At 44.4% G+C, this 142140-nt stretch overlaps 16 protein-coding genes, 1 long non-coding RNA gene and 1 pseudogene across 19 annotated transcripts in view; 12 read left to right on the plus strand and 6 right to left on the minus strand.

Moving 5' to 3' along the window:
• Positions 1-1030: 1030 nt before the first annotated feature.
• LOC123757530 (uncharacterized) lies at positions 1031-62696 on the minus strand. 2 transcript variants are annotated; one of them, XM_045741252.2, is made up of 4 exons: positions 62502-62696; positions 10873-10960; positions 3447-3634; positions 1031-2455 (listed from the first exon to the last, which is right to left on the minus strand). In XM_045741252.2, exons 2-4 carry the CDS (start codon positions 10894-10896, stop codon positions 2293-2295), a joined length of 375 nt encoding a protein of 124 aa, XP_045597208.1. In that variant the 5' UTR covers positions 10897-10960; positions 62502-62696; the 3' UTR covers positions 1031-2292. The 2 variants fall into 2 exon arrangements, with proteins under 2 accessions (XP_045597208.1, XP_069183227.1); XM_069327126.1 differs by lacking the exons at positions 10873-10960; positions 62502-62696 and adding an exon at positions 10430-10473.
• LOC138366501 (uncharacterized) lies at positions 25327-29804 on the plus strand. The gene is made up of 3 exons (XR_011229145.1): positions 25327-26115; positions 28694-28868; positions 29185-29804. It is a non-coding gene; the product is annotated as an uncharacterized lncRNA (long non-coding RNA).
• Positions 29952-36520, minus strand: LOC138366326 (ribosome-binding protein 1-like). Its single transcript, XM_069327358.1, has 2 exons — positions 36496-36520; positions 29952-30655 (listed from the first exon to the last, which is right to left on the minus strand). The coding sequence occupies exons 1-2, from the start codon at positions 36518-36520 to the stop codon at positions 29952-29954; spliced, it is 729 nt and encodes a 242-aa protein (XP_069183459.1).
• LOC138366224 (uncharacterized) lies at positions 35597-46507 on the minus strand. Of its 2 annotated transcripts, XM_069327124.1 has the most exons (3): positions 45518-46507; positions 37461-45023; positions 35597-36966 (listed from the first exon to the last, which is right to left on the minus strand). In XM_069327124.1, exon 2 carries the CDS (start codon positions 43951-43953, stop codon positions 41929-41931), a length of 2025 nt encoding a protein of 674 aa, XP_069183225.1. In that variant the 5' UTR covers positions 43954-45023; positions 45518-46507; the 3' UTR covers positions 35597-36966; positions 37461-41928. The 2 variants fall into 2 exon arrangements, with proteins under 2 accessions (XP_069183225.1, XP_069183226.1); XM_069327125.1 differs by having other exon boundaries at positions 37461-46507.
• LOC123757531 (uncharacterized) lies at positions 48609-50591 on the plus strand. The gene is made up of 3 exons (XM_045741254.2): positions 48609-48687; positions 49636-49763; positions 50236-50591. The coding sequence occupies exons 1-3, from the start codon at positions 48676-48678 to the stop codon at positions 50402-50404; spliced, it is 309 nt and encodes a 102-aa protein (XP_045597210.1). The 5' UTR covers positions 48609-48675; the 3' UTR covers positions 50405-50591.
• LOC123757532 (uncharacterized) lies at positions 54221-57012 on the plus strand. The gene is made up of 3 exons (XM_045741255.2): positions 54221-54292; positions 56092-56219; positions 56644-57012. The coding sequence occupies exons 1-3, from the start codon at positions 54281-54283 to the stop codon at positions 56810-56812; spliced, it is 309 nt and encodes a 102-aa protein (XP_045597211.1). The 5' UTR covers positions 54221-54280; the 3' UTR covers positions 56813-57012.
• Positions 62697-66228: 3532 nt separating the features above from the next.
• Positions 66229-67690, plus strand: LOC123757533 (larval cuticle protein 2-like). The gene is made up of 3 exons (XM_045741256.2): positions 66229-66275; positions 66990-67111; positions 67257-67690. Exons 1-3 carry the CDS (start codon positions 66264-66266, stop codon positions 67426-67428), a joined length of 306 nt encoding a protein of 101 aa, XP_045597212.1. The 5' UTR covers positions 66229-66263; the 3' UTR covers positions 67429-67690.
• Positions 67691-79445: 11755 nt separating this feature from the next.
• LOC123757535 (cuticle protein 16.8) lies at positions 79446-81872 on the plus strand. Its single transcript, XM_045741258.2, has 3 exons — positions 79446-79506; positions 81032-81147; positions 81471-81872. The coding sequence occupies exons 1-3, from the start codon at positions 79495-79497 to the stop codon at positions 81640-81642; spliced, it is 300 nt and encodes a 99-aa protein (XP_045597214.1). The 5' UTR covers positions 79446-79494; the 3' UTR covers positions 81643-81872.
• A 2984-nt stretch (positions 81873-84856) lies between these two features.
• Positions 84857-87219, plus strand: LOC123757534 (uncharacterized; annotated as a pseudogene).
• Positions 87220-91011: 3792 nt separating this feature from the next.
• On the plus strand, positions 91012-92007 carry LOC123757720 (cuticle protein 16.8-like). The gene is made up of 3 exons (XM_045741566.2): positions 91012-91066; positions 91232-91347; positions 91641-92007. The coding sequence occupies exons 1-3, from the start codon at positions 91055-91057 to the stop codon at positions 91810-91812; spliced, it is 300 nt and encodes a 99-aa protein (XP_045597522.1). The 5' UTR covers positions 91012-91054; the 3' UTR covers positions 91813-92007.
• A 19388-nt stretch (positions 92008-111395) lies between these two features.
• LOC138349502 (cuticle protein 16.8-like) lies at positions 111396-113137 on the plus strand. The gene is made up of 3 exons (XM_045741270.2): positions 111396-111463; positions 112377-112492; positions 112701-113137. Exons 1-3 carry the CDS (start codon positions 111452-111454, stop codon positions 112864-112866), a joined length of 294 nt encoding a protein of 97 aa, XP_045597226.2. The 5' UTR covers positions 111396-111451; the 3' UTR covers positions 112867-113137.
• A 2296-nt stretch (positions 113138-115433) lies between these two features.
• LOC138349503 (cuticle protein 16.8-like) lies at positions 115434-117158 on the plus strand. Its single transcript, XM_045741269.2, has 3 exons — positions 115434-115488; positions 116400-116515; positions 116724-117158. The coding sequence occupies exons 1-3, from the start codon at positions 115477-115479 to the stop codon at positions 116887-116889; spliced, it is 294 nt and encodes a 97-aa protein (XP_045597225.2). The 5' UTR covers positions 115434-115476; the 3' UTR covers positions 116890-117158.
• A 2011-nt stretch (positions 117159-119169) lies between these two features.
• On the minus strand, positions 119170-120382 carry LOC123757539 (cuticle protein 16.8). The gene is made up of 3 exons (XM_045741262.2): positions 120298-120382; positions 119808-119929; positions 119170-119676 (listed from the first exon to the last, which is right to left on the minus strand). The coding sequence occupies exons 1-3, from the start codon at positions 120307-120309 to the stop codon at positions 119511-119513; spliced, it is 300 nt and encodes a 99-aa protein (XP_045597218.2). The 5' UTR covers positions 120310-120382; the 3' UTR covers positions 119170-119510.
• A 2559-nt stretch (positions 120383-122941) lies between these two features.
• LOC123757542 (cuticular protein 47Eg-like) lies at positions 122942-124475 on the plus strand. The gene is made up of 3 exons (XM_045741267.1): positions 122942-122993; positions 123719-123834; positions 124050-124475. The coding sequence occupies exons 1-3, from the start codon at positions 122982-122984 to the stop codon at positions 124216-124218; spliced, it is 297 nt and encodes a 98-aa protein (XP_045597223.1). The 5' UTR covers positions 122942-122981; the 3' UTR covers positions 124219-124475.
• A 4387-nt stretch (positions 124476-128862) lies between these two features.
• On the plus strand, positions 128863-130027 carry LOC123757536 (cuticle protein 16.8-like). Its single transcript, XM_045741260.2, has 3 exons — positions 128863-128942; positions 129327-129448; positions 129580-130027. The coding sequence occupies exons 1-3, from the start codon at positions 128931-128933 to the stop codon at positions 129743-129745; spliced, it is 300 nt and encodes a 99-aa protein (XP_045597216.1). The 5' UTR covers positions 128863-128930; the 3' UTR covers positions 129746-130027.
• Positions 130028-132582: 2555 nt separating this feature from the next.
• LOC123757537 (cuticular protein 47Eg-like) lies at positions 132583-133891 on the minus strand. The gene is made up of 3 exons (XM_045741261.2): positions 133834-133891; positions 133224-133339; positions 132583-133011 (listed from the first exon to the last, which is right to left on the minus strand). Exons 1-3 carry the CDS (start codon positions 133843-133845, stop codon positions 132840-132842), a joined length of 300 nt encoding a protein of 99 aa, XP_045597217.1. The 5' UTR covers positions 133846-133891; the 3' UTR covers positions 132583-132839.
• A 3543-nt stretch (positions 133892-137434) lies between these two features.
• On the plus strand, positions 137435-139056 carry LOC123757540 (cuticle protein 16.8-like). The gene is made up of 3 exons (XM_045741263.2): positions 137435-137512; positions 138340-138461; positions 138593-139056. Exons 1-3 carry the CDS (start codon positions 137501-137503, stop codon positions 138756-138758), a joined length of 300 nt encoding a protein of 99 aa, XP_045597219.1. The 5' UTR covers positions 137435-137500; the 3' UTR covers positions 138759-139056.
• Positions 139057-141599: 2543 nt separating this feature from the next.
• The window catches only part of LOC123757541 (cuticle protein 16.8-like), a 2872-nt gene continuing 2331 nt past the window's right edge, over positions 141600-142140 (minus strand). Inside the window, exons 2-3 of the mRNA XM_045741264.2 lie at positions 142092-142140; positions 141600-141959 (exon numbers count right to left, since the gene is read on the minus strand). The exon at positions 142092-142140 is cut by the window's right edge and continues 73 nt beyond it. Of these exons, the coding sequence (XP_045597220.1) occupies positions 141794-141959; positions 142092-142140 (215 nt within the window). The 3' untranslated portion in view covers positions 141600-141793. The remainder of the gene's footprint in view (positions 141960-142091) is intronic.

The following is a 142140-nucleotide window of genomic DNA, read 5'->3' on the forward strand; positions in this document are numbered from 1 at the left end:
TTCTAAGGCATAAGTACGTCTAAAATATACCATAAATACATACAACGTGGCCCGGGAGAGTAGTGACCTGATAAGCAGAGTCCCGACCCAGCAGAGACCGACCCAAGTCCCGACCCACCAGAGACCGACCCAAGTCCCGACCCACCAGAGACCGACCCAGCAGAGACCGACCCAAGTCCCGACCCACCAGAGACCGACCCAGCAGAGACCGACCCAAGTCCCGACCCACCAGAGACCGACCCAGCAGAGTCCCGACTCAGCAGAGTCACAAGCAGAGTTAAACACGTGAGTTAAATATGCCGGTAAAGGGCAGATGAGTATAAATGCCAGTCACCGCAAGAGTAATACATGTTGGAAGCAAAAATTATCGGTCAAAGTATTCACTCAACACAATGGAACAAACGAAAGTAAATGACCACACAGACCTGGTAGTGAAAGGTGAACGACCTGTCCTCACGCCTAATACATCGAATTATTTACGTATTCAACAAACTCCTCAAAATGGCGAGGTATTTTGCTATGCAAAATTGCATAGTCCCACCTCTTACATGACAGGTGGGGGGACTATATGCCTGTGTGTATATGTATACACTCTCACATGGTGGGACTATGCCTGTGTGTATATGTATACACTCTCACATGGTGGGACTATGCCTGTGTGTATATGTATACACTCTCACATGGTGGGACTATGCCTGTGTGTATATGTATACACTCTCACATGACAGGTGGGACTCTTCCTACATTACAGGAACGAAATAAACTCCCAAACTACTGACCATATTTATTATAATTATCAATAAACAACTACAGAACAGACAATACACTTCACACGAGAAAAAGCAACAAATAATGAGGGGGGGGGGGTCTCTGGAGGAAGGTGAGGGGGGTCGAACCAGCGTTCTGGTCACCCCAGACACGCCTTTCACCTATATCCCCCATATAGTGATCTCAGTGTACTTATCTAGCGAGAGCGCTTGGCGGCGCACTCCTGTATCTACCCCAGAGAGAGAGAGAGTGTGTGTGTGTGTGTGTGTGTGTGTGTGTGTGTGTGTGTGTGTGTGTGTGTGTGTGTGTGTGTGTGTGTGTGTGTGTGTGTGTGTGTGTGCTGCCGACACCAGAGTGTATGTGGCTTATATGTAAAACTTGGATTGGGTACGAGTTCGGTGTTTCAGACACCTAGTGGAATCGGTTAGACTCCGAGTTGTGTAACGATTAGCACATCGTGGCTCGTGGGTTAAGACGGGTGTCGAGGAGGACAAGCACACGCCGGTTCCCTCCCGCAATCCTGCTCCAAACATTTCGTCACAAATTTTTTGTGAATGTTTTTTTGTGAATGCATTGTGTAAAAATATGTCACTTAAGCATCTACAGACACACTCACAACATCTTGTAGAACACAAAACATCTACAACTTGGATATCACAACACACGTGAGAATGTATGAACCGTAGTTGTGTGAAAGGGAACATTACCAATCTGGCTAACAGTGAGGCATTGTCTGTACCAGAGAGACACGGTCGTGAAGCAACTTAATTACAGACGACATTCACACTTTAGCAGCTTAATAAAAAAGAATAACATAATGCAGATAATAAGATATACTTTCGTCACTGTAACTCACATATCTATATATATGAAGGGAAGAGGAAAATGACGACGTTTCGCTCCGTCCTGGCTCCAGTGTTAAATCGAAACGTCGTGATTTGTCCTGTTTTACTGTATATGTGGGCGTGTGATGCCCAGTAATGGTGGGGTGTGGACGAGGCCACCAGCGGAGGATCCGGACGAAGGAGGAGCACAAGATGGTCGAAACTCTAGGGTCATAGCTGAGATCTCCGCACCTCTGCTCCCAAGTGTTCGTATGAGTGGGCTACCTACGTCCATCTTCGTCCATTGTGACGCTGGGATATCCTACATGACGCTGGGACACCCCTGCGTGACGCTGGGACATCCTGCGTGACGCTAGGACACCCCTGCGTGACGCTGGGACATCCTACGTGACACAGGAACACCCTGTGTGACGCTGGGACATCCTACGTGACACAGGAACATCCTGCGTGACGCTGGGACACCCTACGTGACACAGGAACATCCTGCGTGACGCTAGGACACCCCTACGTGACACAGGAACACCCTACGTGACGCTAGGACACCCCTGCGTGACGCTGGGACATCCTACGTGACGCTAGGACACCCCTACGTGACACAGGAACACCCTACGTGACGCTAGGACACCCCTGCGTGACGCTGGGACGCGCAGGACGACGGAGGAAGGCTCGCACAGCTCCCTCAGGTGAATATAAACTCTCCATCGGGCGTCCGCGGGAACACCTGCTCCCCATTGGCCGCCACGCCCTGTGAATCCACCGGGATGGTTTCACTCCTCACCCGGTACCCGGCCGCGTCAGCCACATACCGGTAGATGAACAGGTGACCTTCAGGACTCCTCCAGCTGTGGATAGAAAGTGGGTACTTAATAAGAACATTAAACCGATTGGGCCATACTTGACAGTTCTAGATTATGTCCAAGTCAACCCCCCGTTTGAAACACCCCCATCAATCCCACGTCAATTATATTCTGAAATCAGTTCCATATAGACGAAACGGGCCCACGAGTTTAAGATATACTATTATACCCAAAATATGTGCAGTATATTTATAGATAACTTCAGGGTAGTATGCTAATGACTATGATCCAGTTGTTAAGTAACAGAAGATAAGGGGCGAACCATCGTCTAATTAACAGCCCTCGATTGTTACATCTGAGGTAAAAAGTTGATACATTAAGGCAGGTGAACAGTGGTTCTTATGTCCTGGTCAGCTTGGTGACCTGGACCACTCATCACTCAAGATGTTCGTGTATATCATTCACGATATACGTACCAGAGCTTAGGTGAATGTTGGGCTGTGGAGCCTAGGTGAATGGTGGGCTGTGGAGCCTAGGTGAATGGTGGGCTGTGGAGCCTAGGTGAATGGTGGGCTGTGGGGCCTAGGTGAATGTTGGGCTGTGGAGCCTGAGGGAATGTTGGGCTGTGGAGTCTAGGTGAATGTTGGGCTGTGGAGCCTGAGGGAATGTTGGGCTGTGGAGCCTGAGGGAATGTTGGGCTGTGGAGCCTGAGGGAATGTTGGGCTGTGGAGCCTGAGTGAATGTTGGGCTGTGGAGCCTGGGTGAATGTTGGGCTGTGGAGCCTGAGGGAATGTTGGGCTGTGGAGCCTGAGGGAATGTTGGGCTGTGGAGCCTGAGTGAATGTTGGGCTGTGGAGCCTGAGGGAATGTTGGGCTGTGGAGCCTGAGTGAATGTTGGGCTGTGGAGCCTAGGTGAATGTTGGGCTGTGGAGCCTAGGTGAATGTTGGGCTGTGGAGCCTAGGTGAATGTTGGGCTGTGGAGCCTAGGTGAATGTTGGGCTGTGGAGCCTAGGTGAATGTTGCAGAGTGGAGCCTACCTGAATGCTCCGAACACCGCTTCTCCTGGACGTCCGTACTGGAACTGCTCTTGGTCTGGGGTCTCAAACGCCACAATAACACTCCCTCGGCCCCTGGAGGCCTCCGTAACCGCCTCCGTCACCGCCCCCGTCACGACCTCCGTCACCGCCACCAGCGTCACCGCCGCCAGGGCCCACCACACTCTCCCCTGAGGACAAAAAACACACAAGGAATCAATTATTCACAACTTCAATAATAACAAAAGACGGAATGTAAGCCACTCTGTAACCATTTTTTCTGTGTCCCTGGAGAGTAAATGTTAGTTTCTAATTTGACATTTGCATAAGGGAGTGTTGGGAAGACGTTTGAAGGCTGTCCACTGAAGGTGCAGTTCGTCACAGCTCTAGATAAGGCGTCGGCAGCCTTCAGGTACCTTCAAGACGTCTTCCTAAAGTTCCCCGAGGCGAAGGTCACAGCTAAACTTGAGGACGATAACGGCCGTCTTCTGGACTTTGGAGGCAAAAGCTGCTAGGAAATAACACTTATTCTCAAGGAACAAAAGTTATGTTGGTGTTACTCATAGCTAATCTTTTACATGGTTAATGCCTCGAGAGTATGTTTGTTGAGTGCCTCGAGTGTATACTAGTGAGTGCCTCGGGTGCATGTATGGCAATAAGGCGTCGCAACTCGCAATGATGAGTGCGTGTGGTGGCGGAGATGTATAGGGGGTTATGGCGAGGAGCCGGTCGGCCGAGCGGACAGCACGCTGGGCTTGTGATCCTGTGGTCCTGGGTTCGATCTCAGGCGCCGGCGAGAAACAATGGGCAGAGTTTCTTTCACCCTATGCCCCTGTTACCTAGCAGTAAAATATGTACCTGGGTGTTAGTCAGCTGTCACGGGCTGCTTCCTGGGGGTGGAGGCCTGGTCGAGGGACCGGGCCGCGGGGACACTAAAAAGCCCCGAAATCATCTCAAGATAATCTCAAGATGGCGAGGCCAGGAGACCTGGTCAGTGTTGTGAGAGTGGCAAGTGTGGGAGGTGGCAAGTGTGGGAGGTGGCAAGTGTGGGAGGTGGCAAGTGTGGGAGGTGGCAAGTGTGGGAGGTGGCAAGTGTGGGAGGTGGCAAGTGTGGGAGGTGGCAAGTGTGGGGGTGGCAAGTGTGGGAGGTGGCAAGTGTGGGAGGTGGCAAGTGTGGGAGGTGGCAAGTGTGGGTGGGGTGGGAGGTCGTCCCTCTCCCAGAGGCAACACTCAACCTCAGAAAATAGATTAAGTGTTACTCAACGGAGTCAGGCAACCTTTTTTTTTTCTTCAGGACTCAGGCAAAGAAGGTCACTCTTCTCCAAAATCATCTCTCCTGGTCAACGATCAGCCCTATGCTGTCATCTCCCGTCTACGAAATCCCAGACTAGCTAATTGTCACAGCTACGAGAGGTCACCTGTATAAAAAGGCCAGTCGTCTACAAAGGTCAGTCGCCTACAGAGGCCAGTCGTCTACAAAGGTCACCTACTATAAAGAACACGAACAACCAGTTTCTTTTCAATTCCAGCTAAAACATGAACCGGTGCCTCCCCCCCCCCCCCACATCACCAAATTTCACTAAACCTGGTTTAACCGGCCACCTGTTAAGCCTGACTACAGATCAATTGGCTACATTTCGTAACACTAGATTTGTGACTTAGAGTGTTTGATTCACGGATGTGTCTCAGTGTTTGGGACACGGTGAAAGTTGGTAAGTATCTAAGGACACAGTGAAAGTTGACAAGTATCTAAGGATACAGTGAAAGTTGACAAGTATCTAAGGACACAGTGAAAGTTGACAAGTATCTAAGGATACAGTGAAAGTTGACAAGTATCTAAGGACACAGTGAAAGTTGACAAGTACCTAAGGATACAGTGAAAGTTGACAAGTATCTAAGGATACAGTGAAAGTTGACAAGTACCTAAGGACACAGTGAAAGTTGACAAGTACCTAAGGACACAGTGAAAGTTGACAAGTACCTAAGGACACAGTGAAAGTTGACAAGTACCTAAGGACACAGTGAAAGTTGACAAGTACCTATGGACACAGTGAAAGTTGACAAGTACCTAAGGACACAGTGAAAGTTGACAAGTACCTATGGACACAGTGAAAGTTGACAAGTACCTATGGACACAGTGAAAGTTGACAAGTACCTAAGGACACAGTGAAAGTTGACAAGTACCTAAGGACACAGTGAAAGTTGACAAGTACCTAAGGACACAGTGAAAGTTGACAAGTACCTAAGGACACAGTGAAAGTTGACAAGTACCTAAGGACACAGTGAAAGTTGACAAGTACCTAAGGACACAGTGAAAGTTGACAAGTACCTAAGGACACAGTGAAAGTTGACAAGTACCTAAGGACACAGTGAAAGTTGACAAGTACCTAAGGACACAGTGAAAGTTGACAAGTACCTATGGACACAGTGAAAGTTGACAAGTACCTATGGACACAGTGAAAGTTGACAAGTACCTATGGACACAGTGAAAGTTGACAAGTACCTATGGACACAGTGAAAGTTGACAAGTACCTAAGGACACAGTGAAAGTTGACAAGTACCTAAGGACACAGTGAAAGTTGACAAGTACCTAAGGACACAGTGAAAGTTGACAAGTACCTAAGGACACAGTGAAAGTTGACAAGTACCTAAGGACACAGTGAAAGTTGACAAGTACCTAAGGACACAGTGAAAGTTGACAAGCAACTAAAGACATTTTTTTTATTATTATTTTCTACCACAGACGTGGCCACACATTTACAATGCTAACCAACATATATACATTTTCTTCTGTCCTCCATGGACAGGGTTAGAGATGTGTTAAACATATAGTTCAAGGGTTTATTGAACAATCAACCACAGAAGGTGATTCGGTGCTTTTAAAATGTTAAGCTAACCTACATACGTAAATACATAGATACACAGATTTACGTATGCCCTACATAAAGTGTTCGATGTGTCTTTTACATAGTGTCATTAATGTGCATTTACAAAGGTGAAGTGTAATTCTGATCAGCTTCCATATATACTTCACATACATATACATACATATATATATACACACACACATGCATTCACATTCATTTGTCTCTTTTACTCTGACAGGGTGAGGTAGCTGATAGAGAAACTAGTGTGCAATTAGGCACTTAATCACTGAAGTTGATTAAGGTGCTATTATAGGCTCAGATTATATAGTTACATCACATACATTGTATAATTGATTCATTACATGGTTAATCTTGGGTACAAGTCCAATATATCAAGTGTTCCAGTGCTCATATAGTAATTACACAGTTCAGCATACCTTAGCCCAGGAGGACGACAGTTAGTCAATATGGGACATTGTACAATATAATGTTCAAGAGAGTGCATGTTTTCTCTTTCGCAAAGTTGACACATTGTGTACTCGACATTGGGTTTTGAGAAAGCTGCCAGATACGTCTATAACCCAGGCGTATTCTGGCCACTATAACATCACATTGCCTTGTTCTTGTTCTATTAGTCACATATGTGAAAGTCTCCTCACGATATCTATCATAATATTTAATGCTACAACTTTCAGGTCTTTGTGAATTTGTTAGGTCGGTGAGATCTTCATTAGATATTTAAGTATTCTCTTTGTCACTGCTAATGAAACATCCATATCAATTTCTACCACTGGTTTTCTACAGGCTGTCTTTGCAAGCATATCAACAGTGTCATGCCTTGAGATGCCAACATGTGATGGTATCCATAGGAATTTAATTTCAAGTCTGTTTTCTTTAGCAGCTAAAACATTCATTCGAATATCACTGACTATTTTCTGGGTGTCATTACTATGTGCGTTCAATGCCAGGAGTGCACTCTGCGAGTCACAGTATATAAGTCCACCGCCTTTGTCTTTTAAAAATTCAGTGGCAAGGAATATGCCTGCAAGTTCGGTTTGAGTTGTACTTGCCCAGTCATTGACGCGCTTCATTGCTGTATGTACGAGAGAGGATTGTTCAAATATATTACATGCGCAATCGGTACATTGTCCACCTTCTTCTACAGAGCCGTCGGTATAGTACTGATACACATCGTTACCCATACCCTGAGTACTCTCAGTGATGCTTTTCAGTGTTAACTGTTTTAATAATGTAGAGTGCACACTATCTTTCTTGGGGGCATGTACAAAATCAACTGATAGATTCCAGTTATCCCATGGAGTAATTGGTTGATTAATCATTAATTGAGTTGGGTACATATTTAATATTTTGATGGAGTTGGCTACCTTGTAGAACCAAAATACATAATCAGATTTTGTTCTTCTTCTATGGACCTCAGGTGAGTGCAGCATATTAGAAAGTTTAGCTTGAAACTTCATGTGTTGTCTAGGTCTACTCAATGCCTTCACGCCGAAAACTGTGCTAATTGACAAAATTCTCTCACTTATGGTAGGTAATTTTAACTTTGTTCTCATATTAACTATTCTCGTGGACTTTGGAGCCCCAAGGATGAGACGCATAGTTTCATTTTGCTAGGTTTCAAGAGATTTCAGCTCTTTGTCTGTATACAGTGCGAGATGTAAAGCATTGTAGTCAATCACAGAGCGTATAAATGATACATAAAACATTCTAGCAAGTATCACGTTAATTCCATGATTGACACCAACAAGGACCCGCAAGGGCTTTAATCTCTCCCAGAGTCTCCTCTTGAGAGAAGAAAGGTACCCAGGGTCGTTAATGGGGACACCAAGGTATCTGTAAGACTCGCAGTTCTCAAGTGCTCGCCCATCTATATGACAATTGGCTGGTGGAATACCACACAGAATAAGGGCGCGAGTTTTCTGTACAGAGATAAGGAGGCCACATTCCTCAGCTCTAGTAGCAAAAGCGTCGAGCAGAACTTGCATTCTAGGTTCGGTGGCAGCCTGTAAACATATATCATCAGCATTACAAATGACAGTCTTCATTATTAGTTGGAAGATCTTTAATAAATTTATGCATCAGAACGTTGAACAACAAGGGGCTGAGGACCCCTCCTTGTGGAGTTCCCAGTTCAAAGTGTTTGCTCTCTGTGCTTTTAACACCATTAAACAAAACATATGCTGTTCGATTAGACAAATAGCCCTTTATCCATTTCAGTAATTTTCCTTGTATTCCCAGCTCGGCAAGCTGTTCCAGTATGATTTCTCTGTTTGCTGTATCAAAAGCTGCTGCTAGGTCTATGAAAACTGTTTGAGGGGAAGCTTCAATATGTGCGAAGTACTCAGCAAAACAGTGTTGTGTACTGAGCCCAGGCATGAATCCAAACAGTTGGGGTGACAGGTGCCCCTGTATACGATACATGAGTCGGTTAAGAACAATACGTTCAAGCACTTTACAAACACACGATGTTAGAGATTTGGGTCTATAATTATCTGAGTGGACACAGTGAAAGTTGACCAGCAGCTAAGGACACAGTGAAAGTTGACCCAGTATACCAGGCAAGTATACTCAAGCTGTGAACTAAAGTAAACAATTGCTTTGTTTATGGACCGCCAGCTTGCTTTAAGCGGGGAACAGCAAGCACCCTCCCTCCTCCACTCCCCGCCCACACTCCTCGCCCCGCCCACACTCCTCCTAGCCCGCCCACACTCCTCGCCCCGCCCACACTCCTCCTCGCCCCGCCCACCCTCTTATCACCCCGCCCACTCACGCCATCATCAACCAATTTATAAATAATTCATCAGCATAACTTGATGTATTTAAACATTTAATAGTTAATTAATAGGGAGGGGAGTTGAGTGGGGTGGGGAGGGGTGGGGAAGAGTAAGGAGGGGGTGTAAATACTGGAACTGACTTAATGAATCGCCAACGTTTTCTGTCACATCACCAGCTTAACGTTTGTTAGTAGACGGAACGTTTGTTGGTGGAACGTGTTAGTAGACGGAACGTTTGTCAATAGACGGAAAAATGTGGTGGTAGATTAAGCTTTACATGGTAAGGTGAGGTAATCACCAGGAGAAAGCACTAAGCCACAACGAGCATATATCACAAGCACAAGGGAAGGATCAGGATAAAGATTAGGGACGGGGGGGGGGGATGTTGCCCAATCACTTCGACGGTCGGGGGATTGAACGCCGACCCTAACTATGCATGATAGATGAAGTGATAGATGGTAGAAGAGGTGATACATGGGTAGATAAAGCTATACATAGTAGATGAAGTGATAGATGGTAGATGTAGCGATACATTGACAGATAAATACAGGATACATAAACATATTCCGGTAAAGGAGGATTTTTAAGCTCAATAAACGTTGCCTGAAACGTTTACTGATTGTTGAAACGTTAGCTTCTTGATGGGTACAAGGGTGGTACAGAGGTGCTGTGGGTGGTACACAGGTGCTGTGGGTGGTACAGAGGTGCTGTGGGTGGTACACAGGTGCTGTGGGTGGTACAGAGGTGCTGTGGATGGTACACAGGTGCCGTGGATGGTACACAGGTGCCGTGAGTGGTACACAGGTGCCGTGGATGGTACACAGGTGCTGTGGATGGTACACAGGTGCTGTGGATGGTACACAGGTGCTGTGGATGGTACACAGGTGCTGTGGGTGGTACACAGGTGCTGTGGATGGTACACAGGTGCTGTGGGTGGTACACAGGTACTGTGGGTGGTACACAGGTGCTGTGGGTGGTACACAGGTGCTGTGGGTGGTACACAGGTGCTGTGGGTGGTACACAGGTGCTGTGGGTGGTACACAGGTGCTGTGGGTGGTACACAGGTGCTGTGGGTGGTACACAGGTGCTGTGGGTGGTACACAGGTGCTGTGGGTGGTACACAGGTGCTGTGGGTGGTACACAGGTGCTGTGGGTGGTACACAGGTGCTGTGGGTGGTACACAGGTGCTGTGGGTGGTACACAGGTACTGTGAGTGGTACACAGGTACTGTGGGTGGTATACAGATGCAAATGAATAGGACGCAGGTGCAGTGGCAGGTTTGCTGAGGCTTTAAGACTGAGACATGGTCAGGAGTGCTACTCACAGTAAGGGTATAGAAGGCAGCCATGGTAGAGGGTACTCACAGTAAGGCAATAGAAGGCAGCCATGGTAGAGGGTACTCACAGTAAGGCTATAGAAGGCAGCCATGGTAGAGGGTACTCACAGTAAGGGTATAGAAGGCAGCCATGGTAGAGGGTACTCACAGTAAGGGTGTAGAAGGGCAGCCATGGTAGAGGGTACTCACAGTAAGGGTATAGAAGGCAGCCATGGTAGAGGGTACTCACAGTAAGGGTATAAAAGGCAGCCATGGTAGAGGGTACTCACAGTAAGGGTATAGAAGGCAGCCATGGTAGAGGGTACTCACAGTAAGGCTGTATGGAAGGCAGCCATGGTAGAGGGTACTCACAGTAAGGGTATAGAAGGCAGCCATGGTAGAGGGTACTCACAGTAAGGCTGTAGAAGGCAGCCATGGTAGAGGGTACTCACAGTAAGGGTATAGAAGGCAGCCATGGTGGTAGTGTTGTCAGGGGCTCCACAACACACAGACTGCCTCTCCTGCGACGCCCTCCGCCTGCTGGTAAAAGTGAAGGTGGCCGGTTAATGGTCACTGTGCCGGTGACCTTAACACTCCCCCCCCCTCACCCTTGACCTTGACAGTCGTCAGCGTTACAATACCGAGTGTCACGGCGCTCGTAGCGTGACCTACCCGCTCTGTGTTGTCATGATGGCTGATTGCATGCTTCTGAGGACTCAACAGCTGAAAGTTTCCAGGTTGCAATCCGCCGGTAAAAGTCAGGGTCGCTTTCGTTGCAAAAAAACAAGAGCCTGACGGAAGACAATGGCGCGCTGTGAGTGGCTAGGGTCTGGCTCGCTCTCCCTTATCACACTTCCTCCTTAGTCGCACAAGTGTCTAAATACCTGTGTGTGTGTGTGTGTGTGTGTGTGTGTGTGTGTGTGTGTGTGTGTGTGTGTGTGTATTTACTATTTGTATCTGCAGAATCGAGCTACTAACTCTTGGATCCTGCCTTTCTAACCAATTTATTTTGATTCTATGTTCATTACATATAATTTCTCTTATATACTCGCACACACTTTCAAGCACAACTAGGGTGAGTACACTCACACACACACACACACACACACTCTCCGGTGGCTCAGTGGATAGCACGCTGGACACGTGACCCTGTGGCCCGGGTTCGATTCCTGGCAGCGGCGAGAAACGATGGGCAGAGTTTCTTTCACCCTGATGCCCCTGTTATCTAGTAGTAAATAGGATACCTGGGAGTTAGTCAGCTGTCACGGGCTGCTTACTGGTGTGTGTGTGTGTGTGTGTGTGTGTGTGTGTGTGTGTGTGTGTGTGTCTGTGTGTGTGGAAAAAAAATAATAGTTAGTAACAGTTGATTGATAGTTGAGAGGCGGGCTGAAAGAGCAGAGCTCAACCCCCGCAAGCACAACTAGGTGAATACACACACACACACACACACACGCAAAACAAATAGGTGAGTACACATACACATACACACACACACACACACACACACAAACACACACTACAAAATTCTCAGAGGAATCAACAGAGTAGATAAAGATAAACTTGTTAACACAGGGTGGTACACGAACAAAGGGACACAGGTGGAAACTGCGTACCCAAATGAGCCACAGGGACGTTAGAAACAACTTTTTCACCGTCAGAGTAGTTAACAGATGAAATGCATTAGGCAGTGATGTGGTGGAGGCTGACTCCATACACAGTTTCAAATGTAGATATGATAGAGCCCAGTAGGCTCAGGAACCTTTACATTAGTTGATTGACAGTTGAGAGGCGGGACCTAAAGAGCCAAAGCTCAACCTCCGCAAGCACAAATAGGTATGTACAAATAGGTGAGTACACACACACACCACACACCCAGGAAGCAGTCCGTAGCAGCTGTCTAACTCCCAGGTACCTATTTACTGCCATGTGAACAAGGAGCACCAGGGTGAAAGAAACTGCTTATTTGTTTCTGTCTCTGCCGGAGATTGAACCTAGGGCCCTTAGGACTACGACCCCCGAGCGCTGTCCACTCACCCGCGAGTTGTGAGTGTGTGAGTGTAAAAGTGTGAGTGTGTGAGTGTGAGAGTATGCGAGTGTGAGAGAGGAGAACAATGAGACCTGGTCCAGGCCAGCATGAAGGGAGCGAGGCCACGGTACACCACCTCAGGTAACACCAGGATCCCGCACAGGCAATACGATATGTAGGGAAGACTGACAGAGAAGCAGAGTATTGCGCGAGGCGCGGCGCTGGCCACCCCGGCCCTCATAGCCAGCCACAGGACGAGGGGCAGGAGGGCAGTGTGGGAGATTGTCAGAGATAAACTGAGTGCGAGACTGATAGTGAGAGAGAGAGAGAGAGAGAGAGAGAGAGAGAGAGAGAGAGAGAGAGAGATACTACTCTAAAAATTGTCCTCAATAGAGGCCACACACCTGGTGCCAGCGTTCCACAGGGCTGTGTGCTTGGCCCTCTCCTGTGGAATGTTAACTTCGTCTCATTCCTGAAGCTCAAGCCTGTGCTGATGACTGCACTCTAACCTTCACTTACAGAAAGGAAGAAATGCCAACTGCTGCAAGACTCATCAATCATCAACTTTCGGCGATTTCTATCTGGGGTAGGAGATAGCAGGTCACATTGGCGGCTGAGGAGACAAGCGATGATGATAACTTGACTGCACATGACAAATAGGACAGACTTGCAAATGAGCGGCAAAACCCTAGAGTTTATAGATGAAATTGACATCTTGAGAATGAAGTTCGACTCTTCATTGTCAATAAAGAGCCATGTGCTTAACCTAGTCTAAAAGGCAGCCAGGAAACTTATAGCTCTACGGCGCATCTCACACCTTGACAGCAAGGGCTGCAAAACCTTATATGAAGCACAAGTTCGCTCCCATCTAGAGTATGTACCCCCTCTCCTGGATCGCCTGAACACCCCCCCCCCCTCATACATCAGACTGTTGGACAAGGTGGAGAGTCGGACAAGAAGGCTTTTCCTCTAGTCTTGACCAAGTCTGATGGGAACTTCCTTTCTTCTTTACGGGCTATTCATGCTCGTGCTACTCCTTGGGTGGCTTAATCTCCATCAATCAATCAATCTTTCTTCTATCACACGACTTTATACTGGTCCAGGACAGACCGAAAAACCATGTTGTGAATCATTTATTAATCTATGTTTTTCAAGATGAAGACGAATGGCTTTTGCACTTATCGATTCAATCAACTTTCCCACATTAGACGTTAATCTAATGACCTGATAGTTAGACGCAAGTGATCTTTCTTGAAAATCCTTTCTTGGATTTTGAAATCTCCTTTCTTGAAAATTGGTACCACATTAGCAACCTTCCACGACTCTGGCACACTGCCTGACTCTTATGATTTATTAAACATAGTAGACAACGGCTCGCAAAGCTCCTCTTTGCATTCTTCAAGCACCCTGGCAAACACTTCGTCCGGCCCTGGGGATTTGTTTGATTTGAGTGTCACTGTTTGTTTAATAACATTGTTTAATAATGAGCCAGAATTACCGCTCAGAAATAACGCTCGAGTCATATTTCCTATCCAGAAACTGCAGTAAACTTAAACGAAGAAGATTGTAGTACTCTAGAAGTGTGGGAGAGGAAGTCTTAGACTCGCTGAGGGAGGGAGCTGAGAGATACAGTGGTCAGAGAGACGCTAATGAGCACCTTGACACAAGAGGCCGCTGTCTGCCCCAACCATGCGAGGCTGACAGCAAGAAGGGGTCACAGCTTCGGTGGGAGGTCACGGCATGGAAAAATTTAAGGATGAACCAGAGGCAGGATGAGAGGGGAACGACAGGCCACAGAACACAACCTCCTCCGTCTCCCCACCGGCCACAGACAGCCACGACACGCGCCTCCCGACGTCTCATTACACCAGGTCACTTCAAGTATGTTAATAGCCCCCTTACCCCCCTCCTCCTCCTCACCTTCCCGGAAACCCATGTCCCTCCCCTCCCTTCCCCCCCACTTTAACCCCCGGTACTTCCCCTCAACCCACGGGAGACATCTCCTGTCACGCAGGGTGCAGTCGCACCTCCACAGATCTCCAGTATCAGCTCTTGATACTGGTAATGGCTCAAAAGGGCCACCACTTACGGGGTATTCATGCCCGTGCCACCTTTTAGGTGGCTTAATCTTCATGAATCAATCCCTCAACCCCACACACTCAACCTCCTCTTACCCCCCACTCAACCTCCTCTTACCCCCCACTCAACCTCCTCTTACCCCCCACTCAACCTCCTCTTACCCCCCACTCAACCTCCTCTTACCCCCCACTCAACCTCCTCTTACCCCCCACTCAACCGGACTCGTCAACCGGTGGGGGCTCCCACGCCGGGACGTGGACCACCTTAGCCACCTGGATATGAGATCTGATATTAAATTATATTATATTATATTATATATATAATATATACATATTATATATTCTGTCTGTCTCTTTCTTATTAAAATATAATAGTGTAAAGTGAGTGTGGTGGCCAGCGAGCGGTCAATGGTGTAAAATAAACTTAACAAAGAATAGTCCCCCCTCTTTACTCTGGTGAAGGGCGCCTGGCTTTAGAAACCTTTGAAGCAGAAGCAAAATCGTCTATTTTATGCTAGTACGGGCAAATTATTGACAATAGGAAATATCTTTTAATTTTCCCAAGATCAATGGGTAATGGTGCATATTACTATAAAACCAAACCAAAATTCTTTAAAAGTTTTTTTGGGAAAATATTTAGTTGTGTGGCTGGCGTTAGCCCGGCCATCCAATCTAGTATACTATAATGGGAAGAAAACTGCCAATTTGTTCATTATAAACTCTCCCGACATCAAGAGAAACGCCTTGAAAGAGATGAATGTCGTCTATAGACTTCACATGCCCACTTGGGGGACTGTCAGCCCCAAAGATCTCAATATATAGGCAAGACAACAGCATCCCTTTCAAGGCGCCTGACAGTGCACAAAAGAGCAAGGATCCAACAAATCGAGGAGACACGCACATGAGTCTCTGCGCTCATCCAGATCATCACCAGAAACATCCCGACACACAACACTGAAATCATTGACAGATACACCTGACAATGAGAAGATTATTGACACCGAGGAATGACTGTACGTCAAACCTACCTCTGTCAACTGTCAACAACCAGCTGTGACACTCCGTCACATTCTTCCATCTTCAAGACCAAGACGGAGCATCCAAGCACACATCTCCTGTGATGGGTGGGGGCAAAGTAAGCTGCAGTGGACCTTCTTGAGGTTATCTTGAGATGATTTCGGGGCTTTTATAGTGTCCCCGCGGCCCGGTCCTCCCCGTGACAGCTGACTAACACCCAGGTACCTATTTTACTGTTAGGTAACAGGGGCATAGGGTGAAAGAAACTCTGCCCATTGTTTCTCGCCGGCGCCCGGGATCGACCCCGGGACCACAGGACCACAAGTCCAGCCTGTTGTCCGCTCGGCCGACCGGCTCCCTATTGGCATATTCAACACCATTAATTCACGTCGTTCTCGGCTAAACATTTCGTTGCTCCAACTAAATTGTATTCACTTTTACACTGCATTTGAAAATGATGACATGAATCAACGCAACGCTTTACTTCGCGTGTCAGACCGTAATAAAACTAAAATGAATTCCTGGATACCTTAATTTTTTAACTTCCTTCTCAAGTGAAGAACATTAGAAATATAGAGAAAATTCGCGTTAGAATCATTAACCTCACCCTATCTCTCAGAGTAAAGTCTCTGCGGTTATCATTACAGTTTGTTGATAACCAAACCGGATAACATGTCAGCTATGTACTCACATATACGTGCCTGGATCCGTCGCCACGAATGACAGTACTGGGAGGCAGCGTTCATGGGAGACTTGACACACAGTGTGAGTGAAAGACCTCACGAACACGTGACCGGAGAATTTGGTAAGTAAACCCATGAGTGAACGAGTAAAGGCGCAGTTTACTTAGCGCAGTGGGGGGGGGGGGGATCTCTCTCGGGGCTCCTGTGACGGGATAATCACCCCCTGCCATCCCTCCCTCCGTCTCCTTCTTTACTACCTACGTAAATTGTTTCCACAACGCCACGTCAAGCTACTGCGTCTCGTGCTGTCTCGCCTCCACATGTGTGTGTGTGTGTGTGCCGCGGACCCTCTCACCCGTCCCCCGTCAACCACATTTATGTAGGTTCTTGCATTTCTGTATACGAATGTGTGTGTCTGTTTGTGTGTATTCACCTAGTTGAGGTTGCATGGGGGTTGAACATTAGCTCTTCAGTCCCGCCTTTCGACCATCTTCAGCTCAATACAACGATTACCAGAGTGTAATTGCCACTGTCCTCTCACCCTTCCTTCCTTCTGCTGCTCTCCTCACGTAAGAGAGAGAGAAAGAGAGAGAGAGAGAGAGAGAGAGAGAGAGAGAGAGAGAGAGAGAGAGAGAGAGAGAGAGAGAGAGAGAGAGAGAGAGAGAGAGAGAGAGAGAGAGAGAGTGGTGGTATGGGATGAGATGGAGGCCATCTTCCAGGAACTAGACAGGGTTGTACACATGTGTGTGTACCACAGGTGGTGTAGGTCTGGGTGTAGCGTGTAGGGACGAATATACTCCCAGAATTATCCCACATCGGGGGACAGGAAGCCTGTATAACATACACACACACTTTAGGCTTATATCGAGGTCCCCCCTCCCCACACACACCCCCTCCAAGGTCAACTACTGACCCTCCACTGGATGTAACCCCCCCCCAAAAAAAAACTGACCTAACTCCCGGATACCTAACTATTGCAGGGTGAACAGAGGCATTAGGTGAAGGGAACCGTGTTCAACCCCTCGTGGGTATGGGAGTACCCCGGGGTGGTGGGCGTACCACGGGTGGGCGCCACGGTGCGGTGGCGGTATAAGAACAACAGTAGTGCCAGAGGGGGAGGGGGGAGGGGAGTGCCAGTCGCCCTGGCACTGTAGCGTCATGTTCCTCTACTTGAATATTCAATACAAGTCCGGGGGGCCTGCGTGCCTGTGTCTTGTTCCCGCCCGACCGTGACTCCCGGTGGGGAGGGGGGTGGGGTGGGGAGGGGGAAAAGGCTAGAGAAAGGAGGGGAGGAGGAGGAGAAGGAGGGGTGAATGGCATAGGGGGGAAAGGGTGCCCCTTGAATTGGCCGGAAGGGGGGACAGGGAGGGTAAGACAGGGGGGTCGTAGAGGAGAAGGGGGGGGGGCTATAAGGAGGGTATAAGGGGGGGGATGTGGTAGGGGAAGGTAAGAGACAATGTTGCAGAGTGAGGGAGGGAGGGGGGGGGATGAGGGGTGCAACAAGGAAAAGGGGAGAATGTAGGAAAGGGAGAATGAGGGAGGGAGGGGTGAGGTGTAGGGAAGGAGGGGTGAGGTAAGGGGAGGGGCGGAGGGAAGGGTGAGGGGAGGGGAGGGAGGACTATATATGAGTATATTATTCAGATGACATGAGGCAATGAGGCGGCGGTGTCATGTTAAACACTTCCTGCGCCGCACACGAGGTGACGGGAGATGAAGGGAGGGGAAAGGGAGGATGAGGGGAGAGGAGGGAGGGGGAGGGAGGGGGAGGGAGGGGGAGGGAGGGGAGAGGAGGGGAGGGAGGGGGAACGAAAGAGAAGACCGAGGGGGAGAGGAATGAGGGAAAATGAGTGAGGGAAGAGGTGTCAGGGGAACATGAGTGAGGGGAGAGAAGTGAGGAAAGAAAAATGAACAATAACTAATCAATTATGATCAATTATAAATTGATCATAACTGCTCAGTACTCACTTCCCCCTTCAGAGCAGGAGAGATCTCTGAACGAGACTGAACACAGAGAACATATACGACACGCGATAAAACATCTAAATTATTGACACCGTCTCAAAGCTCTCAAAATGTACTCTCTGGAAAAGAGCCAAAAAAAAGTACTAAATAACATATATACCTGGACGATACAGGAGGGCCAGGTCTCAAATTTCCACAGTAGAATAACAACATACTGAAGCGAAAGGTACGGCAGGAAATGCAGAATAGAACCAGTGAGGAGTAGAGGTGCCATAGGCCCAATCAGAGCCTATATGTCTTATCTGTCTGATCATCAGAGGTCCTCAGGTCTTTAACACCCTCCCAGCAAGCATTAGATATATTGCCGGAACAAACTTGGATGTCTTCAAATGGTACAAATGTTTACTGGAAGCTTGGATCCCTGCAGACCAAATAACATTTCGCTTTTTTTTTATGATTTCTTCCAGAGTAAATGAGCACATTAGGCCAGGCTGGAGAGAGCAGTAGTGTGAAGATGGATTTACAAGATGCGATGTAAACAAATCTCATTCATACATAAACTTAGGTATAGGTCAGCATTTTGTAGGTCCCAAAGGTATCTATGTAATGAACAAATCCACAAGGGCCGTGACGAGGATTCGAACCTGCGTCCGGGAAGCATCCCAGACACTGCCTTAATCGGCCTTTGTGGATTTGTTCATTTGATGCATCACGTTAGTGTAATATCTGTGTGTGTACCTATGTAATATTTACAGGTCTAAACCTGTATTGACCATATGGTGGTACAGTGGACTAGAGTGTGCATCTGGGAACACCCCCAGCCCATAAGTTCGAACCTTCATCAAGGCTCCTGCTGGATTTGTTGCCAAAAGTCACGTCGACACCAGCTGACTCATGGCTAACAAACTTTACTTGTGACCAAGAATCAATATTAAGAAACTAACTAACGTGAACATTTGTTCAGTCTTTCAGGGACTTTAATAGCCAGAAAAAATATTTATTGAAGTCAAATCTTTAAATATATATATATATATATATATATATATATATATATATATATATATATATATATATATATATATATATATATATATATATATATATATATATATATATATATATATATAACATAAACCCGGTACTATTCAGAATACACGAATTCCTTAGTCAATTCCTGGGTTCTTAACCTTTCTCCGTTTACAGAGCTGTGTGGCTTAGCCAATGTGTGCCCATAACCCACTTCCTCAGACTGTTGAAATCATTATCACCACCACAAGTCCCTATTAGGTCCTCCCCATATATATATCTAGGAATAGATATACCACGATCGTGGTTGCTCGGACTGATCAACCACGACCTGGTTGATCAGTCCAGCAACCAGGAGGCCTGGTCGACGACCGGGCCGCGGGGACGTTAAGCCCCGGAAGCACCTCAAGGTAACCTCAAGGAACACATCTTAAATAAAACCATAACAATTTTATCCTATGTATCTACAGAAAAAAAACTGCATATCACAAATTCCCAAACCAGCTCCAACAAGTGAGGTTTGTTGTGTTATTTTCTGCAATCAATAAATGGATTCAGGGTAGAGTTACTGATCTTAACTTGAGATGATTTCGGGGCTTTAGTGTCCCCGCGGCCCGGTCCTCGACCAGGCCTCCACCCCCAGGAAGCAGCCCGTGACAGCTGACTAACACCCAGGTACCTATTTTACTGCTAGGTAACAGGGGCATAGGGTGAAAGAGACTCTGCCCATTGTTTCTCGCCGGCGCCTGGGATCGAACCCGGGACCACAGGATCACAAGTCCAGCGTGCTGTCCACTCGGCCTGATGGTGTTAATTCTACTTTAACAACAACAACGTTGGTTTATAGTTGTTCAGTGGTCGGGTTCCATACCCCCCCCCCCCAAGGGGGTGGTTGTACCCCCGGGTTAAGATCCCTGGTCTGGTAGTAATATACAAAATATTGGATAATACGAACATAATTGCTTGCATTCAACGAAACATGATCTTCAGTCCTATATTTTAAAAAATGAGTTACAGAGAGAGAGAGAGAGAGAGAGAGAGAGAGAGAGAGAGAGAGAGAGAGAGAGAGAGAGAGAGAGAGAGAGAGAGAGAGAGAGAGAGAGAGAGAGAGAGAGAGAGAGAAAGGGGAAAATAATAGCAGAAAGACCCGAGCAACGCCGGGTACCTGCCCTAACAACCAGCACAATATATAATTAAATTATTGGGATCGTCTCAAAGCCCTCCAAATGTACTCACTAGAAAGAAGACGAGAGAGATATCAAATAATATACACCTGGAAGATACTGGAGGGCCAAGTACCAAATCTACACAGTAAAATAACAACGTACTGGAGTGAACGACATGGAAGAAAATGTAGAATAGAACCAGTGAAGAGCAGAGGTGCCATAGGCACAATCAGAGAACACTGTATAAACATCAGAGGTCCGCGGTTGTTCAACGTCCTCCCAGCAAGCATAAGAAATATTGCCGGAACAACCGTGGACATTTTCAAGAGGAAATTAGATTTATTCCTCCAAGGAGTGCCGGACCAACCGGGCTGTGGTGGGTATGTGGGCCTGCGGGCCGCTCCAAGCAACAGCCTGGTGGACCAAACTCTCACAAGTCGAGCCTGGCCTCGGGCCGGGCTTGGGGAGTAGAAGAACTCCCAGAACCCCATCAACCAGGTATCAACCAGGTATATAAACGATAAATACATGAAAATATTAACCTCAAATCTATACACCACACTTGTATATCTGTATATAAATTACAATGAAAGATCAGCTTCCAGTGATCTTCCAGGCACTTGTAGCTAATCAAGAACCTGGGAAAGCAGTTGTGCGGAATTATATGAGGAAATACAATTATCATACAATGGGATCGAACCTGCGTTCCTGGCCTACACCTCTTACCACGTTCTGTGACGTCACTGTGCACATTAATATAATAACAAGGACCAGGCCAGAGGTGTGAAGAAAGTGATGTTAATGACAGCGTTGAAGCAGTAGAGGGGAGGTGATGTCAATGGGAGTTTTGAGGCAAAAAAGCTGTTTCCTATGGAGGAGGGAGCATGGCCAGCTGTGTTGCTCACATTGTCTGTGGGGAGGGTGTGTTTGGTTGTGACTAATAGTGAGAGTTATTCTAAAGCTGTGGAGAGCTGTTCTCAAGTTGTGGAGAGCTGTTCTCAAGCTGTGGAGAGCTATTATAAAGCTGTAAAGATCTATTCTCAAAATGTGGAAAACAATTTTACAGCAATTAGCAGCAAAACAATGGATAAAAATTAAAATAATAATAGCCCAAAAATGAATAAATAATAATAATAATAATAACAAGGAAGAAGACGGAAGAAGTGAAAATAAGACAATAACTACACTTTAAACCACTAACACTACCCCTCCCCCCCCACGCTCAAACTACGCTGCGTGATATAGTTTTACTCATCTGTGAGGCCCAGCAAGAGAGGAATGGCGAAAGAGAGCGACATTTACCATAGTGCGACAAACTGGTTCCAGTTTCTCGTGGGCAATGCTTGGGTCAAAGGTGAAGGCCGTTCACTGAATCAAAGAAGTTTGTTTGGTTAATGTTATTGAAGAAAATGGGAAGATGTAAATGTTTTCTGTGATTAGTAGGCGAGCCAATAGAAAACTGGAAGTGTTTTTGTTTTGCATTTAATCCAGAAGAAATTCGCGTATGGTGTTATATAACTAAAAAGATGATCGTGTTTTTAACTGATAACACACCAGAAATATAGATATATGTTTGTTATTGTTGGAAAGGGTAAGATAAGGCAGGTAGAGGCACATGGCTTCGAGTCTAGGGCGGAAACGATTCTTCCAGGCTGGGTATTTCGTCACATAATGAATCAATCCTCTATAGTACTATTAAAACAAAGAAAATGGGATATTGTGCCTCGTTCTCTGTGATAGCTGGGAGCTGTTATAGAAAATGAGCGGCCATGTTTAAGGGATCACTTTCTATTTATGTCAAAGCGTTGAAGTCTCTGATATCTGTTTCGTGGACACCAGTTCCCCCAGCACTGGTGGACAGTGAGGGTATATCCTGGAGTATTTTGGCGTTAATATATGGATATAACTGAATGTTTGTTGCGCAGTCTCATATATATATGCTTCACTTAGAGGTTTGTAAATGAATATGGGCAGGGAATTATTTCCAGTACCAGTATTTTCCGTTATCACTACTGTTGTAATTTCCAGTGGTTACTGCTGAAACCAATAATAGATCTATTTCTCTTGTTATTACTAGGCCTACTTGTTATTACTAGGCCTACACCTGTTAACATAGTAAGCCTAGTTATGACATCATGACTATTTTGTTGTCTGCAAATTTTCAAATGTTGCTTGTAAACGCTGTGTCTAAACCATTTATAAATATTTTGAAACAAGAGAGGTCCCAGGACAGAGTCTTGAGGCAGAACACTCTCCCACTAACTCCACTTAAACTAACTTCCTGCTTTCCTTGACATATCCAAGCTCTAGCCCAACTTTTCTTGCGCTGCGGGGTCAAAGATCTTGATAACGTCAGTTCTTCCCGCTGTCAACAGCTGTCAATATGCTGGAAAAAGAATAAATATGTGCGTCTTGAGCACAAGTTGCTCTTTGTAAAATCCTGCTGTCGATCATTAATTAATCTATGTTTATTGAGTTGTAAACTAATGGTTTTTGAGATTAACGACTGAAACAGTTTTCCGTTAGCCGTTTTCTGCGTTCCGTAGCCGTTGAGGTGATTGGAAGACAATTATACGCAAGTGATGTAGAAGCCCTTAAGGTTTCTCTCCGTAGGTGCTTCACTTCCCTCCTGTTGACGTTTGGATGCCTACAAATGCCGTTAATAGATTATTAATATTTACATTTAAATTTAACGAAATACTTTGTGTGTGACTATTTCGAGCTGCTCCCAGCCCCTACACTTTACATTATCCCTAAAATATTGCTACCTTCATCCCCCCCCCCTTCCAATCATCCAATCTATCTGTCACGGTAAAATAATTAGTATCCCCTAATTTGATATGCAGGAAATAGTTTCCTGTTTTCTACATTCATTCTCGTTTCGATAACTGAAATAATTTTATTTTTGCCTGTATACAAGAGGCCTTAACCCGTCAATGTTGCTTGTAAGACTGCAGGTGTTTGTGTAGTACACCTTAGTGTGGTTAGGTTGAGGCCCGACTCCGTCACTCTTCCTTTGACCCAAACCTTTCATTTCCTTCTCAACTTTCCAACTACCACCAACACTCTCTTATTGTCTCCCTTCCCAGATATTAGAATTTGCCAGAGGGCCTCTCTCTCTCTCTCTTCTCTCTCTCTCTCTCTCTCTCTCTCTCTCTCTCTCTCTCTCTCTTTAGTGGGCTCGACGAGGACAGGATTTGTTTCCATATTACTACTACAAACATCATAATTGTGACTGATTACGTGGTATGCGATACTTTGACGGGCGATATCATCATGATTGATATCTCAGGGCTTGTTGTCTGCTGTCAGATGCTGATTAAAGTGAGATGTGTGGAAATGATAGCTTTATTACTTCCCTTCATATTCCCCCTCACACATACCCCAGGTGAACAAGGGAAGGTATAGTATAGAAATAGTTCCCCCAGGTCAGTGAGGGAAGGTCGTCTCTTCCCCATCCCCCACCCACACACACACTCCCCCAGGTGAAGAAGGGAAGGTCGTCTCTCTCCCCCACCCACACACACTTCCCCAGGTGAAGAAGGGAAGGTCGTCTCTCTCCCCCACCCACACACACTTCCCCAGGTGAAGAAGGGAAGGTCGTCTCTCCCCCCCACCCACACACACTCCCCCAGGTGAAGAAGGGAAGGTCGTCTTCCCTCGTGTTAGCGTGTCACACCAACATGTACCAACAATCAAACAATAATATTTCCCCCCCCCCCTGACGCGTCCTTCCATTTCGTGTACACTGGGCGATGTTTACATTCTATTTATGGAGACTCTAGGCGCCTAATTGTCGTGCTGGGAGTGCGTGTTGACGGAGCGTGTTGACGGCGGTAATGGCTTCCGTGTCAAGCACCGTTGATTCACCTTGACCTATCGGAGAGATGTCAAGATAACACCATAAGAATAAAGGAAGCAGCAGAAGGGTCTATTACCTCATAATAGGCAGCTCATGTATGCATAAACAACCATTCATATGTATGTAACCTACGCTTGAAACAATGCAACAATCCCACGTATCTTGCACATGTATAAAAGACTAAATGATACTACAGAAGATAAATTGGCCAATATGAGACTGCTTCAATTTATTGCCAGGATAAATTATTTGTGTCTATTAATAATATATGTTTGTGTTAAAAGTTGAAGATTATATGCTTAGAGTCTCACCCAATCTTTAACTATTGCTGCTGGGCATGTATCCAACATGGGTGGGATGGGGTGGGCATAAATGAGAAGAGTGCCACTTGACATAGTGCCAAAGTGTCCCCCTATGACGACTCTTGCAATATTATATTAACATGACTCTGAATTTTAGTTATAATAATAATAATTATTATTAATAGTCTTTCTATATTGTAAAATATTTTGTGTTGATATCCACAAAATTTCCCACAAAATTGTAACTATTATACTTTGTCTATTATAGCCTATAATGATGTTTATGGCATCATCATGATTGGGTCTCCAGCATTATATATACAATGACATTTCTTCAGAAGAAATTTCAGCAGGAATTCAGTTGAAAATTAAAGCTGTTAAACCGTAGTTGACTGAAATATTCAGATAAACTCTTGTTGTCAAATTAAATACAGATTTTGATTAAAATATAACATTTGCGCCTTTTAAATTTTCAAATAGATGCCTATACCTAAAACTAATTAAAATATTAAATTTTTTATTTTTTTATAGATAAAGTCTCAAATATTATTATCATTATTTATCAAATATTATTATTTCTAAAGCATTGAACTCTCCAAATCTTCTTCCCCTTCTCTCTCGCTGCTTATCATACCTCCTCCACCTCCCCCTCTTTCCCCACCTCCCCCCTCTTCCTCCTCCATCTCCCCCTTTCTCCTCCTCCTCCACCCCCCACCCACCCCCCGCCCTCCCCTCCTACAAGAGCCGTCAGCGCTGGCCGAGGCCGCCAGTACCCTCCACGGCGCTGTTCAGCTCCGGGACTCTGCTCCTTCCTGAGGTCAAGTCGCGCGGGAGGACGCTAGGTCACCCCAGGTCACTCGAGGTCACTCGAGGTCACGCCAGGTCACCAGGGCAGGTATGAAACAGACTGGGAAAGGAAGAGATGCTGACTGTGGAGGACAACCAGTCACTGTAGAGGACAACCAGTCACCGGTGAGGACAAACAGTTATCAGTGAGGACAACCAGTCGCTGGTGAGGACAACCAGTCACTGGTGAGGACAACCAGTTATTAGTGAGGACAACCAGTCATCAGTGAGGACAACCAGTCATCAGTGAGGACAACCAGTCACTGGTGAGGACAACCAGTCACTGGTGAGGACAACCAGTCATCAGTGAGGACAACCAGTCATCAGTGAGGACAACCAGTCATCAGTGAGGACAACCAGTCGCTGGTGAGGACAACCAGTCACTGGTGAGGACAACCAGTCACCGGTGAGGACAACCAGTCACCGGTGAGGACAACCAGTTATCAGTGAGGACAACCAGTCACCGGTGAGGACAACCAGTCATCGGTGAGGACAACCAGTCATCGGTCAGGACAACCAGTCATCAGTGAGGACAACCAGTCATCAGTGAGGACAACCAGTCATCAGTGAGGACAACCAGTCATCAGGTGAGGACAACCAGTTATCAGTGAGGACAACCAGTCATCAGTGAGGACAACCAGTTATCAGCGAGGACAACCAGTTATCAGCGAGGACAACCAGTTATCAGTGAGGACAACTAGTCACCTGTGAGGGCAACCAGTCACCGGTGAGGACAACCATATATATATATATATATATATATATATATATATATATATATATATGTCGTACCTAGTAGCCAGAACTCACTTCTCAGCCTACTATTCAAGGCCCGATTTGCCTAATAAGCCAAGTTTTCATGAATTAATTGTTTTTCGACTACCTAACCTATCTAACCTAACCTAACCTAACTTTTTCGCCTATCTAACTGAACCTAACCTATAAAGATAGGTTAGGTTAGGTTAGGTAGGGTTGGTTAGGTTCGGTCATATATCTACGTAAATTTTAACTCCAATTAAAAAAAAATGTTCTCAAACATATTGAAATGGGTAGCTTTATCGTTTCATAAGAAAAAAATTAGAGAAAATATGTTAATTAAGGAAAACTTGCCTTATTAGGCAAATCTGGCCTTGCATAGTAGGCTGAGAAGTGCGTTCTGGCTACTAGGTACGACATATATATATATATATATATATATATATATATATATATATATATATATATATATATATATATATATCATATATATATATCTTGTACAGCAACTTACTGTTGGGTGAACAGAGGCTACAGTTAAGGATTAACGCCCAGGATAAACCTCCCTTGTCGGAAAATCCGACACCATTTAATATCATACAGACAGATAATAATTGCTGCTGTATTACCAACAAGTTACCCATAGAAAACGTAACTTGTAGTGGAATTACCGTCTAAAGAAAACGGGATATCATCACCACATACTATTATATTCACCAGCTATTCTGCTGGGAATTATTCTTAAATACATTAGTCTTTGGACTTTACCATCAGAAAAACATCTTATATAAATTAACTTAATTATCAATATTAAAGTAGAGTAAATGTGACCCTTCTATCACTTTCTGAAATCTGGACAATGTAAGCCAGGCGTCAGTGAGTGAGGGAGGGAGCCATTGTTGTTGTCACCTCCGAGACGTGTGGAGCAAATTTGGCTCCTATCATATCTGGACAATGTCGGCCAGTAGCGTCAATAGTATGGAGTGTTAGACATTGCCATTGTTGATACTAGACCAGAGGCTCACACGGGAGCAAATTCGGCTCCTGTTAAATTTACTTGGACGTAGTGTTATGGAAACCAAAGGTGTACCATTTTCAACACGCTGTCATCAAATCAAGTTAAGTGTTCTTTCCGAAACCCATTATCTATCATTAGTGGCCATTAATGTCATTGGGTAGGGTTATCCGGTTAGAGCACGATATAGCCTCAAACTAAAGGTAATTAAGCCAGGTCTTCATTGTTCCATGTACTGTTTTCTCTGATATAGCTTGTCATATATAGAATCTGGCTTTACAGCTAGCGCCCTTTTGACAGGTCAAGACGAGGAAGCATATGCTTTGTGCATCAGTTACCTGGGTGATGGAAGCTACCTCAAAGAGGATAATTTGGTGTCTACACCCTAGTTATACCTGGTGGACTAAAGCCTGCTGTACTATAAGATAAGGAACCTTTTCAATGTATGTAGTTAATACTGTAGTTTGATTGGCTGCATATATATAAATAATATAAACCCCCCTAATGTGTAGAGGATCGATTTGTGAGATTAAGAGATTATTGCAGAAATACAGTCCACTTATCATTATACAAATTGCTATCGAAGTATATAAATTAACGTAAATATAAATTCATATAAATTAAATAAATATAAATCTCACAGGTCGGTTCCCACATCCCTGGCCAGGATACGAACCCAGGCCAAAGCGCTCGGGAAACGCGAGTCGAGTGTCTTACCACTTCACCACAGGGACTTTACTATTCGCATACAAAAACCCACAATATCATTTCAATCCTTGTCTCAACTGCCTCTATCCTTCGGCCATACCCTAAACTCCTCCCCCCTCCTTTCCCCCCCCATCTTTTCAACCCCCTCCTCCTCCCCCCCACGACCTATCCCCCCTCCCCCACGACCTATCCCCCCTCCCCCACGACCTATCCCCCTCTCCCCCACGACCTTTCCCCCCCTCCCCCACGACCTATCCCCCCTCCCCCCCACGACCAATCCCCCTCTCCCCCACGACCTATCCCCCCCTCCCCCACGACCTATCCCCCCCCTCCCCCACGACCTATCCCCGTCCCCACAGTCCAGTGCCACGCGCTAGGATGGAATAATAATGGTATGTGTTAAAGAGGTGTCCGTGTGGGCCACGGTGTGATAGCTGTTATCAGCCAGTGCCATCGCCGGCACCCCATACTCCCCCTCCCCCTCCATGGGTGCCCCAGCTGGTCCCTTCTCACCCCCCCCTCCACCACGCCCCATTCCTGTTATGGGAAAAGGGTTAAGATCCGCTCCGGGAATGGGTGTAATGGGTGAAGGTAGTTAGAGATGGATAGTTTGTGTTCAGTGTAGTTGTTTTTATATATTTTACGGTTCGGGGGGAGGGAGGGAAGGACGGGTAGGGTGAGAGAGAAAGACAGACCGACAAACAGACAGTCAGACATAGACGGAAAGACAGACGACGAGACAGAATAAGAGACAGAGTGCAATATATGTAGAGCTGACCATAACAAATATTCCCTGTTAATAATGAACTCTTCTTCCCTTGATCAGGAGGAGCACGAGGGGCTCGAACGAGGGTCTAAGAGAGTGTGAGGCCGACGCTGTGGTAAGGGTTCACGGGCGTGCAAGTGGGCGTGGTGGACGGCTGAAGGAACAGCTGCTGCAGGTATGGGCGCCTGCCACAGCACCAACAAGAGGAGGAGCACCCGTGCTGACTATACCTCAGGTGAGAGAGAGAGAGAGAGAGAGAGAGAGAGAGAGAGAGAGAGAGAGAGAGAGAGAGAGAGAGAGAGAGAGAGAGAGAGAGAGAGAGAGAGAGAGAGTGTAGGAAACAGCATTAACACAGTAGAGTCAAGAGATACGAGAGGTCGTAAGGTATGAGTGACTTAAGAGTCTTAAGGATCATAAGTGTAATTACCTTAATTATTCATTAAGATATAACTACAATTCCTGCCTTTATTACTTAGCATATTTATCAGTTAGGATATAGTCAACACTGTGTTCCATAAACTTGCCGCAAGTAACCGCGTGTGACTCAGCAGGGAGGCGGGTGTTGCCGACCCCGAGCATGTTCACCAACATGAAGATGACGCTGACTCCGGCGGGCCCCAAGCGGACCTCAGACGTCAGGACCCGCTGCGGCTCCCTCACCAGCTTCTCCATCAGGTTCAGAGGCGTCTGATTGGCTCAAATGTTGTGACGTCATACCACGGTAACGGACTGTGATGGACGTGACTGGTGCGTTAACAGTGTGACGTCATGATGAATCAGGTACCGGAGCACATGATTGGTATAGTGGCTCTGTGACGTCATGACTAATGCAACCGACGCAGGTGATTGGTGCGCTGGCTCTGTGATGTAATGGATTGGGAGATGATGAGGGCTTCTGATTAGTGCGTTATATCCATGACGCGTATCTCATGGCTGTGAAGGTTGCCATGCACCACCAGGATTACTGTTGGTGCCTCGTTCGACTCCTCACATGGCAACCAAGTCTTCATAGTTGATACAGCTTCCTAAGAACACTCCAAGTGAATTATTGTCTTCGTCTTAAACCCTCCAGAATCTTCACGCTATTAAGTAGCCTGACTAAAATAAATTTATGATAGTAAATTTTGAGATAAATATATTTTAATGGTAATTTCATTGTAATAAAATGCAACAAAAATAATTTTTTATTTGCCTTTTTGCTTTATAAATAAAAGTTTTTATTTATATATATTTTCGCAATATGTTCATAAAGTCTATCTAGAGTAATTTACCTTAACCCGACCTTCTCTAACCTGACCTTCTCTAACCCTGACCTTCTCTAACCCTGACCTTCTCTAACCCGACCTTCTCTAACCCGACCTTCTCTAACCCGACCTTCTCTAACCCGACCTTCTATAACCTGACCTTCTCTAACCTGACCTTCTCTAACCTGACCTTCTCTAACCCGACCTTCTCTAACCCGACCTTCTCTAACCCGACCTTCTCTAACCCGACCTTCTCTAACCCGACCTTCTCTAACCCGACCTTCTCTAACCTGACCTTCTCTAACCTGACCTTCTCTAACCCGACCTTCTCTAACCCGACCTTCTCTAACCTGACCTTCTCTAACCCGACCTTCTCTAACCCGACCTTCTCTAACCCGACCTTCTCTAACCCGACCCTCTATAACTTGACCCTCTATAACTTGACCCTCTATAACTTGACCTTCTATAACTTGACCTTCTATAACTTGACCTTCTATAACTTGACCTTCTATAACTTGACCTTCTATAACTTGACCTTCTATAACTTGACCTTCTATAACTTGACCTTCTATAACTTGACCTTCTATAACTTGACCTTCTATAACTTGACCTTCTATAACCTGACCCTCTATAACTTGACCTTCTATAACTTGACCTTCTATAACCTGACCCTCTATAACCTGACCTTCTATAACCTGACCCTCTATAACTTTACCTTCTATAACCTTACCTTCTATAACCTGACCCTCTATAACTTGACCTTCTATAACTTTACCTTCTATAACCTGACCCCTCTATAACTTTACCTTCTATAACCTGACCCTCTATAACTTGACCTTCTATAACCTGACCTTCTATAACTTTACCTTCTCTAACCTAACCTAACTCACTAATTTTCCCTATTTTCCTCCACCCAACTTTCGAATCTTCTAAAAATCTGCAAATATTGCATCTCAATCCTGAATCTAAATTGTTTGTATATATTATAAAGAAGCTTTGCTAAGTCAAGGTGCAGAATGTCGTCAACCTCTCCTCTAGTAACTACTTCAACATGAGTAACTAGCCAATTCGTCTCAACATGAGCGGTCCTTAGTGTAACCATCTGAATCATTTGTGAAACTGTGTTGTTGAGATTGAGACGAGTAACTTTTGTGAATTAACGATTTCAGGAATTTTCCCCACAAAATTATCAGGTAGATTACTGGTTGTTAATCTCGATTTCCCCACCAATATCTCCCTGATTCCCCCCACCAATATCTCCCCGCCAGAGTTCCCCCGCTATGACCTCCCCTGCTGCTAGGGACTTTTATCTTCCATCATCAAGTGTCCTGAAGAACCAGTTTTTCCCCGCCCGGCCTTGCTAGGGATGTTTTTAGCTTAGGTAAAAGGAGACCATTCAGTAGGTTGACCTGTGGTAGGGTCCCTGCCACGCCCTGGACCATGGCGGCTGTGGTGAGTGGTAGTGATAGTGGTGGTAGTGGTGATGGATGTGGTGGTAAAAATGGTTGTGACTTGTGGTTGTTGTGGTGGAGACAACAGTGGTAGTGATGTCTATGGTGACCATAGCAGTGGTGGGGGTTGGTGGGGGGCAGACACCCCCCATCAACCCCCCACACAGAAGGTTATAGAGACAAGCAAAAGTGAATCGGCGCGCAAGTGACTTTCTTAACCTTGTCCCGAACAGTCTGGTGAGGCGATGGGGGGGGGGGGGTGACGTAAGATGGGGTGAATGGATGGGGATCTGCAGGCCTATGGGAGATGGGAGGAGGGAGGGGGGGAGGGGGTGATTGAAGGGGGTGGGGATGGGATCAACAGTCCTCCGTGGCGCAGTGGGAAAACACTCTACACCACGCCAGGAATATGGTGTGGGTTCGAGTCCTGCCCAGGAAGGCGTGATTAGATGTCAGTCTTCTCAACTTTTCGCCCCTGTTCACCCAGCAGTAATTGGGGACCAGGTTGGTAACCGATTGACGGATCGTGTTCCAGGGAAGACTTGTATTAAGGCTTAACCTGAGCTACGGGAAGGGCAAGCTCTCAGCCTGCTCATAGGAGTCACTAGTCTTCTCTTCCTCTACCTCTCCATGTAAACAAATATATACCGTGGGGTGGATGGAGGGGGATAGGAGGAAGAGATAGAGAGATAGAGAGGAGGGATATGGAGGTGGATACATATGTGGATAAAAGCTATAAGTCGTTTATAACACATCTTAATAAATTAACACTCAGTATGTATAAATATAAAAAATAATTTAACATAACATCATAGTACTGTGAAAGTATGTAAACTTTTGACAAAGGAAGTCGACAGTTGCCATTCACCCCAAGTCAAAAATGGCAGTTTAATTTACTAAATACTTTACAAGTGCCATCAAAATGCACCTCAGCAACTTGACGTCAGAATAGGCCTGTTATCATAGCACTACAGTGGTCTGTGGTCAACCATTGATTAACCATCACGTACTACACTGTTATACACTGCTCCCCGGCCAGGAAATATTTGCAGGCTCGAGCCTGCAGGCACAAATAGGTGAGTACACAGACACACATCAAAGATGGCGAGACCAAAGAGCCAAAGCTCAACCCCCGCAAGCACAACTAGGTGAGCACACACACACACTCATCTTCTTGACATAGACATTTGTCACGCCCTTGCTCCAAGGTCGCTTTCCTGATCACACTTCAGCCAATAAAAAGGTGGGTTAACATATCCTCGCTCTTCATTGGCTCACGCATGAGTGGCAAGGACACCGCACCACACAGCCCGAACACACACACACGCCAGCAGCCCTCTCGGCCCACAGGTCAACACCAGCCAGCTCTCGGCCCACAGGTCAACACCAGCCAGCTCTCGGCCCACAGGTCAACACCAGCCAGCTCTCGGCCAACAGGTCAACACCAGCCTGCTCTCGGCCAACAGGTCAACACCAGCGAGCTCTCGGCCCACAGGTCAACACCAGCCAGCTCTCGGCCCACAGGTCAACACCAGCGAGCTCTCGGCCCACAGGTCAACACCAGCCAGCTCTCGGCCCACAGGTCAACACCAGCGATATGATAGACTCTTCTACAACACCACTCTTCCATCTTACCTTTCCTCACCAGCAAAACCTTGTTATTTAGGCGGGAATCTATGTTTTGGGGATCGTCCTACATATTCCTGTCTCCTCCCTTTCCTCATTCTTCTCCTCGTCCCATGTCTCGCTATCCTCTCCTCCTCCTCCTAGTCTTTTCCTTCGAGATTAGGACGTGATTTTACACCCTGAAGAGGCCCTTGAAGGCAGACGCAGGCGTATCTGAAACCTGCAGAAGGCCAGAGTGGTGTGCTGGCCCGCTGGTCGTGCCTAACTCCTGATACGTGACTCTCCGCAGATCTACCCAGGCGCCCCGCTCGCCCGCCCTCCGTCGGCGTCACCTGTACCCACACCCTTGGGTCATCGATACCCGGTGGTTCAATGGGCTGGGCACAGTACATTCACTCCGTCCTCATATACCAGATCTTTGTCCTCATATCCCAGGTCCTTGTCCTCATATCCCAGGTCCTTGTCCTCATATCCCAGGTCCTTGTCCTCATATCCCAGGTCCTTGTCCTCATATCCCAGGTCCTTGTCCTCATATCCCAGGTCCTTGTCCTCATATCCCAGGTCCTTGTCCTCATATCCCAGGTCCTTGTCCTCATATCCCAGGTCCTTGTCCTCATATCCCAGGTCCTTGTCCTCATACCCCAGGTCCTTGTCCTCATACCCCAGGTCCTTGTCCTCATACCCCAGGTCCTTGTCCTCATACCCCAGGTCCTTGTCCTCATACCCCAGGTCCTTGTCCTCATATCCCAGGTCCTTGTCCTCATATCGTTCTAATATCCCTCACAAATGCCTTATTAGAACTTCCCTGCCTTTATTGTCAAAATCACTAATAATTAACATATATTTAGGGACGTAAATGGTAAAATTGTCAACAAAATCGTCCTAGCCGTCCAGGCTCTAGTGCTATCACCACCACACATACAAAAGATTAAAACTAACAGGAACAAAGGCAGAAATTCTACAAAAACACTGGATTCCTGCATCAAAAAAGCTTGAACCAGCGAGTTGTTTTGTTGCATAATAGCAACAAATCAACATAACAGCTTTAATATATAGAGCTGAGTAGTTGTGCTGCACATAATGAGCCATGAAGGATGACACACGACGAGTGAAGGTGACTGAGTGAGTGAAGGTGACTGAGTGAAGGTGACTGAGTGAGTGAAGGTGACTGAGTGAGTGAAGGTGACTGAGTGAGTGAAGGTGACTGAGTGAAGGTGACTGAGTGAAGGTGACTGAGTGAAGGTGACTGAGTGAGTGAAGGTGACTGAGTGAGTGAAGGTGACCGAGTGAATATTGTTCACAAGTTCTGGGTGTAGATCATTACTTGAGGCAGCAGTGAAGTCTCCGAGAATGTTAATTGTTGATAAACTGGACACTAAATCATATCAAAGAACTTAAATTAATTTATAAATGGTTGAATGTTTACATAGAGTTTACATATAAATTACAGTACATTAATTACATAATATAGTCACAATCACAGCATATCATTATAGACTCAGATACCTAATCTGTAACAACTGATACAAGTTATCTCAAAGCTAGCTGGACTTAACAGGTGTATTACAGCCTAAATCAAACTTACATTCTAGGAATAAAATGACTGATATTCAGCGAACAATTAGAAGAATGATATAAAAACAAAAGGTTTCCCAACGTCAAGAAACTATCGCATTAAAGTGTCCTTATCCTAACCTACCAGAGGACCCAAAACAGAAAACGGGACAATGTGTCAATTTCGTGAGCCGCTACCAATTTCTAGTACGACGATTTTTTGGTCTTAGATAAAGTATACGTCAACATGCGACGTTGTATTAGGAGGACTGGGTTGGCTATGCGCTTCCTCAAGTAATTACTTACTTCCTCAAAAGTCAGGGTAGTCTCCTGCTCTGTAAAAATGTGTACTTGTTTGTTATAATCACTTAGCAATACAAGCATGTACGTAAAGCTGCGGAGAGTTATATTCTAGTGACACATTATAAGAAACATCCAGAGAGTCTCTCCTGTGGCATTCACCACAAGCTGGTAGAATTACATTATCAAATTTAACCGTGATAAAATATCTTTCAACTTGACAACACAGTATAATATGCCCTTAGTACAATAACGTGAAAGATAAACACAACCCAGGTAAATAGTCCACTGTCTTGACACCGTCAACTTGACAGTCTCCGTGGTGTAGTGGTAAGACACTCGCCTGGCGTTCCGCGAGCACTATGTCATGGGTTCGTATCCTGGCCGGGGAGGATTTACTGGGCGCAATTCCTTAACTGTAGCCTCTGTTTAACGCAACAGTAAAATGTGTACTTGGATGAAAAAACGATTCTTCGCGGCAGGGGATCGTATTCCAGGGACCATAGGATTAAGGACTTGCCCGAAACGCTACGCGTACTAGTGGCTGTACAAGAATGTAACAACTCTTGTATATCTCAAAAAAAAAAAACAACTCTTGATGTCTTGTGCCGACCAGTTACTCCTCAGATCACCAAGATTTCTTCTCCACACTCTTGCTTAATGTGGCTGGCTGCAGATGTGATAATCTCCAATAATGTGTACAGCAGTGAAAAACAATAAAATATTTCACCTCCATTCATAATAAAAATGCAGGATTAGCTCAGACAACTAAATAAAAATAATCATGATGGATATTGGGGTGATTTTATTCACTAATGAGGATGGTTCTTGTTGACCGGTGACGCTCACAGCATCCCTTGTCGCATCTCGTCTGGCTTGTCGTCTACTGATCCCGCCTCCCGGTTCGTACACACAGTTCTCTCACCGTGAGGGCGGCGACGTGTCGTCTGCAAAATTAAAATGGCGCCAGGGGGTCTGCTCTCCCTCTTTGACCATCTTCCAGTCCTTTGGCCGTCTCCGATTCTCTTTCCTGACTTGTGTGTGTGTGTGTGTGTGTGTGTGTGTGTGTGTGTGTGTGTGTGTGGGTGGGATCAACACCGGCACTCATGTCCTGGTAATAGCAGTAGGCATCCATCAGTCTCAGGAGACTATGGAGTTGCGCTCTGGGTGTCGGTCTGGAGTGGCCTCACCAAGGCGCAAAGCCAGGGTAGGTTGATTCGGAGGAGAAGCTGTTACCCAGGCAGCAGGTCCCCCTTACCCAGGTAAGTCCTGGTACCCTCACACTTTGTCCACTTGTTGCACCAACACCGCAACCTCTTGCAGGCTCTACGATACTACCAGACCCCTTCACCCTTCTTGGCTCCAGAACACTGTTCCAGGGTACACGAATAGAGGTTGACACCACTACTGCTCCCTTCTTCTCTACGGCTCCTTCTTACCACTATTCCTCGGCCTGTTCTCGTCAATGTCAGTATAGAACTTTCACCTAAAATCTTGAAGGGCGACGAACAGCGTGTCTTCTCCTTGAGAGGACACGCTCGCCACACAGGTGATGTTGCTACCAATCCACGACTCCCAGCTCCTGCCACATCAAGGTCCTGCCACATCAAGGTCCTGCCACATCAAGGTCCTGCCTCTCTCTCTCTCTCTCTCGTTGGCTAATGGTAACATCGTCCATCTCTCTCACCTCCTCCAAACCGTCTCCTCGCCATCTTTCTTTTAAGTCAAGATGTTGCTCTATGCCACACAATGACTTAAACTAGGCCTCCCCCTTCTCTAGTCAAACTCTAGTTTACCCTGTAAACTCTACTATACCACCAGCATCAGCTAAAAGTATGCCCGAACGAGGAATAACTCTCATATTAGGAACTAATTCATCTTAAGAGGTGATCGAGGTTCATAACAATTGTTTAAATCGTTCTTTTCCATGTAACTAACAACTGGGCGTTTTTGTGGGAAAAACCTGCTGGGATTGATATAAGAGGAGACTACCAGGGACTTGTACTGAATTAAATTAAAAATTTACTGTCTGCAAATTAATTCAACTAAAATCTCTAGCTAGGGTTGTAAATCCTAGATCCTCTTTTCTTAATGACAGACTGTGGGCTGTAAGGGACAGGTGGGGTGAATGACTATGTTGATAGAAGTTCCAATCCACCTGTAGACAGGGATCTCACATCAGCTTGTATTTTATACAAGGATAAGATTTGATAAATTCAGTTATCTGACTGAACACTGGCTCTGTTTAAATCAGAGATTTAAACATACATAGTCTAACCTAGTACCATAACTTAACAGCCAATATGTTCTTATACTATAAACAACAAATTAATTGTAAAAGTATAAATAAATGACCTTAAATGGAGTCTTAATACTATTAACTTAGTACTAGAAATTATATTCAATTAAATGAACTTATATGATAACTTATAAATAACTAAGCAAGCAATTGATAACTTAATTTATATATTCAAATATATATGCAGACATATTCACTTTATACAGTTAGCTTGACTGAATCTCTTCCAAGACTGTGGACACTTGTGAGGTTTTTACTTATTGAGGCTGAATTCTTTTCTGACAGAATGGACACTCATGAGGTTCAGTGCTTGGATAAGATTCACAGCTACACTACAATTTTAATAAACGTACCGATATGTGAGGCTTAGCCTCGCTTTTTAACCAACAGACAGATTTATAGGATATTAAAGCTACACAAGCATACAATTGGCCAATCATACACCAAATAACCTTCAATATACTTCTCTGCCAGTCGGGGTGCCTGTCTGACAAGTTTGCCAGACTGATTAACTCTCTTGTCGAGTTTAGGCACGATATTTTGCTACAGCGTTGCTGTATGATGATCTGGTAGCGTTGCTACTTGGATTTTTCTTTAACTGCGTTGCAGAAGAATGATATGATAAAGATAAAGAATGAAGGTGGAGGAAACCGTGTCACCGTGATCTCCACTATACACTCTTATTTTATGAATGTTCTATGATTTTCCTTGTAGATATTGTCCAGGTACTCCCCCAGTTCTAGAGAGTATTCACTGGTGATAAAAAATATTAGATAAGGTGTCCTTGAGCTGGTAATGTTCGCTAAGGATCAGTCACTTGTTCACTCATTTGTAAACAAACGCGGAGTCCCGCTGGGCTTGTTGGTGGGCGCTTCACTCGCCCCATCGCCCTGCCATGCTCTCTGAGCACGGTAGCCTTCAATGAATATTGATTGATTATTTTTACAGTCTAGACTTATGATTAAGATAAGATGTGATTATAATATAATTAGATATAAGATTTAAAGATTATAAGTAGTATTTGAAAGTACCACTGAATCTTATTAAGGATTCGATTTTTAATCCTACCGGATGTTGAATCAATGTTCCAATAGTTTTTTAATTAAGAAGTCCTTCTAGAAGCTTCTGGATCCTTGAGAGATCATGTACAAAGTCACGTAGGCATCAAAAGGGCCCCTGTTGAGTACGTGTTCATGGTGCCATTGTCATCCAGGATCAAGCTATATAATGAATTTTTCATGATTCAAATATGATTTTGATACGATTTAGATATGATTTTGATATGATATAGATATGATATAGAAATTATACATTTCTTAGATGATTATTAGATATGGTGGGTAAAAATTTCCCACATCTTCCAGAGGGAGAGAACTGGCACAGAGTCCAATACTTAGGACAATAGTAACCATATGTATTTATTTACTCTCCATTGGATTGATAATACAAGTGCAAATTTTGCTTGCACTTTTGTGCTGCTGTCCGTTGTGGACGATTGTGTCTGTTAGGAGTCTGTGGGTCTTGTGGAGTTAGAGTGTCTTGAGGTCTCTCAGGATCTAACTGCAGCTGGCTCACTGATTCCATGTGGATGAGTTTGTCCAATGTCTTCAGGGAAGTTGTTCCTTTAGACAGGATTTTGACTATTCTCAAAATCCCCTGACTATCCGGATGGACTGAGACAACTTTACCTAATGGCCAGTCAGCCCTAGGGCCATCACTGTCTACCAAGACAATATCGCCAGGTTGGAGATTAGCTATATTATGTGGGACATTGGCCCCATAGTGATGTTCTCGTAGAGATGTAAGATATTCTTTTGTCCAAACATCATTCCATTTTTGGATTATGCTGGACAGATGTTTATACCCCTGAACCAACTCGCTCTGACCCACATATGAGGGATCTCTGATCTCATCATCCACTAGAGATGGTACTGGAGTCAGAAGTCTTCCATACATTAGGTGGGCAGGACTTAACGGCTCATGTTGAGTAGGATCCTCAGACAAGTAAGTCAACGGCCGGTTATTCACCCTTGATTCTATTTCCGTGATTACTGTCTGGAGTTCTTGAAGATTGATTTTCTGACGGTGTAGAGATTTTCTCAAGGATCTTTTTACAGTTCCTATTAACCGTTCATAAAATCCTCCGTGCCATGGGGCTCTCGGAGGGATAAATTTCCATCTGCAATGACGCTGTTCCAGTGTGGAAGTAACTGCAGGATGGGAACAGATTTCCCGTAGACATGCTTCTCCAGCTACCAAGTTTGCTCCGTTATCTGAAATCATCAGCTTAGGGCATGATCGGCGTGCTGCGAATCTGCGGAAAGCTTGAATAAATGATTGAGCAGTCATATCGGGTGTTACCTCTAGATGTACTGCCCTGGTGGTAGCACAGGTGAACAGACAGATGTATGCCTTGATAGGTTGCTTATCTGCAGTCCCTGTTAGATATATTGCTCCTGTATAATCTACTCCTGTCGTTTCGAAAGGTTGTAGATGGACCACTCGTTCCTTTGGTAGGGGTGGTGGCCCTGGATAAGAGCAAGTTCTTGCATCGTACCTTCGGCATATCATGCAATTCTTCAAGATTGATTTGACTGACTGTCTTCCCTGAGGAATCCAGTACTGCTGTCTGATTTGTGTGAGTGTGTCTAACACTCCTCCATGTTTGATGATTTGTTGATGTGTATGCAACACAATCAACCTTGTGATCCAATGATTTTTTGGTAAAAGCCATGGATGCACGGTATCTAGATTGATATCTGCGTGTTTAAGTCTCCCTCCACAACGCAGAATGTTGTGATTTTCTTGGTCTATCCACAGACCGAGATTGTGTTTTAACTTATGAGGAAGATTTTCATAGTTATTCCCATAAGTTTCTCTCTGGGCTTGTCTTACCCAATAGATAAGTGCATCAGGAAAAGTGTATTTTATACCTTTTTTCCTGAGATAATGAAACACGTTCTGTGTTACATTGATTAATTTGATGAGCGAGGAGTAACGAGTACAATCCAAGACTGATATTTGAGCTCGCTGCCTGGTGGTAGTTATGGTTTGTGTCGTAATGACGTGTGGCTTTTGTTCAGGCCAACTACCATTCACTAACCATCGAGGCCCATGAAACCAAATATCTGCCTTTGCAAACTGTTTAAATGTCATACCTCTTGATAAGAGATCAGCTGGATTATCCTTTGTTGGTACATGCAACAATTGAAAGCCTGCGGAAATTTCTTAAATTTCCGAGACGCGATTTTTTACATATGGAGTTGGACAGTTGTCGTTTCGTACCCATTGTAAGACAGCTTCATTGTCAGACCATATGATGACATCCTTGATGTTCATGGTAGACAAGACTTGTTTGATATGCACAGCTAAGCGTGTACCAGTTAGCAGTGCTGTTAGTTCCATCTGAGGCAAAGTCCTCTTTTTTAATGGAGCGACTCTGGCCTTAGAGGTGATAAGATATGATTGATTAGAAGTCACTAAGTAAGCACAAGCTCCAAAAGCTTTGGCTGACGAGTCTGCGAATACATGTAGTGATACTTCTTCATTTTCCTCGACTATGTGTCTCGGAAAGATTATCTTTTCAACTAAAGTTTGTTCTTGAGCCACTTCCATCCAAGCTTTTTGTAACTGGATTGGTAGTGGATCATCCCAACCAACCTTAGCTTTCCATGCTTCTTGCACTAATAAACGCCACTTGATAGTCAAAGGATTTAGTAGACCAAGTGGGTCGAATACTTTGCTAACTTGTGAAAGCAAATCCCTTTTTGTAGTGATGTTGTAATTTACTGGCACGGATTTGATCGATATTGTGTCCGAGATTAAATCCCAATCCATACCTAACACCTTTTGTGATTCTGGTACGTGATATTCAGGGTAATCCCTTGCTATTTGATTATTCAATGTTGCATTATTAGAGGCCCAAGATTGTAGTGGCATGTTTGCACCTTGTAGCTCCTTGTTAGCCTCTTGATATAATTGTAACAGTTCAGTAGTACTGTTAACTGTCCCTTGAAAATTATCTACATATAGATTTTGACTGATTTCAGTCTTACAGGGACTTGATGATTTCTTCAGATGAGTATCTAGAGTTGCTTGCAACAGAAATGGACTGCTTGTCGCGCCGAAAAGAACTGAAGAGAATCTGAAAGTCACTACAGGACTATTGACATCTTCTGGGTTCTCTACCCATAGAAACTTAGTGAAGTCTCTATCTTCTTCCTGCAAGCCAACTCTTAGAAAGGCCTTACTTATATCTGCTGAATACGCATATTTGTTAAGTCTAAACTTCAACAGTATGTCATACAATTTCTGAGTTAGACTTGGACCTGTTTGCAAACAATCATTTAGACTGGTTCCTTGGGGTCCAGATTTAGAGCTACAATTAAAAACTATCCGTAAAGGAGTTGTTTTTGATTCTCTCTTTACAGCCATGTGTGGTAAAAAATGGCCTGTTTGCGTATTGTCATGTTTCACGACTTCGATGAATTTATTCTTTAATTGTTGAGCAATAATCTCATGATAGAGTTTTAAATGCTCAGGCCTTTTTCTTAGCTTTGCTAGTTGAGATTTAAATTGACTATAAGCCATGTGATAATTGGTAGGTAAGGTTTTATGGTTGATTTTCCATGGTAGCCTTACCCAGTACTGTCCATCATAGTACTGAACAGTTTCTAAGTATTGATTATATGCACAGACATCATCAGGACTTGGTTGTTCAGGAATTATTCCTATGGCATCAAGTTCCCACAATTGAGGTACAGATTCTAATCCATCATCAATCATGTGGGGGATTTTAAGTGGTGACTGTTCTTTGCCTAGTCATGCCACTATTACAGTTTCTGTATGATGTGATTTTTCAGGAGTTGAAGGTTCAAGATCTAGTATAGGTCCTGTCATCAATATGCCTCCTGCTGATTTGAGTATATTCATACCCATAGATTCTTCTGATCCCAGAATGAATCGATGATAGTAGTCAGCTCCAATCAGGATTCCGATATCCCCTATGTAGTCAGAATCAAGTAGAGGATCTGCTAATTGGATTCCTTTTTCTTTTAGGAATTTAATTGTGGCTGTCAGACCAGTCACTTCCATTTCAGTAGGAATTTTATCAACTACTATGGCTTCTACTGTCCTTTGGGATGTACCTAGACAGACATTGAGTTTTACTACTGGAAAGGTTCTACGACCAGAATTAGTAAAAAACCCTGATATAGATGTAGATACTTGCTTTGAAGATTTAAGTTGTAAATCTTCTGCCATCTTTTTACTGATAAAGGTTTTCTGTGACCCTTGATCAAAAAAGCCTCTAGTTGGAATACAAATTCCTTGATTGCATAGTTCTAGCTGTGCAGTAGGCAATATGGCTGCTGTAACAATTTCTGTATCCAAGTCGTTGACATTGCTCATTACTGTACAGAATTGTACGGCTGTTGTGGTATTATCATCTTTGGGCTTTGCCTGAGATGCAGGTTGATTATTGGAAGTTTGTGATCTGGATTGAGTGTTAATATCACCACAGAGTGCTGTGTGATGTACACTTTTATGACAATATTGGCAGTTCTGCAATTGAGTGATACACTCACTTGTATCGTGCTTCCGTAGACAACGGATGCACCTGTTCAGAGATTTCAGTCGATCGATTCGACTGGCACGGCCTTCATAAACTGTGCATTGATAAATGGTATGTGCTTCTTGACAGAATAAACATTTTGGGGCACTTGTAGCTCCTTTTGTCTTATCTGTCTTAGGAGCTTGGTTTCCTACAGTTCTGTTAACTGTGGGGGATATAGCATAAGAGCCAACATTATTCTGTTTCCACTTTGCAGAAGAGGAGTTTTGTTGTCTTGATTTTTGACTGCCATTCTGGACATTTTTGCTTTTGTCCGTGGATTCACCTTTGGGGATTTTTTCTTGAGATCTAAGTTTTCCTCGGCTTCGTAATCTTTGTACGTAAGCTCGAAGTCCATCAATGATTTGGCTTTGTGATAAGATGTTGGTGTTATAATGAGTGCATAGGCTGTCTATGACCTCATTTGGAAGTTTCCTTTGAATGATTAACTTTATAAGCCACTCTGCATCACCTACAGGTACTTTTGTACTGAGGGCTTTGATGATTGATTCTATAGACAATCGAAATGATTGTAGTGACTCATAACTTTTATTTGGAGAGGGTAAATCCAATAATTTGTACGAGAGACGTGCAATTGCAGTCTCCTTATCACTGTAGTTATCTTGTAACAACTGTAAGGCATGGTCGTAATCATCATCTGTTAATGACAAATTAGCAATGACCTGCCTTGCCTCTCCCCGTAACTGGCCTTGCAAATATTGAAACTTTGTCGCCTTTTTGAGAGAGGGCTTGGAGTTTATTATAGAATCAAAGTGTCTCCAGAAGGTATCCCAATCGTCTTCATCCTTGCCCTCAAAATATGGTAATTGTACCTTTGGGAGCTCTGCGGCTATATGTGTGATAGTTGCATTGCTCTGTTGAGTGGATGAGCTCACATTGGATTGGGTTCCTGCTTGAGATATTTGTTTGATTAAAGGATCAAGTTGATCTTGGATTTTATCTTCATACATTGTCATTTCAACGACAATTTCCTGAAGTTCCCTTCCGGTTAAATCTGCATTAGCCATTTCTGTTAGATAAATCTCTGCATGGCGTTTGATTTGTTCATACTTATCCACAGCTGCTTTTACTCTGGTATTCAGAATTATTAAATCAGGAGATGGTTGTCTAGCCAACTTTTGACATTTGTCAATCAGTTGAGTTAGGTGATTTTGCAGACCATTAAGTGTCCTCCTATTTCCTGTTTCAGCTGCTGGTGGAATACTGTCAGCCATTTTGACCTTTTCCGAGTTTTGGAGATTCCGAGATTTTTCTCTTTTTTCTGATAAATATGTATGATGTTAATGTATTTTGATAAATGAGCTTTCCTGTCTACTTAGGTAATGATTCCAAAGATCGTCCTTCATTTCCTCCTTGGAATCTGGTTGTAGCAGGTGTTCAATTATCAAAAGTACTGTAATAATTTGATTTGTGACCCGAATGCACGAATGCACCAAGTTGGTAAATCTTGTAATAATTTTTTAAAAATAGTAAATGGCACTATTTTTGCAAAGTTATTACAAAATCTGTTACCATAATAGTTGCTAGATAAAATACAGTAGAATGCCTACTGGTTTTACCTGTTATAGGGTATGTACAGTATATTATGGTTAGATTGTAATGAATGCTCTTACAGTGATGATAACACTTTTTTAAAGAATATTATGTAATGAGCAGCTCTGAAAATCAGTAGATTAGAGATAATGCTAGATAATACACTTAAATATATATGTAATGTTACCACAAGTGAGGTAGGTAATGGTATTTATGATTAAGATGCAGTTGTGTCTGTGACACTGATATAATTAAGTACTGTGGTTTCTTAACACAAAACAATATTAGTATGCTATGAATACTATGAATGCTTACTAGTTAATGGATATGGTGGCTTAAGCCACTGCAAACAATATGTTTACTTAGATATATAGCTATGATAAATATTGGCTGATAGCTAGGTTAGGCTAGAATATGTAAGAATTATTCCAATGCAAAATCAAGAAGTTTCTTATTTATTTGGCACTGAAATATTCGGTAAACGAATGATCATAAATATCTAGGTACAAAGGACCATTATTATCTAGGTTCGAAGGACCATTAATGTGGGAAAAACCTGCTGGGATTGATATAAGAGGAGACTACCAGGGACTTGTACTGAATTAAATTAAAAATTTACTGTCTGCAAATTAATTCAACTAAAATCTCTAGCTAGGGTTGTAAATCCTAGATCCTCTTTTCTTAATGACAGACTGTGGGCTGTAAGGGACAGGTGGGGTGAATGACTATGTTGATAGAAGTTCCAATCCACCTGTAGACAGGGATCTCACATCAGCTTGTATTTTATACAAGGATAAGATTTGATAAATTCAGTTATCTGACTGAACACTGGCTCTGTTTAAATCAGAGATTTAAACATACATAGTCTAACCTAGTACCATAACTTAACAGCCAATATGTTCTTATACTATAAACAACAAATTAATTGTAAAAGTATAAATAAATGACCTTAAATGGAGTCTTAATACTATTAACTTAGTACTAGAAATTATATTCAATTAAATGAACTTATATGATAACTTATAAATAACTAAGCAAGCAATTGATAACTTAATTTATATATTCAAATATATATGCAGACATATTCACTTTATACAGTTAGCTTGACTGAATCTCTTCCAAGACTGTGGACACTTGTGAGGTTTTTACTTATTGAGGCTGAATTCTTTTCTGACAGAATGGACACTCATGAGGTTCAGTGCTTGGATAAGATTCACAGCTACACTACAATTTTAATAAACGTACCGATATGTGAGGCTTAGCCTCGCTTTTTAACCAACAGACAGATTTATAGGATATTAAAGCTACACAAGCATACAATTGGCCAATCATACACCAAATAACCTTCAATATACTTCTCTGCCAGTCGGGGTGCCTGTCTGACAAGTTTGCCAGACTGATTAACTCTCTTGTCGAGTTTAGGCACGATATTTTGCTACAGCGTTGCTGTATGATGATCTGGTAGCGTTGCTACTTGGATTTTTCTTTAACTGCGTTGCAGAAGAATGATATGATAAAGATAAAGAATGAAGGTGGAGGAAACCGTGTCACCGTGATCTCCACTATACACTCTTATTTTATGAATGTTCTATGATTTTCCTTGTAGATATTGTCCAGGTACTCCCCCAGTTCTAGAGAGTATTCACTGGTGATAAAAAATATTAGATAAGGTGTCCTTGAGCTGGTAATGTTCGCTAAGGATCAGTCACTTGTTCACTCATTTGTAAACAAACGCGGAGTCCCGCTGGGCTTGTTGGTGGGCGCTTCACTCGCCCCATCGCCCTGCCATGCTCTCTGAGCACGGTAGCCTTCAATGAATATTGATTGATTATTTTTACAGTCTAGACTTATGATTAAGATAAGATGTGATTATAATATAATTAGATATAAGATTTAAAGATTATAAGTAGTATTTGAAAGTACCACTGAATCTTATTAAGGATTCGATTTTTAATCCTACCGGATGTTGAATCAATGTTCCAATAGTTTTTTAATTAAGAAGTCCTTCTAGAAGCTTCTGGATCCTTGAGAGATCATGTACAAAGTCACGTAGGCATCAAAAGGGCCCCTGTTGAGTACGTGTTCATGGTGCCATTGTCATCCAGGATCAAGCTATATAATGAATTTTTCATGATTCAAATATGATTTTGATACGATTTAGATATGATTTTGATATGATATAGATATGATATAGAAATTATACATTTCTTAGATGATTATTAGATATGGTGGGTAAAAATTTCCCACAGTTTTAACACTCCCAAAAACCATAATGAATTATGATGTCAATGCGATCGGTTTGTTGGGTGATGTTAGTGCTTTACTGCCTCCCGTGTGATGTCAGAGCTTTACTGCCTCCCGTGTGATGTCAGAGCTTTACTGCCTCCCGTGTGATGTCAGAGCTTTACTGCCTCCCGTGTGATGTCAGAGCTTTACTGCCTCCCGTGTGATGTCAGAGCTTTACTGCCTCCCGTGTGATGTCAGAGCTTTACTGCCTCCCGTGTGATGTCAGAGCTTTACTGCCTCCCGTGTGATGTCAGAGCTTTACTGCCTCCCGTGTGATGTCAGAGCTTTACTGCCTCCCGTGTGATGTCAGAGCTTTACTGCCTCCCGTGTGATGTCAGAGCTTTACTGCCTCCCGTGTGATGTCAGAGCTTTACTGCCTCCCGTGTGATGTCAGAGCTTTACTGTCTCCCGTGTGAAGTGGGACAACGGCCGCAGTGTTCAGGGACCGCGGGATGTCACCTGGCAGGGACGTCTCCACCTGATACAGAGCTTATAACACCAGAAAATCATTTAAAACATTCCGTCCCTGGAACTGAAATTACCCTTTTCCAGAATTCTGGAAGTACCCTAGTTTTTTTTTTTTTATTACAATTCAAGTTAAAGGAGAATAAAGTACCCCAAGCAGCTCTTCTCAACTGTCATGGTCATATCTGTATCAGGTTCATGGCATATAGGCCAGCTATAGAAGACCACAAGTATGATGGAAACTGTTTTAGGACTGTTCTCCCATTTGGTCCCTTGTCCTGTAGATTTCTCTTTTGTAGTTTCCCTCTGTATGTGTATCTCTGCGCCCCCTGTATGTGTATCTCTGCGCCTGACGTATCGCCGACAGAGACTCAATAAGACCACACAGGGCCGCCCTCGTCGTCGACCCAACAACGCCTTTGTTTCCTATGGGGATAAGGGTAAACTTAGCCTAATCATCAGAGATGGCGTCGACGTCCACACACACAGTGTAGGTGGCGTCGACGCCCACACACACAGTGTAGATGGCGTCGACGCCCACACACACAGTGTAGATGGCGTCGACGCCCACACACAGAGTGTAGATGGCGTCGACGCCCACACACAGTGTAGATGGCGTCGACGCCCACACACACAGTGTAGATAGCGTCGACCCCCCCACACACAGTGTAGATAGCGTCAACCCCCACACACACAGTGTAGATAGCGTCAACCCCCACACACACAGTGTAGATAGCGTCAACCCCCACACACACAGTGTAGATAGCGTCAACCCCCACACACACAGTGTAGATGGCGTCGACGCCCACACACAGTGTAGATGGCGTCGACGCCCACACACACAGTGTAGATAGCGTCAACCCCCACACACACAGTGAAGGTGGCGCCATGGGTCGTTACTCTACAACCTTCCATGCAGCCCCACAAAAAATAATGTCAAGGTAGAGAGAGAGAGAGAAAGAGAGAAGCAAGACATAGGAATGATTAAGAAAAGGAGAAAGAGCCAAAACTTATCATTCAAAAGTTAGAATGAAAGGAGCTGAAGGGGCTAAAGAACAGGAAATAGAAAGGAAAGGATAAATGGGTTAAAGCGAGTGGGAGGGAAGTATCAGAAGTGCAATAAAGAAAGAAAGGGAACTTTTAGTAGAAATTGGGTCAGGACCACATTGGAGGGCGTGGTCCCTGGCTTGTTGATCGCTGGCAGGTGAGGGGAGAGTAGGGGCATGGGGCAGGGGGAGGGGATCATTAGGGTAGGGGTATGAGGAGACGTAAGAGGCAGAACGGAAGGACACAAGGTGGGAAATAAGGCAGGGCAATAAGGAGAGGGAGGAGGGAAGGAGGGGGAGGAGGGAAGGAGGGGGAGGAGGGAAGGAGGGGGAGGAGGGAAGGAAGAAGGGCAATAATGAAGGGAGGAGGGGAGGGCCACATGGAGGGGAGGAGGGGAGGGCCACATGGAGGGGAGGAGGGGAGGGCCACATGGAGGGGAGGAGGGGAGGGCCACATACACAGGTGTGTGTACCATGGCTCCGCCCCGCCCTGGCCGCCCCAGGTGAAGGTCAGCCTCCTGCAGCAGATGGTATAAACCCGCGATGAGGCGTCTAGCGTCACTCACAACTCCTCCAGACACACTCTGAACCTCACATCCCCTCACCATGAAGGCTATGGTGAGTTGACCATCCTCAGGCTCCTGGGACAGTGTCCCTTCACCATCACTTCAACTCCTTCAGAGTCTACGTTATCAATAATAGGTTGACTTAATAGACTTACTAATAGACAGGGAACTTGACTCTACGTTAATTGTGAGAGTGGCGACGCAACAGGGATCGTCCCACTGCTCTGGTGTGAACAGATACAGAGTTTCCACTCACTTGCACCGACCAATGTGAATTAACTGAACACTCACTGAACACACTGACAGTGTCTGCAATCGACACTTGCTGTATGAAAGAGACACACAGTGGAGATCCAATAGAACACTCGAGATAACACGCAACACACATTAAATGCACGCAACACACATTAAATGCACGCAAAACATCAATGCACACACAGCCATAACTTGCTCGAATCAATAGCACAATTATTATTTACACAAGCTACTGAGGCCAAAATCTGAAATTAGTTAAGACGGCGTGGAATGCTGAATTTTTACTGATGACTTCTATAATCTGCTCTAATTAATCGGGGACTGGGTATTGCAACGGCCCTTGCAATGCCCTTGGCTTGCACAGTACTCAGGACAGTGCACTGATGATTGTGCACTGAAGATTGTGCATTGATGATTGTGCACTGATGATTGTGCATTCCCGGAGATTCCACGTTCTACTTTTTTTATACGCTCATTTGCATAGCTTAAAACAGTCGTGAAATTCCATTCTCCCACAAACACCTTTACCAGCTTCACCAACACCTCGACACCATCACCAACACCTCGACACCATCACCAACACCTCGACACCATCACCCACACTTCGACACCATCACCAACACCTCGACACCATCACCCACACTTCGACACCATCACCCACACTTCGACAGTTCCCTTCGACTACTACAGCGGTTTCCTCGTGCAAAATGTGTAACGTTCTCTCTCTCTCCCTCTCCTCCTGCAGCTGCTGATCGCCCTGGGCCTGGTCGCCCTGGCCGCCGCTCGACCCAACCAGATCTTTGACTTCGAGGGTGACGACGCTGAGCACGAGCAGGAGGGCGCCGCCGGACACTCCGTCACCGGCGAGTACAAGTAAGTTATCCCTCCAACAAAATGAATGGGTGTTCCTCAAGGCCTTTCTTACGAAGTACTGATATATTTCATGTATTTATGGTAATTGCTTTTCTGCAGTTAAATCAATATCTCAGTTCCTTTTTCTCATATCCTAGCTCCTTGTTCTCATATCTCAGCTACTTGTTCTTCATATCCTAGTTCCTTGTTCTTCATATCCCAGCTCCTTGTTCTTCATATCCCAGCTCCTTGTTCTTCATATCTAAGCTCCTTGTCCATATGTCCCAGCTCCTTGTCCTCATATCCCAGCTCCTTGTCCTCATATCCCAGCTCCTTGTCCTCATATCCCAGCTCCTTGTCCTCATATCCCAGCTCCTTGTCCTCATATCCCAGCTCCTTGTCCCCATATCCCATCCAAATTCTACATAATCATATCAGCTTAGCGTTTCTGTCCTTCGCCTCCTAATTCCCTTCCCTTATGTTGTGGCCGCAGGTGGGAGAGCCCCGAAGGAATCGAGTTCGTGGTCAAGTACATCGCTGACGACAAGGGCTACCGAGTCCTCGAGTCCAACGCCGTGCCCTCAGCCAACGGCGTCCTCGCTGACGGCGAACAGGCCGACCTCGAGGGCGACGAGGACGACGAGGACGACGATGACAAATAGACAGTCGAGAACGTAAAGACGATAATGAGTCGCGCCAATCAATGGAAACAAATGATTGGAAAACAAAATTATAATCTTTCAACCCGCTACAGGAAAAAAAAATATTACCTTGCTTGCTGGCTTTCCAAAATACACACTGTACATTATTATTATTTACTGCTTTGTAAATAAATTATTTATTATGTAATCTCTGATTTTTTTATATATATTTTGACCTCTGTATTGCGTGTTCAGTTTATGGTACTCTTTATTTTTTTGATTAACACCAATCCGTTGATGACTCTGAACAGTCCGTATCACCTTGATAGACTTTGGCTAGACTTTGTTTCAGCCGTCACGTCCCGTTATTGGACTGTTTCAGCCGTCACGTCCCGTTATTGGACTGTTTTACCCGTCACGTCCCGTTATTAGACTGTTTCAGCCGTCACGTCCCGTTGACTAAGGCCAAAAATCGTCGTACTAGAAAACAGCAGCGGCTCGCAAAATTGACACACTCTGTCCCGTTTTCTGTTTTGGGTCCTCTGGTAGGTTAGGATAAGGGGACACTTTAGTATGACAGTTTCTTGACGTTTGGGAACCTTAGGAGGACGGGTCAAGTCGTGACGTGGGTTGTCATACCCCACATGCAAGGTTTTGCATTTACGGATATTAAAAAGCATTTGCCACATCTTCCGACTATTTGTAAGGCCTCAACATAATTTTCAATACCTACTTTACCAAGCCATGAGCAGCCTTCGAACCTATGCTCTGGGTACTCCCAAGTTCAAATCCTCCTCAATGCTCCTGATTTTTCTCACTGATACACGAGGTTAATGTGATTTCTTCGTGCATAAATCTTAGTGTCATCTGCAAATTTGATGATTTTTACTACCTGTGTCATCCATCTATTCCCTTTCTTTTCTTTCTTCTTATTGGCACATATATTTGAACAAATTCAGTGATGACTTTTTTTTTTTTTTAAATCTTTTGATGATGCTTACATGCCATGATGACCTATTAGCTCCCTCGTGGAGGTGTCTTCTCTCATTCCTTGATAGTCAGCTCGATGGTAATCAAGAAAGTCATCATCATGGACCTTACCATCGGTTTCTGTACTTGTAATTCATCATAGAATGTTGTGATCACACGACGGAGTGAGCCCTTCCCCCTCCTACCTACATATATTCGATCATGTCCTCTTCTGATGTTAGCACAAGATGTATAATGTCGTTACCTCAAGTGGGCTCCGTCACATGCTGTGTGAGAAAGGCGTCCGGCGCCAAATCAAGAAATTGTCATGATTTACCCAGTCTAGTATCTCGTGGTTGTAGTCCTCCATTATTAGTTAATTAGGAGTTTGGGTTTGCGAGGCCGCCTTGATCACATCCAGCAGCAACGTCCTCTATCGTGTCATCCTCTACTGTTCTTCCACTCTAACTTTGCTGTTACTTTCAGCTATTATGTTGCTATTATGTTCCGAGTAGCTGACTCTAAAAACAACAACAGACAAGAGCGGCTTGTCAAAGTTCCCTCCTATTTGTCCTGACAATTTTATCGAGCTGGATTTTCATATTCAGCAGTTTTGGCATTTACGGCATCGGCGGGTAGGCGGTTCCATGAGTTTATAACCCCGTGGGTGAAAAAACATTTACTATTTTCAGTCCTACATTGTGGCTTGTTGAGCTTGCAACAGTTGCTTCTTGTGTTACATCTGATCTTTCAGGAAGTTTTTTGATCAACATCCATCAAATTGTTTAGTATTTTTTGAAAGGTTTCAATGAGCTCCGTCCTGTGATGCCTGGTTAGTAGTGGTGTTAGTCCTGTGGCCCTCAACCGTTACTAGTGAGAATCTACTTAGTTCTCAAATGATTTTTATTGCTCTGTGTTGAACTTTCTCCAAAACAGCTCCGTCTTTCTCAAGACGAGGTCTCAGTGCTTGCATACAATTATCAAAGTGAGGGCACACCAGAGATTTATACAGTTAATTAACTACTTTATTTTCCTTGAAGTCAAGCGATCAATCACTTGGATTGGACGGTAGGGCGACAGTCTCACTTCTTGCAGGTCGGTGTTCAATCCCCCATCCGAATAAGTGGTTGGACGCTATTCCTTCCCTCCGTCCTATCCTAAATACTTATCCCCTTATCTCTTCCAAGTGCTGAATAGTCGTAATGCCTTAGTGCTTTCTCCTGATAATTACCTTACCTTATTACCATATCTACCAGCGGCTGATTGCTCCAAATAAATCAATTATCAAGTTTAGTAATGTGGATAATTCCCTCAGGGTCTGATTAGCAGTTCTTTACGTGTAAACTAAGGTAGAATACTATACAGGATGGACAGGTGAACTTCACAGGACTGACAGAAGCAGCTAGACGACTTCTGACTCATGTTAGCAGACTGAAAGCAATTTCCCATCCCCACAGCTCATGGTATAAATAAGTCTTATACCCACTAGTTTTCCCCTGGAACACGACCCGGCACTCGCTTACCAACCACGTAACCCAATCACAACAGAGGGAATACAGGGATTCGTACCTAAGTCAATCATCGAACCCAGGAAACACGAACCTAGGCCAAATCGCTAGCGAATCGCAGAGCGAGTGAGTGCACCGCTGCGCCACAGCGGACAGCATTTCTTATTACTGTAGAATTTGCTACATTTTTTCGCCCCAACTGAACGGGGCCGAGTCTGGACCGCAGCCATCTTTGTGTAGTCTTTGGTGTCCTGTTTCAACCGTTTTCAAATATTCACGACATCCAGAGAATTTATGATTGGACTAAACTTTCTGTATAGACTGTTCCCCCCCCCCCCCACTGATCTCATAGCACGTCACGACATGCTAACAGGACTGCTTCAACTGTCACTCCTAACAGGACTGCTTCAACTGTCACTGCCTGTTCATAAGACTGTTTCAGTCGTTCCGACCTGTTAACAGAACTGTGTTAACAGGACCGGACATTAACAGGATCTTGTTAACAGGATCAGAATGACATCCAGAATACACTAAGGTACCAGTATGACCTCCAGAGTACACAAAGGTCCTAAGGTAGTCTCCGAGGTACACTAAGAACCTCAGGTACTATCTAGGGTACACTAAGATAGTCTCCTGGGTAGCAGTAACGACCCAAAATACTAAATGCCAAGAAAGTGATAGCGTGTGGGCCGGGGCATGGTAACATTATTGCGCGGGTCTGGTTGAGGAGAGGGGAGGGGGCGGACTGGGCTTGCTAACATTAGGCAGGTCTGGCACCGGGGAGAAGGGCACGGGCAGGGCGTGAGGCGGGCAGGGCGCGGGGCGGGCGGGGCGCGGGGCGAGCAGGGCGCGGGGCGGGCAGGACGCGGGGCGGGCAGGACGCGGGGCGGGCAGGGCGCGGGGCGGGCAGGACGCGGGGCGGGCAGGGCGCGGGGCGGGCAGGGCAGGACGCGGGGCGGGCAGGGCGCGGGGCGGGCAGGGCGCGGGGCGGGCAGGACGCGGGGCGGGCAGGGCGCGGGGCGGGCAGGACGCGGGGCGGGCAGGGCGCGGGGCGGGCGGGGCGGGCAGGGCGCGGGGCGGGCAGGACGCGGGGCGGGCAGGGCAGGGCGCGGGGCGGGCAGGGCGCGGGGCGGGCAGGGCGAGGCAACGCCACCAAAAGAATATATTTCATTTCATAAAAAAACAATTTGCGAGTACCTTCGCGAGGTCAGAGTGAAGGGGAGAGATGACAGCGAGGTTGTTCTTCATCCCCTGAGGTTCACCAATGGTTCTGGCCTTAACCTTTGACCTTCCGATGTGCCTATAGGACCGAAGGTCAATGCCGCACCGGGAGGGTATAAGAGTGGAGCAAGAGAGAGAGAGCGAGACATTGTTCTTTCAGAACTTCTACTACCAAGTCCTCTGTCTTTCTCCTCCCACCATGAAGGTTCTAGTAAGTACCTTAATGGTACCCTTAGTACCTTAAACAAGTACTAATCCCTGGGGGAGGTGGGGGAGGTGAGCTGCGGTTCTTGGGTTCCGCCTCTAAACTTATAATCAGCTTGCAACCTAACCTTCCAGCTGTTCGCAGTCCTCGCATTGAAACATTATTGTAACAGACTAGGCTGTTGTAAGAATTATCCAGAGTGGTTTATCGACAAAAGAGAATGGGAAGCTGAGCCCGCATGGTGACTTGACCCCCAGGGGAATTCGCGGTGGAAATAACCGACGCTTTGTTCATAGCTGCGTATAATGAATCATCCTATAGTATTCAGTAATTTAGAGAAATTAGCCTTTATTCATTTTGCATTAAAATTGTATTGTATAATAGTACTGGATACAATATCAAGAGTATTCTAATTATTGAGTTTAAGTCACCATCAGTGACGTCACGAATCAGATCTAACTTGTAAGGCGGAGTGACCGGCGGTCATAGGTCAGCAGGGTTGACATGTCTAGTATTTCTCAAAGTTCAATTAACCATTTTGGGGATCGGGAACAGCTCTGCCGTTAGATGTTTGTAATTTAATTCAGTAAAATAATTCAACCAGTCTGGATCAATTAAGTACAACAGAGGTTAATTGTTATAACTTAAACCTGGCTAGTAACTTGGTAAAACTTTGACTAGGCGGAAGGATACAATGTTCTAGTCTGGGCTAGGCCAGACGAGGACAAATCAGGGTGGAAACGGGAGCAGCTGGGATAAGAGGCCAACCATCTTACCTCTCCCCAAGACCAGCCCAACATCTAGAGCTGTGGTCGCCCAAGGTATAGTTGCTATTGTTAATTATAGGGATAGTCTTCTCATTTGCCACTCAGGTCAAGTAGGGAGTGTTAAAGTGATAGGGAGTGAACATATTTAGATTTTGTTTTAGTTTTCTTTTAATAAATTAAATTTGTTATTAATTTGCATTTTATTGTTTCCATTTGGTTATGTGTATACTTGTCCTGGTCACGTGGTCCACACGAGGCAGAGTTGGATTGGGCGCCGATTCTAACATCGAATCGGAATTATCATTACCGTGTAATTTATTCCACCCTCAAGGTCATCGTATATAGTGGGGATCAAGCCCCTAGGTTGATTAATTAGCGTGATCGATCCAGACCTCGATCATTGCTCTTGTGTTACTGGTCTGGTGGTGGCAGCGTAGAGGCGACTCTAGGGTTTTGCTCAGAGCTTAGGTCACGTCATACTGGGTGTAGAATCCTAAGTCGGTCAATCGTCTTAGGACCACGTGGCGTGGAGTTGGCTTTGGTAAAAGTTTTGGAGTCCCTTGGTAGAGAATAAAAAGTAAGAATACGGGTAGAGGGAGTAGAAGGTAGATAAGTAGAGAGAGGAACTCGAACCCGTGTTACATTATTCCTAATATCTCTGATCCATTTGGTCACTTTGTTTCCATCTTTAGCTAGCAAATGCGCTTCTTGGCAACATATCTGTTGCAAAGATTAATCGTAAACTGATAACATTATCTCTCACGATAGTTCATTGCAATCTTGCAACTCTGTTTTTAAACACACTCGATAAAAGTACAAAAAATAACCTTAATAACCCTCAAGAGGTTGATAGGCCATTATGACCTTCCAGAGGTTGATAGGCCTTAATAATCCTCTAGAGGTTGATAGGCCTTAATGACCTTCCAGAAGTTGATTGGCCTTAAAACTCAACACTAGATTCAATTAGATGTCCCACAAACTCTAAAAAGTACCAGTTCTCCCCCTGCAACAGGAATAACAGTCTCCTTCCTCCTGCAGCTGCTGATCGCCCTGGGCCTGGTCGCCCTGGCCGCTGCTCGACCCAGCGAGATCTTGGACTTCGAGGGTGAGGACGCTGAGCACGAGCAGGAGGGCCAGGCCGGCCGCTCCGTCACCGGCGAGTACAAGTAAGTCTTCTCAACCCACAACAGTCTCCACCAACACAGCAGCCTCCACCACAACTAACATAACAGCCTCCACCACCGTCACCAACACAACAGCCACCACCACCACAACCATCACCAACACAAGAGCCACCAACAACACCACAGGAGCCAGATAATACAACCATACCACACCCATAAAAAACATATCATTATAATGCTTACTGTATTCCATGATGATCAAAGCAACTTATTAGTTCTCCTTATTCTTAACAACATCTAAGCATCTGTCAGGCCCAGTATTATACTTTCCTTATCAAGAAGTAATTCTTAAAATTATATCGTTGAGCAACACGGAAGATAATACTTAAACCTGCTCACAGTGAAGTCTTTAGAGCGAACTTAAAACAAATATGTGAATTGTTATATGTATGTGTTGTGGCCGCAGGTGGGAGAGCCCCGAAGGAATCGAGTTCGTGGTCAAGTACATCGCTGACGACAAGGGCTACCGAGTCCTCGAGTCCAACGCCGTGCCCTCAGCCAACGGCGTCCTCGCTGACGGCGAACAGGGCGACCTCGACGGCGACGAGGACGAGGACGACGATGACGACAAATAGATACTGAGAGTGACAGCCGATAGCTGGAACCGTTGGCTAGTCAACGACACAAGACGACAACTAATGGCGTTTTATTTTTTCCAAAGCTCTTTACTCAGTTCTTCATGTTTCTCTCTTGCTCCGACTCACTGAAGCGTTAAGATTCTTGAGGTCTTGTTTGTGTGTGAACAATTCTTATTATAATAAATATTTATGAATCATGTGGATTTTTATGTAAACACCCAACATATTAGTGTCCGGTTTACATGTACACTGTGAACACACATATGAATTATGTTACTGGTTCTTAGTGAGAGAAGGAGAGCGGTATGGAAGGCAATGGCGTCAGACGAGTGAAGACCGAGACCCGTGTGTGGACCTCCTTCATCACAGAGGACCCTCTCACTCGTCCTCTAGGACGGTAGGACCCTCTATCACCTCCGTGGAAGACATGAAGCTTCAGCCCACAAGAAAAAAAGGGTAAACAGTTTGATGGTCAGCAACTACTGAGATGTGTCAATGCTGCTAATTACTGACAAAATTCTTGAATCATTAAACTATTAAATAATTTTTTTTTTTTATCATCTGTTACTGTGTGGTCGCCAGAATTTGTTCAGAAAAACTTGTTCTACTCCCGTTCTCTTCTTGAATCTCTCCACTATGTGGCATTCATCACTGGATTCATCCATTTGAGCTGGATTGTAGCCCCCCTGAGTATTAGAGACACCTTTATCCGAGTACATAATGAATTACTGACTACGCTTCAAACGCTTTGTATCTCTGGGTTTGTATAACAAACGGAAATTAATGGAACAGATTCTGAAAGCTGAACAGGTATCAGTGTACCACAGGGGTAGTACACTGATACCTTGGTCCCTTGTTATGGAATGTCTACTTCAACCATCTACTACTTCTCATCACTGAAGCTCTGGTCAATGCTCTTGATTGAACTCTGACATTTCTGTGCATATATCTGGGCCAGGCGATGGCAGGTATCATTAGGAGGTGATAAAACGCAAGTGATGATAACTAGACACCATGATATTGCAACTGGGAGAAACATAAATGGTAAAACATTCAGTGATGACGTTGATATTTTTGGGGTGAAGTTCGTTTCTTCATAGACCAAGAGAAGCCAGGTGCCGAACCCAGCGGGCAGCAGTCAGGAACCCGACAACGTTAAAGTGCATCTTGTATCTGTTCGACAGCAGTGATTGTAAAACTTTACATAAAGCCCAAGTTCAGGCTCGCATCTTGAGATAACAGCCCTCACTTGGGTGGATATTTCTCAGTCCTTCCTTCGACCCCTTGACTAGGTAGAGAACTGGGCAAGATGACTCCTCTGTAGTCTTAACAGCACAGTCTTAATCTGACTGTGCTGCTTACTGTATCACAACCTTCAGCAATGGGAAGATATTGGCAGACTTACTGCTATGTACAAGGCCAAACTTATCAAGGTTCCCCACCTGATCATCGTGGACAATCAGAAGTGGGCAACCACAACACAAGACGGTCAGCTATCATCATTCACATGCTGGCTGTGACTTTCTCAAAAACATTACTCCATCGGCGAGCATTTATACCTAGGCTGACTCGCCCTTCATATGGTCAAGAGACCATATGAAGGATCTGGTACACAGCTGACGCCTTGTGTACCTTACACAATGTTGAACACAATACAGCAAATTTATACACAATGGAAAAACAAATCATTAAACAATACTTTCGTTGGCCAGAGAGTCAGAAAAAGTGAAAGTCAGAGTCAGAAAATAGAATAAGGGGTAAATGTCTGCACTAATGTGGAGTGAAAGAGTAAAAATTAGGACATGAAAACAATTTTCCGATGAAGGTAGGAGCTGTGCTGGTGGCGGTGGCAACACTGCCGCTCCGAGGGTCAGCCTCGCTGGGAACACCCTCAGTAATGATCAGCCACCAGTCACCAGGTAATGTGGTGTGCATTATTGCTCTCTGTTGCGCTTCGTGTGCGAGAGCGTGACCCCACGACCTGCGTGCTTGCACACACATGCATTCACTCTTGTGAACTCTCATTCACACAATCACTAATAGTGGAATGCCTCTCACACTGCCTCTCTCACTCACTTTCTCTGTTTTTTAACTTCGGTTAGAACTCATTGCAAATGATGTTAACCCAGTTATTTAATCAGCATATTGTTAGATATTTAATACTAAGTTACGATCTCTCTCTCTCTCTCCCCCCCGTCTCTCTCTTTCTCTCTCTCTCTCTCTCTCTCTCTTTCTCTCTCTCTCTCCCTTTCTCTCTCTCTCTCTCTCTCCCCCCCTCTCTCTCTCTCTCTCTCTCTCTCTCTCTCTCTCTCTCTCCCCCCGTCTCTCTCTCTCTCTCTCTCGTACAATGGTGTACTTGTCCCGGTCTCTTGCTGCGAATTCCAAGCAACTTTCACATTATTGAATATTTATGATAATTTCATCGTTAGCCATTTGTATCCTTCAACGACAAACCACGACAAAGCAGAGTGGTTGCCTGGCAACGACGACGCTCTGGGAGGAGAAAACACTATAATGCTGCGTCTGACCTACTTGCACAAGAGTAGACAGTAGATACTAGCCCCAACCTGTTATGTGAATAGTAGATACTAGCCCCCACCTGTTATGTGGATAGTACATACTAACCCCAACCTGTTATGTGAATAATAGATACTAGCCCCCACCTGTTATGTGGATAATAGATACTAGCCCCCACATGTTATGTGAATAGTAAACTTACAAGTTTAGTTCGACCTGCGAGGAAATAAAATAAATGATGATAAAAATAACAAAATAAGCAGAGATGTAACCAACATGAGGCTTTGCATCAGTCAGGCTTCATGAACATTGCAGATAGCAAGTTGTTAGATCTTGAATAAGCAGTAAACATCGCAACTTCCGGTTTAAGATCAGAGTTACCAGATCTAGAGCATCGTTAGTACACATTCATTCCGTGTTTACCTAAAGGAGATTATATTAACCCAACGCCATTGAGTGTATCTTGTTTATTTAAACTTGTAATAACTTTCAAAATAGTTCAGAGACAGAGTTCTCTTCAAAGTAAACGATCATCCACAAATATACTTTTTTCTATAGTAAACTTTACTTCAAACGTTCATACTAACTTAATGTCTCATAAATATAAATCATTTACATATCAACTAAAATTTTGAATGATATATTTTAGCATAAAATGAAATCAACGCGTTTTCTTTGTCAGCCGGCAGCCCTGCTGGTTTTGAAGCGTAAGCGACCACAACACAGGCGGCGGAGAACCTGTCATACGACCTACTTTTTGTTCGTATCAGCAATAAACTTAAAAACTTCACGTGGCAGGTTTAACTAGATCTTAATTCAGATACTGGAGTATCAGTATCAGTTCAGACCTATAATTTGGACAAATTTTAATAACTTAGTGAATTTGAAGGAGAAACTCGCTTCATAACATCACGATGAAGACCATCGTGGCGTCTGTGAAGACATCCTCACAGTTTGTACCCCTGCAGTAGTTAGCACCCAAGAATCAGGGATCCCAAGTCTCTAAGAGTGTAGCTACTTAATTAAACAATTAACAACAGACTGTTTAGAGATGGTTCAGGACGTGGGAGGTCAACACTCCACGTCCTGACCATCTCTCCACTTCTCAACAGTTCTTGTTCAGAGAGCAACACTTCTCTATGTTTCACATGTCTTTTCTCACTCACTTTGACGAACTTGAAAAATTAATTATCCAGTTTAATTTAGAAATTGTATTTAGTCTGACGTGTGTTGCTCAAGTGAGCACTTAAATGAATGAATGCATTCACACACACACACGAAGAAAATAAAGAAAATAAGAAAACAGAGAAGAGGGAGAAAACTTAGATAACGAGGAGGAAAAGAATAAATATAAATGGAAGCTCGAGAAGGAGGAGGACGAGGGAAGTAGGAAGGAGAGGGAGAGAAGAACGATAGTAGGAAGAAGAAGGAGGAAGACGATGGGAGGGGGTAAGAGGAAAAAAAGAGGAAGAATAGGAAGAGGAGGAGGAGGAGGAGGAAGAGGCGACTGTAGCGGGAGGGGAAGGAGGGCAGTCCAAGAGTTCAACGAAAAAGGTCAAGAATAAGGGCTGTTAGAAGGTCAGGGGACTGGAAAGGTCAAGAAAAAGGTCATGACTCGGGCCGTGTCATAGAAAGGAGGTCAAAAGAGTTTAAAGTTGAGTCAAGACCCCCGCGGTCAGTTAATGCGCTCCCTCATCACATCTGGAAACTGTCTACTGACTTATTTCAATCTGAAAGGTCGAGCTTTAGCTCATGGACCCCACCTTCCTAGCCGCCAGTTGTCTAATACAATAACTTCTGACTTATTAATTATTATCACTCTTCTGCTTGATCTTGACATCGGCCCGAGTTTATATATATATATATATATATATATATATATATATATATATATATATATATATATATATATATATATATATATATATAATGTGTTGTAACTGCTCTCATCTCAGTGTTAGTTAACGATCTCGCTTCTTGCAAGTCGACTTTTGGCCTTTAATTGTCCAAGTGATTTGGCATTGTTCCTCTACTTCGTCCTTATATTCCAGCCCGTCTTGCCCTCGTATCCCTTCCATGCGTTATATAGCCATACTGGCCTTGCGCATCTTCCTAGTCATTTGTTTTGTTATGAGTCCTGGACATCTGACATTTAGAATCTTCTGTGTTTTGATGATCTGTGGAAGCAACCGACAGTCGCACACAGTGGTAACAACTACGGTAAAATACTTTAAATAAAACATTCATAAATATATATACCTTTCCATTGGAGACTTTCGGCGCCGTGGAGAGGTGGGGAGGGGGGCCTGCTGCTTGGGTAACAGCTTCTCCTCCATGTCAACCTATCCTGGCTTTGCGCCGTGAAGAGGCCACTCAGACCGACAACCAGAGCTCAACCCCATACCTATACCTACGCTGGATTCATTTGAACCATACAAATATATCCAACATATCAGCCTGAGAGACCATCACCACAGACTGGATTCGCGGCTCCTGTAACAATCACAGGGTGTGGCGTGGGGTCCTAGTTTGAGGCTCGTGCCTGAAACCTTCTTGATGTGTCAAAATGGGAACCACTTGAATTTTTTCTTAAGTGGACCTGGACAACGACCCTATTACCTTAATAATATTGTTATCGTCGAGGAGTTCAGAAAAACTGGAAAAAGTGTTGAAATTCACTTACAAATTTATAAATGAAATAACTCCATTTCCTGGACATATACATCACACTGCACGACACAAAATGTGTCACCACAGTTTACCATAAACAATAAATTAGTTAATGGCCCAACAGGCACAAACGAAGGGTGATTGACAGACGTCGCAATATCTATAACAACATAATGTCCCCGAGATCTGTTTCACCATTAAATTCGCTAAATCATGCAACATTGTGCATAGCATTACAATGAAGAACTTTATGAATTTAGCCAAACTGCTGAGGCTGACGGACTCTAAATTAACACCCTCTAATAGTGTTTTAAAACTCACAAGAGCCCAACGAATTAAGTCAAAGATCCCATCGTGAAAATTACAATCACATTACCAAATTAGACCCTATAAAGTGTCTAATCGGTTTATTGGAAATATCTCATCCTTAGGCCGAACACGGATATGACAGCCTACAAGGTGCACAAATTTTTCCGTCAAAAAGAAGATTGTAACTTACTTGATAACGTAGATTATACTCCTCCTCAGGCAACGTGCGGTGAAGCAACGAGAGAAAACACGCGACACGCAATATTAACCTCTAACATAAATATATCAATTCGCATACGACTCACAACTGATAACGTTTGTACTTTTCTCCAGCAGTGATTTTAATTGTTGCCGCAGGAAGCGTCTAGTTTATTGTGCACCCTATACTCATCCAGTCAACCCGTCCTCGACTCAAGGCCATTACATCCAGCGGTCAACCCCCACAGACACATTCATCAATTTGTACATGCTTTTCATTCAAAACGGGAATTTTCTCATATATAAATTAATATTATAATATATTAGCATTTTGGGCATATATAGGCATAGTTTAGGTTAGGTGTTTAGGGTCTGTTGGCCATTATTTATATTTGTAGTACGTGGGTGAAGCATTTACAGCGTTGTGGTTCGAACAAAATTCGTCAGTGAAGCACTTGTTCCGGAAGTCTTCGAACGAAAGCAGTTGTGAGTCGTGTGTAAACCGTTTTTCATTCATAAACAGGGGGTTTGGCGGGTGCATGGAATCACTTTTGGGTCTTTGTTTGGAGGACGGGATGACTGATGACGTCTGCACTGTTCTTCAGCAGTGCTTTGTTCACATCCTCTGCTCGAATCCCGCCGGCCGAAATGCTTCATCCATCAGTGACGGTCAACACAGCCTAACCAACTAACCTAAGTTAGCCCTAAATATTCAGCACGATTCTAGTATGAAATAATATCACCTTATATTTGAAGAAAAACTCATTTTGAATAAGCAGTGCCTTATGATTGATGAATGCGTGTTTGAGTTCGGCCGCCGGGTGAACGAACCTTGCCTGGGGTAGCCCCTCCTCCAAGCAGACCCAAAAGTGATTCCATGCACCCGTCAAACCCCCTGTTTATGAATGAAAAACAGTTTACACACGACTCACAACTTATGACGTCCGAACACTTCCAGAACAAGTGCTTTGCTCACGTCCTCTGTTCGAACCACAATTCTGTAAATGCTTCACCCACGTTCTTCATATACAAATCATCGCCAACAAAACCTAAACACCTAACCTAACCTAACCTAACGTACGCCTAACTATACATCGAATTTTTATGTATAATAATATTAATTTATATATGAGAACAAACCAATTTTTAATACACAGTATGTTAAAATTGATGAATGCGTCTGGGGAGGACGGCCGCTGCTTTAAACAGCCTAGTGTGAGAACGGGTTGTTGGGGGACAGGCAGCAAATTCGATGCGCACCTCTCTAAACGCGTCAGCCACATTTTCTAAATACAAATGACTACCAAAAATAAAATATCTAATCTAACTTACCCACGGACCAACACAAAACTATATCATAATGCTAATACGAAAATACTCAATGATATCGCAATTGAGACATAAATCGACGAGACAATGTTAAGAGCAGGAGGATGAAATTGAACCCACACCCTATGTCACCCTGGGTCACCCTAGACACACTGGTTGTTGCCAACTACACCACGATGTGCGAAAACAACACATCCTGATGTCCGGCCAATCTTACAAGGAGTTTGAAGTCACCTTACCGATACCAAATCCAATTTATAAAAATGTTATCCCTCAAGATTTTCTCACAATTAATGTGTATATGAGAAAGTAAAATTCTTGCTTACACAATCTGGAGAACTGAGGCTTTGTTTACGAACACACGATCTAATCTTAGCTAGATTTAACTATGTGTATAATTAGAATACATTATAATATTAATTTATATTTGAGAAAATGTGTTTTGTTGCACAATATGCATCAGTGGCTGAAGGAGGCTATGGAATCGGACGTAAGGTCAAGGCATGGCGTGCCCAAACAACGTATCATTAACACAATTTAATGAAGCCATTCAACTTATATTATGACTTTACAGTTGTGTATTAATACAGTTGCATAATTAATACAGTTGTGTATTAATGATAACATAAGAATGTTGAAACATTTTCAAATAAACACGAAAAGGCTGGTCTTCGTGTGAGAATAATTGTGCATTGCCAGTGAACTAGTTACTGAGCACTAGCGGGAGGTGCGGACAGTGTTGCCAAGACGGTGGCTCCATACCCTGGCGACCTCGACCCACATGACCTCTTCTATCTCCTTCCCTTCCCTCACCTTCCCTCACCTTCCCGGCACTTCTCTCATGTCTACCTCACCTGTTACACCTGTCTGACTAACCTGTTAGGCGTGTCATTCACCAGTTTGATCTGTCAGTCTCTTCTCTTACACCTGTCTGACTCACTTGTTAATACCTGTCAAGTTCACCTGTTGCAGGTGTCAGACTCACCCGTAACACCTGCCAGACTCACCCGTAATACCTGCCAAACTCACCTGGACCACTTCTCGCCTGATGAGTACATTGTTTCAGAACATTAAAAGTGAAGATGGTGAAATGTGGTTGTCCTCGTTTGGCTCGCCTGGTGCACTGGCTTGATATTGATGGTGATGATGATGAGGATGATGATAATCATCATCATTGACCAGAGTGGTAGTGATGAGAGTGCTCGAGCAGTTGCCTTCAAAGACCATCAATCATACATTCACCCACTTTATGAGCCGGGTGTTAGAATACGTGTTAAGCTGCCTCGCTCTTGTCCACGGGTGCGGGGGTTCGAATACCCCCAATCCCCCCCCCCCCTGGCTTGCATATATACCTGCCTGATCCTGTGGTGCCTCATCTATTGGCACTCAATTCCTCCCAAGACATTTTTCTCAGAGTTTCCCAAGAGGGAGCAGGCCGTCTCTGGTCCGGTTATTTCTCACCTCTGAGTAGTCGAACTGTGAGTTCTAGGCGGCCATAACCCGCGCCTCCTGGCGATTTGATTGAAAAAGATTAAGCCACCCATAGGTGGCACGGGCATGAATAGCCCGTAAGCCTCCTGGCGGTGACCAGCGCGGACTCCACCTCCGCCCCTAGCACTGACCTTCAGCCTGACCTCATACCCCCTCTACCAACTCTCTCGCTGTGACTCCGCACTCATGCCCATCGCCCCCACCTCTAGCATGGACCTTGGAACGAAGTCGATGCCCCAACACCCTATCTTTAACATTGACCTCCCCATACCCCAGCTGGTACCCCAACCCCTTTGACCATGTACCCCCAGCTAATAGGCCCCCCAAAATGACCCGTACCCCAGCTGATACCCGCCATGCCCCCAAATTTACCCTGTACCCCAGCTGATACCCCAAACAGTGATCCCGTGCACCAGATGATACCCCAAGCACATTGTGTGTCATTGTGTGGCAGCACAATGATCTGGTGACAATGCAATGACTGGTGACAACACGATGACTGGTGACAATACAATGACTGGTGACAATACAATGTCCCGGTGACAATACAATGTCCCAGTGACAATACAATGTCCCGGTGACAATACAATGTCCCAGTGACAATACAATGTCCCGGTGACAATACAATGACCCGGTGACAATACAATGACCTGGTGACACTACAATGACCTGGTGATAATACAATGACCAGTTGCCACCAGTACAGAGACCTTTAAAGCGTGCGGCGGGTTGATGCCCCGGTCTTCAGGCAAGACCTTGGGCCAAGTGAAGGGGAAGGATGACCTCGGGAAAGGTCAGGTGGTCACACGTGGTCCTGCCCGAAACATGTGGGTCAGGTGGGGGGGCGGGCGGGGGTCACCGTGGCTGGGTATATAAGACCGTTGACTAACCGGCGGCCCGCAGTCATTCCCACACGGAACTTCCAAAGATCAACATGAAACTGGCTGTAAGTTGCTTGGACGAGTCTGTCTCTCTGTTTCTCTCTCTGTCTCTGTCTCTCTGTCTGTCTCTCTCTCTGTCTCTCTTACTGTAGGAGAAGCTTCCTTCACTCTTACTGTAGGAGAAGCTTCCTTCACTCTTACAGTAAGAGGAGCTTCCTTCACTCTTACTGTAAGAGGAGCTTCCTTCACTCTTACTGTAGGGGCAGCTTCCTCCACTCTTACTGTAGGAGGAGCTTCCTTCACTCTTACTGTAGGAGGAGCTTCCTTCACTCTTACTGTAAGAGGAGCTTCCTTCACTCTTACTGTAGGAGGAGCTTCCTTCACTCTTACTGTAGGAGGAGCTTCCTTCACTCTTACTGTAAGAGGAGCTTCCTTCACTCTTACTGTAAGAGGAGCTTCCTTCACTCTTACTGTAGGAATCATAACTACTTAGTTTAGAGCTTTTTTTAAACTCATAAAAACATAATTGAACGAATTAATCACTTGCCAGCATATCTAGAGTATGAGGTCAGCTGGTCTTAGGTCACCCTGAGTCACCCTGGGTCTCCTTGGGTCACCCTGGGTCACCCTGGGTCACCCAGGGTCTCCTTGGGTCACCCTGGGTCACCCTGGGTCACCATCGTCCGTATCCACGATCCTCAAGTTAGGTCAAGGGGTCCCTAGAGAAGGTTAGTGCGATTATCAGTTCTCAAGTTGATGCTGTGCTTCACCTCCGTCAGGTATTAGTGCTCCTGGGCGTGGTGGCTCTGGTCGCCGCCCGACCCGACACTCTCCTCGACCTGGACGACATCCACCACGACCTCGACATCGCCGACGACTCCTCCGTCAGCGGCTCCTACAGGTGGGTCTTACACCGGCATCCCTGAAGACACTTGGAGCATGGGAGAGTTGTTATGTATTTGAGAGTGCGTTGGCTCTTCGAGTGCGAGAGCTATGAAAGTGCTATAGACATCATTCACTCACACTCCATCATTTCTGCTTCGCAGCTGGACCTCTCCCGACGGCAACCAGCACTTCGTCAAGTACGTCGCTGACGAAGACGGATACCGCATCGTGGAGTCCAACGTCGTTCCCGCCACCGCCGAGGGCACCAAGGCCGACGGTTCCCAGGGGTCCTTCGTGTCTCTTGAGGACCTCGAGGACTTCGACAAGAAGTAAATCACCAAGAAGATCATCTTACAGACGCTGCGAGGTCACGAAGGAGTGCCTCCTGCCTCACATCATGTTCCCTCTTAATTCACCATTCTACTTCCTGTCGCTTCTTGTTTCTACTTCCCATTTATCACATTATTTACCCTCATCCCAGCTTCATAAGATTTCCTTGCCTCTGCTTTATTCCTTTCATCAATAATACATTATGTTTTGTCATTCCATTGTACCTTATTTATTGAACAAAATAAAAGATTCAATTCAGTACAAATTAGAGTCTGAAACAACATAACCTTTCAATAATTTTGTACTATATTTTGTAAAAAAAGACTTTATCTAAAATATAAATAATACTTTTATATGTATATTATAATTGTGTGTGTAGCTAGACCTGGGGCAGGTTGGGTTAGGGGTTTTAAACCCCTTTCTTGAGCTTTGCTTCTCCAAGCTACGCCCGTTCTCAGAGACGCATTTGTACGTTATAACTGTGTTATATACAAACTATATTTGCTCTTATATAAAATAACTAGATCGGGTCTCTCTCTTTCTCTCTCGCTCTCTCTCTCTCTCTCTCTCTCTCTCTCTCTCTCTCTCTCTCTCTCTCTCTCTCTCTCTCTCTCTCTCTCTCTCTCTCTCTCTCTCTCTCTCTCTCTCTCTCTCACACACACACACACAACTTACGATATGTTCGTCCAGCAAGCACAAAACATAACCACACAATTATTTTCACTAAAAGAGGGTGCAAAAGCACTAAGTGTGCCACCGTCTATGGTGTATAATAGGTCACTGGAAACAGGAGACCTACCGGAAAGTTGGAAGACAGCTGATGTAGTCCCAGTATACAAAAAGGGTGACAGGCAAGAGGCGCTGAACTACAGGCCAGTTTCCCCTAATTTCTATACCATGCAAGGTGATGGAGAAGATCGTGAGGAAAAAGGTCGTAGAACATCTGGTGAGAAGGAACTTTGTAACACACCACCAGCATGGGTTCAGGGATGGTAAATCGTGCCTCACAGGCTTAATAGAATTTTATGATCAGGCGACAAAAATTAGGGAAGAAAGAGAAGGGTGGACAGACTGCATTTTCTTTGTCAGGAAACCTTTGACAAAGTAACCCATAAAATGCTATTACAAAAGTTAGAGAAACAGGCAGGAATAAAGGATAAGGTGCTCCAGTGGATAAGGGAGTATGTAAGCAACAAGAAACGGCGAATAACTGTGAGAGGGGGGGGGGGAGGACATCAGAGTAGCAAGATATCACCAGCGGAGTCCCACAGGGCTCTTTACTTGGACCCATCTTGTTTCTGATATATTTAAACGATCTTACAGAGGATTTTATAGACTCATTCTTCTCAATATTTGCTGATGATGCAAAAATTATGAGAAGAATCAAGACAGATGAAGATAGACAGAGACTACAGGACGACCTGGACAAACTGGAGGAATGGTCTATATATATATAAAAAAATTGAGGAATGTTCCTGAGTTAACTAAAGTTTAACTCAGAAAGTTAACTAAAGTTTCTGAGTTAACTAAAGTTTAACTCAGAAAAGTGTATAGTAATGAAAGTAGGTGAAGGGAGCAGGAGGCTGAACACAAGATACCACCTGGGAGGTGAAATCCTACAAGAGTCAACTAGAGAGAAAGATCTGAGGGGTTGATATCACACCGAACCTATCTCCAGAATCCCACATCAAAACGATATCATCAACAGCGTATGCTAGATTGGCATACGCCAAACTAGCCAGGAAGAAGAATAGGAAAAATGGCATAAATAAGAAAATAACAAAAATAGAACGATAAAAAATAAAGAAAAGAAACCTGCAAGAAGTCAAATGGCGAAGAGAAAAAAATCAAGTAAAGAAAGACAGAAAAGAGAGGGTAGCAGGAGCAAAGGCAAAAATCACGTTTGTTTAGAAGGTTGGGGCATCTAAATATGTTTTTTTTTTTAGATATATACAAGAGTTGTTAAGAGTTGTTACTTCCCATTCAAGTACACACTTTACTGTTGCGTTAAACAGAGGCTACAGTTAAGGATTTGCGCCCAGTAAATCCTCCCCGGCCAGGATACGAACCCATGATAAAGCGCTCGCGGAACGCCAGGCGAGTGTCTTACCACTACACCACGGAGACTACTCTGAAAGGGACATGGCCAACGTGAACCTATTAGTCCTCGACTTTGTTGTTGTTCTTGACTCTTTCCCTTTCACAGTACATACTTAAATGCTCCAACTTTCTAAACAAACGTGACCTGACTTAAGCCTCGCCCCTCTACGCTCTCTTTCTGTCTCTCTTTTCTTCGTTACAACGTTTTTTTTTCGTTCGCTATTTAGCTTCTTGTAGGTTTCTTTTCCTTATTTTTTGGTCTCTCTATTTGTCTAACTTTTCTTATTTGTACCTTTTCTCTATTCTTCTTCCGTATTCTTATTCCTTTTTCCTTCCCTTCTAAATCTTACTTTACTTCATCTAATTTTCTTTATTCTTGTCTTGTTGTCTTATTATTTATTTTCATCTTAATTTTTCATTCATCTTATTATTACCTTCCTTCTTATTCTTATCTTCTTCTCTCTTTCTCTCACCTTTCATCTCACTCTTATCCCTTATATTGTTTTTTCTTCAACTGTCTTCCCATTCAAGGTTGTACCCATCACCATGTAAGACTGTACCCATCACCATGTAAGACTGTACCCATCACCATGTAAGACTGTACCCATCACCATGTAAGACTGTACCCATCACCATGTAAGACTGTACCCATCACCATGTAAGACTGTACCCATCACCATGTAAGACTGTACCCATCACCATGTAAGACTGTACCCATCACTATGCAAGGTTATACCCATCACCATGTAAGACTGTACCCATCATCATGTAAGACTGTACCCATCACCATGTAAGACTGTACCCATCACCATGTAAGACTGTACCCATCACTATGCAAGGTTATACCCATCACCATGTAAGACTGTACCCATCATCATGTAAGACTGTACCCATCACCATGTAAGACTGTACCCATCACCATGTAAGACTGTACCCATCACTATGCAAGGTTGTACCCATCACCATGTCTCTAACCCATTGCAACACCTCACTAAACATTATTACACTGGAGGCTGTTTGAGCTAGATCACCAGCACCTCATACATTCACTCACTGTTACAGTGGTAGGCAAGTTGAGGCAATTATAAGGAGCAAATACCAACCCAATATGACTATGTAGCACTTGCAAAGGATATGAGGAAACGTGGCTGGGATATGAGGCCAAGAAGTAGGGATATGAGGCCAAGGAGCTGGGATATGACGTCAAGAGTACGGATATGAGGCTAAGGAGCTAGGATATGAGGCCAAGGAGCTGGGATATGAGGCCAAGGAACTGGGATATGAGGCCAAGGAGCTGGGATATGAGGCCAAGGAGCTGGGATATGAGGCCAAGGAACTGGGATATGAGGCCAAGGAGCTGGGATATGACGTCAAGAAGCTGGGATATGAGGCTAAGGAGCTAGGATATGAGGCCAAGGAGCTGGGATATGAGGCCAAGGAACTGGGATATGAGGCCAAGGAGCTGGGATATGAGGCCAAGGAGCTGGGATATGAGGCCAAGGAGCTGGGATATGAGGACAAGGAGCTGGGATATGAGGACAAGGAGTTGGGAGCTGGGATATAAAAGCAAGGATAAACATGATTATGACGACAAGGACCTGGGATATGTGAACAGGGACCTAGACGGTATGAAATGATATTGCCTAACCACTGTGACAATCGAGGATCGAGCCCCGACCCATCAAATAAGCGAGCCCGTCACTCTACCAACCAGTCCATGGGGTTGAAATTCTTCAACAGCATTTTTGTGGAATGCCTGCAAACAGCGAAGCAGAAATAGTACAAAAATATTTACAAATTCTCCCCTCAGGACAGCAGCTGGATGGTCACAGACCGATGAAACTCCATCCCACAGAAGGATCCAACACCACACTTACAGAATTCAATCCTGAAGCCATAGAAAAATGAGTTCCGACTCTCGACAAATGAATACAGATTTCACCCAATCTATAAAACCGGAGAACAGGATTTCCATGCCAGTTTTTGTCGCAGAGAACAAGAGTTACTTCACTCAACTCAGTTTGTGTACCGCGCTCTTTGCTAGGTGAGTGTCTCCTTGGGTCTCTTGCTAGGTGAGTGTCTCTTGCTAGGTGAGTGTCTCCTTGGGTCTCTTGCTAGGTGGGTGTCTCCTGGGGGTCTCTTGCTAGGTGAGTGTCTCCTGGGGTCTCTTGCTAGGTGAGTGTCTCCTGGGGTCTCTTGCTAGGTGAGTGTCTCCTGGGGTCTCTTGCTAGGTGAGTGTCTCCTGGGGTCTCTTGCTAGGTGAGTGTCTCCTGGGGTATCTTGCTAGGTGAGTGTCTCCTGGGGTCTCTTGCTAGGTGAGTGTCTCCTGGGGTCTCTTGCTAGGTGAGTGTCTCCTGGGGGTCTCTTGCTAGGTGAGTGTCTCCTGGGGGTCTCTTGCTAGGTGAGTGTCTCCTGGGGTCTCTTGCTAGGTGAGTGTCTCCTGGGGTCTCTTGCTAGGTGAGTGTCTCCTGGGGTCTCTTGCTAGGTGAGTATCTCCTGGGGGTCTCTTGCTAGGTGAGTGTCTCCTGGGGGTCTCTTGCTAGGTGAGTGTCTCCTGGGGTATCTTGCTAGGTGAGTGTCTCCTGGGGGTCTCTTGCTAGGTGAGTGTCTCCTGGGGGTCTCTTGCTAGGTGGGTGTCTCCTGGGGGTCTCTTGCTAGGTGAGTGTCTCCTGGAGTCTCTTGCTAGGTGAGTGTCTCCTGGGGGTCTCTTGCTAGGTGAGTGTCTCCTAGGCTCTCTTGCTAGGTGAGTGTGTCCTGGGGGTCTCTTGCTAGGTGAGTGTCTCCTGGGGTCTCTTGCTAGGTGAGTGTCTCCTAGGGTCTCTTGCTAGGTGAGTGTGTCCTGGGGGTCTCTTGCTAGGTGAGTGTGTCCTGGGGGTCTCTTGCTAGGTGAGTGTGTCCTGGGGTCTCTTGCTAGGTGAGTGTGTCCTGGGGGTCTCTTGCTAGGTGAGTGTCTCCTAGGGTCTCTTGCTAGGTGAGTGTGTCCTGGGGGTCTCTTGCTAGGTGAGTGTGTCCTGGGGGTCTCTTGCTAGGTGAGTGTGTCCTGGGGTCTCTTGCTAGGTGAGTGTGTCCTGGGGGTCTCTTGCTAGGTGAGTGTCTCCTGGGGTCTCTTGCTAGGTGAGTGTGTCCTGGGGTCTCTTGCTAGGTGAGTGTGTCCTGGGGGTCTCTTGCTAGGTGAGTGTGTCCTGGGGGTCTCTTGCTAGGTGAGTGTCTCCTGGGGTCTCTTGCTAGGTGAGTGTCTCCTGGGGTCTCTTGCTAGGTGAGTGTCTCCTGGGGTCTCTTGCTAGGTGAGTGTCTCCTGGGGGTCTCTTGCTAGGTGAGTGTCTCCTGGGGTCTCTTGCTAGGTGAGTGTGTCCTGGGGTCTCTTGCTAGGTGAGTGTGTCCTGGGGTCTCTTGCTAGGTGAGTGTGTCCTGGGGTCTCTTGCTAGGTGAGTGTCTCCTGGGGTCTCTTGCTAGGTGAGTGTGTCCTGGGGTCTCTTGCTAGGTGAGTGTCTCCTGGGGTCTCTTGCTAGGTGAGTGTGTCCTGGGGGTCTCTTGCTAGGTGAGTGTGTCCTGGGGGTCTCTTGCTAGGTGAGTGTGTCCTGGGGTCTCTTGCTAGGTGAGTGTCTCCTGGGGTCTCTTGCTAGGTGAGTGTGTCCTGGGGTCTCTTGCTAGGTGAGTGTGTCCTGGGGTCTCTTGCTAGGTGAGTGTCTCCTGGGGTCTCTTGCTAGGTGAGTGTGTCCTGGGGTCTCTTGCTAGGTGAGTGTCTCCTGGGGGTCTCTTGCTAGGTGAGTGTCTCCTGGGGTCTTTTGCTAGGTGGGTGTCTCCTGGGGGTCTCTTGCTAGGTGAGTGTCTCCTGGGGGGTCTTGCTAGGTGAGTGTCTCCTGGGGTCTCTTGCTAGGTGAGTGTCTCCTGGGGTCTCTTGCTAGGTGAGTGTCTCCTGGGGTCTCTTGCTAGGTGAGTGTCTCCTGGGGGGTCTTGCTAGGTGAGTGTCTCCTGGGGTCTCTTGCTAGGTGAGTGTCTCCTGGGGTCTCTTGCTAGGTGAGTGTCTCCTGGGGGTCTCTTGCTAGGTGAGTGTCTCCTGGGGGTCTTGCTAGGTGAGTGTCTCCTGGGGTCTCTTGCTAGGTGAGTGTCTCCTGGGGTCTCTTGCTAGGTGGGTGTCTCCTGGGGGTCTCTTGCTAGGTGAGTGTCTCCTGGGGTCTCTTGCTAGGTGAGTGTCTCCTGGGGTCTCTTGCTAGGTGAGTGTCTCCTGGGGGTCTCTTGCTAGGTGAGTGTCTCCTGGGGTCTTTTGCTAGGTGGGTGTCTCCTGGGGGTCTCTTGCTAGGTGGGTGTCTCCTGGGGTCTCTTGCTAGGTGAGTGTCTCCTGGGGGTCTCTTGCTAGGTGAGTGTCTCCTGGGGGTCTCTTGCTAGGTGAGTGTGTCCTGGGGTCTCTTGCTAGGTGAGTGTCTCTTGCTAGGTGAGTGTGTCCTAGGTTCTCTTACTAGTTGGGCATTTCCCTGGGGCCCCATGCAAGAGGAACGTCACAGAGAGACACAGGAGAAGTGAGTTTATTGATAAGGTGATGTCACAGGAGTGAGGTCACAGGAGGAGTGAGGTCACAGGAGGAGTGAGGTCACAGGAGGAGTGAGCACCTAAGAGGGGTGAGTTTGCAGGAACGAAGAGATCCCAGGAAGGATGCGTGCACAGTTCTAGGTGAGTTTTATTATTATTTTCTATCACAGACGTGGCCACACAAATGCTAAACAGCACATATATTATATATATATATATATATATATATATATATATATATATATATATATATATATATATATATATATATATATATATATATATATATATATACATTTTCTTCTCTCCTCCATGGACAGGGTTAGAGACCTGCTAAACATATAGTTCAGTGACTTATTGAGCAATCAACCGCATAAGGTGATTGTTGTGCTTTTAAAATGCTAATCTAACCTACATCCATAAATACATAAACTCACAGACTTACGTCTGTCCTACATAACCAGTGTTCGAAGTATCTTTTACATATTTACATAGTGCCATTAATGTGCGTTTACAAAGGAGATGTCAAATGTCTCTCTCTTACTTTGACAGGGTAAGAGAGCTGTTATAGAAACTAGTGTGTTATTAAGCACTTAACCACTGAAAGTGATTAAGGTGTTTCCACAAGCTCAGGTTATATAGTTACATTACATACGTTGTATAACTGATACATTACACAGTCAATCTTGGGTACAAGTCCAGTATATCATCAACTGTTCCAGTATTCATATAGAATATACAGAGTTCAGAATACCTCAGCCTAGGGGGAGCGCAAGTCAGTCAATATGGGACATTCTACAATATAATGTTCAAGGGAGTGCATGTTTTCTCTCACAAAGTTGACACATTGTGTACTCGACATTTTCACAAAGTCGACACATGGTGTATTCGACATTTTCACAAAGTCGACACATGGTGTATTCGACATTTTCACAAAGTCGACACATGGTGTATTCGACATTTTCACAAAGTCGACACATGGTGTATTCGACATTTTCACAAAGTCGACACATGGTGTATTCGACATTTGGGGTTTGAGAAAGCTGCCAGATACGTCTATATCCCAGGCGTATTCTTTCCACTAAAACATCACATTGCTGAGTTCTTGCTCTATTAGTTACATATATGAATGTCTCCTCACGATATTTATCATAATGTTTAATGCTACAACTCTCAGGTCTTTGTGAATTTGTTAGGTCGGTGAGATTTTCATCTGATATTTGTTTAAGTATTCTCTTTGTCACTGCTAATAAAACACCCATATTAATTTCTACTACTGGTCTTTGCAAGCATATCAACAGTGTCATGCTTTGAGATGCCAACATGTGATGGCATCCAAAGGTATTTAATTTCGAATCTGTTTTCTTTAGCAGCTAAAACATTTATTCGAAATCAGTGACTATTTTCTGGGTCATACTACTATGTGCCGTTCAACGCCAGGCGCGAACTCTGCTCTAAAGGAGGGGGGTGAGCTTCCAGGAGAACTGAGCTCGCAGATGTGATGAGGTCACATTAGGGGCGAGGTCACATTAGGGGCGAGGTCACATTAGGGGCGAGGTCACATTAGGGGCGAGGTCACAGGAGGGGCGAGGTCACAGGAGGGGGGTAATATTGAGGGCGTGTACCCGACAATCACCAAGAAAACTACCTCATTAAACTGTTACAAATGTCGAGGGGAGAAGTGGCGCCACCTTGAAGCGTGTGCCCCGACCCACCACCCTCTCAAGTCTAGGATATTTTTTCCCGCCAAATCCTTGTGCAAGAGATGGCAGGAGTGGCCGTTGACGCTTGATAATTCGAGCCTTTCTGGTAGGCTCGAGTCCAACAGCCTGGATGATCAGTCCGGCAACCAGGAGGCCTAGTCGACGACCGGGCCGCGGGGACGCTAAGCCCCGGAAGCACCTCAAGGTAACCTCAAGGTAGGCTTCATATCAGAAAGCACGCTGAAGGCATTCCCCTTGGCTGCTTCAGTACTTTCTTTCATGAACCAAGCAGTTGTTTTGTTTCCTTTCATTTTATCTGCTTTGTGGGTAAGGCTGATTGTAACGATTCCATTCCAGTCGGTTGATTGTAACAATCAACAATCCAGCGCCTTCTCCCCCTGCTGTAGGTTCCTTCGTCAGCGGGTATTATGTTCTCAAATTGTGTCGAATTCCTTATATGTATTTGTTGTAAAAAGTTAAATGTTATGATCAGATAAAATAGGTACTTAACATTTAAGTGGGATCTATGTTGTCAATTATGACTCCAGTGGTGGCTGGCACGCGCGGGCACACACACACACACACACACACACACACACACACACACACACGTGCGAGTGTACACGTAGGAATAGGTGAGTATACACATGTGGACATATGGACATAGGTACACTTGCTTAAACACATACACACACACGCACACACACACAGTACAAAAACTTGTTGCTCTACTTGCCTGGGTGATGAAACTACCAGGGTCACGGCCTAAACAAACATATGTGTGTGTGTGTGTGTGTGTGTGTGTGTGTGTGTGTGTGTGTGTGTGTGTGTGTGTGTGTGTGTGTGTGTGTGTGTGTGTGTGTGTGTATTCACCTATGTGGGGAATTCTGACTCGTGGGGTATTATTTAATTTGTTTTAATTATAATTAATTGATTAATTTAATGTAGTTTAATAAATGGTATATAATTGACTTATTTATTATTTCTTCCGATAGCTTAGCGGACTGTATGTTTTATTTAGCGGACTGTATAGATTTAAATTCTCCCACATGTCATATCCCAACACAATTTGGGGGGCTAATTAATTATATTAGCCTGTCAATCGAGAATTTATCGATTTATAGGAAATTTCTACTAAGGTTAGTTTGTTATTCTACTGGGGGTTAGTTTGTACACCAAGGACTTAGCTGCTTGAAGCCTTCAGTATGGATATTAGAGCGACACGTGAGCACTCTGCCAGGTATAGACCTCGAGGCTATGGCTATTATGATTTTTCTAGATTGTGAGAGGCTCACCCGGTTTTTCTAGATTGTGAGAGGCTCACCCGGTTTTTCTAGATTGTGAGAGGCTCACCCGGTTTTTCTAGATTGTGAGAGGCTCACCCGGTTTTTCTAGATTGTGAGAGGCTCACCCGGTTTTTCTAGATTGTGAGAGGCTCACCCGGTTTTTCTAGATTGTGAGAGGCTCACCCGGTTTTTCTAGATTGTGAGAGGCTCACCCGGTTTTTCTAGATTGTGAGAGGCTCACCCGGTTTTTCTAGATTGTGAGAGGCTCACCCGGTTTTTCTAGATTGTGAGAGGCTCACCCGGTTTTGGGGTGTGGCCCGCCTCCTAACCGGAATGTCATTAATAATATTAACTGGGCCAGTTAATAATATTTGGACTGTTCAGGACAAACTGGAAGCGTTATCTCTCGTTATCTAGAGGTTACGGCAGCTGATGAATGTCTAGATGGCTCGGGTTCACGAGTATAAACGTAGCTGCTTCTTTCTGTTAGCTCACGAGAGCGGTGTTCGTTCCACCATGGCCGCCCTCCTCCTTCCTCAGCTCAGTCACGTTATTGGAACCGGCTCAATTTTGTCCATATATGGACGCAGGTGGAGAGGCGTTAACTTTACTGGTAAATTTATTTGATCCAGTCACAGGGAACACTTGCTTATTAATTTTAACACTGGACTGGGAGTTTTTAGTGATAATTTATATGTTTGTTAATATTTTACTAATATATTTTGTTATGACGTGGCAATGTATATCCCATGTTTAAAGGAAAATACCACTATAATCTCGTTTTCTTTGAGCGAGTTATTAAATTAATTTGTGTTAGTATTGGTAAATAGGTTTGTACAAGAACAGCAGCACAATTATCTGCATATTGTAACTAGAATTATTAGAGTAGGTCTTTTTTTTCGACAACCTAGTTGTGCTTGCAGGGGTTGAGCTTCGGCTCTTTGGTCCCGCCTCTCAACTATCAATCAACTGGTGTACAGATTCCTAAGCCTTTAGAGCTCTATCATATCTACATTTGAAACTGTGTATGGAGTCAGCCTCCACCACATCACTGCCTAATGCATTCCATTTATTAACTATGACACTGAAAACGTTCTTTCTAATATCTCTGTGGTTCATCTGGGTACTCAGCTTCCACCTGTGAGGTTACAGGCTCCGAGGAGAGAGAGAGCAAGAACAGTGTTGAAATCAAATCAGGGAAGAAGACCTGGAGAACTTCAAATACGTAGACGCGCCTTACTGAGATGGGCTCAAGGATGTAACATAAACGGTTCTTGCAGATGCCAAGGAATTAGATTGATCAGTGCAACTTGAAGAGCACTCTACTGTAGTTCGGGTGCGCCAGGTGAATATTACTTATATTGCAGACGAGGAGTCACAATAACGTGGCTGAAATATAATCGACTTGAGAATGGTCCAGGACGGCCCGAAACGTCGTCGGCCCTTCACTTTCTATTGTGTGGTCTGGTCAACCTCACTTATTTGTCTCCTGAGGACAGTAAAGACAGAATTATCGCACAAGAGCTCTTTATTTCCTTGAAGGGCAGTAAATGACATGATAAGTTTGTCATTGTTGGTACTGGCTGTACGGCATCTATGACTGCCAAGTGCCATGGTTACATTCCAGGCTTAGAGGAGTTGTTAGGCAAGCCACTTCAGTGGGGTTATTTGCCTTCTATCTATTAATGCACTTCCGTTGCGTCATGTGTGTGTGACTCTTGATGGGACCACAAATACTCGCGACTCATTCACAGGACCTATTGGGAACAGTTTGAGTGGAGATGTGTCAAATTGGCCAGTTGCTCAAGTCAAAGAAGTGTCAAACCTTTCAGGGTTTGGATTTTCATTCAGTTCAGAAAAGTGCTGCTGTGGCAGCACTTTCCAGAGCTGCCACAGTCTGCTGGTGATGACCTGAGCACAGTTCAGTACTATGCCAGCAGGATATGTTCGGTAATTATTGAGAGAACACTTGACAGTGATCTGCAATATCCAGAAGTTGGTCCTATTGTGCATTCCCAGTGGTCAATCCTTGCTTGCTGAATCCTTCGCTACTTCTTGTCGTTGGCTACGTTGGCATCAATCTTGGCGGCGCTGGTGCAATTCTCCTTTCAGGTTTATGTCCCAACCTGGTTGTTAAATAAGGTTGTGCAGGAAACAACCCGGAAAGCAGTGGAACAAAATATGCTTTATTGTGCACACCCAGAAAGGAGCTAGACCTCACTCTCCGTAGTCACTGTAAGGAAAGCACTCACAGGTAAGTAAAGACAGATAGGAAGAGAGCGATAAACAAAGTGGGTCACTTGTTACAGTAAAACAATCGTGTCGTTAGTGTCCAAGTGATTGTTAAACAAACAAAGAGGACACGGTCAAGGGGCCACTCGCCCTGGACTCGGCCGCTATAAAGAGCCGGGTCTCCGAGGCCGGCCGTCACACGCTCCTGCATCACCATCACCATGAACACCTTAGTGAGTTGACCCAAAGTGAAGAGGAGTGTTGATTTACTGAGCATTGTTGGGTATCAATGTTATCGGGTAGCAGAATGGACGAGGTAGAGTTAGGAGGCAGAACAGATAGCAGGAAGAATCTTTGATTCTGCGAGGAGGCAGAATAGATAGCAGAATTGTACAGACCACTGTATAAGCATCAGAGGTCCGCGGTTGTTCAACACCCTCCCAGCGAGCATAAGAAATATTGTCGGAACAACTGTAGATGTCTTCAAGAGAAAACTAGACCATTTTCTCCAAGGCATGTCGGATCAACCGGGCTGTGGTGGGTATGTGGGTCCGCTGCAAGCAACAGCCTGGTGGACCAAACTCTCACAAGTCAAGCCTGGCCTCGGGCCGGGCTTGGGGAGTAGAAGAACTCCCAGAACCCCATCAATCAGGTATCAACCAGGGAGGACTGGATTGTTTCAAGCTCAGGGGCCTGACAGCTGAGTGGGCAGCGCTTCGGATTCGTATTCCTGAGGTTCCGGGTTTGATCCCCGGTGGAGGCGGAAACAAATGGGCAGAGTTTCTTTTACCCTGATGCTCTGTTTACCTAACAGTAAATAGGTATCTGGGAGTTAGACAGCTTCTAGAGGCTGCTTCCTGGGGGTGTGTAACAAAAAAGAGGCCTGGTCGAGAACCGGGCCGCGGGGACGCTAAGCCCCGAAATCATCTCAAGATAACCAGGGACCCGGTAGTACAGTCGGCTACTTTCTCTACTCACAGTCGGGAATTCTGGGTTTGAGTTCCTTGGAGAAACAGAAATGGTTGCGGGCATTTTCTATCACTTAATGCCCCTGTCCACCCAGGAGTGAGTTAGCTTGTTGTGGGGTTGCATCCTGAGGAGGATCAATAATTCGACCTAGAGGTAACCATCGATATAAGCCTAACATGTATATATACACACTGGCTGCCTGTCCCCTCGTATGGACCAATAGGAGCTGCCTCGTATGGACCAATAGGCCTTCTGTCGTTCTCTCTATTCTTATGTTCTTAAGACAACTGAAGAATCCAAGTACCAATAAATTGATGTCACCTCCGCTGTCAACTTTGTCTTGAGAGAGATCACATTCGTCAACAAGACCAAGTCGCGAAAAATTACAGAAAGTTAGAATTCTCGAAATAGTATTTTTTTTACCTGTTGAGTTGAACTTGGATAATTCTAAAATAATTTAAGCTTAAACATGTAAAGTTTTAAGTTTATCTTGGTGTTGTCGTAGGCCTAAAACTTTCGTGTTGAAAGCTTGAAACACATGTACTGGATACGTATTTAAATTGGTTTTGATTCCCTTTGCTTAATACGGAGTGTATTAGTCTTGCTGTGTTGGGGGTGTGTTGTGGTGGGATTGTGTATGTGTTACTTAACTTCCTCCTCCCACGTTACTTAACCTCCTCCTCCCATGTTACCTGCCCTCCTCCCTCACATGTTACTTAACCTCCTTCTCCCATGTTACCTGGCCTCATCTTCTCTCTGGTGTTACCTAACCTCCTCCACCTCCTCCAGGTACTCGTCCTCCTGGGTGTGGTCGCCCTGGTCGCCGCCAGACCTGACGTCGACCTCGACGAAATCCATCAGGAACAGAACATCGACGACGACAACACCATCACCGGCTCCTACAGGTAGGGTCTCTCACTTGAATATAGTTAAAAAATCACTTGCTAAACATAATTACCAATGTTTACAAGTTGACCTGCCGAGTGGATGGCATTAGAAGCGACAGTTGCTTAGATTATTATTTATTAATTTACTGGAATTATAAAGAAACTTTTAAATCAAGTTAGGTGTCGCAAAGTAAAAGTAATTATTTTTAGTTTGTAATGGTGTATATTAGTGTACTTGAAAGCTAGAGTTCAAAGATAAATTCGCTTTAAGGCCAATGTGAACTTTTTTTTAACTCTCAAAATTATTATAAAATAAAACTGGGATTACTTTGCCGTTCCAGGTGGACGTCTCCTGAAGGCGTGGAATACTTCGTCAAGTACATCGCTGACGAAGACGGTTACCGCGTCCTGGAGTCCAACGCCGTTCCCGCCACCGCTGACGGCGTCAGGGCTGACGGCGCTCAGGGATCCTTCGTGTCCTCCGAGGACGACGACGACGACGACAGGAAGTAAACAGCAGCAGCATCCTGCAGGAGATGTGCTCCCTTGATCACCACGGGAAGGGATGTCTTCGACTGTCGAGACCTTGCTACTGTGGAAGGGAGGGAGGAGATGTGAGGCAGGTGAGGGAGTATCTCCCTCACTCTCATTCCTCCTCCACTCTGCTCTCTCATCTCCCTCACTTTGACTCTGTAAATATTTAATATTGATATGTATATAAAAATATAAAAATAGTAATTCTACACACCGTTTTATATTAACCTAATGCAAGACACATACAAAATATTCATAGACATTGTTCCAACATCAGTAATCTGTGACAGATGCCTACACGTGTGGGCTACAGGTGCCACTAAAGCAGTACACATCTGCTGTGCTGCTGTACTAAGCTGGAAGCTTAGAACCAATCTACCAAAACGTTGACGAAAGTGAGCTGTATGAAATACAGATTAACAGGAAGGATATCCTTGAACAGAATGAAACCCTTAAACCAATTAAATCACCGGGACCTGGCCAGGTTTCAGGACCGGAAGATCTAATGGGATTTCCGATAGTTTCCGAGCGTTGTTGACCAAACCACACACTAGAAAGGGAAGGGATTGTATGGGCACCCAATCGACTTGAGAATGGTCCAGGACGGACCGAAACGTCGTCGTCCCTTCACTTTTTAGTGTGTGGTTTGGTAAACATATTTCAGCCACGTTATTGTGACTTCTCGTCTTTCCGAACGTTGTTCTGAAACTATCGGAATATTCAGCGCCCACGACAATGGATACAAGCTGCAGAGATTGCGATTAGGGCGGGACGTTGTTGGGAGGTACAGGTTTGGGAATAATATTGTGGACAAGGGAACTGGCCTGCCAGCTAGTATTATTGAGACAAACAGTTTAACAGGTTTGAAGAATAGAGTGGACAGATGCATGGATGGGAGGGATGGATAGGAAGGGAGAATTTAAACTGGATCCGCCTAATATGGGCCAACAAGCCTGCTGCAGTGAGACATAATTCTTACATACTCAGCAAACTGTGCTTGCTGGAATTGAGTTTTAGCTACTTAGTGCCGCCTTTTCCTCTTCGAGCAACTGGTGTACATGTTTCTGATTTTATAGGACTCTATTATATCAATATATGAAGTGGCACATTTCACGTTTTCACTACACAGATAGTGACATAGTTCTTTCTGTTAATTACGTGGCAAATGTGGGTAAAACTCCTTCTAGTGCCACCCATCGCAAATAATCTGTCACTGTCTGCTATCAGCTACATTGAGGATTCTGCATGTCGTAATCATGTCTCCCCTAACTCTTCTATCTTCCACCGACGTGAGGGTTTAATTCCTTTAGCCTTTCCTCGTAACTCGCACTTCTCAATTCTGGGACTGTTCTAGTGATATACCTCAGGACTTTCTTAAACTAAGATTTGTTTGACTTGGTGAGGATTCTACGCTAGTGCTGCATAGTCCATTAATAGTCTGACATACGTGGTATACCAATAAAGGTCTGCACTGATAACCATCGCATAATTCTAAAGTCAGCTGTCAGCTTAGCCAACCTCCAACCTCACACATACTGCTAATGACGTCTGTTGTTGGGGGAGAAGGGGGTAGGGGGTGGGGGGGGGGGGTAGGGGGTGGGGGGGTGGGGGGGGGGGGTACAGTCCCCATGTGACGTGAACCTCCAGGTGTGTGTACAGTGGTCGTGTGTGGTAATGGTGTGTGTGCGTACAGTGGTCCTGTGTGGTAATGGTGTGTGTGTGTACAGTGGTCGTGTGTGGTAATGGTGTGTGTGTACAGTGGTCCTGTGTGGAAATGGTGTGTGTGTACAGTGGTCCTTTCTCTCAATTTGAAGAGGCTGTCCTTGTTCACCTATTCTCCTCGGTATCTTGTATGTTGTGATCATATCTCTTCCTGTTCCTTCTATTCTCTAAAGTTGTGAGATTTAGTTCCATTAGCGTATTCTCGTAGCTTATCCCTCGTTGCTCTGGCACTACTTTTGTTGCAAACTTTTGCTGCATTTAGGAGACCCAATGTGTGTTGACCTTTGTTGTGTTGACCCCTGTACTCACCTAGTTGTGCTTGCGGGGGTTGAGCTCTGGCTCTTTGGTCCCGTCTCTCAACTGCCAATCAACTGGTGTATAGGTTCCTGAGCCTACTGGGCTCTATCATATCTACACTTGAAACTGTGTATGGAGTCAGCCTCCACCACATCACTGCCTAATGCATTCCATCTGTTAACTACTCTGACACTGAAAAAGTTCTTTCTAATGTCTCTGTGGCTCATTTGGGTACTAAGTTTTCACCTGTGTCCCCTTGTTCACGTACCACCAGTGTTAAATAATCCATCCTTGCCGACCCTGTCAATTCCCATGAGAATTTTGTATGTGGTGATCATGTCTCCCCGAGCGCTTCAGGCTTCCAGCGATGTGAGGTGCATTTCACGCAGCCTTTCCTCGTAACTCATGCCTCTTAGTTCTGGGACTAGCCTAGTGGCATACCTCTAAACTTTTTTCTAGCTTCGTCTTGTGCTTGACAAGATACGGGCTCCATGCTAGGGCCGCATACTCCAGGATTGGTCTTACATACGTGGTATACAAGGTTCAGAATGATTCCTTACACTGGTTTCTGAAGGCAGGTCTGATGTTAGCCCGCCTTGCATACGCCTGTATTTACCTAGTTGTTCTTGCGGGTGTTGAGCTCTGCTCTTCCGGCCCGCCTCTCAACTGTCAATCAATCAACTGTAAGTAACTACTAACTAACGGTTTTTTTCACACACATATACACCCAGAAAGCAGCTCCGTAACAGCTATCTAACTCCCAGGTAACCTATTTACTGCTAGGTAACAGAAGCATCAGGGTGAAAGAAGCTTTGCCCATTTGTTTCTGCCTGGTCCGGGAATCGAACCCGGGCAACAGGATTACGAGTCCTACGCGTTGCTGTCCGATCAGCTACCAGACCCTGTTGACTCTTGTGTGTTTGATCCCCATCGTCATGAACCTCAGTGTGGGTGACCTCATTATGTTGACTCCTTATGTGGTGAACCAACATGGCGGCAAAACATGACCTGTGACTTGAGCAGGTGAGGACAGAGGCGGGAGGAGAAGAGAGGGCGGTGCACAAGCCGCATGAACCAGTCCGGATTCCTTGACATTTTTGTCCGCTCCAGGAGAAGGCGGGAGGGAAGGGAGGGAGGTCGTGGCCACTCGCCCTGGACTCGGCCGCTATAAAGAGCCGGGTCCCCGAGGCCGGCCGTCACACGCTCCTGCTTCGCCATCACCATGAACACCTTCGTGAGTTGAGATGATGAAATCATCTTAAGAGAGAAAGCATCTCATCTTAAGCAAGAGAAAGCTTAAAATAATAATAATAATAATAATAATAATAATAATAATAATAATAATAATAATAATAATAATAATAATAATAATTATTATTATTATTATTATTATTATTATTATTAAAGTCCCCATGTTCGTCGAGTTAATTGAAACAATAACAAAATTAACTGATATATTGAGAGATTTGTTGAGCTCATGTGAGTTATTCTGACTCATGTGAGAATTAGATAGATGTAAATTGATAATTCTATTATTCCTATTACCTGGCTGTCTATTATTCTATTATACGTTAGTCTATTATCTGAAGTTTTTTTTAATAACTAATTAATCATTATAGATATAGATCGCGAACATATTTCCTCTTCTAATTCGGGAGAGCCTTAATTATCAAATTGTCCACAGAAGTTAACTTTGTCTTAGAAGTTGACATTGATCTGTCTTAGAAGTTTGCATTGATCTGTCTCAGAAGTTAACATTGATTTGTCTTAGAAGTTGACATTGATCTGTCTTAGAAGTTGACATTGATATGTCTTAGAAATTTGCATTAATCTGTCTCAGAAGATGAATTAGATCTGCTTTAGTTTAAAATATAATCCACTTAAGGTGTTTATCTTGTAAAACCGTCCCCCACTAAGGAGAGACACGTGTTGGTGGCGGAACCCTGTCTTGGGTGTTCTTGAAGCTCAGGTGTTTGGTGACACGTGTTGACGTCAGCATTCATTGTTTACCTGTGAAGTGCCTCATTCTCCCTCACATGTTACCTGCCCTTCTCTCTCACGCCTCATCTTCTCTCTGGTGTTACCTAACCTCCTCCTCTGCCTCCTCCAGGTACTCGTCCTCCTGGGTGTGGTCGCCCTGGTCGCCGCCAGACCTGACGTCGACCTCGACGACAGCCACCAGGTGCAGGACATCGACGACGACAACACCATCACCGGCTCATACAGGTGGGTCTCTTATACCCCTCTCAGCACCAACTCAAGATTGACATGAGAGTTATGTTTGACCAGCGGATCAAACATAACTCTTCTCAGCTTATGTACGCTTAGTTACTTAGATGTGTAAGACTAGTTACATGCCTGTATAGGCCATGTTACATGGCTTGTGTAGGCTCTAGTTACATGGCTTGTGTAGGCCCTAGTTACATGGCTTGTGTAGGCCCTAGTTACATGGCTTGTGTAGGCTCTAGTTACATGGCTTGTGTAGGCCCTAGTTACATGGCTTGTGTAAGCCCTAGTTACATGGCTTGTGTAGGCCCTAGTTACATGGCTTGTGTAGGCCCTAGTTACATGGCTTGTGTAAGCCCTAGTTACATGGCTTGTGTAGGCCCTAGTTACATGGCTTGTGTAGGCCCTAGTTACATGGCTTGTGTAAGCCCTAGTTACATGGCTTGTGTAGGCCCTAGTTACATGGCTTGTGTAGGCCCTAGTTACATGGCTTGTGTAAGCCCTAGTTACATGGCTTGTGTAGGCTCTAGTTACATGCCTGTATAGGCCATGTTACATGGCTTGTGTAGGCCCTAGTTACATGGCTTGTGTAGGCTCTAGTTACATGGCTTGTGTAGGCCCTAGTTACATGGCTTGTGTAGGCCCTAGTTACATGGCTTGTGTAGGCCCTAGTTACATGGCTTGTGTAGGCCCTAGTTACATGGCTTGTGTAAGCCTAGTTATAAGAATGAAAATACGTAAAACCAGAACCGGTTTTAAAAAGTTCATGTTCCTGAGTTATGTGTTCCATGGTCGCGTTCTTGCGGCGGTAATGAGACCGAACTCTGCGTCAGGCGACTGAGGAAGAGGAATATATTTTATGTGCGAACTATTGGTCAAAAATAAGACTGGGATTTCTTTGCCGTTTCAGGTGGACGTCTCCTGAAGGCGTAGAATACTTCGTCAGGTACATCGCTGACGAAGACAGGTTACCGCGTCCTGGAGTCCAACGCCGTTCCCGCCACCGCTGACGGCGTCAGGGCTGACGGCGCTCAAGGATCCTTCGTGTCCTCCGAGGACGACGACGACGACGACAGGAAGTAAACAGCAGCAGCATCCTGCAGGGAGATGTGCTCCCTTGATCACCACGGGAAGGGATGTGTAGAAGCTTTTTTGAGAAGCTGTTGCGAGACTCCACCGACCATGCCGGAGATGAGTTTAAGTGAAGGGAGTAACCCCTCACTCATCTCTCACTCATCACCATTACTCATCTCCCTTATCCTCGACTCAAGTTAATAATTAACAATCTTCTCCATCGAATCGTCTCGCACATATGAGTATTAGGTTTTATTTATTTATTAATATGATTTATTTATATATTTATAAAACTGTTTTTTTTTTACATAAAGATTCTGGCGACATAAATATTAAACAATGTCTTTCAGTCCTCCTTATTTGTTACTGAAATTGTAAATCATTTTAGCGCAAAATGGTTATGTCTTTATAAAATATTTACATGTGTCTTTACACAATTTAGAATTTAGATACAGTATACTGAGGTCTAGCCACTACATCGATGCAGTATACTGAATCCTATTAACTACACCAGTTACATTATACTGAGGCATATCCACTACACCAGACGCAGTATACTGAGGCATTTCCACTACACCCGACGCAGTATACTGAGGCATTTCCACTACACCCGACGCAGTATACTGAGGCATTTCCACTACACCCGACGCAGTATACTGAGGCATTTCCACTACACCAGATGCAGTATACTGAGGCATTTCCACTACACCAGACACAGTATACTGAGGCATTTCCACTACACCAGACACAGTATACTGAAGCATTTCCACTACACCAGACACAGTATACTGAGGCATTTCCACTACACCAGACACAGTATACTGAAGCATTTCCACTACACCAGACACAGTATACTGAGGCATTTCCAGTACACCAGACGCAGTATACTGAAGCATTTCCACTACACCAGACACAGTATACTGAAGCATTTCCAATACTCCAGACGCAGTATACTGAAGCATTTCCAATACTCCAGACGCAGTATACTGAAGCATTTCCAATACTCCAGACGCAGTATACTGAGGCTACTGAGTTCAACGTACACAGTCGATAGAGCTGGATAGCCTCATCATCCCCCACAGTCAGGACTCTCGCCCTGACTCGACTCCTGCAGCTCCATGGTCCGGGACCATTAGGCCAGGATGACCACCGATGCCCCCGTCGGCACAGTCTCGAAGTCTTCTGAAGACAGCAATGCCTCGGCTGTACCCTGCATCGCCATTGTTATTAGACAAATCTGGAACTTGCTTTTTATTTCGGTTCAACGAGATTTCTTAATTAAGGCCAGCATCTTGAGCAAGGTTGTGACCTGACCCCGGTCAACTACCAACCTAGTGTGTGTATTGGTGCTATCTCACAGCCAGAAGGTCTTGATCTTTCTTCATCTCCTTGACGCACCGCTTGCTATCTCCTAGATAGCGATGCGTCACTGGTTGGGCTACCTTCACATGGTTGGGCTACTTCACTTGTTGGGCTACTTCACTTGTTGGGCTACCTCACTGGTTGGGCTACCTCACTGATTGGGCTGCCAGTGAGTTAAAGCTCAGTCACCCACCATCGTCCTTTTGAGACCACTGGTGTGGACTACACAGGAGTCATAACACTAGCCGGCAGTATAGACAAAGTTCCGGTGAAGGCTTACATCAGCCTATTCACCTGTACCACAACAAGGGGACTACACCTAGAAGTAACTCCCGGCATGACTACCGAGTCATTAATACAGGCTTTCTGCTGCCCGTTGATCCTGTCCCAAGTTGATGATCTCCGACAATGGGTCCAACTTGGTGGCAGGGAAAGCATGCCTGAGGGAAGTCTGGAATCACCCAGTGGTACGCACCGCACTGAATCCACGGCGGTGTCACTGGAAGTTTATACACCCCCAAGAGCACCGTTGTGTCACTGGAAGTTTATACACTCCCAAGAGCACCGTTGTGTCACTGGAAGTTTATACACTCCCAAGAGCACCGTTGTGTCACTGGAAGTTTATACACTCCCAAGAGCACCGTTGTGTCACTGGAAGTTTATACACTCCCAAGAGCACCGTTGTGTCACTGGAAGTTTATACACCCCCAAGAGCACCGTTGTGTCACTGGAAGTTTATACACCCCCAAGAGCACCGTTGTGTCACTGGAAGTTTATACACTCCCAAGAGCACCGTGGCATGGAGGCTTCTACGAACGAATGGTGGGCACAGTGAAATGCTGTCTACGGAAAGCCCTCCACTGTGAAAAGATTGACCTACAGGAGCTCTACACCGTTGTCACCGAAAATGAATCTTGGTCAATAACAGACCACTGACCTAAATCTCTGACGATCACTCGCTACGTGAGCCATTAAATCCATCTCATTTGATGTACGGAGGACTTCTTAATTCCTCTCGCATCCCCTCACAGACGAGGGACTAGAAGATCCTTCGTATGTCAGAGAAAGTGACTTGGCTCAGTGCTATAAACATGTGTCAAGAGCAATAAGACGGTGGAATGACGTTTGGACTTGAGGATACTTCACTTCTCTGAGGGAGTATCACGGGCCAAACAACCCCCCTACAATAAAATAAACTTAAAACCTGCTGATCCGTCCTGCTGTCGACTCTGTTGCGCGTTTCTCTGTCCACCCCCTGACCCGTCCCCTGACCCGTCCCTCTGTCCACCCCCTGACCCGTCCCTCTGTCCACCCCCTGACCTCGTCCCTCTGTCCACCCCTGACCAGTCCCTCTGTCCACCCCCTGACCCGTCCCTCTGTCCACCCCCTGACCCGTCCCTCTGTCCACCCCCTGACCCGTCCCCTGACCCGTCCCTCTGTCCACCCCCTGACCCGTCCCTCTGTCCATCCCCTGACCCGTCCCTCTGTCTACCCCCTGACCCGTCCCTCTGTCCACCCCCTGACCCGTCCCTCTGTCCACCCCCTGACCCGTCCCTGTGTCTACCCCCTGACCCGTCCCTGTGTCCATCCCCTGACCCGTCCCTCTGTCCACCCCCTGACCCGTCCCTCCTTTCCATTCTTCCTCTCATTCTCTCCTCTCTTACATCTCCCGTTCTCTTCCAGCGAGCACAACTTTCTCGAGTAACGTTGAATCAACATCGAAAAAACGTTTGCAATGTTTGAAGTGACGTTGAATCAACGTTATCGGCGTTGAATATGCGTTAACGAAGGGGGGGGGGGAATAAGTTGGAAAACACTCTATGGAGAATCAAACTCATATTCCAGACTTCATTAGAGTCGCTGATTATCGCAACAGGAGCCAACCCTACTTAAATGGGGGGCATGAGAGTGGATCCAAGCACCCTATGACTCTATACCGTCACAATACACTATGGAGTTGAACGAGGTTAATCACGGCTGTCTGGCGTCCAACCTCGAACATGCAAACAGACAGGTCTGGTAGAATACATCATCCATGTTAGAGGCCTGGTAGGATATATCATCCATGTTGCAGGCCTTGTAGGATATATCAACCACGTTACAGGCGTGATAGGATATATCAACCATGTTACAGGCCTGGTAGGATATATCATCCATGGTACAGGCCTGATAGGATATATCATCCCTGTTACAGGCCTGGTAGCATATATCATATTGTCCTATCAGGTGGTTGAGAAATTGAGTTATACGGAAACGCATTTCTTAGATAATTGGAATCATTCAAGAAGCTCTTCAATCCTTTACTGTTTGCTGTCTATCTTGTTCCAACTTGGTATAGAAAAGATTTAGCGAGTTCTAACTGTCGAATATATAGTCCAATGCTCTATGGGATAATTACATAATTTTGTCTATACTTAGTATAGCCACCTGCCGTCATAATGCGTCACAATATTGACGCTTCTGCTGACTCAAAACCGCTGTTAAATTTTGAGGCCTATGAAGTGTTAAGAACTTGGAGAGAAAGAGAGAGGGAGTTTTAGACACTCAATGGGTCACTTGCTACTGTCTACCTTCCCTGGCACTCTTTTTTTTGTTCGGACGATTGACAAACAAGCAGGGTGGGTTTTGGGGGAGGGGCGACCTGGCTCACCAGGCTATATAAGGCCAGGTGACCAGGGCTGGTCATCACTCTCTCGCCTCCGTCACCAGCATGAAGACTTATGTGAGTAGACTCGATCATTTGTATCTGAGGGGCAACCCCCCCACCCCCCTGGGGCGCTCTCTAGTAGATATATGTGCAAAGATGGCTCTATAGTGTGTCTATATGGTTCAAGGTTGCTATAGTGTGTGTGTGTGTTGCCTCACCTCCTCCTTCGGCCTCCGTCAGGTACTCGTCCTCCTGGGTGTGGTCGCCCTGGTCGCCGCCAGACCTGACGTTGACCTCGACGAAATCCACCAAGAGCAGAACATCGACGACGACAACACCATCACCGGCTCCTACAGGTGGGTCTTTCACCTGTGTTCCACCTGACTCCACAACAAAACAAACACATTTTTAAAATGATATTGGAGTTCCTTATTAGCAATACTTAATGATTTGAGTCTCTGATACTGACCCAACGTTCTTGATGCTTCTACTAAGTTCAATTTGGCCTAATTAATTCTTCTAAAAAGGATTTGAACAAAATGACAACCTCTAAGTCCAGAGATTTGTTAATTATAAGAACAAATTTAATATGTTTTAAACTCTAATTATTTAGAGTCAAAATAAGACTGGGATTACTTTGCCGTTCCAGGTGGACGTCTCCTGAAGGCGTGGAATACTTCGTCAAGTACATCGCTGACGAAGACGGTTACCGCGTCCTGGAGTCCAACGCCGTTCCCGCCACCGCTGACGGCGTCAGGGCTGACGGCGCTCAGGGATCCTTCGTGTCCTCCGAGGACGACGACGACGACGACAGGAAGTAAACAGCAGCAGCATCCTGTAGGAGATGTGCTCCCTTGATCACCACGGGCGACAGTCTTGATGTTATTGAAGAACTGAGAGACTGACTACTATCTTTTCCTCTTTATTCTTTCACTTTCTTACTGATTGTATTATTTATCTCTCACGATAATGTTATTTATTTAAATGAATTATTATATAAAGACTATAAACAAAGACATTTGTAAAATAATTTTCCCTTGATAATGTTTTAGTCACCGGAATATACAATGAAAGGTATATGCAACCCCTGTGAAATATATGCAACCCCAGAAAATATGTATACATGAAGCCCCAGCAGCTTCTTAATGTAGTCACACTGAGAGTCTATTTTAGTCCTGGACAATGTTCAGGACTAAAAAGTATACTTGGTGGTTGGTCAGTAAAATATGAGGTGGACTCAATCCTCCTCCTGAGGTTGATATAGGTCTTTAGCCCAACACCAAACTTGCTAGTTAATAATTGTAAGAACTCTTGTGAGTTCCCGATGTTTTCTCCCAATTCAAATCTTAGAGTTTGTGGTGTTCCTGTGAGTATTGGGGCTGCTTGAGTAGGTCACTTGAGTAGGTCACTTGGGTAGGTCACTTGGGTAGGCCGCTTGGGTAGGCCGCTTGGGTAGGCCGCTTGGGTAGGCCCCAGCCAGACCACAGGGGCGTCACTGACCCAGCCAGACCACAGGGGCGTCACTGACCCAACCAGACCACAGGGACGCCACTGACCTAGCCAGACCACAGGGACGTCACTGACCCAGCCAGTCCTCAAGGACGTCACTGACCCAGCCAGACCACAGGGACGTCACTGACCCAGCCAGACCACAGGGGCGTCACTGACCCAGCCAGACCTCAAGGGACGTCACTGACCCAGCCAGACCACAGGGACGTCACTGACCCAGCCAGACCACAGGGACGCCACTGACCCAGCCAGACCACAGGGACGCCACTGACCCAGCCAGACCACAGGGACGTCACTGACCCAGCCAGACCACAGGGACGTCACTGACCCAGCCAGACCACAGGGACGTCACTGACCCAGCCAGACCTCAAGGACGTCACTGACCCAGCCAGACCTCAAGGACGTCACTGACCCAGCCAGACCACAGGGACGTCACTGACCCAGCCAGACCACAGGGACGTCACTGACCCAGCCAGACCTCAAGGACATCACTGACCCAGCCAGACCTCAAGGACGTCACTGACCCAGCCAGACCACAGGGACGCCACTGACCCAGCCAGACCACAGGGACGTCACTGACCCAGCCAGACCACAAGGACGTCACTGACCCAGCCAGACCACAGGGACGTCACTGACCCAGCCAGACCACAGGGACGTCACTGACCCAGCCAGACCTCAAGGACGTCACTGACCCAGCCAGACCACAAGTATATGAACGATCTCTCCGAGAACAGTCTCCGTTGTGCAGTGGTAAGATCTCTCCGAGAACAGTCTCCGTGGTGTAGTGGTAAGACACTCGCCTGGCGTTCCGCGAGCGCTATGTCATGGGTTCGTATCCTGGCCGGGGAGGATTTACTGGGCGCAATTCCTTAACTGTAGCCTCTGTTTAACGCAACAGTAAAATGTGTACTTGGATGAAAAAACGATTCTTCGCGGCGGGGATCGTATTCCAGGGACCTGCCCGAAACGCTACGCATACTAGTGGCTGTACAAGAATGTAACAACTCTTGTATATATCTAAAAAAAAAAAAAATCTGTAGAATGTATTAGACTTATTATAAATTCACACAGCATTTCGAACCAACAAGGTTCATTCTCAAGTGAGGAGACAGGCTGACCAGACCACCAACCAGGAGGTTTGGTCAGAGACCGGGTCATAAAGGTTAAGTTGAGAGGTCAATAGGAGAGGGGAAGGGATGGCCGGGAATTATCAGGGGGAAAGCTCCAAGCCATTACGACTATTATTGCCCTTGGAAGGGACCAGGAAGACGATTTGGGATATGATAACGCTAAGCAATAACGTTATCAAACACACCACTGATGCTGTGTGTGTATATATGTACAGCAACGCCGGGGATATCAGAAATTCATCACACATTTACATATACACTGACGAAACCTGTATATCTTTCCTCGATGAAGGAAGCTTAGTCTCTCTCTCTCTCTTTCTGTTAAGCAGTTTATGCGTTTCGATGCTTCTCAACCCAACATTATTTTTTAACTAAGTCACCCCGATCGGGAGCCGGTCGGCCGAGCGGACAGCACGCTGGACTTGTGATCCTGTGGTAATATCTACTCGGTTCGATCCCGGGCGCCGGCGAGAGACAATGGGCAGAGTTTCTTTCACCCTATGCCCCTGTTACCTAGCAGTAAAATAGGCACCTGGGTGTTTAGTCAGCTGTCACGGGCTGCTTCCTGGGGGTGGAGGCCTGGTCGAGGACCGGGCCGCGGGGACACTAAAGCCCCGAAATCATCTCAAGATAACCTCAAGATAAGATCATTTTAGTGATGTGATCATTCGAAGGGATGGACTGCCTTCGTAGCCCTTCGAAGCTTATCTACCTTTTTTTAACAGTAATGTTTAATCTCTTCAACGGTAATATCTACTCGTTTCAGCGTAGATATTTATTTTCCTCAACGGCATCTCTGAATTCAACGGTAATAACTCTCCTCAAGGGTAATGTCTACTCTCCTCAAGGGTAATGTCTACTCTCCTCAAGGGTAATGTCTACTCTCCTCAAGGGTAATGTCTACTCTCCTCAAGAGTAATATCTACTCTCCTCAAGGGTAATATCTACTCTCCTCAAGGGCAATGTCTACTCTCCACAAGAGTAGTGTCTACTCTCCTCAAGGGTAATATCTACTCTCCTCAAGTAGCTATCGAGGAAAGAATACAGATTAAATATAGTGATTCATATTGATACATACTGTCTATGTCTCTGCGTAAGAATACATATTCTTTCCGTCTGATGGTAATTAACAAACCTCCGTAGTTACTCGATTTGATTAAATAAAACGTAGTTGGGTCTTTATTGGGTTGGCGAGGACGACAGCAATGTTATATATCAAGAACATTTGATTATATGTAATCAATACATGTTATGCCGTCAGTTTTCATTAAAACTTACCGATATATTCTCTCTTTAGATTTAGCGTAGTCTTAAATTCTTTGGTAAGCCATCTATCTACCTTGAGTTGGTCTGAGATGATTTCGGGGCTTAGCGTCCCCGGGGACCGGTTCTCGATCAGGCCTCCTCGTTGCTGGACTGGTCAACCAGGCTGTTGATCTAAACCATCTAAGCCTTCCTTAATGCTCTTGGGCGTCAGGACAGCATTCGATGATCGTCTAGAGGAATGGGATTCACAGCGTCGACTGACTTCTTACATATTCTACACTTTCACGTCTGAGGCGGACTGGTAATATAACTTCTTCTACAGCGAGGAGGAGGACGAGTGATCGCCCTGACGACGGGAAGCCTTCCTCCTTAAAACGTAAACCTCATAAAGAGGTGAAAGTAGGAGGAGGAGGGAGAAGGAGAAGTGCTCGCTGGGACGTCTCCCGCCACACTGACCTGCGGGCCGCGCCAACCCTCCCAGGAGAGGTGAGGGAGGCTTGTGATTGGTCCGCGGTACAACCGGGCAAAAGGGATTGGCGCCAACAGTAATCATTGGTCTTTCTCCTAATTACTGTTACGATTATTCCTTCTTGCCATCGCAATTTATATATATATATATATATATATATATATATATATATATATATATATATATATATATATATATATATATATATATATATATATATATATATATATATATATATATATATATATATATATAAATATATATATTTTTGCATTATTATTTTTGTATCAACCCATGTATATCTTGTAACCATCAAATGCATAATAAAGCACAAACAATAAAAAAGGAAGGGGGTGGTAGGAGAAAAGCACACAGAAACTGTATTGGAGGGGATCTAAACATTCCCTCTAATGCGTTATGCGTGGTTTCCTCCGAGGCTATGGGTCCCCCTTCGTCCAGCTAGAGGTGGTACTCTGTTTAATTAAAAAATATATATATATATATATATATATATATATATATATATATATATATATATATATATATATATATATATATAAATTTCTAAATGTAAATAATGTAGAAACTATATATATTTTGTACACCAGGATATGGGTCCACACGTGCGTCAGGAATAACACTAAAATATTAACATTAATTTTAAAAACCGATCTTTTAAAATCCATGATCAATATTATTTAAAAATTCAAACTATAATTATAGAATTTTAGGTTTGAAACTTTTAAAAACAATCTTAATACTGGTTTTATATAATGTTTCTCCTTAAAACAATTATGTGTGTCTGAATTTTATCTCCTTCACCGGGCCGAGAGTTGAGAAAAGTTGAAAATCTCTGTTCTATAGACTATAGACACTACAACCAGGAAGAGCCAAGGAATTGGATCCTACAGTCTGTTGTGACACTCTCTCGTTTCACTAGATGCAAGAGCTGAGAAAGGTATTTGCATTTTCTGTTGAGTTTAGGTAAAGGAGAGAATATATTCTCACTCTGAGTCACTGCCTATACTGCCTCATTCTGCAGTGTCTAAGAGCCACGGACTGTGGCACAGAAGTGTCAACAAGTGCATTCTCTTCACAAAAGGATTCATTGATGCCTGAGGAAGATTTCTTGCCTGGGTAAGCGATTCTGGTATGAGGAGTTTGTTTACAACATGGGCCGCCAAGATGGCCGCCAAGATGGCCGCCAAGATGGCCGCCAAGATGGCCGCCAAGATGGCCGCCAAGCCTAAATCGACTTGTGTTGGGAAATTGTTTATATCTTGGGAATGGTTGCTTCTAAGTTGCTCACAACACTTGTTTACACTCTAGTAAGTCACTTCTAAGATGATTTATCTGATATATTTGTTGCACTGTAAATGAATTGCATTTTTTTCCAAGATTCCGTGACACCTTGATGAGAGATTCTATATGAAAGAATCATGGAGAGAGTGCAATATACGTCAGCTGAGAGAGTGCAACTTACGGCAGCTGCCAAAAAAGAGGGAAAACAGCCACACACAACAATTGTATAACACATGTGAAGTACGAGATAACAGACACGAAACATACGGGACCGATTATGGTAGGGGAAAAAAATGTACTGAATCTATTGGGGAACACTATTATTCACGAGCTCTTGCCCCGTTATTGAGAGATATCCTAAGAGCCGATAGAGAGGGGGTACTGGGAGCTCTTTATCTCTGCATTTCACTCAGCATTGTCATTATTTTTTTTCCTTTGGTCCAATTATGCAAGATGGGGTTCTGTTTACTATGAAGATTACTTAAAGTTTGAAGAAAAGCATCGTCGTATCTTTAGTATGGATCAAGACTTGGAGATATGCTACAACACGCCACCAGTGTTGGTATGGATTAAGACCTAGAGATATGCTACAACAAGCCACCAGTGTTGTTATAGATCAAAACTCAGAGATATGCTACAACAAGAACACACACACACATACACACACACACACACACACACACACACACACACACACACACACACACACACACACACACACACACACACACACACACACACACACACACACACACACACACACACACACACACAACAAGATACACTCCAGAACATGACATATGTGAAACAGTAGAAAATCAAATTATTCAACCACTATACCTGCTCTTCATCCACTGAGTGGCTTCAACACTACAAGTAGAGCAGGGAAGAAACAAGCCGTTCCAGCAAGGGGCTAAGATGTAGCGTACCTTCTTAAACACTTTAGAAGAGAAGAATTATCAGACACCATCATTGAGAATGCTGAGGAGCACTTGACCAGAGACTTATCAAAAGATTTCCCCCCAAAAAATGACTGATAGACTCTTCCAATACCACCGTAAGAATTTTAATTTTATTTTAGAAGCTCCCACTAATTAGGCCTTTGGCCTAAAACTGCATCTTAAGGGCGCATCTTCAGGCCAACAGATGGTGCAGTATATTAGTAAAAACAAAAAAACTAAATGTTTTCCAGTTCCAAGTCATCATAGATATCTGGACTCATCAAATCATTACAGAGCAACTGCCTGATGAGTTTCTTCATCCGTGTACCAGCATGATGTGCTCAACACTAAATACATGCAAATGTTGACGAAACTCAAGACAGTTGTTCAAGATTGTGTGTTAGTAAGACTGTTAGTCAAGATTGATTGTTAGTAAGTTAGTAATATGTTCGCATGATTGTTCACTGTGTTCTACACTGTAACATTAGCGCTACTGAACATAATGTAGCAAGAACAGCAGCAATATTCTATATACAGTAAATATACTTTTATCAGTATTATCTTTCCCTTTCACTAAGTAAGTTTTCCTTTACCAATGTTTTACATCAATTTGCTTATACAAATCACTGCAATGTTAACAACTAATCTACTAACTAATCTACTCTGTCTTTTGATAATAATCTATACTTTTTTAAACAAAATCCACGATTTCTTTCTAATTTAGCCACATTCTTATACTTTAAAATTAAATAATTTGAATAAAAGTGTAATTGCACAGTGAAAAAAGTGTTTGAGGCAACATCAACTGTGACACAGTTGTTGACACTACTGTGACACAGTGTCCCTGGGTCCTATAGGTCCTGTATACCAGTATACCTGTCCTGTATACCAGTATACAGGTCCTGTATACCAGTATACAGGTCCTGTATACCGCAATTGTTTGTTATGTAACCGTACTTAAGAGGTTACAGTCACTGCTGGCACTGTTTAATAAGTTGACACTGATTAAGGTTAATCACCATCCAGTCACTGTTAACAGTAATCAACACACACACATTCACGGTAGACACTGTTTGACAGCAGTCACCACACAGTCAATATTAACAGTGAACACCTCAGTCACTGATAACAGTAATCTCCACACACACACACACACACACACACACACACACATACACACACACACACACACACACACACACACACACACACACACACACACACACACACACACACACACACACACACACACACACACACACACACACACACGATCACTGCAGACACTCTTTAACGGAAATCACCCCCACACAGTCACTGTTGACACTGTTTCAAAGTAGACATCACACACACAGTCACTGTCGTCACTGGTCACTAAAATGCACATCATTAAGACTGTCAATAAGTCGTGGCATCTTAAGGATCACTGTAATATGATCATGGCAAACTTTCACTGGTGTGACTTAAATTTGTTGCATAACTGACAAAGAATTTCTGTCACTGTTTGTCACGTATGTGACTGATCACTGTAGAGAACTCACACACACAAGGAATCCCTGAAATCACTGTCAGCTCATCTTATCGTTTTACAGAGGACTAACAGGACTTCTGACTCCTGTGAGCAGGATGAAAGCTCTCTCATAACTCATGATAAACCTTTCCCAATGATAATGTCCCCCCCCCTAGAACACGACCCGGCAATCAGTTTACAACCAGGTCTCCAATTACTAGCTGGATGAATAAGGTCGAACCGTTGAGGATTGGTGCCCCGTCAATCTTCTCTACCAGGGCTCGATCCCAGATGAAATAGAGTGCGAGGCGTGTGTGTGTGTGTGTTACCACTGCGCCACTATATCTTACCTGCTTGAGGAACCCCTCCCCTGCTTGAGGAGCTCCTACCCTGCTTGAGGAACGTCTTACCTGCTTGAGGAATCCCTCCCCTGCTTGAGGAGCTCCTACCCTGCTTGAGGAACGTCTTACCTGCTTGAGGAACCCCTCCCCTGCTTGAGGAGCTCCTACCCTGCTTGAGGAACGTCTTACCTGCTTGAGGAATCCCTCCCCTGCTTGAGGAGCTCCTACCCTGCTTGAGGAACGTCTTACCTGCTTGAGGAATCCCTGCCCTGCTCGAAGGTCTGACCCTCACTCGAAGCTATACTGCTGTGTGTGTGCCCGTTCTCCCCCGCCCCGTCCTTGCTGCGGGTTATAGTGACCTTCACTGAACAGTGAGGTCCTCGTCGGCTCGACCCACAGCCCAGCTGATGGACGGTCGCGCTCTGGGGCTCAAAGACATTGGTGCCTACCTGCCTCGTTGGGCTTAACGACCAGCGACAGTAACGACAGCGATGGTCATTAGGCCATAGCGCCCATTTTAATTAGACGTGAGGTCATTTAAGCTAATAAACCTAATAGCTAATTGAAACACGTTTAGGTACATTTGCATTTATGCAGCTTTCCTGACTATATAATGGGGGGTACAGAGTGTGTCAGGAAGTAGGGGGTACAGAGTGTGTGTCGTGAACTAGCTACCTGATGCTAAATGTCTCCCATCACCCAGGATGGTTAGTCATACAGGACCATGGGATCAGTTGTCTGCACTGGCAAACTCTGGGTGCATTATGAGGATATTCTCAAGAACACGAGAGGTAATAAAGAAATTGCAAAGCTCCAGGGACTTCATGCCGGCTGGTCTGAATGGTCTAATAACTGGACATTCGGTGACGTAGTGTGGGAGATCATGCCGCAGTTCCTGCTCACAGAGTCTGCACCTGGAGTGCTCAGGATTGGGATAATCCGTCACCTGTAGCCACCTGCCACAGGTAACCCAACCTGATCCTGGCCACCACTGTGTCGCACAGTCTGGTTCACGTTTTGTGCTGCCCATAAACATAGGTTTTAGATCTGAACAAATCATAGCTTTTTATACAGGTGCTTCCAGGCGGTTGGGAGTCAGTAATTTCTCTCGTATCAGACCTAAGTAATCTGAACAATAACGTCTTGGAATAATATTGATTGGAACAATATATTTACAACAGTTACGTACTAATTTGGCTCCATTGTCTGTGTCATTATGATGCATTATATTTACGTCAGATGGTAGCCATCAAAAAGATTTTCTAAACCTTTTATTAATGTGCAGGGAGCAGATTATAATTACTAGAATGAGGTTTTTGATGTTGATCTTGCAGGAAAATTGCCAAGTGCTTGAAGAGCAGATTTTGAATCACAAAATATTATTCCTCCTCCTCCTGTTTTTTTTTTTTAATGTACTGGTGGATAATTGTAGTGCCGCCAGTTGTGTGTGTGTGGAGGTAAGTCAGGTGTGTACACCTCGAACACTGGTTATGTAAGACAGACGTAATTCTGTGTATTTATGTATGTAGGTTAGATAAACGTTTTAAAAGCACAACAATAAATAACTGACCTATATGTTTAACAGATCTCTTAAGCCCCTGTCCACGGAGGACAGAAAAAAATGTATATATGCTGGTTAGCATTGTAAATGTGTAGCCACGTCTATGGTTGAAAAATAATAATACAAAACTGATAGTTTGTGTGTAAATATTGTTTCTATAAAACCTACATGCTGCTGCAGTCCGTCCAGTAGACGACTGGACTGAGCCGTCGGTGCAGACACTGTGCTCGTGAGATCTGAGATGTTTGACGGAGGAGGCAATAGTTTCAAGTGTGACAGCTTGGAGAAGAGCAAGATTCTCATTACCTTTCTTGGCGACGGGTGTCTATGATACTTGATACAGATAAAGAGGAATATTGAAGACAGGTAGATTGTATTTAAAATAAATGTTCAGCTGGATGAGATTGTAGGCATTTTTACTCAGCCATTTTTCATACAAGAAGTGAGTTGGTATGTTGGCACCAGTCAATAGGGTGTTAAGAATAATTTATCTCTGAGCAATACATAAGATGTCGGGTCTCTCATGACTATAAGGCAAAATGTCGTGTTGACTTGGATTCTCTCTAGAATGGTTGGAACGTTCAATTTTTCCCTCATGTTTGATGATTCTTGTGCATCAATTTTTTTGTATTAACAAATTTAGGCACACCATTTATTTGCATTTACACATTTAGGCACATGTGCATTTGTGCAGCTCCCCTAGACTACATGAAGAGGAGTACAGAGTGTGTCAAACACTAACTAGCTGCTAAAAGTCCCCATCACACAGGATGGTCAGTCATGCAGAGGCATAAGATCCGTAGCCTGCACGGGCCAACTCTTTGTTCTTGAAGATATCATCAAGAACACGAGGGTGAATAAGGTAGAAGTGATCCTAAAAAAAAATCCCCATCTCGCGGGATAGTTATAGTTATACTAAGATATTTGAAAACACACTATAAAGTCTACGGACATTGGTTCGCATATTTCATTTCCCCCTGACTTCGTAATGGGGGTATACGGGCTAATCCCCCATCCAAGGGAAGCATTTGGCCAGACTCTGATACCTCGTATGACACTCCACATGCAATCACATTCACTACAATCAGAGTTTATGAGACAAGTATCATGCTTGAAACAGTGACAACCTTGGAGAGTTAGACCTTCTCCTTTGTAGATATTGATACTGCCTCTCGGAGTATGTATTCTGCTTCCAATGGTACTATTTCTACCTCCAAGAGTATGTATTCTACCTCCAAGAGTATGTATTGTGCCTCCAAGAGTATGTATTCTGCCTCCAAGAGTAGGTATTCTGCCTCCAAGAGTATGTATTCTGCTTCCAAGAGTATGTATTTTGCCTCCAAGAGAATGTATTCTGCCTCCAAGAGCATGTATTCTGCCTCCAAGAGTATGTATTCTGCCTCCAAGAGTATGCATTCTGCCTCCAAGAGTAGGTATTCTGCCTCCAAGAGTATGTATTCTGCTTCCAAGAGTATGTATTCTGCCTCCAAGAGTAAGTATTCTGCCTCCAAGAGTATGTATTCTGCCTCCAAGAATATGTATTCTGCCTCCAAGAGTATGTATTCTGCCTCCAAGAGTATGTATTCTGCCTCCAAGAGTAAGTATTCTGCCTCCAAGAGTATGTATTCTGCCTCCAGGAGTAAGTATTGTGCCTCCAAGAGTATGTATTGTGCCTCCAGGAGTAAGTATTCTGCCTCCAAGAGTACGTCATCAGTAATCTTGTTGTTGCTAGGATTGTCTATAGCTCGCCAAACTAGACGATATCATCTGTCCGCCGTAGCTCTAGGGATCAGGCCAAGCGAAATCAGCGTGGGCTTAGGTCTTAGAAGGCCTATATAAAATCCATAGATTTTAAAAATCGAAAATCATCTGATATTCCTCCATTCTCTACGCCTCTTTGAGTATTTCTCTGAACCATAGATCTATCAGATCATTGGCGTCCTATGATATGTGGGAACCACAATAGGTCTAATTAAATAGGCAAATAATTTAGGTGAGAAACTGTTTGTGGACTGCAAGGGCGTGAGTCCTCGAGACGGCCGCCACAACCAACAGAGCCAAACTGTTTCGTAAGGCCATGCTTTTTGTGTTGTGAGGCAGCGAAGGAGAGGACTGAAATTATGAGGAGAAAGTCCGTAACCAGTATCACTATGAGGGAATATGAGGGAAGGATAGAGGCTAGGATTTGAGGACTAGGAGGAAGGAGTTATGCGGATTATGCGGACATGATAGTAGCTGGAATACGAGGGCCGGATAGGAGCTGGGATGTGAGGACGAAGTGTAAGGAGCGGTGCCCAACCACTTGGACTGTCAGGAATCAAATGCCAACCCAACAAGCAGCAAGGCCGACGGTCTGCTGATCAGTCCAAGTTATTGAGTTGAAAATAGAGTCGCACACAGGAGAGTATCACCCCGCGTATCCTCACGGAACACGACATAACTCCTGAGATTTATGGACCAAAATAACTGTGATATTATTTACCGGTGTCTTCATTCCTGACCCCCCGTGTCAACCAATTAGAGCCTCCACATCCCACAAGATGTTATTGGTCTGGTAAGCTGAGGAGAGCCAAGCTTCCACCACTATCGCGAAGCGCTTCAACAGACTCAGAAGCTGGCCTCAGTTCCCGCCTCCTTTGACTTGGCGAGGCCCCCAGGCTCCTTCTCTACCGACTTTTGCCACTGTAAACAAAAAATACAACTGCTTTTCCCAATGAGAAACGTGAGAATGCAAGCAAGCCACTTAACTTATTGAGGCCGATGCATCGCAGACGACAATTTCACGGTGTTTTAATGTTGACTGATGCGTCACATTTTTTAAGGGACTCGTCGAATCCATAACAAATTGAGAATCATTGGTTTGAAGCAGGTAACTGAGCTTAGTCTCAGTGCACACAGTAACGACCGAACAATTCCACTGAACGAGAGTGAGGTAAACACAATCCCTTTGCAGGCAGAGCCTTTGACGACACCAAATTTTGACCAAGCGTGTTGGGCCATTGTCAAGTCTTGGATGAAACGTCGCCCAGAGAGGCTTGCCATGGTGGCTTTGTCTACCTGTTGGTCATCCCCCTGTTGGTCATCCCCTGTTGGTCATCCTCTGTTGGTGATCCCCTGTTGGTCATCCTCTGTTGGTGGTGCGTGGTCGACCACACAGAGGTGTGAGGCAGACTGGACAGTGTGAGAGCAAACATCTCTGTATTAAGCAATGGCGAAGCTGGCTTCGCCTCAGTCAGAATTTTTTCTGATGCAGACCAAGTATACTTTCACAGATTTCAGGTTTTGCTTAAAATGAACGCAGCCCAGATCTTGTGAAGCAACACCTCAAGGCCACAGACACAAACCCATATCAGAGTGTTACATGTACAGCGAGCTAGTCAAAAGTATTACAAAATGTTATAATTGCTTGGTAACACCAAGGACTGGAGGTAAAAACCCTGAAACCGACTTCTAAGGACAAAAATCCCTATTCTTATCATAGAATCAATTAAAGAGCGTATACCAGAGTATCCATACAAGCATCATAGACACACTGACAACTCCCAAGGGTCAAACCACAGCCCGCACCTTAAGGACAATTCTCCCCGCTTAACCGGAAAGCGGAACACAGGTGACAAACTCAGTTCCTTGGAGGAATGTCTTACGTGATACTAGCACTAGTGATCTAAAGTGCCACAGTTCACCTCCAGACATTCACCAACAGCTTCCTAACTCCGAACAAAGAGAAGCCATCATTATTGAAAGAGATTAATCCACGGAACATTTTACTTATTAGTCTCTACTGATCTTTCGAAATGTTCAGTAATATTGGAGAACGGATAAATGACTGTGTTTAGTGAGGATGTTGTTGTGCATGAGACTGCAGGATTACTGGAGGATAACTCTAGAATCCTTCTCATTTGAACGAGCTCAGCTCTAAGACTCTGGCCTGCAATATGGGCAAAAATCTCGCCTTGTTTCTTCTTAATCTTAACTCAAGTTTTTAGACTCAATTTTCTAACATCTTGCTAATGTCAGATTCTTGGAACACTTTTGTTCCCAACTCTCACTTGCTCTAAATCAAAGATAAACTAACCCCTAACCTATCTGACTTAATACCTAAGTAGAACACACAAACTTGTTCTCCAGGACCCATTGTACACTACACGGCTTGGTGCCAGCAACTTATATTGATGTCAAGCCAACCTTTGAGGTCGCTACCGGAGAAATCATTATTGAGCAACTCGCCAAGTTCGGCACTCAAGGTAATCTGCTCCCATGGTGAGTGGTCAAAGTTACCGGCAGGTAAGCCTGTGTCCTCTTTACAAGAGTTCAAAGTGCTAGATAGGGTGCAGGTCAAATGGGGACATCTGGCTTACCCAGCCTACCTGAGGCTGGGTAAGCTAGATGTTTATCACTGTGTTCATTCACATCATAATCAGGGCATTTATGAACAACCTGCAGAAAACTGTGGTGTTTTTTTCTGATTGTGAATGAAATATGCCCAAGTCTAAACTCATAATGCACTATCCACTAAACATAGCCTTACAGATTATGATAGAAAATTCTATCCTTATATTCTAGTCTAAGTTAAGTGCTGATGTGGTCATTTGATCACTGGAATCTGAGGAGAATGACACCGGCCTCATCTGCATCCTTTTTAAAAATGTTGGACAACACAAAGTCATTATTTGCCGAAAATATTTCGATTAATGAGAGTAATAGTTTTGTCTACTATTATCCATGCAGAAGCTCTTCGGGGATATTGTCGAGCCTTATACTTGCTCTATTTAACTCTCTATATACCCCTTAGGACCTCAAAACAAATGCAACATAAGGCCAATGGCTCTACACGAAAATCAAATGCAAAACCGAATCTTGTGTGATATCTATGGCCATTATATTTAACGTGCAATTGAACATTTCTATATCAATGCCTGGTGAAGTATGGAACGTTCAAGGCCCATAACACGAAGACACAAAATACCTTCTCTTAACATCAAAATTTTACTTGTTTCAAAGGTTGGGATTCCTTCATGAGGGTTCCAAACGGAACTTCCAAGGTGCTTCTTCCTAATAGTTTCATCAGAAGGTCTTCTAACATCTAACAATGTACTTTTAATTCCAGTTTCTACTGTGTGCCAAAGGAAGCGGGATAATGGGTAAAAGTTTTTGATAAACCGGATTAATCCGTTGGAGAATCCTGGACATCAGATGACCCTGGAAGATCATTGTGCATCTTAAGAGTTATGTTTGTGTCGAATTTCAGCAAATTCTATGCCAAAGACGCCAAGAAATCCGAGCAAACAAAATGGGCGGTTCGCTAAACTGCCCTTCGGGATGATCGGATTTTGTCCATATTAACACGAGAACTCAAGACTGTAAAGTTGAATAAATGACTAAAGTTTCATGCACTTCAGCTTAACCATTGAGGCGCTGATAGTTAACAGACAAGGAGGCCTCATCAGAGACAGGGCCACAGAGATAGCGGCCCAGTCGGCCCACTATCTCTGTGGCCCACAGGTTCCGAGGACACTGAGCCTCTGAACTAACATAAGACAGACTCAAGATATACACAAGAAGTATTCCTGTAATATTTTATACCTTTTTTCCCCATGACCAAACTATAAATTTGTCTCAGATTTTTTAAATTAAGTTCTTGCATGACGGAAAAAATGACATAAATGCTAATGCTTTTGATACTGGAAGGTTCATGAGCATCTTAATATAAGAGTTTAACACATTTCTGGCCATATTATGAAACAACAACTAAGAAAGTGGCCCAAAACGTGGGTAAGGTCTATCAGGGGAGCTTTTCTTCCCTATCCAAAGATATACACACATATCACTTAATTGTCTCTGAAGGTGGTCATAGCACACTTTCAAAACACTTAATTCTCTCTCCTCCAGGTTGCTCAAAAAGCCCCTAACAACATCTCCGCCTCACATACAGCTCTTATCTTCCATTCACAAGGTCAGCAGGAAGGTTTTTGCCCGATCCGAACAGCTATGATAACTTGGGTAACAGTTGTGTCTGGTCCTTGTCCCTCCCCCCCCCCCCCCACTGAAGGCCAACTACCTAAAACCTACCAAAAAACTACTCAAATTAACTCAAGTTCAAGTTCCCTATTATGCTCACTCTTACCCCGAACGCTACAGTGGTTTCATTAATACTTAGTAACATTATCACTTTGGTTATTAATAATATTACAAAGCAGTAGTTGTGTTGTTATCAAGTGTATAGCCTTAAGTGCAGTTCAGCGAGCGCCATCTGCTGCCTCTGGAATATTTGTATAAGTAGACTCTCATATATACACTATTTATGCGTTACATAACTACTAGAGCGAGTATATATTCTCGAGATATGTTACTCAAATACTACAGACGTCTTGGGTATATGCTAGACACATCTTGCGTCTATACTAAAGACATCAGGTATATGTATTTAGAGAGAGAGAGAGAGAGAGAGAGAGAGAGAGAGAGAGAGAGAGAGAGAGAGAGAGAGAGAGAGAGAGAGAGAGAGAGAGAGAGAGAGAGAGAGAGAGAGAGAGAGAGAGAGAGAGAAGAGAGAGAGAGAGAGAGAGAGAGAGAGAGAGAGAGAGAGAGAGAGAGAGAGAGAGAGAGAGAGAGAGAGAGAGAGAGAGAGAGAGAGAGAGAGAGAGAGAGAGAGAGAGAGAGAGAGAGAGAGAGATAACTTATCCCAGGTAACCATAGCAGTAGCGTGGATCGAGAAGGCGAGGACAGGAGCTAAAGCCAAATAAACATACTGACTATATGATATACTTAACCTTCCATGGCATTATTGTCCGAGCTATTAACCCCTCACCCCTCCCCCCCCCACCGCCCGCCACCACCACCTCCTTCCCTCCAAAAAAACAACAACAAGGGCGGGTTTGGCACCGTCTTGACCCGGATTGCTAGACTATAAGAGCCTGGCCATCGAGCCTGGCCACCACACTTCTCCTCTAACCGCCTCTAAGACTCTCCCGAGGCAGTTCCCTGTTATATCAAGAGCGTCCATATCGTCTACTTGAATGGGGGACACCTTGTTATAACTCTATAACATGTAGAGGATGTTATAACTCGTTCCTGGTCGTGGGGGGTTTGCTCACAGGAGTAAGTGAGCACTCCGGTGAGTTTGGAGTACTCACTTACTCCTTACTTAAGGAAAGTTAAGGTCCCCCTTCACACAGGTGTAAGGGGGGGGGGGGGCGGAGGGTCACACCCCTACTGACCCTTCACACCCTCTCCAATCCTCCCTGCAAAATCCCATTCCACCTCTCTCTCTCTCTCCCATCAACCCCCTACCCTCAACACCTCATCCCTTCTCTCTCCCCCTCTCCCCCACCCCCCCCCTTAATGCCACACCCACACCTCTCTCCCCCACCAATATTCCCTCACCCCACAATCCCTCCTGACCTCCCACACCCCCCTCTTTCTAACCCCCCCTCCCACGTTCTCACGCCCACCACCCCCTCCCACACCCACCCACCCTCTCACACCCCACTACCCCCCTCTTCAACCCCCATACCTCACCCCTCTACCTCCCTCCCCCCACCCCCCCCCCCTCTCTCCCCTCCCTAAGCACACGTGTATACTGCGTTTATGCAATCAAATATTGAATCATAATTGCAACATAAAATATATAACAACTTTCAATGTTATCATTTATTTATAAAAAATGTATTATTATTAAATAAACACCTCCAAGAAGGAAGAGTTTTGTGTTCTCTCATCCTTTAAGACGGAAGCACTCATTGGGTGAATATGAGGCACTCATTGGGTGAATATGAGGCACTCATTGGGTGAATATGAGGCACTCATTGTATGAACATGAAGCACTTACTGGTTGAACATGAGAATTATACTGATTGAACATTCACATAACAATGTACTCTTGAACAGTGACTCACGTACAGATAACACTCAAGCCGGGAGTGAACATAGAGTACACTTTCTGGAGTGAACACGGTGAACAAGACATGAACAGTGAGAGAACTGGCTAAGTTTCTACAGGAAATACTCACCTACTTGTACTCAGAAAGTTGCATTGGTATGAGATAAGCTTCTAATCCTAGGCCCCCTGCATTTCAAATCGTATTAATCGACTGGATTGCAGAGCCTATTGGGCAATGCCATATCTACATTTCAAGCCGTGAACAGAGTTTGCGGAAGTGTTAAATCAACTGGGTTATAGTGATTTAACTGTAATATAATTAAATACAATATATTATAGTGGGATTACAGGCCGCTACCAGCAAGTAATCACCAGACAAACTCTCCTTGTAGAAGAACTCTCGAAACCTCCTACAGGTAAAGAGGTATAATGACAAGAGAGAGAGAGACAGTGAACCAGGAAACTCCCTCAGACACCTCACCTGCTCTGGTGTGGTCCAGACGGGCTGACAGCTTCTCCAAGGCCAGCCACACCAGGCGGTACAGTCGCCCGTGTGTGTGTGGTGGGGCCTCACTGACACACTGACACGGTCACGTCAACACAGCCTCCGTGTCATAGCCCGCTGTGGCCAGACACGGGCCCGTGAACACTCACTCCCTGCCTCTCCTCGATAGGGTGGACTACGCAAAGGGATTTCTGCCTATTGGGGAATCTTGTAAATGTCGGGTTATGGCGGTGTGTTCACTCACAGGGTGATTGGCGCTGCCCAGTACCATTACTATGAAGGTGTGTTCACTCACAGGATGAGTGGCGCTGCTAAATACTGTCACTATGGAGGTGTGTTCACTCACAGGATGAGTGGCGCTGCCCCAATAGTGTCACTATGGCGGTGTGTCTACTCACAGAATGAGGGACGCTGCCCAATACCGTCACTATGGCGGTGTGTCTACTCACAGGATGAGGGACGCTGCCCAATACCGTCACTATGGCGGTGTGTTCACTCACAGGAAGAGTGTCGCTGCCCAATAAACTCAACTAGCTTACTCCTGGTGTAGTGGTCCACTGCGTGCTGGTTGGGAGTCCCAAGTGTGAGGGTTCGAATCCCCCCCCCCCCCCTCCACACGGTTCCTACTAACTACCTCATCAATGACATCACGTTAATGTAATTGTGGTGTACACTAGAAGACTCTAATTCACGCTCCATGCACAATAGCGTGATGTATCTGTGAAATAACCTTTGAAACAGGTGGTATATATATATATAGGGTGACCTTGAACGCGAGATCGATCCCAATCACGTGCTCCGCCGAGGGCCGTTTTGATTCAACAAAGGTTCAGTTCTTATCTGGGGGGCGCAGGTGCGTGCACAAGAGCGCGGTACTATAGAGTGATATATATATATATATATATATATATATATATATATATATATATATATATATATATATATATATATATATATATATATATATATATATATATATATATATATATATATATCACTATAAGCGGGATATAGAGTGAGATTCCTTTCCTGTTATTCACGTTAACTCTGCGCAGGGCTCTAGGAGCACGGGTGAGTTTACAATGAATGTGTCCAGGACGAAGGACACAGTTTACATAAATGTGTCCAACATGAGCTCAAAAATTCACTCTCTCTGGAACATACTTTTTTTAAGTGTGTTAAAATTTTTTGTAAGTTTGTAAACTAATTCATTTTTAACGAAGGAGAGGAAGAGGAATAACCAGAAAAGAGGAGGAAGAGGGAAACTGAAGATCTTGAGATGTGTCAAGATGTTTCCTACAGCTTCTCTCCCTGAAGGAAAAAAAATGACATTCTCTACACATTTTTGAGTTGACAAACGCGAGAAATATTAGGAAGTATTGGGATTAGGAAGATGATAACACTCTAAGGTACACTTAGAGGAAGAGTGATCAAGTGTTAGAGAGGTAGCTATAGCCACTGTTCCCATTGAAGGTAGTCTAAATCCACTTGTAATTCCAAAGTCTATTTTTTAAGTGTAATACCTAAGAGTTGTAGTTAACTTGACAATGTGAGTCACTTTATGGTGACTTGTGTCTGGTGGTATGATGCATATGATGGTATGGTGATGGTTGCTTATTTATCAGGGCTAATAGAGGGAACTCTTGTCAAGCCGCTGGCTTTCTGTCCTCGTCGAGGCCACTAGAGTGCTAGTGGCCCATAGGTGAATTCAGGTAAATAATAGTGTGATGATAATTGTGTATGGTTGCACTGTGAGGATTGTGTTGCTGTTATGGTGATGGATGAGTATAGTGATATAGAAGGACGATGATCGTGGTATGGCTGGTGATGGTGTATGGAGGGGTGAAGGAGGGGGCGCAGCGAGGGAGGGGTAAAGAGGGAAGGTCAAGGGGGGTAAACAAAGTGGGTCACGTGATGTGGTCAAGGTTGCATGACATTTTTGTCCGGACGCTTGACAGATAAGCAGTCAAGGGACTTGACCTGGATCGCTCCAGTATAAAGTGTGGTCAGCGAGCCTGGTCATCACTTACTCCTCCACCACTGATCCATCATGAACGCTTACGTGAGTAAACTAACTCATTATCAAAGTACTGACTAAAGTTTTACGTGAATAAACTAACTCAGTGTCAAAGAATTCACAGATCGACGCCTTCTGCAATAACATCAAACATTATAGATGACAAACTCATAAAAATTATGAATTGGAAATTCATATCAGATTGATTTTTCATCATCGTAGACTTCATTCATATGTAGTTATGCTGACATCAATATTGTTGTAACCTCTAATTCTGTAAATTGCATTTTTTCAAATTTCATTAGTTTTCAAACCTTCGACTGAATATTTTTGTGTTCCTCATTCGATCACAAAATTGGTATTCCTCTCCAATTTCAGATTTACCAAAACCTATATATTAATCATATAATTTGTCTTAGATATTTATGCATTAATAGCTAAGACTTATTTTCAAAATTTGCTGACTTTTTAAGCCTAATTATTCCCAGTTAATTACCGAATTCCATTCCACCATTGGCAAAAAGTCCTTTTGTAGTGGAAGTCTTCAACTTCAAATAATGTTCTTTTTCTTGTTTAGGCTTTAATTTTATTGGTTAATTAACACACACTACTAAGGTGCATGCAGCATTTCAATATATTCTCTTATGTATAAGGAACAATGTATGATCCCATAATATAAGGATCAATGTATGATCCCTCAGTATAAGGATCAATATATGATACCTCAATATAAGGATCAATATTGGATCCCTCAGTATAAAGATCAGTATATGATCCCTCAGTATAAGGATCAATATATGATCCTTATACTGAGGGAAGGTATTCTCTTGGTTTAACGTTATTTAATTTGTATTGTTAATTTCTGATAAAATGGGAATGTTAACATACTTTCTCCTCTCTCCCATGTTACTTGGCCTGCTCCTCTCTCCCATGTTACCTGGCCTCGTCCCTTCGTCAGTTGGTAGTCCTCCTGGGTGTGGCCGCCCTGGTCGCCGCCCGCCCAGACATCAGCCTGGAGGACATTCACCAGGACCAAGCGATAGGCAAGGACAACACCATCACCGGCTCCTACAGGTGTGTTTCTCACCTGTTTTAAGCCCCTCTCATACCCTCATCACCTGAATAATTTCAAATATAAACTTTCATTAAGCAGAAATCGCTGTCAATGAACAAATTATTAAGCTTATTTGCCTTAAGAAAGTTCGGTATTGATCAACTTGAGGGGAATGTAAACATGTTTCTAGCTCTAACTTTTGTGTTAATGTATTATTCGGTGTTCCAGCTGGACGTCACCTGAAGGCGTGGAATATTTCGTCAAGTACATCGCTGACAAAGACGGTTACCGCGTCTTGGAGTCCAACGCCGTCCCCGTCACCGCTGACGGCGTCAAGGCCGACGGTAGACAGGGATCCTTCGTGTCCTCTGAGGAAGACGACGACAGGAAGTAAACAAACTCCTGAGGACGTTCTCGCTCGATCACTCTGGCCAAGATCCTGATTGTTGCTGAATTTACAAAACTTGAGTGTGAGTGAGAGAGTATGAGGGATGGTTCATGTCCACTCATTCACGTCTCCTCACTCTCACCTCACACTCCTCACCTTCCTCATCATAGTTTTGGGTTCCTGTTCACCATTAATTTATTATTTTCTTCAGACCTTTGTCTGAAAATATTTATTTACCCGAAATTCTGTTTAAGTAAATAAAATTGAAAGAGTAAAACTCTGTAATTCTTTAACCGAAGACTGTACTCTATAGAACCATGGCAGAGCTTAACACTGTGCTGTTTAGAACTGTGGCAAACCCTAACACCATGCTCCATAGAGCTGCGGCGGACCTTAACACATTACGTTCTATAGAGCTGTGGGATATCTTAACACAACAAAAATTACGAGCTCTGTAAAGTAGTAGTAATGGCAGGCACGAGTTTTCTCAGTTAGTTGGCCAAGCTTTGTTTACACCACATGTGTGCCAGGTGTGTTTACACCACTTGTGTGCCTATCTCCATGGTACCCGAAGTCGCCGTGTTGAACATGAAGTGAACATCGCAACAGAGCGACGCTGAACATGAGGTGAACATCACAACATAGCGAGGCTGACGCATTCGCCTCCCTGATTCACCATCTCCGCGACTCACCCAGCTGACTTATGCAGTCTGCTCAAAACACTATGATATACTATAGTACTCAGTATACAGTAATATAATAAAACTACGTTACTCATCGACTCACTGTTGCACTAGAAACCTATTTACTGACTCACTATTGTACTAGGAACATACTCACTGTTGCACTAACTTACTCACTGTTGCACTAGAAACTTACTGACTCACTGTTGCTCTAGGAACTTACTAATGTAGAATGTTGCACCTAGTAAGTTACTAACAGGTAGCATCAAACCTTAATCACTGAGTTAGATTGGTAGGGAGGTTATCTTGAGAAGCTTTCGGGGCTTAGCGTCCCCGCGGCCCGGTCCTCGGCCAAGCCTCCTTTTTGTTACACACCCCGAGGAAGCAGCCCGTAGCAGCTGTCTAACTCCCAGGCGCCTATTTACTGCTAGGTGAACAGGATCATCAGGGTGAAAGAAACTCTGCCCATTTTTTCCTCTAGCGGGGATCGAACTCGGAAGCCTACTCATGACTGTGAGTCCCGACTCACTGTCCAACTCAGCCTACTTATGGTTGTGAGTCTTTGCTAGGATTTACCATTGTGGGACGAGTCTAGTTGTAAACCTTTGGTACCTTCTCCAGTTTCGTCTTGTGCTTGCCAAGGTACGGGCTTCATGCTGGAGCCGCATACTCCAGGACTTGTCTTACATACGTGGTATACAAGGTTCTGAATGATTCCTTACACAGGTTTCAGAAGGCAGTTCTTATGTTAGCCAGCCTTGCATACGTCTGAAGCCTCGTGGGCTTCAGACGACAGGTTCGGTGTGATATCAACTCCATCGTATAAGGATCAAGATATGATCCCTCAGTAAAAGAAACAATATATGACCCCTCAGTAAAAGAATCAATATATGATCCCTCAGTATAAAGATCAGTATATGATCTTTCAGTATAAGGATCAATATATGATCCTTATACTGAGGGAAGGTATTCTCTTGGTTTAACGTTATTGATTTCTCTGCCCGTTCGTGGAGGACTTCGTCTCCCATTCGGTATCCTATGTCTTGCCTCCTATTCCCTCCGCCTAGTTTCATTACCTTACATTTGCTTGGGTTGAATTTTAGTTGCCATTCGTTGGACCATTTCTTCAGTTTGTCTAGGTCATCTGGTAGCCTCTTGCTATCTTCCTCGGTCTTAGTCCTCACCATAATTTTTACATCATTAGCAAGCATTGAGAAGAACGATTCTATACCCTCAGGAAGCTCGTTTACATATATCAGAAACATGATAGGTCCAAGGACTGAACCCTGGGAGACTCCACTTGAGTCTAAATCCATTTGTAATTCCAAAGTCAAATTTTTAAGTGTAATGCCTAAGAGTTCTAGTTAACTTAACTGTGTGTCACTTTATGGTGACTTGTGTCTGGTGGTATGATGAATATGATGATATGGTGATGTTGTATATTTATCAGGGCTATTGGGGGAGCCCTTGACAAGCAGCTGGCTTCCTATCCTAGTCGAGACCACTAGAGTGTTAGTGGCCCATAGGTAAATTCGGGTATATTATGGTGTGATGATAATTGTGTATGGTTGCACGGTGAGGATTGTGTTGGTGTTATGGTGATGGATGAGTATAGTGATATAGAAGGACGATGATCGGGGTATGGCTGGTGATGGAGTATGGTGGTGTGGCTGGTGATGGAGTATGGTGGTGTGGCTGGTGATGGAGTATGGAGGGGTGAAGGAGGGGTGAAGGAGGGGGCGCAGCGAGGGAGGGGTAAAGAGGGAAGGTCAAGGGGGTAAACAAAGTGGGTCACGTGATGTGGTCAAGGTTGCATGACATTTTTGTCGGACGCTTGACAGATAAGCAGTCAAGGGACTTGACCTGGATCGCTCCAGTATAAAGTGTGGTCAGCGAGCCTGGTCATCACTTACTCCTCAACCACTGATCCATCATGAACTCTTACGTGAGTAAACTAACTCATTATCAAAGTACTGACTAAAGTTTTACGTGAATAAACTAACTCAGTATCAAAGTATTCACAGATCGACGCCTTCTGCAATAACATCAAACATTATAGTTGACAAATTCATAAAAATTAGAATTAGAAATTCATATCAGATTGATTTTTCATCATCGTAGACTTCATTCATCTGTAGTTACGCTGACATCAATATTGTTGTAACCTGTAACTCTGTAAATTACATTTTTCAATTTTCATTAGTTTTCAAACCTTCGACTGAATATTTTTGTGTTCCTCATTCGATCACAAAATTGGTATTCCTCTTCAATTTCAGATTTACCAAAACCTATATATTAATCATATAATTTGTCTTAGATATTTATGCATTAATAGCTAAGACATATTTTTAAAATTTGCTAACTTTTTAAGCCTAATTATTTCCAGTTAATTACCGAATTCCATTCCACCATTGGCAAAAAGTTCTTTTGTAGTGGAAGTCTTCAACTTCAAATAATGTTCTTTTTCTTGTTTAGGCTTTAATTTTATTGGTTAATTAACACACACTACTAAGGTGCATGCAGCATTTCAATATATTCTCTTATGTTTAAGGAACAATGTATGATCCCATAATATAAGGATCAATGAATGATACCTCAGTATAAGGATCAATATATGATACATCAGTATAAGGATCAATATTGGATCCCTCAGTATAAAGATCAGTATATGATCCCTCAGTATAAGGATCAATATATGATCCTTATACTGAGGGAAGGTATTCTCTTCGTTTAACGTTATTTAATTTGTATTGTTAATTTCTGATAAAATGGGAATGTTAACATGCTTTCTCCTCTCTCCCATGTTACTTGGCCTGCTCCTCTCTCCCATGTTACCTGGCCTCGTCCCTCCGATAGTTGGTAGTCCTCCTGGGTGTGGCCGCCCTGGTCGCCGCCCGCCCAGACATCAGCCTGGAGGACATTCACCAGGACCAAGCGATAGGCAAGGACAACACCATCACCGGCTCCTACAGGTGGGTTTCTCACCTGTCTTAAGCCCCTCTCATACCCTCATCACCTGAATAATTACAAATATAAACTTTCATTCAGCAGAAATCGCTGTCAATGAACAAATTATTAAGCTTATTTGCCTTAAGAAAGTTCGGTATTGATCAACTTGAGGGGAATGTAAACACGTTTCTAGCTCTAACTTTTGTGTTAATGTATTATTCGGTGTTCCAGCTGGACGTCCCCTGAAGGCGTGGAATATTTCGTCAAGTACATCGCTGACAAAGACGGTTACCGCGTCCTGGAGTCCAACGCCGTCCCCGTCACCGCTGACGGCGTCAAGGCCGACGGTAGACAGGGATCCTTCGTGTCCTCTGAGGAAGACGACGACAGGAAGTAAACAAACTCCTGAGGACGTTCTCGCTCGATCACTCTGGCCAAGATCCTGATTGTTGCTGAGTTTACAAGACTTGAGTGTGAGTGAGAGAGTATGAGGGATAGTTCTTGTCCTCTCATTCACGTCTCCTCACTCTCACCTCACACTCGTCACCTTCCTCATCATAGTTTTGGGTTCCTGTTCACCATTTATTTATTATTTCCTTCAGACCTTTGTCTGAAATTATTTATTTACCCCAAATTCTGTTTATGTAAATAAAATAGAAACAATAAGATTATATCATTCCTCCCCTATGACTATGCTCTATAGAGCTGTGGCAGTCCTTTACACTGTGCTTCATAGAGCTGCGGCAGACTTTAACAGTGTGGTCCATATAACTGTGGCAAAACTTAACACTATGCTCCATAGAGCTTGGCAGACCTTAACACTATGCTCCATTGAGCTGTGGCAAAGCTTAAAACTGGGCTATGTAGAGCTGGGGGCACAGTTTAATATTAAAAGCACCATAGGGTTCTATCAAACCTTAACACTATGCTCCATAGAGCTTTGGCAGTCCTTAACACTATGATACATAGAGTTGTGGCATCCCTTATACCTTTCTGCTCCTCAGAGCTGTGGCAGATTATAAAACTATGCTTCTTAGAGCTGTAGCAGACATTAACACTGTGCTCCATAGAGCTGGGGCAAACCTTATCACATTACGCCCCACAGAGCTGTAGGAGACCTTAACACTGTGCCCAATAAAGCTGTGGCAGATCTTAACACTATACTCCATGAAGCTGGGGCAACCGTTATCACACTACGCTCCCCAGAGCTGTACCGGACCTTATCACCATGCTCCATAGAGCTGTGGCAGATTTTAGCACCATGCTCCATAGAGCTGGGGCAGATTTTAGCACCATGCTCCATAGAGCTGTGGCAGATTTTAGCACCATGCTCCATAGAACTATGGCGAAGCGTAACACACGACACTGCTTAAAGTTGAAGTAGACATTAACATTGGACAAGTATTTTTGTTGTGACCAATCACAGGCTAATCTCAGGCATCTGGCCTCCACCCTGGGACAGGCAAAGAAAAAAATACGGACAGGCAGACAAAACAGATAAACAGGCAAACAGACATTATCCTTTACAGACTTTCTAGGGTTTTATTATGTTTTACTCAATTATGATGTTCATTTGTTGTTAAAATTGGACAAAATCTTGAGGAATGTCTTAGAAATTTAACGAAACATTGAGAAATTTTGTAAAATTTGTATAAAATATTGAGAAAATTTGTACATTTTGTATAAAGAACTGAAAAAATAGTAAAAAATTGACAAAAATGTAGAGAAAATTTGAAAAAAAAAAAATGACAAAATATTTTTGACACTGACTCTATTTCCTGACAGACCTTAAGGAGATATTTCACACCCAAGTGCTGACAGACAGATGGACAAGCTGTCAGAAATCAAACAAATCGATACAGTGACCTAAGTAATGAACCAGCACAATGTGAGGGCTCAGGTTATCTGACCTTTCCGGTCGTCAGGCGTGTGACCTTCGGAGGTCAGGAAGGGGAGGGGGTGTAGGGGTGAAGATCATATGTTTGGCGTAGGTTAAGGTCAGATGATTCAACCTTCGGTGGGTCAGGAATGACGACCTGGGGCAGTTTAATCATGAGGGAGGTCAGGCGGATATGGAGGCTTTATCCAGACCCGAGTGAAGTATTGGTCAAGGCGGAGACAGATGCTGTGGTTACTGCCGTATTATTTAATGTTGCTGCTATAATGCAAGTGGGGCTTCCTGTGGAGGGTCATTTAGAGGGTGCGCAGCTTGGGGTAACAGACAAACTTGTGCAATGGTTGGCAACTATATAGATGTCCCCAGCTGTAGATCGACTACCAGGGGCTCCTGTGTACTTGCCTCAGTGCCTTCATTCAGTTCTCAGCTGGACCACCTTAGTACAGTCATGCAGAAGAGTAGAGGACCAAGGGGAAATCTCCCTGTTGTGTATATATATAAATATATATATATATATATATATATATATATATATATATATATATATATATATATATATATATATATATATATACATATATATATATATATATATATATATATATATATATTTATATATATATATATATATATATATATATATATATATATATATATATATATATATATATATATATTTTCAGGTAGTTGCATTAACCAAGTTTTACATCACGATCATGTGATATAATGGAAATTGCCCACCTTATTGGTGTCATTGTTGGGGTGACCAGAAAGACAAAATTATTATTACTGTTTTAATTTCGAAGCGATAAATTAATATACAAAGTTTCTCAGTGAATAAATATTTTAATAAATAGTAAGTGAAATGACAGTTGAAGAATTGAGAAAGAAATATATTTGTAGAGCGGAGATGAGGGTGGTGGGTGAGGGAGAAGGGTGTTTCCCTCATTTTCCTCATATTCATCCTCATACTTCCTCATCTACTCTGTCAGGCACTCTGCCTCGCCGCCTCCTACACTGGAGGCCCTCAGCAAGTGGAGCGAGTCAACAACATAACAACATACAAATCGTAAGTCAGTCACAGTGATGATGCGAGTGTTATGTCCAGCAGAGAATGGTGTTTATTTCCTGTCGTCGTGTTCCTCAGAGGACACGAAGGATCCCTGCCTGCCGTCGGCCTTGACGCCGCTCGCCGTGGCCGGCACGGCGTTAGACTCCAGAACACGGAAGCCATTTTCATCAGCGATGTACTTGACGAAGTACTTCACACCTTCCGGAGAAGTCCAACTGAAATGAAAAACCAAAATGTCAACAATGACCAAATTTTCAGGTTTACGAGCTGAACTTCACACAAATATTTGCACTGAAAAGGAAACGTCTTTTAATTGTCGACTTGATCTGTTAGTGAAGATTGTCACCTGTAGGAGCCGGTGATGGTGTTGTCGTCGTCGATGTCCTGCACCTGGTGGCTGTCCTCAGCGGAGAAGTCGAAGTCTGGGCGGGCGGCGACCATGGCGACCAGACCCAGGAAGACCAGCACCTGACGGAGGCACAACAAGACCAATATCACATCACCGCCATCCCACAAGCCACCCGTTAACAGTCAGAACAGTAAGTTTTTTTGTATTAAAAGTTTTTGTATAAATTTTGTATTATTTTTAATAATATTAAAGTTAATGTAAGAGAATCAGTCACAATTCAAACATAATTTTGGACTATTGATGTATGTACATCCAGGATCGGAGCTGGTTTAAAATATATTTTTTTCGGAAAAATGACTCTTTAATGGATTGTTAATCCATTTCTCGTGACGGCAACCCACGATGCACTTATGCATTCCGTGTCTAGTTGGAGTAACTGTCTTGGACAGTGACTGTCCAGGTGTGACTGTCTTAGACGGTAACTCACGCAACACTTCATGATGGCTGTGGTAGACTGTGGTGGCTGTGGTAGACTGTGGTGGTGGCTGCGTCAGGGGAAGCTTTGATACAACGGCCTCAGGAAAGGAGGACTTTATAGGCGGTGAATTAGGTCATCATTCGCGCCATGCTAGTTGGTCAGCTTGCATAAGGTCACGTTGTCCCTGACACGCTGTCAGTGAGACCCGAATATCCCTTACCACGCCCTGTAGCCGCTACCACCGTATAATGACCCATGCAGCTGCCACGCCCACCTGCTGCTACTGCTGCCACAGTACAATGACTCCCACAACTATGTCAATACCTTGTGGGGCACCACTCTGGCCCTGACACTCAGACCTTGTGGGGCACCACTCTGGCCCTGACACTCAGACCTTGTGGGGCACCACTCTGGCCCTGACACTCAGACCTTGTGGGGCACCACTCTGGCCCTGACACTCAGACCTTGTGGGGCACCACTCTGGCCCTGACACTCAGACCTTGTGGGGCACCACTCTGGCCCCTAACACTCAGACCTTGTTTCTGGCACCACTCTGGCCCCTAACACTCAGACCTTGTTTCTGGCACCACTCTGGCCCTGACACTCAGACCTTGTGGGGCACCACTCTGGCCCCTAACACTCAGACCTTGTTTCTGGCACCACTCTGGCCCCTAACACTCAGACCTTGTGGGGCACCACTCTGGCCCCTAACACTCAGACCTTGTTTCTGGCACCACTCTGGCCCTGACACTCAGACCTTGTGGGGCACCACTCTGGCCCCTAACACTCAGACCTTGTTTCTGGCACCACTCTGGCCCCTAACACTCAGACCTTGTTTCTGGCACCACTCTGGCCCCTAACACTCAGACCTTGTGGGGCACCACTCTGGCCCCTAACACTCAGACCTTGTGGGGCACCACTCTGGCCCCTAACACTCAGACCTTGTGGGGCACCACTCTGGCCCCTAACACTCAGACCTTGTTTCTGGCACCACTCTGGCCCCTAACACTCAGACCTTGTTTCTGGCACCACTCTGGCCCTGACACTCAGACCTTGTGGGGCACCACTCTGGCCCCTAACACTCAGACCTTGTGGGGCACCACTCTGGCCCCTAACACTCAGACCTTGTTTCTGGCACCACTCTGGCCCTGACACTCAGACCTTGTGGGGCACCACTCTGGCCCCTAACACTCAGACCTTGTTTCTGGCACCACTCTGGCCCTGACACTCAGACCTTGTGGGGCACCACTCTGGCCCCTAACACTCAGACCTTGTTTCTGGCACCACTCTGGCCCCTAACACTCAGACCTTGTTTCTGGCACCACTCTGGCCCTGACACTCAGACCTTGTGGGGCACCACTCTGGCCCCTAACACTCAGACCTTGTTTCTGGCACCACTCTGGCCCTGACACTCAGACCTTGTGAGGCAACACTCTGGCCCTGACACTCAGACCTTGTGTGGCACTACTCTGGCACTGACGTCAGAGATTACCTAAGCCTGATTGGTGAGACGCACGAAGGCCTTCACAAAATACCGGGACTCTTAGACACCGTTACACAAACGCCAAGTCATTATTAACTCCACATGTTTTTGAGCAAATATGTATTATGTATATTGGTATTATGTATATATGTATTTAAGTATTCATTTATTTATGTATCTTTGTAATTATTTCTCTATGAATTTATGCAGTTTTGTGTTTTTAGATCTGTCCATATTTATTTACGAATCCGTGTGTCTTATATATGTCTTTCCATCTATATATCTCTGTATTTATATACCTCGAAATATATATTTTTGTACTTATGTAACATTATACAGATGTGCATCAATATTTTTATGTATTTCTGCGTTTTTGTATCCTCGAAACAATGCCTTAAAGTTACTGTGTGTTTACATTCTGTCAAATTGGTGAAAAATGTAAAATATACAGACCCCGTCTGTTATACACCCGCTGTAGTACACACCTGATGTATGCTGTAGCTTTCACCTCGTGTATCATATACGTTTGAAGCATACAACCTCTTTAAAATCAACTGGGAGTTCTGTCCTGCTGTATCATACACCATATTTGGTTCCGTGAGCTTGGGTTCCATGGGGTGTTGTTCTATGAGGTGGTGTTCTGTGTGGAAGGGAAGGTGTTCTCAGGGTAAGTGTTCTGTGAGGTGTTCTCAGGGTAGGTGTTCTCAGGGTAGGTGTTCTCAGGGTAGGTGTTCTCAGGGTAGGTGTTCTGAGCGGTGTTTCGTGAGGTGCTGTTCCAGTAAGTAATGAGGCGTGAGGTGGTATTCTGTGATGAGGTGTTCTGTGAGGAGATGTTCTGTGAGATGGTGTTCTGGGAGGTGGTTCTCTTGTAGGTGGTGTTATATGAAGTGGTTTTCTGTGAGGTGGTGTTCTGGGAGGTGGTGTTCTTTAAAAGGGGAGAACACGTAGAGGAGAGGAGAGGAGGAGGGATGAAGGGAAAGAACGAAGAGAAAAAATAAAGGGGAGGGAAGAATGGAATGGATGGATGAGGGGGAGGGAAGAAGGGGAGGGATGAAGGGGAGGGATGAAGGGGAGGGAAGGAGGGGAAAAAAGGGGAGGGGTAAACAAAGTGGGTCACGTGATACAGTCAAGGGTCTTGACCTGGATCGGTCCAGTATAAAGTGTGGTCAGCGAGCCTGGTCATCACTCACTCCTCCACCACTGATCCACCATGAACACTTACGTGAGTAAACTAACTCAGTATCAAAGTATTCACTAAAGTCTTATTTGAGTAAACTAACTCAGAATCAAAGTATTCACGGATCGACGCCTTCTGCATAAACGTCAAACATTATTGATGACAAACTCGTAAAAATTATAAATTGGAAATTCATCAGATTGATTTTTCATCGTTGACTTCATTCATCTGTAGTTATGCTGACATCATTAATGTTGTAACATTTAATTCTGTAAATTATATCTTTTTCCATTTTTCAACAATTCTCATTACTCCTTCGACTGAATATTTTAACATTAGTCATTAGTTTACAAAATTCGTATGCCTCTCCAATTTCAGATTTACCAAAACCTAAATGAAGAATTATAACATTTGTCTATCTGTAGGCCTATTTTCTTAAATTGTTGATATTTTCTAGTCTATTAATCCCCGGTTACTTACTATTTCATTTACTCGTTGGGCAAAATAGTTCTTCTGTAGTGGAAGTCTACAACTTGAATTAATGTTCCTTTTGGAGAGCTTTATTTTTTGTGGGAAGCACGCTCTCCAAAAGTCTATTTTGTATTTCAATGTATTCTATTGATACATTCTTATACTGAGGAACATTTTCCTCAGATGATGTTCTCTTGGTTTAAAGATATTCAATTTGTATTCTTAATTTCTGGTAACATGGAAAATGTTATTTTGCTTCCTCCTCCTTTCCATTTTACCTGACCTCCTCCCTCCGTCAGTTGGTAGTCCTCCTGGGTGTGGCCGCCCTGGTCGCCGCCCGCCCAGACTTCAGCCTGGAGGACATCCACCAGGACCAAGTCATAGGCAAGGACAACACCATCACCGGCTCCTACAGGTGGGTTTCCTTACCTGCCTTAAGCCCCTCTCATCCCAACATCACCTGAACAATTACAAATATAAACTTTCTTTCAGCTTAAACCGCTGTCTTGTTTAATAAACGAATTATTAAGCTTATTAGCCTTAAGAAAGTTCGGTATTGATCAACTTGAGGGGAATGTAAACACGTTTCAATTTCTAACTTTTGTGTTAATGTAATATTTGGTGTTCCAGCTGGACGTCTCCTGAAGGCGTGGAATACTTTGTCAAGTACATCGCTGACAAAGACGGTTACCGCGTCCTGGAGTCCAACGCCGTCCCCGTCACCGCTGACGGCGTCAAGGCCGACGGTAGACAGGGATCCTTCGTGTCCTCTGAGGAAGACGACGACGACAGGAAGTAAACAAACTCCTGAGGACGTTCTCGCTTGATCACTCTGGCCAAGATCCTGATTGTTGCTGAGTTTACCAGACTTGAGTGTGAGTGAGAGAGTATGAGAGATGGTTCCTGTCCCCTCACTCTCACCTCACACTCCTCACCTTCCTCATCATTGTTCTGGGTTCCTGTTCACCATTAATTTATTATTTCCTTCAGACCTTTGTCTGAAAATATTTATTTACCCCAAATTCTGTTTAAGTAAATAAAATTGAAAGAGTAAAACTCTGTAATTCTTTAACCCTAAGATTGCACTCTATAGAACTGTGCCAGAGCTTAACACTATGCTGTTTAGAGCTGTGGCGAACCCTAACACCATGCTCCATAGAGCTGCGGCGGACCTTAACACATAACGTTCTATAGAGCTGTGGGATATCTTAACACAACAAATATTACGAGCTCTGTAAAGTCGCAGTATTGGCAGCCACGTGTTTGCTCAGTTAGTTTGCCAAGCTTTGTTTACACCACTTGTGTGCCAGCTGTGTTTACACCACATGTGTGCCAGCTGTGTTTACACCACGTGTGTGCCAAGCTTTGTTTACACCACATGTGTGCCAAGCTTTGTTTACACATGTGTGCCAAGCATTGTTTACACCACGTGTGTGCCAAGCATTGTTTACACCACGTGTGTGCCAAGCTTTATTTACACCACATGTGTGCCAATCTTTTTTTTACACCACATGTGTGCCAAGTTTTGTTTAGACCACATGTGTGCCAAGCTTTGTTTACACCACATGTGTGCCAAGTTTTGTTTACACCACATGTGTGCCAAGTTTTGTTTACACCACATGTGTGCCTGTCTCCAAGGTACCGGAAGTCGCCTCGTTGAACTTGAGGTGAACATCGCAACAGAGCGACGCTGAACACGAGGTGAACATCACACATCACAAAATAGTCCTGTTATTTCTACAGTTTCTCCATGCTCTTGTATTTAGTTGCTTTGTCAGCTTATCTCCCTGATTAAACCATGAGTTCCTCATCTGCATTTAGTTTTTTCTTTTCGAACTGGGAAAAACTTATCTGTTGCCTCTATTCAGTTCTGCGTGATGTAGTCCATGATGTCTTGGGCCATCTTTCCTCTGAGCTCTGTTTCCCCATGTTATATCTGTTAGGAATTTTCTTATCTCCTCATAGTTTCCCTTTCAGAACGTCAGCCTTTTGTTTTCTTGTCCCTTCCAGGAGTACGTTAACCCTACTTCAACCAGATACTCAAATATCAGTACACTGTGATTGCTCATTTCCACGGGGGCCTCGAAATTGATTTCCCTTATGTCGGATTCGTTCAAAGTAAAAACCAGGTCATATCTAGCTGGTTCGTCTTTGCCTCTCATTCTTGTGGGTCCCCTGACATGCTGGGTGGGTTAAGAAGTTTCTTGTTGCCACATCCAGTAGTTTAGCTCTCCATGTTTCTTCGCCTTCATGCGGTTCATTGTTCTCCCAGTCTATCTCTCTGTGGTTGAAATCTCCGATGATAAGCAGACGGGATTGATTTATACAGGCGACAGAGACTGCCCACATAATTATACTATTAACGGCAATGTTGTTTCTGTTATACAACATACATTTTGTCCTTGGTCTTCTGTCATTTGATGGGGGATATACATCAATGCTATTACTACTTGTGGCTACTTGTGGCTATTACATCATACTCATTATGATGATGCTTGTGATTAGTAGGGCCAGTTGTCCTCCTCCCCTTCCTTCCTTCACTTTCCTTATTACAGTGTAGTCCTGGGGAAACACCACTTTTGTTATGATTCCTGACAGTTTTGTTTCTGTGAGTCCTATTACATCCAGGTTTTCCTCTTGGGCTTTTTCCCTCTTACCCTAAGTTCACTTGCTTAGTTTGTAATCCCATCTATGTTTGAATACATTATTTTGAAGCTGACTGTCTTCTGTCCAGCCTCAGTTACTTGTGATTCCACTGGAAAAGAGGGCCGTGGAGAGCCTGCGGATGGAGGTCAAGGAAGGTCTGTGGTAGGAGGGCGAGGAGGGTCTAGGATGGGGGAATAGGAGGATTGGGGGGGGGGGGTAATGAGAGCATGGGATTGGGGAGCAGGGAGGGGCATGGGGGGAGGGGGTGTTGATGACCCGTTGTTATGTTGCCCAATATGACCTCTAACTACTGTTTCCACAACCGTTCTAGTTTTTAGTATCATAGGCTGAAAGTAGCTAGAAAATACATTATAGTTTTAACGTGAAAAAATAGCATATAATATATTATATATGATAATAACCTTTGAACATTTCAAATATCTGAAAGCTGTTTTACATTTTGAATGAGTTGTTGAAAAAAGCATTATCTAAGGGTTTCACTCGCGATTTAAATTTGTTTATTTCAAATTTCTAAGATGGAGTTTGTGAGGAGTTGAATTGGGTTGTTAGATTGTGTTTAAGAAATGTCTTCTGCTTAAGTGTTGTTAACACTGTATATGAATTATTTTACATTGTAAGTGAATTATTTTTACATTGTAAGTGAAAGATTTGACATTGTAGGTGAATGATTTTACATTGTAAGTGAATGATTTTACATTGTAAGTAAATGATAATAACTGTTATTGGTTATTACATGAAATATTTGACTTCAATATCTTTGAATATCTTCTATGCCCAATATCTACTAATCCTGTCAGGTGTTACATGTCATAGGATGGAATACATAGGACTTCATTGTAGATTTCTGTGTAACTGTAGAGGCATATGATCGTGTAAACAGGATTACACTGAGGCGAGCAGCGTATGAGGTGTATCATAGTCAACAGTATAACATGGCAGTATACAAAGATGTTTTGTGATGAGTATCAGTACACAAAGATGTTTTGTGATGAGTATCAGTATACAAAGATGTTTTGTGATGAGTATCAGTATACAAAGATGTTTTGTGATGAGTATCAGTATACAAAGATGTTTTGTGATGAGTATCAGTATACAAAGATGTTTTGTGATGAGTATCAGTATACAAAGATGTTTTGTGATGAGTATCAGTATACAGAGATGTTTTGTGATGAGTATCAGTATACAAAGATGTTTTGTGATGAGTATCAGTATAAAAAGATGTTTTGTGATGAGTATCAGTATACAAAGATGTTTTGTGATGAGTATCAGTATACAGAGATGTTTTGTGATGAGTATCAGTATACAAAGATGTTTTGTGATGAGTATCAGTATACAGAGATGTTTTGTGATGAGTATCAGTATACAAAGATGTTTTGTGATGAGTATCAGTATAAAAAGATGTTTTGTGATGAGTACCAGTATACAAAGATGTTTTGTGATGAGTACCAGTATACAAAGATGTTTTGTGATGAGTATATATGTGTATGTGTAGTATATATATTTATGTTTAGTAGAGGCGGTGGGTTTTTGTAGTATAACCGGCGGGAGTGGTCTTATTAGGCTGGCTTTGACCTTGCAAATGCTCTCAATGCTGCTCTGGACGTCACGGGGTGTGGTCGTGTAGTGGGAGATACTTTGGGTGTGGCTGGGGTCGATTCAGTGGTAGATAAGAGGCTTGATACGGTGGTATTTGATATGGCAGATATTGTGGTTGTAAATGGGGTAGATATTGGTGGTACATGAATGTAGTAGATGCTGCTATATGCAATGTGGTAGATACTGTGATATATATATAGTGTGGTAGATGCTGTGATATATATATATATAGTGTGGTAGATGTTGTGATATATATATATATAGTGTGGTAGATGCTGTGATATATCAGATTAACGTGAAGTATCAATGAGAAAACCAGTAGGAGCCACAGAGGAGGATTCGAACCTATGCTAATGGGTACTCCCAAGCACAAGCCTATGACCACTACACCACGACATGGGCATTTAAAGAGAGGTGTTCGAGACAGACCGCCTAGCCCACATGCCAGAGTGCATGGGGGGAAGGGGGAGTGGCTTCAAGGCATAAAAACCTTGACTTGGCTTCATTGGAAGCCTAAGGATCCCAAGAGGGTTCAGTTGAATCCCAGGTTGCAATGCTTTTGACCATATCGTGGTTTAGTGGTCTAAGGCATGTGCTTGGGCAGAGTGCCTGTAGAGCATAAGTTCAAATCCTCCTCATGGCTACTATATTGATTTTCTGAGGCTCAGGTGTGGTATGTGGGGGGTGGTATAGTTCCTGGAGATGGTATGATATCGTACGTGAGGTGATAGTGTTGTGTTCAGTGTGAGAGTGGTTGTGGTGTTATAGTTCTAAGCGAGATTTTTTGTAGATGTGGGGGTCATTGTTGCAGTGGAAGGAGTAGCAGCAGGGCGTGGCAGCTGTGAAAACAATAGTAGTAGGGCATGGTTGCAGGGACAACCATAGATCGTGGAAGCCTCAGGGGATCATTGTACTGTGGTAGCAGGTTGGCGTTGAAGCTGTTGTAACAGGAGGAGGTGGTAGTTGTGGGAGTCATTGTACTGTGGCAGCAGCAGGAGGGCGTGGGAGCTGCAGGGGTCATTATACGGTGGTAGCGGGTGCAGGGCGTGGTAAGGGATATTCGGGTCTCACTGACAGCGTGTCAGGGACAACGTGACCTTATGCAAGCTGACCAACTAGCATGGCGCGAATGATGACCTAATTCACCGCCTATAAAGTCCTCCTTTGTTGAGGCCGTTGTATCAAAGCTTCTCCTGACGCAGCCACCACCACAGCCTACCACAGCCACCACAGTCTACCACAGCCATCATGAAGTGTTGCGTGAGTTACCGTCCAAGACAGTCACACCTGGAGTCACTGTCCAAGACAGTTACTCCAACTAGTCAGGGAGCCCAAGTGCATCGTGGGTTGACGACACGAGAAATGGACTAAAAATCCATTAAAGAGGCAATTTTCCGAAAAAAATGAAATATTTTAAACCAGTTCCGCTCCTGGATGACCATAAATCATCGGTCCAAAATCATGTTTAAATTGTGATTGATTGTCTTACATTAACTTTAATATTATTAACAATAAGAGATACCTCAAGTAAACAAAAATATTAATATTGAACATTTAATACAAAAAAGCTTACTGTTCTGACTGTTAACGGGTGAGGTATGGGATGGCGGTGACGTGATCTTGGTCTTGTTGTGCCTCCGTCAGGTGCTGGTCTTCCTGGGTCTGGTCGCCATGGTCGCCGCCCGCCCAGACTTCGACTTCTCCGCTGAGGACAGCCACCAGGTGCAGGACATCGACGACGACAACACCATCACCGGCTCCTACAGGTGACAATCTTCACTAACAGAACAAGTCGACAATTAAAAGACGTTTCTTTTTCGGTGCAAATATTTGTGTGAAGTTCAGCTCGTAAACTGGAAAAGTTTGTCATTGTTGACATTTTGGTTTTCCATTTCAGTTGGACTTCTCCAGAAGGTGTGAAGTACTTCGTCAAGTACATCGCTGATGAAGATGGCTTCCGTGTTCTGGAGTCTAACGCCGTGCCGGCCACGGCGAGCGGCGTCAAGGCCGACGGCAGGCAGGGATCCTTCGTGTCCTCTGAGGAACATGACGACAGGAAATAAACACCATTGTCTGCTGGACATAACACTCGCATCATCACTGTGACTGACTTACGATTTGTATGTTGTTGACTCACTCCACTTGCTGAGGGCCTCCAGTGTAGGAGGCGGCGAGGCAGAGTGCCTGGCAGAGTAGATGAAGAAGTATGAGGATGAGAATGAGAAAGGTGAGGGAAACACCCTTCTCCCTCACCCACAGCCCTCATCTCCGCTCTACTACTGTATTTCTTTCTCAATTCTTCAACTGTCATTTCACTTACTATTTATTAAAATATTTCATGGGTATGTCATGGGTTCGTATCCTGGCCGGGGAAGATTTACTGGGCGCAATTCCTTAACTGTAGCCTCTGTTTAACGCAACAGTAAAATGTGTACTTGGATGAAAAAACGATTCTTCGCGGCAGGGGATCGTATTCCAGGGACCATAGGATTAAGGACTTGCCCGAAACGCTACGCGTACTAGTGGCTGTACAAGAATGTAACAACTCTTGTATATATCTCAAAAAAAAAAAAAAAAAAAAAAATTTATACACTGAGAAACTTTGTATATTAATTTATCGCTTCGAAATTAAAACAGTAATAATAATTTTGTCTTTCTGATCACCTAAACAATGACACCAATAAGGTGGACAATGTCAGGGCATATGTACCTGAATCATATGAAAATATATATATATATATATATATATATATATATATATATATATATATATATATATATATATATATATATTTATATATATATACAGCAAGGAGATTTCCCCTTGGTCCTCTACTCTTCTGCATGACTGTACTAAGGTGGTCCAGCTGAGAACTGAATGAAGACACTGAGGCAAGTGCACAGGAGCCCCTGGTAGTCGACCTACAGCTGGGGACAGCTATACAGTTGCCTACCATTGCACAAGTGTGTCTGTTTCCCCAAGCTGCGCACCCTCTAAATGACCCTCCACAGGAAGCCCCACCTGCATTATAGCAGCAACAGTAAATAATACGGCAGTAACCACAGCATCTGTCTCCCCCATGACCAATACTTCACTCGGGTCTGGATAAAGCCTCCATATACGCCTGACCTCCCTCATGAGGTCAGGCGACTGCCCCAGGTCGAGGAATGACGACTGCCTCAGGTCGTCATTCCTGACCCACCGAAGGTTGAATCATCTGACCTTAACCTACGCCAAACATATGATCTTCACCCCTACCCCCCCTCCCCTTCCTGACCTCCGAAGGTCACACGCCTGACGACCGGAAAGGTCAGATAACCTGAGCTCTCACATTGTGCTGGTTCATTACTTAGGTCACTGTATCGATTTGTTTGATTTCTGACAGCTTGTCCATCTGTCTGTCAGCACTTCGGTGTGAAATATCTCCTTGAGGTCAGTCAGAAAATAGAGTCAATGTTAAGAAAATTTTGACAATTATTTTGTTTTAAAAATTTTCTCAAATATTTTTGCCAATTTTTTTACTGATTTTCTCGGTATTTTATAAAAAATGTTCAAATTTTCTCAAAATTGTATACAATTATACAAATAAAACTGAATATTTTTTAAATTTAACAATTTTTTTATCTATGTTTTGTAAATTTTTTACAAATATTCTCCGTATTTTATACAACGTTTACAAATTCTCTGAATATTTTATAAATTTTTTCAAAATTTCTGAATATTTTGTAAAATTTACAAATTTTCTAAATTTTTTTGTAAAATTTTAATGACATTTTGCAAGATTTTGGCAAATTTCAGCAACAAATGAACCTCATAATTGAGTAAAACAGAATAAAACACATGAATATCTGTTGTCTGTATAGGATTGTGTCTGTTTACCTATCTATCTGTTTTCTGTCTGCCAGTCGTCTTGTTTGCCTGTCCCAGGGTGGAGGCCAGATGTCTGAGACAAGCCTGTGATTGGTCTCAGCAAAAATACGGGTCCAATGTAAATGTCTAACACAACTTTACGCAGCGTTGTGTGTTAAGCTTTGCCATAGCTCTATGGAGCATGGTGCTAAAATCTGCCACAGCTCTATGGAGCATGGTGCTAAAATCTGCCACAGCTCTATGGAGCATGGTGCTAAAATCTGCCACAGCTCTATAGAGCATGGTGCTAAAATCTGCCACAGCTCTATGGAGCATGGTGCTAAAATTTGCCACAGCTCTATAGAGCATGGTGCTAAAATCTGCCACAGCTCTATAGAGCATGGTGATAAGGTACCGTACAGCTCTGAGGAGCGTAGTGTGATAAGGGTTGCCCCAGCTCTATGCAGCATAGTGTTAAGATCTGCCACAGCTCTATTGAGCACAGTGTTAAGGTCTCCTAGAGCTCTGTGGGGCGTAATGTGATAAGATTTGCCCCAGCTCTATGGAGAATAGTGTTAATGTCTGCTACAGCTCTATGGAGCATAGTATTAAAGTCTGCCACAGCTCTTTGGAGCATAGTATTACTGTCTGCCATAACTCTGTGGATCAGAAAGGGATGCCACAACTCTATGGATCATAGTGTCAAGGTCTGCCAAAGCTATATGTAGCATAGTGTTAAGGTTTGATAAAACCCTATGGTGCATTTAATATAAAGGTGTGCCCCAGCTCTACATAGCCCAGTTTTAAGCATTGCCACAGCTCAATGGAGCATAGTGTTAAGGTCTGCCAAGCTCTATGAAGCAGTGTTAAGTTTTGCTACAGTTAAATGGACCACAGTGTTAAAGTCTGCGCAGCTCTATGGAGCATAGTGTTAAGATTTGACACGGCTCTATGTAGTATAGTGTTAAGCTCCACCACAGCTCTATGAAGCACAGTGTTAAGCATTGCCACAGCTCTATAGAACACAGTCATAGGGGAGGAATGATATAATTTTATTGTTTCTATTTTATTTACATAAACAGAATTTGGGGTAAATAAATATTTTCAGACAAAGGTCTGGAGGAAATAATAAATTAATGGTGAACAGGAACCCAGAACTATGATGAGGAAGGTGAGGAGTGTGAGGTGAGAGTGAGGGGACAGGAACCATCCCTCATACTCTCTCACTCACACTCAAGTCTTGTAAACTCAGCAACAATCAGGATCTTGGCCAGAGTGATCAAGCGAGAACGTCCTCAGGAGTTTGTTTACTTCCTGTCATCGTCGTCGTCTTCCTCAGAGGACACGAAGGATCCCTGTCTACCGTCGGCCTTGACGCCGTCAGCGGTCACGGGGACGGCGTTGGACTCCAAGACGCGGTAACCGTCTCTGTCAGCGATGTACTTGACGAAGTATTCCACGCCTTCAGGAGACGTCCAGCTGGAACACCAAATATTTCATTAACACAATATTTAGAGGTTGAAAAATGTTTACATTCCCCTCAAGTTGATCAAAACCGAACTTTCATAAGGCTAATAAGCTTAATAATTCGCCTATTAAGCAAGACAGCGGTTTAAGCTGAAAGAAAGTTTATATTTGTAATTGTTCAGGTGATGATGGGATAAGAGAAGTAAGACAGGTGAGAAACCCACCTGTAGGAGCCGGTGATGGTGTTGTCCTTGCCTATGACTTGGTCCTGGTGGATATCCTCCAGGCTGAAGTCTGGGCGGGCGGCGACCAGGGCGGCCACACCCAGGAGGACTACCAACTGACAGAGGGACGAGGCCAGGTAACATGGGAGGGAGGGGCAGGCCAGGTAACATGGGAGGGAGGGGCAGGCCAGGTAACATGGGAGAGAGGAGGAAGTAAAATAACATTTTCCATATTACCAGAAATTGTGAATGACAAAATGAATATCCTTAAACCAAGAGAACATCATCTGAGGAAAATGTTCCACAGTATGAGTATGTATCAAGAGAATACATTGAAATACAACATAGACCTTTGGAGAGCGTGTTTACCACAAAAATTGAAGCCCTCCAAAATCGAACATTAATTCAAGTTGTAGACTTCCACTACAGAAGAAATATTTGTCCCAATGAGCAAATGAAATAGTAAGTAATTGGGGAAAATTAGGCTTGAAAATATCAACAATTTAAGAATATAGGCCTACAGATAGACAAATTATTTAATTTTTGGAAAATCTGAAATTGGAGAGTCATACGAATTTTGAAAACTTGAATTTTGAGTTAGTTTACTCACGTAAGCGTTCATGATGGATCAGTGGTGGAGGAGTGAGTGATGACCAGGCTCGCTGACCACACTTTATACTGGACCGATCCAGGTCAAGACCCTTGACTGTATCACGTGACCCACTTTGTTTACCCCTCCCCTTCTTCCCCCCCCCCCTTTCATCCCTCCCCTTCATCCCTCCCCTTCATCCCTCCCCTTCATCCATCCCCTTTATCCATCCATCCCGCTTTATCTCTCCTCTCACGTGTTCTCCCTTTTAAAAGAACTTCACCTTCCAGAAAACAATCTCAAACAACACCACCTTCCAGAACACCACCTCACTGATCCCCTCTTAGTGGATCAATACCTCACGAAACACCACTTCTATTTAACATCATCTCGCGGATCACCATTAATGGAATACAACCTCATGCAATAGCGCCTCACCAAACACTTCATAACAGAACACCTTCCCAGAGCGCCTCACACGGTGATTATGTCATTATTGGTGTCCCGTGAGATGATGTTAAACAGAAGTGGTGTTTCGTGAGGTATTGATCCACTAAGAGGGGATCAGTGAGGTGGTGTTCTGGAAGGTGTTGTTGTTTGAGATTGTTTTCTGGAAGGTGAAGTTCTTTTAAAAGGGAGGACACGTAAGAGGAAAGATAAAGGGGGGGGGGGGGAAGAAGGGGATGGATAGATGAACACCTCCTCACAGAACACCACCTCACGGAAGACCGCCTCACGGAACACCACCTCATGGAACAACACCCCATGGAACACAAACTCATGGAACCAAATATAGTGTATGACACAGGAGGAAAGTACTCCCACTTGATGCTAAAGAGGTTGTATGCTTCAAACGTATATGATACATGAGGTGAATGCTACAGCATACATCAGGTGTGTACTGCAGCGGGTGTATAACAGACGGGATCTGTATATTTTACATTTTTCACTTATTTGATAGAATGTAAACACACAGTAACTTTAAGGCATTGCCTCGAGGATTCAAAAACGCAGAAATAAATAGAAACATTAATACACGTCTGTATAATGTTTCAAAAATACAAAAAAAAAAAATTCCGATGTACATAAATACATAAATACAGAGATATATAGATAGAAAGACACACATATGACAAACGGATTCGTAAATAAATATGGATAGATCTAAAAACACGAAACTGCATAAATTTATAGAGAAATAATTACAAAGATACATAAATAAATGAATACTTAAATACATATATACATAATACTAATATACATAATACATATTTACACAAATATATGTGGAGTAAATAGTGACTTGGCGATTGTGTAACGGTCTCTAAGAGTCCCGGTATTTTGTGAAGGCCTTCGTGCGTCTCGCCAATCAGGCTTAGGTAATCTCTGACGTCAGGGCCAGAGTAGTGCCACACAAGGTCTGAGTGTCAGGGCCAGAATGGTGCCAGACACAAGGTCTGAGTGCCAGGGGTCAGAATGGTGCCGGACACAAGGTCTGAGTGTCAGGGCCAGAATGGTGCCAGACACAAGGTCTGAGTGCCAGGGCCACCGTAAGCCGGCATCTCTGACACTTGTATGAAGGCTTTCTAATAGTTATTGTGATTTTCTTATTAACAAGTTGAAGTCTGCACAACATATTCAGATATTGTGTTGTGAGGTGTATAGTGAGGTATTGTGGGGTGTATAGTGATGTATTGTGGAGTGTATAGTGATATATTCTCGCTTTCTCTTTCTGTCTGTCTGTTTCTTTCTCTTTTTTCCTGTCTGTAAAATGTTGTTAGGCCTGACATTATGGATCACACCTAGCTCGACGAGATGATTCAGTTGTGCATTACCACCCGATAACATCCTGGTGCTCCTGGGAAGGGGGGTTAAAGTCTCAGTTGAGGACCAGTTATAGGTACTCCCGAGGCTCCTCCTTACTGTTAGCCTGCTGGTCTGGTGGTGGTCAGAGAGAGCTGGTCTCATACGTTTCAGGCCAGAGTTCTAATTATAAGCCACTGTTTACAAGTGCATATAATAATAATATATCTATGGATCCATATGTGCTTACCCTGACTCAATCGGATTTACCCTTGAAGCTAAGACGTTACTAATTGAAGCCAAGACGTTACCCTTGAAGCCAAGACGTTGCTCTTGAAGCCAAGACGTTATCCTTGAAGCCAAGACGTTGCTCTTGAAGCCAAGACGTTATCCTTGAAGCCAAGACGTTGCTCTTGAAGCCAAGACGTTATATTACCCTTGAAGCCAAGACGTTATGCTTGAGGCCAAGACGTTACCCTTGAAGCCAAGACGTTACCCATGAAGCCAAGACGTTATCCTTGAAGCCAAGACGTTGCTCTTGAAGCCAAGACGTTATCCTTGAAGCCAAGACGTTGCTCTTGAAACAAAGACGTTACCCTTGAAGCCAAGACGTTACCCCTGAAGCCAAGACGTTACCCATGAAGCCAAGACGTTACCCATGAAGCCAAGACGTTACCCATGAAGCCAAGACGTTACCCATGAAGCCAAGACGTTACCCATGAAGCCAAGACGTTACCCATGAAGCCAAGACGTTACCCATGAAGCCAAGACGTGGGCTGCATTCATTCTTATTATTCTCGGAATGTTATTGTTTCAGGCTTTCCTGTACGGAGTGGCCGCCCTCAGGCCGTATACTAAGCTCCTCTAGCCCAGCACATCAGAGCTCAAGCAGCAGAGGTTTACGAGATTCTGTGTACTGAGGTTTAGGCCTCACTTCTCGGTGTATATTTACTGAAAGTTGACGTTTTTGATCGTGCCTATAGTCAAGGCTGAAGTACAGTTGGTGGTTGGTCAGTAAACTGGTGTCCCGGCCCTAATGACCTTCCAGAGGTTGCTAGAACTAAAGTATACTCGCTAGTTAGTCATTAAACTGGTTAGTGTCAAGCCCTTAATAATCCTTCAGAAGTTGAAAGGACTGAAAGGTAGATATTATGGTAGACGTAGTGGTCAATACTTTGGTTGTTGCTCAGATAATCCCAGTGGTAGATATTATGGTTTACAATATGATAAAAACTGTTGTAGATACTTTTGGCTGTTGCTATGATAGACACGGGTAGATATTGTGGTATATAATATGGTAGATGCTATAGCAGACACCGTGGTTGTTGATGTGGTAAAGTGATATATATAATACGATGAATACTGAGGGTAGATACTGTGGTTGATAGCATTGTAGACACTATGGTATAAACTGTGGTATATAATATGGTAGATACTATGTCATACACTGTGGTAGATACTGTGGTAGAAGCAGAAACAGTAGCAGGACGTGGTAGCTGTAGGGTCAATGTCACTGTGATGCGGCTGCAAGGTGTGGTAGCTGTGTGGTCATTGTAACTGTGGCAGCTGCAGGAGGGCGTGATAGTTGTGGGAGTCATTGTACTGTGGCAGCAGCAGCAGCAGCAGCAGCAGGTGGGCGTGGCAGCTTCATGGGTCATTATACGGTGGTAGCGGGTGCAGGGCGTGGTAAGGGATATTCGGGTCTCACTGACAGCGTGTCAGGGACAACGTGACCTTATGCAAGCTGACCAACTAGCATGGCGCGAATGATGACCTAATTCACCGCCTATAAAGTCCTCGTTTCCTGAGGCAGTTGTATCAAAGCTTCCCCTGACGCAGCCACCACCACAGCCTACCACAGCCACCACAGTCTACCACAGCCATCATGAAGTGTTGCGTGAGTTACCGTCCAAGACAGTCACACCAGCTGGATAATTACCGTCCAAAAACAGTTGCACTTTCCGGACAGGGGACTCGTGAAGGCTTTAAGGGTTGACGTCGCAAATCCTATACAAAAAAGTTATTGACTTTGTTGTCAATCTCTGAAAGATGGTTTAACAAAGATTACTTTCCTTCATTGACGTAAATAAAGCTTTCAGCGTTGGTTAAATAGAAAGAAGTTCAGTGCCCCTATGTCATCTATAGAAGTTCAGTGCCCCTATGTCATCTATAGAAGTTCAGTGCCCCTATGTCATCTATAGAAGTTCAGTGCCCCTATGTCATCTATAGAAGTTCAGTGCCCCTTTGTCATCTATAGAAGTTCAATGCCACTTTGTCATCTATAGAAGTTCAATACCACTTTGTCATCTATATAGGTTCAGTGCCTCTGAACTTATTATATTTACTATCTTACTGAAATTATGTGGTCGTTTGGGTCTCGGAGACAACAGTGTTAGAAACATCGACAATTTTACTTCATTAACTGATTAAATCCACATTCAAATTTTACGAGACATAAAGGAAAACCTTAACAATAAAATTCGAGTGAAAAAGTTTCACTTCTCAGAGTTTTTTTGTGCTGGATCTGGATTTAAGATCCACCACCTTGTACTCACCTAATTGTGTTCGCGGGGGTTGAGCTCTGGCTCTTTGGTCCCGCCTGTGTGATGGTTAGTAGCGCCTTCTACTAACCATCACACATATAAGGCTTCTACAGGCAAAGCCATAACGGGTGACGTATGGGATGGCGGTGATGTGATATTGGTCTTGTTGTGCCTCCGTCAGGTGCTGGTCTTCCTGGGTCTGGTCGCCATGGTCGCCGCCCGCCCAGACTTCGACTTCTCCGCTGAGGACAGCCACCAGGTGCAGGACATCGACGACGACAACACCATCACCGGCTCCTACAGGTGACAATCTTCACTAACAGATCAAGTCAACAATTAAAAAACATTTCTTTTTCGGTGCAAATATTTGTGTGAAGTTCAGCTCGTAAACTGGAAAAGTTTGTCATTGCTGACATTTTGGTTTTTCATTTCAGTTGGACTTCTCCCGAAGGTGTGAAGTACTTCGTCAAGTACATCGCTGATGAAGATGGCTTCCGTGTTCTGGAGTCTAACGCCGTGCCGGCCACGGCGAGCGGCGTCAAGGCCGACGGCAGGCAGGGATCCTTCGTGTCCTCTGAGGAACACGACGACAGGAAATAAACACCATTGTCTGCTGGACATAACACTCGCATCATCACTGTGACTGACTTACGATTTGTATGTTGTTATGTTATTGACTCGCTCCACTTGCTGAGGGCCTCCAGTGTATCTGAGAGTGTGGAGGAAGGGTATCACCTTCCTCCAAACTTTTCCTAACTACATTCTACAATCAAACTCCTATCTTATTTCTTCAACGATCGTTTAAATTATTATAATTTATGTATTAATCTACTGTAAATTTGTTTAATTATTCATGTATACTTCTGGAAAGCTAAAAAATAAAATATTTTATTGCCTGTACCTGGTTTACCTTCACTGAAACCGTCAATGTTATACTTGTTTTTCCTGAGATATTTGTGAAGATGCAACATAACTCTGACCGCACTGTCAGTCTGCTGTGGACGAGGGTAAGTGGTGAGTTACTCAGTCGTGCTGGTCCTCGCAGCCTTCCCTCAGCAGTACTGCTCCTAGCAGCCTTCCCTCAGCAGTGCTGGTCCTAGCAGCCTTCCCTCAGCAGTGCTGGTCCTAGCAACCATCCCTCAGCAGTGCTGGTCCTAGCAGCCTTCCCTCAGCAGTGCTGGTCCTAGCAACCATCCCAGCAGCCGTCACCAGATGTTCAGAGCCATCAACAACAATTACTCTCACCAATAAGAGTGCAAAAACAACCTTTAAGTCAATGACAGCGGCATTTACTACTAAAAATCAACTACCATCAAACCAAACAAGAAGTTTGAAAACGCTTGACCCTTAAGAAGGTCAAAACGTCTAGCCTTTAAAAGGATCAAAACGTTTGTCTTATGCCTTAAGAAGGTCAAAACGTCTTGCCCTTAAAAGGGTCAAAATGTCCTGTACCTTAAGAAGGTTAAGACGTCTGGACTATTAACGTCAGAACATTTTGTCCCTTGAGGAGATCAAAATATCTTGTCCCTTGAGGCTTACAAAATTACGATGCATTTTTTCCTTAAGAAGGTCAAAACGTATTGTCCTTTAAGAAGGTTAAAACGTCTTACCCTTTAGAAGTGCAAATTAAATATCTTGTCCCCTGAGAAGATCAAAACGTCTTGTCCCTTTAGAAAATTAAAATGTCTTATCCCTTAATAAGATCAAAACATTTTGTCCCTCACAAGAGTCTCTATAACATATTGGTCTTTCAAACGGGAACTGTATAATTCCTTTCAATCATCAGTTTCTTTGGCTCTGTTTATGTTTCTTTTTCACTTTTTGCCTCTGTTTCTTGATCTCTGTTTGCTTCTGTTTCTTGCTCTAAGTTTGCCTGTTTTTTTTTCTGAACTTTCTTTTATCTCCGTAGTTTCTGTCTATCCATCTATGATCATTCCACTATGGAACGTTTATTAATAGATGGTCTCCAGAATCAGGGGTCATGAAGTCGCATGTCCAGACGGGAAGGGAATTAAACCCATCATGGTTCAGTCGGTAGTGCCTGTGTCTGGAGAGTCCAGGGATCGCGGTTCGATCCTAACATGTATAACTTCGGTATTTTCTCGTAGACAAACAAAACAAAACAAAAACTGCTGACCAGACCACACACTAGAAGGTGAAGGGACGCCGACGTTTCGATCCGTCCTGGACCATTCTCAAGTCAAGTGAATCGACTTGAGAATGGTCCAGGACGGACCGAAACGTCGTCGTCCCTTCACCTTCTAGTGTGTGATCTGGTCAACATACTTTAGCCACGTTATTGTGACTCATCGCCTGCAAAACAAAAACTGTGATTTCATTGTGCACTTATGCTTAGCTGAGGCCAACAACACGTCATGGTGCAGCGGGTAGTGGTCAGCACACTCGTTCTGCAAGGTCAGAATTTCTGGGTTCGAATCCTGGACATGGCGAGGCCATTTAGTCAAAGATGCATCGCTTCTTCGCTATTCACTCGCCAATAAATAGGGGCTGGGATATTAATCGTTTGCAGATTCGTGTTTTGTTAAGAACATGTAAGATAAATTTAGATGAAGTGCAAAACAGCGCTAAGCCTGAGGACAAGAGCTGGAATAACACCTAGCAGAGAGTAGAAAATAGATGAGCATATACTTAAGACAGAATTTGACTCATAAAGGTGATAAGTCCTGGCGGTAAGTTAGATTCCTCGACCTTAGTGAGGAGTCAGATATTAGGGCTCAAGTGAGGAGGGGATGTCATGTGCTATGACTTTAGAGAGCAGTCAGAAGTTAGGGCTTAAGTCAGAGGACAGGAGCTCTAAGGTGAGCGCAAGAGGCACTTGTGGCTCTGAGTAACAGGCTTAAGCTTCTCCAGTGCCACAGGTCACTCACCAACCGTGTTAAACCCAGGTCTCCCAATTACTTACCGAGTGAAGAAGGGAGTGAACAGTCAGAGATCGGTTCCCAGTCAATCCGTCACATGTCCAGGGTATGAGGATCCCTGTCTGGCGAGGGGTGGGGGCGTGTGCGCCACCACTACGACACCCAGACTGTCTGTTTAGCGCCGACATATTTCTGTGCATCTGTTGACGGTTGCTGGGAAGGCTGCTAGGACCAGCACTGCTGAGGGAAGGCTGCTAGGACCAGCACTGCTGAGGGAAGGCTGCTAGGAGCAGTACTGCTGAGGGAAGGCTGCAAGGACCAACACGGCTGAGTAACTCACCACTTACCCTCGTCCACAGCAGACTGGCAGTGCGGTCAGAGTTATGTTGCATCTTCACAAATATCTCAGGAAAAACAAGTATAACATTGACGGTTTCAGTGAAGGTAAACCAGGTACAGGAACTAAAATACTTTATTTTTTTAACTTTCCAGGAGAATACATAAATAATTAAACAAATTTACAATAGATAAATATTTAAAATAATAGTTATTTAAACGATCGTTGAAGAAATAAGAAAGGAGCTTGGTTGTAGAATGTGGTTAAGAAAAGTTTAGAGGAAGGTGAGACCCTTCCTCCACACCATCAGCTACACTGGAGGCCCTCAGCAAGTGGAGCGAGTCAACAACATAACAACATACAAATCGTAAGTCAGTCACAGTGATGATGCGAGTGTTATGTCCAGCAGACAATGGTGTTTATTTCCTGTCGTCGTGTTCCTCAGAGGACACGAAGGATCCCTGCCTGCCGTCGGCCTTGACGCCGCTCGCCGTGGCCGGCACGGCGTTAGACTCCAGAACACGGAAGCCATCTTCATCAGCGATGTACTTGACGAAGTACTTCACACCTTCCGGAGAAGTCCAACTGAAATGAAAAACCAAAATGTCAACAATGACCAAATTTTCAGGTTTACGAGCTGAACTTCACACAAATATTTGCACCGAAAAAAGAAACGTCTTTTAATTGTCGACTTGTTCTGTTAGTGAAGATTGTCACCTGTAGGAGCCGGTGATGGTGTTGTCGTCGTCGATGTCCTGCACCTGGT

This window comes from Procambarus clarkii, chromosome 19, assembly GCF_040958095.1.
Source record: "Procambarus clarkii isolate CNS0578487 chromosome 19, FALCON_Pclarkii_2.0, whole genome shotgun sequence".
Lineage (NCBI taxonomy): Eukaryota > Metazoa > Arthropoda > Malacostraca > Decapoda > Cambaridae > Procambarus > Procambarus clarkii.

Excerpts from the sequence above, each read along its gene's own strand:
- LOC123757530 (XM_045741252.2), bottom strand. The coding sequence starts at position 10,896 with ATGGCTGCCTTCTATACCCTTACT. Across the intron at positions 3,635-10,872 it reads CTGCCTTCTATACCCTTACT|GGGAGAGTGTGGTGGGCCCT; the intron begins GTGAGTACCCTC and ends TTTTGTCCTCAG. Across the intron at positions 2,456-3,446 it reads GCGGTGTTCGGAGCATTCAG|CTGGAGGAGTCCTGAAGGTC; the intron begins GTAGGCTCCACT and ends TTCTATCCACAG.
- LOC138366326 (XM_069327358.1), bottom strand. The coding sequence starts at position 36,520 with ATGGCGAGGAGACGGTTTGGAGGAG. Across the intron at positions 30,656-36,495 it reads GAGGAGACGGTTTGGAGGAG|AAGGTAAAGTTATAGAAGGT; the intron begins GTGAGAGAGATG and ends GTCAGGTTATAG.
- LOC138366224 (XM_069327124.1), bottom strand. The coding sequence starts at position 43,953 with ATGGCTGACAGTATTCCACCAGCAGCTGAAACAGGAAATAGGAGGACA.
- LOC123757531 (XM_045741254.2), top strand. Across the intron at positions 49,764-50,235 it reads TCCGTCACCGGCGAGTACAA|GTGGGAGAGCCCCGAAGGAA; the intron begins GTAAGTTATCCC and ends TTGTGGCCGCAG.
- LOC123757532 (XM_045741255.2), top strand. Across the intron at positions 56,220-56,643 it reads TCCGTCACCGGCGAGTACAA|GTGGGAGAGCCCCGAAGGAA; the intron begins GTAAGTCTTCTC and ends TTGTGGCCGCAG.
- LOC123757533 (XM_045741256.2), top strand. Across the intron at positions 67,112-67,256 it reads TCCGTCAGCGGCTCCTACAG|CTGGACCTCTCCCGACGGCA; the intron begins GTGGGTCTTACA and ends TCTGCTTCGCAG.
- LOC123757535 (XM_045741258.2), top strand. Across the intron at positions 81,148-81,470 it reads ACCATCACCGGCTCCTACAG|GTGGACGTCTCCTGAAGGCG; the intron begins GTAGGGTCTCTC and ends TTGCCGTTCCAG.
- LOC123757720 (XM_045741566.2), top strand. Across the intron at positions 91,348-91,640 it reads ACCATCACCGGCTCCTACAG|GTGGACGTCTCCTGAAGGCG; the intron begins GTGGGTCTTTCA and ends TTGCCGTTCCAG.
- LOC138349502 (XM_045741270.2), top strand. Across the intron at positions 112,493-112,700 it reads ACCATCACCGGCTCCTACAG|CTGGACGTCACCTGAAGGCG; the intron begins GTGTGTTTCTCA and ends TCGGTGTTCCAG.
- LOC138349503 (XM_045741269.2), top strand. Across the intron at positions 116,516-116,723 it reads ACCATCACCGGCTCCTACAG|CTGGACGTCCCCTGAAGGCG; the intron begins GTGGGTTTCTCA and ends TCGGTGTTCCAG.
- LOC123757539 (XM_045741262.2), bottom strand. Across the intron at positions 119,677-119,807 it reads ACCATCACCGGCTCCTACAG|TTGGACTTCTCCGGAAGGTG; the intron begins GTGACAATCTTC and ends TTTTCATTTCAG.
- LOC123757542 (XM_045741267.1), top strand. Across the intron at positions 123,835-124,049 it reads ACCATCACCGGCTCCTACAG|CTGGACGTCTCCTGAAGGCG; the intron begins GTGGGTTTCCTT and ends TTGGTGTTCCAG.
- LOC123757536 (XM_045741260.2), top strand. Across the intron at positions 129,449-129,579 it reads ACCATCACCGGCTCCTACAG|TTGGACTTCTCCAGAAGGTG; the intron begins GTGACAATCTTC and ends TTTCCATTTCAG.
- LOC123757537 (XM_045741261.2), bottom strand. Across the intron at positions 133,012-133,223 it reads ACCATCACCGGCTCCTACAG|CTGGACGTCTCCTGAAGGCG; the intron begins GTGGGTTTCTCA and ends TTGGTGTTCCAG.
- LOC123757540 (XM_045741263.2), top strand. Across the intron at positions 138,462-138,592 it reads ACCATCACCGGCTCCTACAG|TTGGACTTCTCCCGAAGGTG; the intron begins GTGACAATCTTC and ends TTTTCATTTCAG.